This window comes from Bombina bombina, chromosome 1, assembly GCF_027579735.1.
Source record: "Bombina bombina isolate aBomBom1 chromosome 1, aBomBom1.pri, whole genome shotgun sequence".
NCBI lineage: Eukaryota > Metazoa > Chordata > Amphibia > Anura > Bombinatoridae > Bombina > Bombina bombina.
In genome coordinates, this window is record NC_069499.1 from 1495169260 (window position 1) to 1495313438 (window position 144179).

Here is a 144179-nt window from a genome sequence, read left to right on the forward strand (position 1 = left end):
TCCGCCTCTAGTTCTTCTTCCAAGGGTATTCTCTAATATTCTAAAGGAATGCTTGTTTGTCCTGCTGGTAGCTCCAGCATGGCCTCACAGGTTTTGGTATGCGGATCTTGTCCGGATGGCCTCTTGCCAGCTGTGGACTCTTCCGTTAAGACCAGTCTTTCTGTCTCAAGGTTCTTTTTTCCATCAGTATCTCAAAACCTTAATTTTAAGGTGTGGAGTTTGAACGCTTGATTCTTGGTCAAAGAGGTTTCTCTGACTCTGTGATTGATACTATGTGACAGGCTCGTAAATCTGTATCTAGAGAGATATATTATAGAGTCTGGAAGACTTATATTTCTTCAGGATGGTTTAGATAAAGGTTTGTCCGCAAGTTTCTTGAAAGACGAATCTCTGCTCTTTCTGTTCTTTTTCACAGAAGGATTGCTAATCTTCCTGATATTCATTGTTTTGTACAAGCTTTGGTTCGTATAAAACCTGTCATTAAGTCAATTTCTCCTCCTTGGAGTTTGAATTTGGTTCTGGGGGCTCTTCAAGCTTCTTTCTCCTTTTGAACCCATGCATTCTTTGGTCGTTATATTACTTTCTTGGAAAGTTTTGTTTCTTTTGGCCATCTCTTCTGCCAGAAGAGTCTCTGAATTATCTACTCTTTTTTGTGAGTCTCCTTTTCTGATTTTGCATCAGGATAAGGCGGTGCTGCGAACTTCTTTTGAATTTTTTACCTAAGGTTGTGAATTCTAACAACATTAGTAGAGAAATTGTGGTTCCTTCATTATGTCCTAATCCTATGAATTCTAAGGAGAAATCATTGCATTCTTTGGATGCTGTTAGAGCTTTGTAATATTATGTTGAAGCTATTAAGTCTTTCCAAAAGACTTCTAGTCTATTTGTCATCTTTTCCGGTTCTAGAAAGGACCAGAAAGCTTCTGCCATTTCTTTGGCATCTTGGTTGAAATCTTTATTTCATCATGTCTATGTTGAGTCGGGTAACACTCCGCCTCAAAGGATTACAGCTCATTCTACTAGGTTAGTTTCTACTTCCTGGGCGTTTAAGAATGAAGCTTCGGTTGATCAGATTTGCAAAACAGCAACTTGGTCCTCTTTGCATACTTTTACTAAATTCTACCATTTTGATGTATTTTCTTCTTCTGAAGCAGTTTTTGGTAGAAACGTACTTCAGGCAGTAGTTTCAGTTTGAATCTTCTGCTTATGTTTTTTCATTAAAATTTTATTCTGGGTGTGGATTATTTTCAGCAGGAATTGGCTGTCTTTATTTTATCCCTCCCTCTCTAGTGACTCTTGTGTGGAAAGATCCACATCTTGGGTAATCATTATCCCATACATCACTAGCTCATGGACTCTTGCTAATTACATGAAAGAAAACATAATTTATGTAAGAACTTACCTGATAAATTAATTTCTTTCATATTAGCAAGAGTCCATGAGGCCCGCCCTTTTTTGTGGTGGTTTTGATTTTTTTGTATAAAGCACAATTATTCCAATTCCTTATTTTATATGCTTTCGCACTTTTTTCTTATCACCCCACTTCTTGGCTATTCGTTAAACTGAATTGTGGGTGTGGTGAGGGGTGTATTTATAGGCATTTTAAGGTTTGGGAAACTTTGCCCCTCCTGGTAGGAATGTATATCCCATACGTCACTAGCTCATGGACTCTTGCTAATATGAAAGAAATGAATTTATCAGGTAAGTTCTTACATAAATTATGTTTTTCACTATATTCATTATGTAAATGTGGGAACAACCAGGCGACTCCTGATCAGAATAACCTAAAATTTTTGCGATATCTTAAGGCTGTACTATAACTATCTTATCAGCTATTTTATACTTCCCTTTTAAACCGTTATGTTCACAAGATATATTTTGTTTAGGTTATCTAACGGTTTATATTGCCTGACCCTTACCGCAGTTAGTTTGCGGTTAAATTATTGTTTATTACTTATGGCATGGTTTTGCTTACATTTACGGGCAGTGATCGACATAAGAAGTTTTTATCTTAAGGTTGGTAATACATTGTATGTCAGCATATATATTATGGAGCCATAGATCCTTTGCTCGGTTATAAAGTTGTTGTGAGCCTGTATTTTATCTCATTGGCCATTAGCGAGGGTACGTCCAGCCGAGCCTTTCTCATTGACCAATTGGAATCATGCCGGTTTTTCTGAGGTTCTGATTGGTTTGTCGCTTTCTGGGTTGTTCACACATGCGCTCTGTGTCAAGCTAAACGCTGACTTGGGATTTATAAGCTGTGATATTGTAATGTTGAATTTACACCTGATGAAACAGTCATAGATACCGGGAAACGCGTTGTGGTTAAATTGTTTTTAATAAATTATATACTTTGTAGTATCACGGCTTATATTATATTTTATCATTAGACTTAAGTTTTATGAGATACTAGTTATCGCTGTATTACATGGGACTGCACACGGAGTGTGACTGAATACCTATCACTCGATTCATGAGTCATCCACGGTGACAGTTGGGATTTGCCATAGTACTCAGTGTGCTGGACAGCTGAAAATTGTCCAGAAGGCGTTTGTGGCAAGTGCCTGATATATTGTGAGTATATTTCTTTCATGTAATTGGCAAGAGTCCATGAGCTAGTTACGTATGGGATATACATTCCTACCAGGAGGGGCAAAGTTTCCCAAACCTCAAAATGCCTATAAATACACCCCTCACCACACCCACAATTCAGTTTTACAAACCTTGCCTCCCATGGAGGTGGTGAAGTAAGTTTGTGCTAGATTTCTACGTTGATATGCGCTTCGCAGCAGACTGAAGCCCGGTTTTCCTCTCAGAGTGCAGTCAATGTTAGAGGGATATGAAGAGAGTATTGCCTATTTGAATACCATGGTCATCCTCTAGGGGATCTATTTCATAGGTTCTCTGTTATCGGTCATAGAGATTTCTTCTCCTACCTCCCTTTTCAGATCGACGATATACTCTTATATACCATTACCTCTACTGATTCTCGTTTCAGTACTGGTTTGGCTATCTACTATATGTAGATGAGTGTCTTAGGGTAAGCAAGTCTTATTTTATTCATGACACTCTAAGCTATGGTTGGGCACTTTATATATAAAGTTCTAAATATATGTTTTCAACTTATATTTGCCATGATTCAGGATAATTAGTATTCCTTTTTTTCAGACTGTCACTTTCATTTTTTGGGAAAATGCATATGAATGAATATTTTTCTTACCTTAAACATTTTCAATTGACTCTCTTTCTAAATTGTGGGCTGTTAGGCTCGCGGGTGCAGAAAATGCTACAATTTATTGCGTCATTTTTTGCGCAAGACTTTTTTGGCGCAAAAATGTCGTCATTTCCGGTGTCTTAGTTGATGCCGGAAGTTTTCACGTGGTTGCATCATTTTTTGATGCATGTGTGTTGCAGACGTTTTTGGCGCCAAAAAATGTGGGTGTCGTTCTTGGCGCCAGTTTTTTCACATTATTTCAGTCTCACTTTTTTGTTGCTTCTGGTTGCTAGAGGCTTGTTTGGTTTTGCATTTTTTCCCATTCCTGAAATTGTCATTTAAGGAATTTGATAATTTTGCTTTATATGTTTTTTCTATTACATATTGCAAGATGTCACTTCCTGACCCTGGATCAGAATCAACTTCTGGAAAGACGCTGCCTGATGTCGGTTCTACCAAAGCTAAGTGCATTTGTTGTAAACTTTTGGTAACTTTTCCTCCGGCTGTAGTTTGTGTTAGTTGTCATGATAAACTTTCTAACGCAGATAATATTTCCATTAGTAATAATCCATTACCTGTTGTTGTTCCTTCAACATCTAGTGTTCAGGATGTTCCTGTTAATGTAAAAGAATTTGTTTCTAATTCTATTCGGAAGGCTCTGTCTGTTATTCCTCCTCCTAGTAAATGTAAAAGGTCTTTTAAAACTTCTCATATTTCAGATTAATTTTTAAATGACCACCATCATTCTGACTTATCTATTTCTGATGAGGATCTATCTGGTTCAGAAGATTCTGCCTCAGATATTGACACTGATAAATCTTCATATTTGTTTAAGATGGAATTTATTCGTTCTTTACTTAAAGAAGTGTTGATTGCATTACATATGGAGGAGTCTAGTCCTCTTGATATTAAAACTAATAAGCGTTTAAATTCAGTTTTTAAACCTCATGTATTTATTCCAGAAGTTTTTCCAGTTCCTGATGCTATTTCAGAAGTAATTTCTAGGGAATGGAATAGTCTGGGTACTTCATTTACTCCTTCACCAAGGTTTAAGAAATTGTACCCTTAGCCCCAAAGTTGATGGGACTATCTCTACTCTTGCTAAACGTACTACTATTCCTACGGCAGATAGTACTTCTTTTAAGGATCCTTTAGATAGAAAGCTTGAATCCTTTCTAAGGAAGGCTTAATTATGTTCAGGTAATCTTCTTAGACCTGCTATATCTTTGGCTGATGTTGCTGTAGCTTCCACTTTCTGATTGGAGGCTTTAGGGCAACAAGTGTCAGACCATAATGCTTATAGCATTGTTAAACTTCAACATGCTAATAATTTTGTTTGTGATGCCATTTTTTATATCATTAGGATTGATGTCAGGTATATGTCTTTAGCTATTTTAGCTAGAAGAGCTTTATGGCTTAAGTCTTGGAATGCAGATATGACTTCTAAGTCAACGTTGCTTTCTCTTTCTTTCCAAGGTAATAAACTATTTGGTTCTCAGTTGGATTCAATAATTTCAACTGTTATTGTGGGGAATGGAGCCTTTTTGCCTCAGGACAACATCCCAGGTATAGACAATTGGGAAGCGGATTATCTCAGTCGCCAGACGTTACATCCGGGCGAATGGTCTCTTCACCCAGAGGTATTTCTTCAGATTGTTCAAATCTGGGGACTTCCAGAAATAGATCTGATGGCTTCTCATCTAAACAAGAAACTTCCCAGGTATCTGTCCAGATCCAGGGATCCTCAGGCGGAAGCAGTGGACGCGTTGTCACTTCCTTGGAATTATCAACCTGCTTATATCTTTCCGCCTCTAGTTCTTCTTCCAAGAGTGATTTCCAAAATCCTAATGAAGCGTTCATTTGTACTGCTGGTGGCTCCAGCATGGCTACACAGGTTTTGGTATGCGGATCTCGTTCGTATTGGCCAGTTGCCAACCTTGGACACTTCCGTTAAGGCCAGACCTATCTCAAGGCCCATTTTTCCATCAGGATCTCAAATCATTAAATTTGAAGGTATGGAGATTGAACGCTTGATACTTAGTCATGGAGGTTTCTCTGACTCGGTGATTAATACTATGTTACAGGCTCGTAAATCTGTGTCTAGAAAGATTTATTACCGAGTCTGGAAGACTTACATTTCTTGGTGTTCTTCTCATAAATTCTGTTGGCATTCTTTTAGAATTCCTAGAATTTTACAGTTTCTTCAGGATGGTTTGGATAAGGGTTTGTCTGCAAGTTCCTTGAAAGGACAAATCTCTGCTCTTTCTGTTCTTTTTCACAGAAAGATTGCTAATCATCCTGATATTCATTGTTTTGTACAGGCTTTGGTTCGTATCAAGCCTGTCATTAAGTCAAACTCTCCTCCTTGGAGTCTTAATTTAGTTCTGAGGGCTTTACATGCTCCTCCATTTGAACCTATGCATTCTCTGGATATTAAATTACTTTCTTGGAAAGTTTTTGTTCCTTTTGGCCATCTCTTCTGCTAGAAGAGTTTGAGTTATCTAGTCTATTTGTTATCTTTTCTGGTTCCAGGAAAGGTCAGAAGGCTTCTGCCATTTCTTTGGCGTCTTGGTTAAAGTCTTTGATTCATCATGCTTATGTGGAGTCGGGTAAAACCCCGCCTCAAAGCATTCTACTAGGTCAGCTCATTCTACTAGGTCAGTTTCTACTTCCTGGGCTTTTAGGAATGAAGCTTCTGTTGATCAGATTTGCAAAGCAGCAACTTGGTCTTCTTTGCATACTTTTACTAAATTCTACCATTTTGATGTTTTTTTTTCTTCTGAAGCAGTTTTTGGTAGAAAAGTACTTTAGGCAGCTGTTTCAGTTTGATTCTTCTGCTTACAATTTAAATTTTTTGATTTGGGTTGTGGATTATTTTTTCAGCGGAATTGGCTGTCTTTATTTTATCCCTCCCTCTCTAGTGACTCTTGCGTGGAAGTTCCACATCTTGGGTACCTGCTATCCCATACGTCACTAGCTCATTGACTCTTGCCAATTACATGAAAGAATACATAATTTATATAAGAACTTACCTGATAAATTCATTTCTTTCATATTGGCAAGAGTCCATGAGGCCCACCCTTTTTGTGGTGGTTATGATTTTTTTTGTATAAAGCACAATTATTCCAATTCCTTGTTTGATGCTTTCGCTCCTTTCTTTTTTTTTTTTATTATTATTTATTTATAATTCAACAGTATAACAAAATTATCAAGACAATTGCAACACTAAATATCAATGTACAAAATAAAATATAATAGATTCAGATTTTTCTGCTCCATTAACAAAATTGAATTGCTCGTAGAAATAATACATTGATTCATTCTCTTAACAATATTTCAAGAACTAATCTAAGTCCAAGCAGACTCTTCTTGTTGTATTCTTATACCGTTGACTGTTTTATTAAATTTTATAACACCGAACAAAGACACATACAATAGGAAAGGAAAGGAAAGAAAGAGAAAGGAGAAGAAAAAAAAAGGAATATATATATTGATATATATAAATAAAGTAAAGTATAGTACCCCCTCCCTCCTCAATCTCTAATCTTATTACCAATTTATCTGGAAATTTCATTATTTATAATTGCTTTTTCTAGAAAAGTGGTCCCCCTGAATGGTGCATTCAGCTGTCTCTGACTTTCTTCTGGAAGGTCTAAAATTATATTTTTCCATTTTTTAAACAACCTATTTATAAGAGCTTCAGAGCTAAACGAAATATCCATCTGTTCCAGAATAATTTGATTATATAATTTTTGTTTAAGTTCTCTTAAACTAGGAGCTTTATTAGACTTCCAATATTTTAATATCAGTAATCTGCTTGTTATAATTATACTATTTAACTGACGTACATTCTCAAAAGGGTATCAAGCAAAGAAGAAAATAATTTCTTCTGATATCTGTATATTAGTCAAATTAATTCGATTAAACCAGGCATTAACCTTAAGCAAGAATCTTTTGATCTTGGTACAGTCCCAAAAATAATGATGTAAGTTTACTCTTAGCCTCTTACATTTAGGGCAGAATATTCATATTACTGACCCTCTGGCCTTAACATCCGGGGTAATGTATGCTTTGTTAATCAATTTTGTATGAGTTTCTCTCCATGAGGTGGATATTGTTGCTAGATCTAATGCCTTAAAGCTTTCCTTAATTCTTTCCGGATAAATTTGCCAGTTATTTGCTAAGAAGTGTAAATTTCTTGTACCCAATGAAGATATAACTGACTTGTAAAATAAGGAGATTGCGTATTTCCTGCAATTAAATAATTTTAGCATCGGCTCTAGGATATCCAATGTTCCTTCTCTCAGGTTATTAGATCTTAATTGTTGCTTGTAATGGCGCACTTGCAAATAGGCAAAGAATTCATTGTTTATTAATCCAAATTCCTGTTTTAATGTTTCAAAACTTTTACAATTTCTTGTAGTTTGGTCCAACAACTGATGTACATTTTTAAGCCCTTTCAATGACCACTCATTAAAAATGTTAGAATTTAATTCTGGTATAAAATAGGGGTTACCAACCAAGGGTAGATAAATTGAATATGAAAAATCAGTATCCAAGAGTTTAATTAATTTATTCCAAGCTACTATTACATTATGTATTATTTCTAATTGTTTTATTTTTGCAGGAGATTTATCAGCATGACAATGTAGTAAGGCTATAGGGGAGTAAGGACAGCATAGTGTTTCCTCTATTTCTATTGAGGAGTAATAATTTGCTCTTTTTATCCAGTCTAGTGCTATTTTACCAATACAAATTAGGTTATATATCTCAATATCTGGCATTGCAAGTCCTCCATTCATTCTGTCAAAGCATAATTTTTTAAAAGAGAGAGCTCTTCTTTTCCCTCCCCATAAAAATTTGGTTACCATTTGATTATATGCCTTTAAATATTTTCTCTTGACAAAAATAGGGAGGTTTTGCATGAGATATAAGAGTTTCGGAAATAATAAAATTTTTATTAAATTAATTTTACCCGTAAGGGATAGTTTAAATTTTGCCAATTTTTCTAAGTCATGCTTTATTTTTAAGAAAACGGGGGGATAGTTCAAATCATACCACTCTTCCCAGTTTGTTGAAAATTTAATTCCAAGATAGGTAAATTAATCTTTAGCCTCCTTAAATGGGATAGACTTTAAAGAATCTTTACTTTTATTTAGCCAAAAGATTTCGGTTTTCTGCGTATTTGTCTTATAGCCCGTAAAACTACCAAAATCCTGTAAAATCTGTGATAATAGAGGAATATTTCTCCTGTTAAGTGTGGTCAGTCCACGGGTCATCATTACTTCTGGGATATTATCTCCTCCCCTACAGGAAGTGCAAGAGGATTCACCCAGCAGAGCTGCTACATAGCTCCTCCCCTCTACGTCACCCCCAGTCATTCTCTTGCACCCAACGAATAGATAGGATGTGTGAGAGGACTGTGGTGATTTTAATTAGTTTATTACCTTCAATCAAAAGTTTGTTATTTTATAATAGCACCGGAGTGTGTTATTCATTCTCTGGTAGAATTTGAAGAAGAATCTACCTGAGTTTTTTCTATGATTTTAGCCGGAGTAGTTAAGATCATATTGCTGTTTCTCGGCCATCTGAGGAGAGGTAAACTTCAGATCAGGGGACAGCGGGCAGATTAATCTGCAAAGAGGTATGTAGCAATTTATTATTTTCTGACATGGAATTGATGAGAAAATCCTGCCATACCGTTATAATGTAAACTCAGCCTTAAATACAGTAGATGTATCTGGTATCAGGCTGTCATGTATGTATATTTTACACTTCAGTATTCTGGGGAATGGTACTTCACTGGATTTATACTGTATGCATAGACTTAACCTAATTTGCAGGGACTTGCAATAGGTTTTTAAATAACAATTAATTTATTGAGGTTAAACGTTTTTTTTGCTGGCATGTAAAATCGTTTATTTCTCTGAGGTACTGGGTGAAAAAATGTTTTGGGCACTGTTTTTTCCACTTGGCAATAGTTTTGTTTAAATTTAAACAGTTTACTGATCTCTCTCACTGTTATGTGTGAGGGGGAGGGGCCATTTTTGGCGCTTTTACTACGCATCAAAAAACTCAGTCAGAGGTTCATTTTCTTCCTGCATGATCCGGTTCATCTCTACAGAACTCAGGGATCTTCAAAGTTTGTTTTGAGGGAGGTAATCATTCACAGCAGAGCTGTGAAGATTGTAGTTGACTGTGATAAAAAACGTTTATTTGTGTATTTTTTCTGCTGTCAGGGTTAGTTATCCTTTGCTAATGGGAACAATCCTTTGCTAAAATTGTATATTTCTTACAAAGATTTGATGCTATAATTTATTTATTTCAACTGTCATAATTTTTTCTGTGCTTCTTATAGGCACAGTTCGTTTTCATATTATTGTAAATTACTTGAAAAGCATTTCCAAGTTGCTAGTTAATTGCTAGTGTGTTAAACATGTCTGATTCAGAGGAAGATACATGTGCTATATGTGCTAATGCCAAAGTGGAGCCCAATAGAAATTTATGTACTAACTGTATTGATGCTACTTTAAATAAAAGTCAATCTGTACAAATTGAACATATTTCACCAAACAACGAGGGGAGAGTTAGGCCGACTAACTCGTCTCACGTGTCAGTACCTGCATCTCCCGCTCGGGAGGTGCGTGATATTGTAGCGCCGAGTACATCTGGGCGGCCATTACAAATCACATTACAGGATATGGCTACTGTTATGACTGAAGTTTTGGCTAAATTACCAGAACTGAGAGGTAAGCGTGATCACTCTGGGGTGAGAACAGAGTGCGCTGATAATATTAGGGCCATGTCAGACACTGCGTCACAGGTGGCAGAACATGAGGACGGAGAACTTCATTCTGTGGGTGACGGTTCTGAGCCAAACAGACTGGATTCAGATATTTCAAATTTTAAATTTAAGCTGGAAAACCTCCGTGTATTACTAGGGGAGGTATTAGCAGCTCTGAATGATTGTAACACAGTTGCAATACCAGAGAAAATGTGTAGGTTGGATAGATATTTTGCGGTACCGGCAAGTACTGATGTTTTTCCTATACCTAAGAGACTTACTGAAATTGTTACTAAGGAGTGGGATAGACCCGGTGTGCCGTTCTCACCCCCTCCGATATTTAGAAAAATGTTTCCAATAGACGCCACCACACGGGACTTATGGCAAACGGTCCCTAAGGTGGAGGGAGCAGTTTCTACTTTAGCTAAGCGTACCACTATCCCGGTGGAGGATAGCTGTGCTTTTTCAGATCCAATGGATAAAAAATTAGAGGGTTACCTTAAGAAAATGTTTGTTCAACAAGGTTTTATATTGCAACCTCTTGCATGTATTGCGCCTGTCACGGCTGCAGCAGCATTTTGGTTTGAGTCTCTGGAAGAGACACTTGAATCATCTACACTAGATGAGATTACACACAAACTTAAAGCCCTTAAGTTAGCTAACTCATTTATTTCAGATGCCGTAGTACATTTAACTAAACTTACGGCTAAGACTTCCGGATTCGCCATTCAGGCACGCAGAGCACTGTGGCTAAAATCCTGGTCAGCTGATGTTACTTCTAAATCTAAATTGCTTAATATACCTTTCAAAGGGCAGACCTTATTCGGGCCCGGGTTGAAAGAGATTATCGCTGACATTACAGGAGGTAAAGGCCATGCCCTGCCTCAGGACAAAGCCAAAGCTAAGGCTAGACAGTCTAATTTTCGTTCCTTTCGTAATTTCAAAGCAGGAACAGCATCAACTTCCTCTGCACCAAAACAGGAAGGAGCTGTTGCTCGCTACAGACAAGGCTGGAAACCTAACAAGTCCTGGAACAAGGGCAAGCAGACCAGGAAACCTGCTGCTGCCCCTAAGACAGCATGAATCGAGGGCCCCCGATCCGGGACCGGATCTAGTGGGGGGCAGACTTTCTCTCTTCGCCCAGGCTTGGGCAAGAGATGTTCAGGATCCCTGGGCGTTAGAGATCATATCTCAGGGATACCTTCTGGACTTCAAATCCTCTCCCCCAAGAGGGAGATTTCATCTGTCAAGGTTGTCAACAAACCAAACAAAGAAGGAAGCGTTTCTACGCTGCGTACAAGATCTTTTATTAATGGGAGTGATCCATCCAGTTCCGCGGTCGGAACAAGGACAAGGGTTTTACTCAAATCTGTTTGTAGTTCCCAAGAAAGAGGGAACTTTCAGGCCAATCTTGGATTTAAAGATCCTAAACAAATTCCTAAGAGTTCCATCGTTCAAGATGGAAACTATTCGAACAATTTTGCCCATGATCCAGGAGGGTCAGTACATGACCACAGTGGATTTAAAGGATGCTTACCTTCACATACCGATTCACAGAAATCATTACCGGTATCTAAGGTTTGCCTTTCTAGACAGGCATTACCAGTTTGTAGCTCTTCCATTCGGATTGGCTACGGCTCCAAAAATCTTCACAAAGGTTCTGGGTACTCTTCTGGCGGTACTAAGACCGCGAGGAATTTCGGTAGCTCCGTACCTAGACGACATTCTGATACAAGCTTCAAGCTTTCAAACTGCCAAGTCTCATACAGAGTTAGTACTGGCATTTCTAAGGTCGCATGGATGGAAGGTGAACGAAAAGAAGAGTTCTCTCTTTCCACTCACAAGAGTTCCCTTCTTGGGGACTCTGATAGATTCTGTAGAAATGAAGATTTACCTGACAGAAGACAGGTTAACAAAGCTTCAAAATGCATGCCGTGTCCTTCATTCCATTCAACACCCGTCAGTAGCTCAATGCATGGAGGTGATCGGATTAATGGTAGCGGCAATGGACATAGTCCCCTTTGCACGCCTACATCTCAGACCGCTGCAATTGTGCATGCTAAGTCAGTGGAATGGGGATTACTCAGATTTGTCCCCCACTCTGAATCTGAATCAAGAGACCAGAAATTCTCTTCTATGGTGGCTTTATCGGCCACATCTGTCCAGGGGGATGCCATTCAGCAGGCCAGACTGGACAATTGTAACAACAGACGCCAGCCTACTAGGTTGGGGCGCTGTCTGGAATTCTCTGAAGGCTCAGGGACTATGGAATCAGGAGGAGAGTCTCCTTCCAATAAACATTCTGGAATTGAGAGCAGTTCTCAATGCCCTTCTGGCTTGGCCCCAGTTAACAACTCGGGGGTTCATCAGGTTTCAGTTGGACAACATCACGACTGTAGCTTACATCAACCATCAGGGAGGGACAAGAAGCTCCCTAGCAATGATGGAAGTATCAAAGATAATTCGCTGGGCAGAGTCTCACTCTTGCCACCTGTCTGCAATCCACATCCCGGGAGTGGAGAACTGGGAGGCGGATTTCTTAATTCGTCAGACTTTTCATCCGGGGGAGTGGGAACTTCATCCGGAGGTCTTTGCCCAAATACTTCGACGTTGGGGCAAACCAGAGATAGATCTCATGGCGTCTCGTCAGAACGCCAAGCTTCCTCGCTACGGGTCCAGATCCAGGGATCCGGGAGCGGTTCTGATAGATGCTCTGACAGCACCTTGGACCTTCAAGATGGCTTATGTGTTTCCACCCTTCCCGATGCTTCCTCGATTGATTGCCAGAATCAAACAGGAGAGAGCATCAGTGATTCTAATAGCACCTGCATGGCCACGCAGGACTTGGTATGCAGATCTAGTGGACATGTCATCCTGTCCGCCTTGGTCTCTACCTCTGAAACAGGACCTTCTGATCCAGGGTCCATTCAAACATCAAAATCTAACTTCTCTGAAGCTGACTGCTTGGAAATTGAACGCTTGATTTTATCAAAACGTGGGTTTTCTGAGCCAGTTATTGATACCTTAATACAGGCTAGGAAGCCTGTTACCAGAAGGATTTACCATAAAATATGGCGTAAATACTTATATTGGTGCGAATCCAAGAGTTACTCATGGAGTAAGGTTAGGATTCCAAGGATATTGTCTTTTCTACAAGAAGGTTTGGAAAAGGGTTTATCCGCTAGTTCCTTAAAGGGACAGATTTCAGCTCTGTCCATTCTTTTACACAAACGTCTGTCAGAAGTTCCGGACGTTCAAGCTTTTTGTCAGGCTTTAGCTAGGATCAAGCCTGTGTTTAAAACTGTTGCTCCGCCATGGAGTTTGAACTTAGTTCTTAATGTTTTACAGGGTGTTCCGTTTGAACCCCTTCATTCCATTGATATCAAGTTGTTATCTTGGAAAGTTCTGTTTTTAATGGCTATTTCCTCGGCTCGAAGAGTCTCTGAGTTATCTGCCTTACATTGTGATTCTCCTTATCTGATTTTTCATTCAGACAAGGTAGTTCTGCGTACTAAACCTGGGTTCCTACCTAAGGTGGTCACTAACAGGAATATCAATCAAGAGATTGTTGTTCCATCTTTGTGTCCTAATCCTTCCTCGAAGAAGGAACGTCTGCTACACAATCTAGATGTAGTCCGTGCCTTGAAATTTTATCTACAGGCAACTAAGGATTTTCGTCAAACGTCTTCCCTGTTTGTCGTTTATTCTGGCCAGAGGAGAGGTCAAAAAGCTTTGGCTACCTCTCTCTCTTTTTGGCTTCGTAGCATAATACGATTAGCCTATGAGACTGCTGGACAGCAGCCTCCTGAAAGAATTACAGCTCATTCTACTAGAGCTGTGGCTTCCACTTGGGCCTTTAAGAATGAGGCTTCTGTTGAACAGATTTGCAAGGCTGCAACTTGGTCTTCTCTTCATACTTTTTCCAAATTTTACAAATTTGACACTTTTGCTTCTTCGGAGGCTGTTTTTGGGAGAAAGGTTCTTCAGGCAGTGGTTCCCTCCGTATGAAGAGCCTGCCTGTCCCTCCCGTCATCCGTGTACTTTTGCTTTGGTATTGGTATCCCAGAAGTAATGATGACCCGTGGACTGACCACACTTAACAGGAGAAAACAAAATTTATGCTTACCTGATAAATTCATTTCTCCTGTAGTGTGGTCAGTCCACGGCCCGCCCTGTTTTTTTATGGCAGGCTAAAAAATTTTTGGATTATACTCCAGTCACCACTACACCCTTGGGCTTCTCCTTTCTCGTTGGTCCTTTGGTCGAATGACTGGAGGTGACGTAGAGGGGAGGAGCTATGTAGCAGCTCTGCTGGGTGAATCCTCTTGCACTTCCTGTAGGGGAGGAGATAATATCCCAGAAGTAATGATGACCCGTGGACTGACCACACTACAGGAGAAATGAATTTATCAGGTAAGCATAAATTTTGTTTTTTCTTGGTATCCGAAAATAAAACTAATAAGTCATCCGCGTAAAGAAATGTAATTATTTTTTTCTTGCCTAATTTGATCCCGTCTAGTTCTTTTCTAAGCAAAATCGCCAGAGGTTCAAGTGATAAATTAAAAAGGTAAGGGGAAAGTGTGGCACCCTTGTCTAGAGTCCCTTTGAAGGGGAAAAGATTCTGAGGGGATATCATTTATAATGACAGAGGCAGTAGAATTCTTATATATTTGACGAATTGAATGCAAGAAAGGTCCTTCAATTCCAAACTTAGTGTCGTAAACAGATGATCCCAAGTTATGGAATCGAAGGCCTTTTGTGCATCTATAGAGATAATAGCTGAATCAGCATAGGTTCTATTTTTAAGCTTTCTAGTGCAGCGTTGAATATGCGTATTATTAAGAATTAATTGTAGTCTATGTAAATTGTAGGTGGGGTTTCTATCTGGCATGAATCCTACTTGATCTTTATGTATAAGTGGGTTCATAAGTGATTTTAACCTTGTAGCAACAATATGCAGGGGCGTATTATGGCCTAGGCCAACAAGGCCGGTGCCTAGGGCAGCAGATTTGGGAGGGGCAGCACATCTGCCCTATCCTCTCTCTAAAAGCCAGCACACAGTACAGTGAGCGATAAAGTGTAGGCTTTTACAGAGAAGACAAGGCACGTGCGCTTAAAGGGACACTGAACTCACATATTTTATTTTGTGATTCAGATAGAGCATGCAATTTTAAGCAACTTTCTAATTTACTCATATGATCCATTTTTCTTTGTTCTCTTGCTATCTTTATTTGAAAAAGAAGGCATCTAAATGTTTTTGGGCAGCAGAATTTTGAGTGCCTAGGGCAGCACAAAACCTAAATACGCCACTGACAATATGCATTAATAGTTTATAATCACTATTTAATAGTGAGATTGGCCTGTATGAGGAAATATCTTCTGGGTTTTTATTCTTTTTTAAGATTAAAGTTATTGATGATGCTGTGAGAAATATTGAGAGCAAGGTACCTTATTTAAGAAATATTGGTTAAACAAATCTACTAAAGTGTCAGAAATATTATCTATTAGAATTTTATAAAGTTCAATAGGGATCTGATCAGGACCGGCTGCTTTGTTCATAGGAGCTTTTCTAATGGCATTTTCCACCTCACTTTTGGATATTGGCGAATTCAAATTGTCAAGTTTATCTTTATCTAATATGGGGACCCGTATCCTTTCCCAGAATTTTTTTTTAATCTCCAGATTTATTTCTGTTTCTGTATATAACTCTGAAAGATATAATCAATTTTATTTCTAAATATTTTAATTACTAGTAAGCCTACCTGACAGTGTTCTTAATGCTCCAATCATATTTTTTTTATTTTTAGATTTTGTCAGATGGGCTAAATGTTTTCCGGCTTTGCCACTATGGTGAAAGGAAAAAGATCTGGATTTAAGATCATCTTTTGCCACTTTTTGGCTCAAGAAGATTGCTCTTGATTTTTTAGCTTCCTGGTATGCTTCCCAAAGTCTTTTTGAGGAGTCACTTATATAAGAGTTATACGCATTACGGAGATGGTTAGCTACTTCAATATCTCTATTAATATGTTTACGTTTTTGCCATACTAGATAAGATTTAATTTTCCCCCTTATAACTGCTTTAAAACTTTCCCATATTATTTCTGTGCTGATCCCAGGTGTCAAATTAGTGCACAGAAATTCTGACCATTTTCTTTTGAGCCAGGTCTTAAATTGTACATTTTTCACCAAATATCTTGGAAAAAAGAATCTATTAAAATTCCTTTCTTGTGGCGTCTTTAGTTGTAAATTTAGAGTAATAATAGCATGGTCTGAAACAATAATCTCTTGGATATCAGCATGCATATCATTAATTTTTCATCAGTTAAAAAGAAATCGATACGTGACATAGTTTGATGTGCGTGAGATACACAGGAAAATTTGATTAAATCAGGATTTTGTATCCGTCAAATGTCTTTTAAGTGTAATAAGTTTTTAAAATTTTTAAGGAGTTTCGTCTGTAGCTTATTATCTTTATTCAAAGATGGTTTAAGTCTATCAAGAGTATGGAAATCTGTAAGGTTAAAATCACCTACAACAATTAAATTGCGGTTAAGAAAGGGTAGCAGTTTAGCTTGCAAAGTTTCTCAAAACTTCTTATCTTTTTTATTAGGACCATATAGATTGCATAATATTAAAGGAGTACCTGCTAATGTAAGTTGAATAATTAAATACCGTGCTTCCTTATCAGATTCAACATAATTAATTACATATGGGAGATTTTTGCGAAACAGTAAGGCCACTCCCTTTTTCCTGTCTATACAGGGGGTACCTATCACTTCGCCAACCCAGCCAGATTTAAGCTTAGACAGTTCTACTGCATTTAAGTGAGTCTCCTGTAAACAAGCAATATCAGTTTTATGTTTTTGTAATTGTACAAGAATTTTTTTCCTTTTCTGTGGGAACGTGATACCCCCTACATTCCAGGAGGCCAGGTTAATCATCTCTTATAATTATATTTGAATTTAACATTTTTTTATTTTTTTCTTCTTTTCCGGAAGGGGAGGAGGCACGGAGGCAGCGTGCTCAAGCTCAGAAGGGAAAGAGCTTAACCACCCTACAGTACCACTCTGCAAGCATTTGCCTAGGGGCCTTTGCTATTTAGGGGCTGCCGGATTACAGCATTGATAGTGCAGCTTGCCGCTACCCCAGACACTGCTGGGACATAGATACATCAACCGGCTTACTTTTCACGTTGTTGGAGAGGCCTATAAGCACCCGGGCCTATCTAGGTACTCTTTATGCAAACTTTAAGCAAATTGATGTCTAGCATAATGCTATAATGCCATAAAACTTGACTGCCATGTACGGAGCTTTATAGTAAAAACGCAACTTTTACCGTCTGTATGCCGATAGTCTTCACAGCCCCCTATAGGGTTTAGCGGGCTCTGAAATAACTACATACCCTACTATTGTTCTAAATAGAACTGAAAATCATGTCTTGAGAGATGCCTGCTTGACTGCTACAGTAACCGCAGAAGCCGTAGAAGCCATAAAATCAGCGATTACCTGTGTGCGGATCTCTTCCTGACAAGAGTTTGTTTGGCACGCCTGCGATGGTAACTCCAGAGGCCAGTGTCTGTCTGCCGTGATCGACCTCTCCCTGGTGAGAGCTGGCTGGATCTTTAACAGCGGCACTGGTGAACGCCGAGCTGTTTGTCTATCCGCCGTGACGGGTCTCTCCCTGGTTGAGAGCTGGATGGAAAACATACACGCTGTAGTGTATGGGGAAAACTTTCAGCTGGCCTGAAACGGAGTCTGACAGCTGCTCCAACAACGAGCGAAGGAAGACCGGAGTATGCAGCTGATGCTACAGGTGCCTTGATTTCCTGTATCTGCCGGAGTACCTAAGTGGTAAACAGTTCATCAAACAACACCCGGTATCCAGTCTAGCATCCTAGCTATACCTGTGCTTATCAACGGCCGGCTGCAACCCTTTTCATAGTTAACGCCTCGGAGGCCTATAATACAGGGAGCTTGCCTGGGAGAATAGTGGCACCCTACACCTTTAAAAATAAAAGAAGATCTGAGGATCACTTTCTGCTGTATGGTTTTCTCTTTTCTTTTCATGCAGGCAGCACGCTGGTAAGACTGTTCCTGTTTTCTTTTTTGCTCCTCCAGAATGAGACTCTGTCCCCTATCAAATATTACTGCTTAGATATAAGCTGTATAACAACTTAATACCAGCTTAATAAGAAGAAGCTATTATAAGCTACTATAAGCAAAATGGGCTGTGAACTTTGTAGGATTATATCAAAAGTATAGGAACCTGGCAAACTTACTCACATCTTCTGCCTTTTTATGCCCTCTGCAGTTAAAAAGGGCTCTGAAGTTTTATGACTGTGTTAAAAAAATCTTTTGCTGATAATTATTTAATAATAACTTGGCAAATCTGTTTAAACCTACTTGTAAGGGCTGATAATTTGTGTTAGAAGGCTTACTTGGTATATGAAAAGAACAGCGCTAAATATTGTTTCCAGGCTCACTGTGTAACTGGCTTGATTACCAAGTGCTATATCTTATTTGCTGATAATTATTTAATGATATCTTGGCAAATCTGTCTAAACCTACTTTTAAGGGCTGATAATTTGTTGTGTTAGGTTTACCTGGTATATGAAAAGAACAGCTATAAATATTGTTTCCAGGCTCATTGTGTAACTGGCTTAATTACCAAGTGCTATATCTTATTTGTGAATATTTTTGAATATCCTCCCTGTTGTGTCTAAAGGGCCTCATATAATAGGAAAAGAGCTTTAAAAGGAGTTAATATATAAAGGTTATATCTTGATTACTAACCTAGAGCTAATTTAATTGTTGAATGGTGAATGATTGAATTGCATGAATGAAATTTTGAATGGTGTATGGTGCTCGAAATAAGATTTGAGCTGGTTTATAAATATTTTGCATAGGCCAGTCTTTAAGGGTAATAGCTGCACACTGATTGCATATAAGAAAACAGCATTCCTCTAGCTGATGTTTGACCTTTTTTTGTGGGCCTATATTGTAACAAATATGCAACTTAGGTAAAAGTAACCAAAGGGATCTAAACTTGTAACTTTGTCTTTGTTTTAGTTTTCTGACCCATATAGTAACAAAATTTAGCAAATTTTACTTCTCGTAGCTTGCTATCTAATAGTGACATGTTACTGGATTTCCTTCTATTTTTTTTTTTTCTCGCATCTATTGTCGTTATATAGGAAACATTGTACTTAGAAGTGGACATATTAAGTTCATATATCACTATATTTTTATTAACAACACTGTATATCTGATACCTATCTTACTGTAATTGTATATATTTGCTTCTTTTTTTGAGAAGGTATTATAAGATTATAATTTTGTCACTTTGCAAAATACTTAGTGACAAGTATTTCACTATATTCACCCTTTTATAAATCATATATTCTGCACTCTTCCCATCTTTTTCCCTTGCACGTTTATCCTATGGATAAATTTATTTCTAGCCACAAACTAATTTCAGTCGAGATGCCACCCAAAACTAGAGAAAGGAAGACCAGGACTAGCACTGATAACTTAGTTAATATAACTCCGATAAGTAATATACCAGAGTTTCAGGGGAAGGAAACCCAGGATATTGTAAAACAAATCTCAGATCTTATGATCCCCCAATTTGAATACCTTAAAGTAGAAATAGTAAATCTCACGGCTGTGGTCAAACAGTTTACGCATAGATTGAACGAGGCAGAGCAACGTATATCGGATTTAGAGGATAGTAATGAACAACAGGCAGCGATTATAAGGGAGTAGTCAACTCAGATTACAAATATTCAGTCTAAATTGAACGAACCTGAGGATCGAAATAGGTGCAATAATATAAGAGTAATTGGCATACCTGAAACTTCAACCTACCATGACCTGATTGACTTTATGTCTAAGACCTTACCTCAGGCTCTAGGTATGGATCCCAATTTGCTTCCTCTGTCAGTAGAGAGGGCGCACCGTATAGGCCCCTTAAAACTTCTTCCTGACGGCTCTAGTAAGAGCAGGCCGGTAATTGCAAGGTTCCTGAATTTTCAGGACAAACTTAAAATTATGATTTTTCATCAGAAACCTCTCTACAACGTAAAGAAATATCACCTCTCTGTTCTAAATTTATTGCTAATGGCTACAAGGCCACGGTGATATACCCTGCTAAATTTAAACTAATTACTGATTCCGAGACACTGATTATGAATAATCCTGAGGAAGTAAGAGATTTTGCAAAAAAAAATGGCATTACGCTATAAAAATGGTAATGAATATAAAATACCTCAGACTCTTATTTTTAAATATGAAAATACTGGAATTCTTTATGGTATGACCATGGTTTCAATTTTATGGTCAGGTAAAAATGTTGATAAGCATAGGCCTAGATGCATTTTCCCTTTTTTTGTTTTTTTTGTTTTTTCTTTCTTCTCTTCTCTTTTTCCACTGTTCCTTCCCTTACCCCCTCCCTCCCCTCTTTCTTGGAAATAAAGAGTTAAAAAAAAAAAAAAAAAAAAAAAAAAAGCTTTTGCTCCTTTCTTATCACCCCACTTCTTGGCTATTCGTTAAACTGAATTGTGGGTGTGGTGAGGGGGTGTATTTATAGGCATTTTGAGGTTGGGGAAACTTTGCCCCTCCTGGTAGGAATGTATATCCCATACGTCACAAGCTCATGGACTCTTGCCAATATGAAAGAAATTCATTTATCAGGTAAGTTCTTACATAAATTATATTTTCCTTGTCGTTTGTGCAGCTTCCAGACTCACTGATATACACTATTGTGGTGCCCTTGTCTTTTATCTCTCACCTACACAGCTCCAATCCGGAGGGACAAACTGCCTGGATCAGCTTACTGGACAGCTGCTAATTGTTCAGAAGGCATTTGTGGCACTTATCAAGTGCTCAGTATCCTGTAAGTAGAAGCTGTATATTGGGGTGTGCTGCCTTTTACCCGTATGATACACACTATTTGGCGTCTCTTCTCTTATTTTTTTATCTGCAGATCGTGTGTTTGGCCAATCAAACATTTGGAAGGAGTTTTGCTGCCTGGGGACCTCTTCACATCCTTATACTAGTGTGGACTTTATGATTATGACTGATTTTGCATTGATGGTTTGCAATTGTCAGCTATAGCACTGTGGTTATTGTTTTATCTTATAATAATGTTTTATTTTATAATTTTGTATTTCATTCCACCAATTTATTTTATCACTTCACATCAACACTTTTATTCATCACTTTATAATTTAGGATTTTGTTATATATGGGGGATTTGTTATATACACTATACACTATACACCTTATTTTAGGCGCATCTGACGTTATTTTACTATATTAAATAAGGAGTTACCTGTTTATGCATGTGAAGCAAAGAAAACAATGGCCTAGATTACGAGTTGTGCGTTAGCCTTAAAAAGCAGCGTTGGCCGGTCCTAACGCTGCTTTTTAACGCCCGCTGTTATTATGAGTCTTGCAGGTACAGGTGTACCGCTCACTTTTTTGGCCAGACTCGGAAATACTGCAAATCCACTTACGTCAATTGCGTATCCTATATTTTCAATGGGACTTGCATAGCACCGGTATTACGAGTCTGACCAAAAGTGAGCAGTAAACCCTCCCCTCTTCAAGATTGGTACCGCATTTAAAAGTCAGTAGTTAAGAGTTTTACACTACAACGCCGTAGCGCAAAACTCTTAACTAAAGTGCTAAAAATTACACTAACACCCATAAACTACCTATTAACCCCTAAACCGAGGCCCCCCCCACATTACAAACACTAAAATAAATATTTTAACCCCTAATCTGCTGAACCAGACATCGCCACCACTATAATAAATGTTAACCCCTAAACCGACGCACTCCCGCATCGCAAACACTATTTAAATATTATTAACCCCAATCTGCTGGCCCTAACATTGCCGCCACCTACCTACATTTATTAACCACTAATCTGCCGCCCCCAACGTCGCCGCCACTACTATAATAAAGTTATTAACCCCTAAACCTAAGTCTAACCCTAACACCCCCTAACTTAAATATAATTTAAATAAATCTAAATAGAATTACTACAATTAACTAAATTATTCCTATTTAAAACTAAATACTTACCTATAAAATAAACCCTAAGATAGCTACAATATAACTAATAGGGGTTAATAAATGTAGGTAGGTTGCGGCGACATTGGGGGCGGCAGATTAGGGGTTAATAAGTGTAAGAATAAGGGTGTTTAGACTCGGGGTTCATGTTAGGGTGTTAGGTGTTAACATAAATGTATTTTCCCGATAAGAATCAATGGGGCTGCGTTAGGAGCTTTACGCTGCTTTTTTTGCAGGTGTTAGGGTTTTTTTCAGCCGGCTCTCCCCCATTGATTCCTATGGGGAAATCGTGCACGAGCACGTTTAGCCAGCTCACCGCTAACGTAAGCAGCGCTGGTTTTGAAATGAGATGTGGAGCAAAATTTTGCTCTACGCTCACTTTTTTGTGGCTAACGCCGGGTTTGTAAAAACCCGTAATACCAGCGCTGTCTGTAAGTGAGCGGTGAGCATAAACTGCTCATTAGCACCTCACAGCCTCTAACGCAAAACTCATAATCTAGGTGAATGAATGCAATAAAACATAACAATAAACAACAATATATATATATATATATATATATATATATATAAATAAAACAATTGAACATTTCAGAACCAGGCAAATGTAGCCTGTAGTGACTCCACGTGTGGACACAGCCATAAAAGGCCACTACCACCCGCATTGAAACTATTCTGAGGATAATGAGGGAATGCTTGAAAGCTGCTTATGTAATCTTAGTGAAATGTTATTAGGAACCTGTTTTTTTTGTTTTAAACTTATTCTAAACCAACTGCTATGGGTGGAGAGTTACCTTTCTATTCAGTATGATCTAGGCGATGAACTAGATTGGCATTCAACTTTAGTTAACTTGAAACAAACATTTCAACTAAACAACAAAACCAAGTATGTGACCATAGTCCCAAGAAGAAGAAGTCAATGTTTAAGGTCATCGGTCTATAGCTTTAAGTAGTGAGTTTTCCTACCCAAAGTTAGAAAGTGGTAGCACATTATACTCACAATCTCCTCATAGACATCTGATGACACATTATGCTGCTGAAAAATTTGCAGGAGACTGGGTAGACTTTCAAGAGTTATTGTCCACTTTTTGAGTGCAGTGATCTAGGTTGTGTTGTCCTTTGAGCTTTGGATTCTTGTGCCTGTTGTGGAGAGAAGGTTCTCTTCTGTTGGCTGCTCACTGTTGCCCATTTGTGAGGAGCATTTGAGGGTTCTTGGTCTTGAGTGTTCCTTGTGCCTGCTTCTTGTTGGGATAGTTGAGGTGCCTCTATATTTAAGGCTCTACAAAAGGCTCTGATCTCCTAAACGTCTCTGCAAATTTGTCTTTTATCTTCGTGGATTACAAGAAGCTGTGTTGGGAAGCCACAACAATAGGGGATCCTTTTGAAGCGAAGAAGTTGAGTTAAAGGGGCAAATTCCCTTCTTTGCTGGAGGGTCCTCTGTGAGAGGTCTGCATAGAACTGCAGGACTGTGCCTCTAAACCTAAATTGGTTGGTTCTTTTGGGATAGGCCCAGTATCTCATCTTTGTCTCAGAAGTTTTTAAATTTAATGATGATGTCCCTTGGGGGAGCTGGGTCTGGTGGCTTTGGGCGTAACACCATGTGGGCCCTATCCCAAGGAATGGTTTCGGAAGAGTTGGCCCCCTTTAGGTGGGTGAATAGGGCTGGTAGGTATGTAGGGAGGTCTTTAGGCAGAACCAATTCTGGAACCTGGCAGATGTGGAGATTTCTTTCATGTAATTAGCAAGAGTCCATGAGCTAGTGACGTATGGGATATACGTTCCTACCAGGAGGGGCAAAGTTTCCCAAACCTCAAAATGCCTACAAATACACCCCTCACCACACCCACAAATCAGTTTTACAAACTTTGCCTCCTATGGAGGTGGTGAAGTAAGTTTGTGCTAGATTCTACGTTGATATGCGCTCCGCAGCAGGTTGGAGCCCGGTTTTCCTCTCAGCGTGCAGTGAATATCAGAGGGATGTGAGGAGAGTATTGCCTATTTGAATTCAATGATCTCCTTCTACGGGGTCTATTTCATAGGTTCTCTGTTATCGGTCGTAGAGATGCATCTCTTACCTCCCTTTTCAGATCGACGATATACTCTTATATATATATATACTATTACCTCTGCTGATTTTCGTTTCAGTACTGGTTTGGCTTTCTACAACATGTAGATGAGTGTCCTGGGGTAAGTAAGTCTTATTTTCTGTGACACTCTAAGCTATGGTTGGGCACTTTTTTATAAAGTTCTAAATATATGTATTCAAACATTTATTTGCCTTGACTCAGGATGTTCAACATTCCTTATTTTCAGACAGTCAGTTTCATATTTGGGATAATGCATTTGAGTGAAACAATTTTTTTCTTACCTTAAAATTTGACTTTTCCCTGTGGGTTGTTAGGCTCGCAGGGGCTGAAAATGCTTCATTTTATTGCGTCATTCTTGGCGCGGACTTTTTTGGCACACATTTTTTTTTTCTTTCTATTTCCGGCGTCATACGTGTCGCCGGAAGTTGCGCCATTTTTGACGTTCTTTTGCGCCAAAAATGTCGGCGTTCCGGATGTGGCGTCATTTTTGGCGCCAAAAGCATTTAGGCGCCAAATAATGTGGGCGTCTTATTTGGCGCTAAAAAAATATGGGCGTCACTTTTGTCTCCACATTATTTGTCTCATTTTTTATTGCTTCTGGTTGCTAGAAGCTTGTTCATTGGCATTTTTTCCCATTCCTGAAACTGTCATTTAAGGAATTTGATCAATTTTGCTTTATATGTTGTTTTTTCTATTACATATTGCAAGATGTCCCATGTTGAAGCGGATTCAGAAGATACTTCTGGAAAATCGCTGCCTGGTGCTGGAGCTACCAAAGCTAAGTGTATCTGCTGTAAACTTTTGGTAGCTGTTCCTCCAGCTGTTGTTTGTATTGAATGTCATGACAAACTTGTTAATGCAGATAATATTTCCTTTAGTAAAGGTACTTTACCTGTTGCTGTTCCGTCAACATCTAATAATCAGAGTGTTCCTGATAACATAAGAGATTTTGTTTCTAAATCCATTAAGAAGGCTATGTCTGTTATTCCTCCTTCTAGTAAACGTAAAAAGTCTTTTAAAACTTCTCATTTTTCAGATGAATTTTTAAATGAACATCATCATTCTGATTCTGATAATGGTTCTTCTGGTTCAGAGGATTCTGTCTCAGAGGTTGATGCTGATAAATCTTCATATTTATTTAAAATGGAATTTATTCGTTCTTTACTTAAAGAAGTCCTAATTGCATTAGAAATAGAGGATTCTGGTCCTCTTGATACTAAATCTAAACGTTTAGATAAGGTTTTTAAATCTCCTGTAGTTATTCCATAAGTTTTTCCTGTTCCTGGTGCTATTTCTGAAGTAATTTCCAGGGAATGGAATAATTTGGGTAATTCATTTACTCCTTCTAAACGTTTTAAGCAATTATATCCTGTGCCATCTGACAGATTAGAATTTTGGGACAAAATCCCTAAGGTTGATGGGGCTGTCTCTACTCTTGCTAAGCGTACTACCATTCCTACGGCAGATGGTACTTCCTTTAAGGATCCTTTAGATAGGAAAATTGAATCCTTTCTAAGAAAAGCTTACTTGTGTTCAGGTAATCTTCTTAGACCTGCTATATCTTTGGCGGATGTTGCTGCAGCTTCAACTTTTTGGTTGGAAGCTTTAGCGCAACAAGTAACAGATCCTAATTCTCATAGCATTATTATTCTTCTTCAACATGCTAATCATTTTATTTGTGATGCCATCTTTGATATCAGAGTTGATGTCAGGTATATGTCTCTAGCTATTTTAGCTAGAAGAGCTTTATGGCTTAAAACTTGGAATGCTGATATGTCTTCTAAATCGACTCTACTTTCCCTTTCTTTCCAGGGTAATAAATTATTTGGTTCTCAGTTGGATTCTATTATCTCAACTGTTACTGGAGGGAAAGGAACTTTTTTACCACAGGATAAAAAAATCTAAAGGTAAATTTAGGTCTAATAATCGTTTTCGTTCCTTTCGTCACAACAAGGAACAAAAGCCTGATCCTTCATCCTCAGGAGCGGTATCAGTTTGGAAACCATCTCCAGTCTGGAATAAATCCAAGCCTTTTAGAAAATCAAAGCCAGCTCCTAAGTCCACATGAAGGTGCGGCCCTCATTCCAGCTCAGCTGGTAGGGGGCAGATTACGTTTTTTCAAAGAAATTTGGATCAATTCCGTTCACAATCTTTGGATTCAGAATATTGTTTCAGAAGGGTACAGAATTGGCTTCAAGATAAGGCCTCCTGCAAAGAGATTTTTTCTTTCCCGTGTCCCAGTAAATCTAGCAAAGGCTCAAGCATTTCTGAAATGTGTTTCAGATCTAGAGTTGGCTGGAGTAATTATGCCAGTTCCAGTTCTGGAACAGGGGCTGGGGTTTTATTCAAATCTCTTCATTGTACCAAAGAAGGAGAATTCCTTCAGACCAGTTCTGGATCTAAAAATATTGAATCGTTATGTAAGGATACCAACATTCAAAATGGTAACTGTAAGGACTATCCTGCCTTTTGTTCAGCAAGGGCATTATATGTCTACAATAGATTTACAGGATGCATATCTGCATATTCCGATTCATCCAGATCACTATCAGTTTCTGAGATTCTCGTTCCTAGACAAGCATTACCAGTTTGTGGCTCTGCCGTTTGGCCTAGCAACAGCTCCAAGAATTTTTACAAAGGTTGTCGGTGCCCTTCAGTCTGTAATCAGAGAACAGGGTATTGTGGTATTTCCTTATTTGGACGATATCTTGGTACTTGCTCAGTCTTCACATTTAGCAGAATCTCATACGAATCGACTTGTGTTGTTTCTTCAAGATCATGGTTGGAGGATCAATTTACTAAAAAAGTTAATTGATTCCTCAGACAAGGGTAACCTTTTTGGGTTTCCAGATAGATTCAGTGTCCATGACTCTATCTTTGACAGACAAGAGACGTCTAAAATTGATATCAGCTTGTCGAAACCTTCAGTCACAATCATTCCCTTCGGTAGCCTTATGCATGGAAATTCTAGGTCTTATGACTGCTGCATCGGACGCGATCCCCTTTGCTCGTTTTCACATGCGACCTCTTCAGCTCTGTATGCTGAACCAATGGTGCAGGGATTACACAAAGATATCTCAATTAATATCTTTGAAACCGATTGTACGACACACTCTGACGTGGTGGACAGATCACCATCGTTTAGTTCAGGGGGCTTCTTTTGTTCTCCCGACCTGGACTGTAATCTCAACAGATGCAAGTCATACAGGTTGGGGAGCTGTGTGGGGGTCTCTGACGGCACAAGGGGTTTGGGAATCTCAGGAGGTGAGATTACCGATCAATATTTTGGAACTCCGTGCAATTTTCAGAGCTCTTCAGTCTTGGCCTCTTCTAAAGAGAGAGTCGTTCATTTGTTTTCAGACAGACAATGTCACAACTGTGGCATACATCAATCATCAAGGAGGGACTCACAGCCCTCTGGCTATGAAAGAAGTATCTCGAATTCTGGTTTGGGCGGAATCCAGCTCCTGTCTAGTTTCTGCGGTTCATATCCCAGGTATAGACAATTGGGAAGCGGATTATCTCAGTCGCCAAACGTTGCATCCGGGCGAATGGTCTCTTCACCCAGATGTATTTCTTCAGATTGTCCAAATGTGGGGACTTCCAGAAATAGATCTGATGGCCTCTCATCTAAAGAAACTTCCCAGGTATCTGTCCAGATCCAGGGATCCTCAAGCGGAAGCAGTGGATGCATTGTCACTTCCTTGGAAGTATCATCCTGCTTATATCTTTCCGCATCTAGTTCTTCTTCCAAGAGTGATCTCCAAGATTCTGAAGGAATGCTCGTTTGTTCTGCTGGTAGCTCCAGCATGGCCTCACAGGTTTTGGTATGCGGATCTTGTCCGGATGGCCTCTTGCCAACCGTGGACTCTTCCGTTAAGACCAGACCTTCTGTCGCAAGGTCCTTTTTTCCATCAGGATCTCAAATCCTTAAATTTAAAGGTATGGAGATTGAACGCTTGATTCTTAGTCAAAGAGGTTTCTCTGACTCTGTGATTAATACTATGTTACAGGCTTGTAAATCTGTATCTAGGGAGATATATTATAGAGTCTGGAAGACTTATATTTCTTGGTGTCTTTCTCATCATTTTTCCTGGCATTCTTTTAGAATTCCGAGAATTTTACAATTTCTTCAGCATGGTTTGGAGAAAGGTTTGTCTACAAGTTCCTTGAAAGGACAAATCTCTGCTCTTTCTGTTCTTTTTCACAGAAAGATTGCTAATCTTCCTGATATTCATTGTTTTGTACAAGCTTTGGTTCATATAAAACCTGTCATTAAGTCAATTTCTCCTCCTTGGAGTTTGAATTTGGTTCTGGGGGCTCTTCAAGCTCCTCCGTTTGAACCTATGCATTCGTTGGACATTAAATTACTTTCTTGGAAAGTTTTGTTCCTTTTAGCCATCTCTTCTGCCAGAAGAGTTTCTGAATTATCTGCTCTTTCTTGTGAGTCTCCTTTTCTGATTTTTCATCAGGATAAGGCGGTGTTGCGAACTTCTTTTGAATTTTTACCTAAGGTTGTGAATTCCAACAACATTAGTAGAGAAATTGTGGTTCCTTCATTATGTCCTAATCCTAAGAATTCTAAGGAGAAATCATTGCATTCTTTGGATGTAGTTAGAGCTTTGAAATATTATGTTGAAGCTACTAAGAATTTCCGAAAGACTTCTAGTCTATTTGTTTTCTTTTCCGGTTCTAGGAAAGGTCAGAAGGCCTCTGCCATTTCTTTGGCATCTTGGTTGAAATCTTTAATTCATCATGCTTATGTCGAGTCGGGTAAAACTCCGCCTCAAAGGACTACAGCTCATTCTACTAGGTCAGTTTCTACTTCCTGGGCATTTAGGAATGAAGCTTCGGTTGATCAGATTTGCAAAGCAGCAACTTGGTCTTCTTTGCATACTTTTAGTAGATTCTACCATTTTGATGTGTTTTCTTCTTCTGAAGCTGTTTTTGGTAGAAAAGTACTTCAGGCAGCTGTTTCAGTTTGAATCTTCTGCTTATATTTTCAGTTTTTTTCATTATAAAATGTAAACTTTATTTTGGGGGTGGATTATTTTTCAGCGGAATTGGCTGTCTTTATTTTATCCCTCCCTCTCTAGTGACTCTTGCGTGGAAAGATCCACATCTTGGGTAGTCATTATCCCATACGTCACTAGCTCATGGACTCTTGCTAATTACATGAAAGAAAACATAATGTATGTAAGAACTTACCTGATAAATTCATTTCTTTCATATTAGCAAGAGTCAATGAGGCCCACCCTTTTTGTGGTGGTTATGATTTTTTTGTATAAAGCACAATTATTCCAATTCCTTATTTTTTATGCTTTCGCACTTTTTTCTTATCACCCCACTTCTTGGCTATTCGTTAAACTGATTTGTGGGTGTGGTGAGGGGTGTATTTGTAGGCATTTTGAGGTTTGGGAAACTTTGCCCCTCCTGGTAGGAATGCATATCCCATACGTCACTAGCTCATGGACTCTTGCTAATATGAAAGAAATGAATTTATCAGGTAAGTTCTTACATAAATTATGTTTTTTCCTGCGGCTGGATTTTCCAGGTCATCTACCTTATCATATAAAATTTCCAGTGAATGTTGCTGATTATCGTAGCATAGTTGCAGTTGATTAAATTCTTCTCTCATGGAGTCATTGCCATTGTCAACGCTTCTACTCGAAAGCCCAGTGCATGGACGTCTTGTTTTAGATCCACCAGTTCCTCTCTCACACTTGCACGAACAATATCAGCAATATCTTGCTTCGATGGGAGAGAAAAAAGTATCCCTGCCGGTATTTGTATTAACTCTTGCGTTGTGTGATCCATATTCAAAGATGCATTGGTTCGAGTGGTAATAACCACTGGTGTTGCACTGCTACTGGGTGATGATTGCTCCGTTGTATTGAAGTAAGATGTGACTGAGTGGCTCTTGCTTGATTGAGATCTATTTGGTTTATCTTGTTTAGGTTTTTGCTTCAACGACATTGTGAGTAAGGGAGATGTGACTTGACACAAAGTCAGGGATATTGCACAGGGGCTGTGTATATTTTATATAGGTCCCCTTGTTAGGCAATTTTCAGTGGTCTCACAGGAGTGGGAGAGCTGAAGCAGTGCTCACTGAATGTGCTGTGTACATTATACTATAAGGTCCAGATCAAGTGCAATTAGCACAGGTCTATATGTTATCCCACTTTTAAACAAGTTGAGCAAGTTGGGCTGTATTAAAGTTTCTCAGCGTAGACCTGATGTTATTAGTAACTGGTGCGCTGGCTTTAAATTAATATCAGCCCCTTAGAAAAAGAAAAAAAAGAAAGAATATGTATCTCATAAGCCTGTTGGTACAGAGCGGTGTTTTCTCTAATGCTCCTGTACTCCCTTTTCCCTCGTAAATATATGATGAAGTTGCTGGTGATAGAGCCGTTCCTCTCTATGACTTATAATTATTTGAGGTGATAGCTTCTAGGCCGCAATCCGACCGGGTAATCTATTATGTTGTAGCCTTCAGGGAGAGGGATTTAGTAGCTCCTACTACGCCACTCACTAGTAGTATTGTGGAGCCTTGCGATCCTGTAAGTGTTTGCACACAAGCAGCGCTTTAGGTGCTGGGTGTTTGTACTTTGAATGGTCACTCAGCAGGCTTTGTGTTCCACTAGACCCCAGGAGTTTGTTGGGGCGATTGCTGCTCCGAACGGCTCCAATTTTAGTCGCAGATCTCCAATGCGGTAGTGGGTATCATAGCCTATTAATCTGCCGTTACCAGCATTGGTTATTTTTGTTAAGTCACTTTTATTTTTTTATTTAGTGCAGTGCCATCGACGGAGTTCAGAATTATGCTGCCATCTTGGTTGCCCCGGCTCAGCCCCCCCTATAGTTATCACTTCAGTTGAAGTCGGGGTTTATTTAAAAGTTAAATAAACATGATCATGATATGGTCTTATACCCAGCTCTCTGTGCCTGTGTGTTTATTCTAAAGTTAAGATTATATAAGTTATGTTATGTAGGTTAAGGGGGTGTAACTACCAAGTAGGGCATCAGTCCTTATGGTAGTGTAAGGTAGCAAGGTCACCTGAAACGTAATTAAGGGCCTGTGCAATCTATAGGTAGTGAAAATTTCCTGGTTATGGGTGTGTTGGCAACATTGTTGCAAAATGAGGGTAGGGCTATGACTTACATAAGGTTAGTGTCAGCCGTTTAGGAATCAGTCCGGGGTGCAACCCAACTGCTAGCGTGAAAAGTAAAACACACATGAGAAATAACCAGGACGTGACCCACTCAGGAAACAAATAAGACAGGTTACAAAATAATAATTGTTCTTATACGCTGGAAAGCCACAAAAGTGAAAACGTCCCTTTAAGCAGGTTTGTAACATATAAAGATAATGTTCTTTTTTGCAGCTTGTAAAAGTAAATGTCCCTTTAAGCAGGCTTGTAACAAACAAAAAGACAAAGTTCTCTTTTGCAGTTTGTGAAAGTAAATGTCCCTTTAAGCAGGCTTGTAACAAACAAAAAGACAAAGTTCTCTTTTGCAGCTTGTAAAAGTAAATGTCCCTTTAAGCAGGCTTGTAAAAAAGACAAAGTTCTCTTTTGCAGCTTGTAAAAGTAAATGTCCCTTTAAGCAGGCTTGTAAAAAAGACAAAGTTCTCCTTTGCAGCTTGTAAAAGAAAATGTCCCTTTAAGCAGGCTAGTAATAGTAAATGTCCCTTTAAGCAGGCTTGTAACAAACAAAAAGACAAAGTTCTCTTTTGCAGTTTGTGAAAGTAAATGTCCTTTGATCAGGTAGCAAAAAACAAAATAAAAGCTTACATTAGACAAGGCAGTAACAGTGCATTAGACTGAAGATGATTCAGACAGGCAAAGGAAATTATATCCAAGAGTTAGATTGAGGGATAAGGCATAAGCTAGGTCAGGCAGGCAGTAGTCGGTATCCAGACATCAGTAGCAGGGATAAGGCATAAGCTAGGTCAGGCAGGCAAAAGTCGGTACACAAGTATAGAAACAGATTCAGGTAAAGTACTCACAAACGCCAGAGTAATCAAACAAACGGGCCCCGAGTAAGATCTCCCGCCGTGGTTTAAAGGCAGGAGCGGCAACGTCATCAGACGGGTGTGTCAGAGGACGCGTCACGTTGCTAAGCAACGTGACGTCATTCACACTGAGAAGATCCGGGAGCCGCAGTGACATGGCGATGAACAGAAAAATCATGACAGCACCCCCCTCCTCAAGGACCCCTCCGAGGGACAGGACCAGGCCTAGCAGGATGAGACTTGTGGAAGGCCTTTTTTAAAGTAGGAGCATTTACTTGATGAGCCGGCTCCCAGGATCGTTCCGTGACTGGATAACCTTTCCAATGAATGAGATAATACAATTTCTTGCCACGGAGTTTGGAACCCATAATATGGCTGATCTCAAACTCAGGGTGTCCATGGACAAAAAGAGGTGGAGGCTTGGAAAGAGGTTTAGAATACCTGTTAGACAGCATAGGTTTTAGAAGAGAAACGTGGAATACCGGATGGACTTTGAGAGTCTTGGGTAAAGCCACCCGGTGAGCAGTGGAACACACTTGACCCAGTATTCGGAAAGGACCCACGTATCGTGGGCCCAGTTTGGTAGAAGGTTGTTTCAGGCGAAGAAAACGAGAAGAAATCCAAACTTTATCACCAGGACGATACTTGGGAGCCTTCTTCCGTCGAAGATCTGAAAAGAACTTGTAACGTTTAGAAGCTACAGAAAGGATACGATGTATTCTCTGCCAATGTCGAGTTAATCTTTGGGCAGCAAGATCAGAAGCAGGATTTTCTGTGGAAGAAGTATGCAAAGGAAATGTTCTGGGCTGATATCCGTAGGCCGCATGAAAAGGAGAGGTCTGAAGGGAGGAATTATACTGGGCGTTATGAGCCAATTCAGCTAATGGAAGGTAAGAAGTCCAGTTAGAGTGAAAATGATCCACATAATGTCTAAGATATGTTTCAAGACACTGGTTTACCCTTTCAGTCTGGCCGTTAGACTGTGGATGATGTGAAGTAGACAGAGATATTGTAGTTCCAAAGTGTTTACAAAGTGATCTCCAAAATCGGGAAACAAACTGTACAACTCTATCTGAAACAATATCCAGAGGAAATCCATGGATTCTTACAATATGCAAAATAAAAAGTTCAGAAAGTCTTTTGGCAGATGGTAATCCTGGTAAGGGAACAAAATGAGCAGTCTTAGTGAACCTGTCGACCACCACCCAAATAGTGTTGTTTCCAGCTGACAAAGGAAGGTCGGTAATTAAGTCCATGGATACATGAGTCCAAGGCTGATGAGGTATGGGCAACGGTTGAAGCAACCCTGAAGGAAGTTGACGAGGAGTCTTGTTTATGGCACATTGTGTGCATACTGAGACGTAATCTTTAACATCTTGAGAGAGAGTGGGCCACCAGACATGTTGTTTGAGATTTCGAGCGGTGTTACTGATGCCAGGATGTCCAGAAAGGGGACTATCATGAGCCCAAAATAGAATCTTGGAACGGAGGCGTTCAGGAACAAAGAGTAAACCATCCGGAGGTTTACAGGACAAAGGAAGATTCCTTTGAGCAGACTGTAAATCTTGTAACCAGGAAGTTGTTAGCTGGGCTATGACTTCATGAGGTTGGAGAATGGTACCAGACTCAGGAATTGGGGTATCTTGAAATTGTCTGGAAAGGGCGTCTGCTTTAATATTTTTTGAACCAGGTATATAAAACAAATTATAGTGAAACCGGGAGAAGAATAAAGACCAGCGTGCTTGCCTGGAATTCAATCATTTGGCCGTTTGGAGATAAAGAAGGTTTTTATGATCAGTGAGTATGGTAAACGGCAAAGAAGTACCCTCCAGCCAATGCCTCCATTTGTCCAAGGCCATTTTAATGGCAAGCAACTCTTTATTGCCTTCGTCATAGTTAAATTCAGAAGGAGTGAATTTTTTAGAGAAGAATCCAACAGGATGAATCTTTCCAGTATCCGGTATTCGTTGAGAAAGAACAGCTCCAGCAGCAACAGAGGAAGCATCAACTTCCAGGAAGAACTGAAAATCTGGATTTGGGTGACGGAGAATAGGTGCAGAAGAAAAAGCTTCTTTGAGAGACTCAAAAGCCTCAATAGCCTCAGGAGGCCATTTTTTACAATTTTGCCCCTTTCTAGTGAGAGAAGGGGAGAAGTAATAGTAGCAAAAATCCTTGATGAACCTCCTGTAATAGTTGGCGAAGCCCAGAAAACGTTGCAAAGCCTTCAGAGAATCAGGTCTAGGCCAATCCAAAATGGCTGAAAGTTTAGTAGGATCCATTTCAAATCCAGATGCCGATATTACATAACCCAGAAAGGGTATGGATTTTTGATGGAAAGAACATTTCTCCAGCTTAGCAAACAGATGGTAATCTCTTAAACGTTGAAGTACTTTCCTGACGTGGTGCACATGATCTTGGTGGTTTTGAGAAAAAATCAAGATATCGTCAAGGTATATGATGACAAAGATATTCAAAAAATCACGAAAAATCTCGTTTACAAAATGTTGAAAAACCGCCGGAGCATTGCATAGCCCAAAAGGCATGACCAGATATTCGTAATGCCCAAATCGAGTGTTAAAAGCAGTCTTCCATTCATCTCCTTTGCGTATACGGATAAGATTGTATGCACCACGTAGATCTAGTTTAGTAAATATGGTGGCTCCCTGAAGATAAGTAAAAATTTCAGGAATAAGGGGTAGAGGATAACTGTTCTTGATGGTAATCTGATTTAGTCCTCTGTAATCAATACAGGGTCGTAATCTGCCATCCTTCTTTCCTACAAAAAAGAAACCAGCCCCTACAGGGGAAGAGGAGGGTCGGATAAATCCTCTAGCCAGATTGTCTTTAATATATTCTTCCAAAGCCACGTTTTCAGGTTTAGAAAGTGGATATGTCTTGCCTCGAGGATAGGTAGCCCCAGGAAGGAGATCAATGGGGCAATCGAAAGGACAGTGAGGAGGAAGACGTTCAGCTTCCTTTTTTGGAGAAAACATCCACAAAGTCATGATAAGGCATAGGTAGAGAGTCCGGAGTTTCGATTGTGAGAGCAATAGTGAGTGGTAACTTAGTGATCTTTTGAAGACATTTAGTCTGGCATGTAGATCCCCAGGAGGTGAGTTCGCCAAAAGTCCAAGAAAAAGTAGGATTATGTACTTGGAGCCAGGGAAGTCCCAAGATAATGGGAAATTGAGGAGTAGGAATGACATCAAAACAAATTGTCTCGGAATGAAGTATTCCAACAGTGAGAAGTAAAGGTTTAGTAGCAAACTGAATGTATCCGGAACCCAAAGGATCTCCACTAACCGTAGAGACAGAAATTGAATACTCTTTCTTTATTAAGGGTATAGAGTGAGTAGAGACGAATGTGGAGTCAATGAACACTCCTCCAGCACCAGAGTCGATAAGAGCTTGGGTATGAATCTTACTATGTCCAATTTGAAGGGTTACTGGAACAAATAGATTCTTGTATAGGGAATGACTACTTTTTTGGCTTAACTCAGTTCCCTGGACTAGAGTTAAGCCCTGGCTTTTACTTGCCTGGTAGGACAATCCCTTAATAAATGTCCTTTAAGGCCACAGTACAAACACAAGCCAAGAGAACGTCTTCTCAAGCTTCAGCAGCGGATGACCTTCCAGGTTTATCAAATACATTTGAAAACACAAAGAGAAATATATCTACATCTAAAAGTATAGGGTCATTCTTTTCTAGCAAAGGTGATACCCAAGCCAAAGCTTTTCCTTTCATTAAGGAAATAAGGAATGTGATTCTAGAAGAGGGAGTAGCAAAAAGAGTAGGGCTATTTCGGAAATGGAGACGGCACTGATTCAGAAAACCCCTACAATCTTCAGGATTCCCATCATACTTATCCGGAAGAGGTATCCTGGGACTCAGTTGTACTTGAGACTGGTTGTTTGGAATCAAAGGAGGTAATGCCTCATTAGGATTAGGATTGGGAGGTGTAGGAGCAACCAAATTTTGTAATAAAGCAGTTATTTGATCAAGTTTAGTGTCCAGGGATTGCAAGTGGGTGGCATGAGATCCCAGTAGCTGTCCCTGGTGAGCCACGGCCATGGATAATTCAGTGGGGTCCATTTATGGCCCGTTTGTAATGTCAGCCGTTTAGGAATCAGTCCGGGGTGCAACCCAACTGCTAGCGTGAAAAGTAAAACACACGCTAGCACACTGAGAAATAACCAGGACGTGACCCACTCAGGAAACAAATAAGACAGGTTACAAAATAATAATTGTTCTTATACGCTGGAAAGCCACAAAAGTGAAAACATCCCTTTAAGCAGGTTTGTAACATATAAAGATAATGTTCTTTTTTGCAGCTTGTAAAAGTAAATGTCCCTTTAAGCAGACTTGTAAAAAAGACAGTTCTCCTTTGCAGCTTGTAAAAGAAAATGTCCCTTTAAGCAGGCTAGTAATAGTAAATGTCCCTTTAAGCAGGCTTGTAACAAACAAAAAGACAAAGTTCTCTTTTGCAGTTTGTGAAAGTAAATGTCCTTTGATCAGGTAGCAAAAAACAAAATATAAGCTTACATTAGACAAGGCAGTAACAGTGCATTAGACTGAAGATGATTCAGACAGGCAAAGGAAATTATATCCAAGAGTTAGATTGAGGGATAAGGCATAAGCTAGGTCAGGCAGGCAGTAGTCGGTATCCAGACATCAGTAGCAGGGATAAGGCATAAGCTAGGTCAGGCAGGCAAAAGTCGGTACACAAGTATAGAAACAGATTCAGGTAAAGTACTCACAAACGCCAGAGTAATCAAACAAACGGGCCCCGAGTAAGATCTCCCGCCGTGGTTTAAAGGCAGGAGCGGCGACGTCATCAGAGGGGTGTGTCAGAGGACGCGTCACGTTGCTAAGCAACGTGACGTCATTCACACTGAGAAGATCCGGGAGCCGCGGTGACACGGCGATTAACGGAAAAATCATGACAGCTAGGTCTAGAAGGATCCGGCCTCTTCTTCCTGGGATTTTTAGCAAAGAAAGTTTTCCCCTCCCTCCCCATGGAAAATGTTTGTTTTCAAAGTTAGTGGCGTCATTCAGGCAGATGGCTTCCCTAGAGGTTGCTGGTCCCTTAGGCTAAAGGCAGGTGTAGGGTTAGCGGGCCTAATCTTTGTAAGAAAATTGCTGCAGGGCTTTTTCTTTCCAGTGCCTTATAGATCGAAGCAGATATAATTATATATCTACTAAAGGTGGGGGATTATGGCCATAAATATCTGAGGGCAGAGTCTGTCGGGGTGACAGTCAGACTAATGGGCGGGGGGACGTCCCCAGGTCGTGACTTGGGAGTACCCCACCCTGCGGGACTGCTGGCTGAAGATCCTTTAGGACATTTGCGCCTCCTAGACAGAATGGGATGGAGCCTCGTTTTTGGGGCTCCCTCTTCAATCTTTTAATTCCAATAACAGCTGGCCTCGACCTCTAGTCATATGGAGCCATTATTTTGTTAGGCCTCGAAATGCCGCCACCAGTTAATGTTTATAGTTTTGACTTCAGTTGATGTCAGGTTTATTTAAAAGTTAAATAAACATGACCATGATATGGTCTTATACCCAGCTCTCTGTGCCTGTGTCTTTATTCTAAAGTTAAGATTATATAAGTTATGTTATGTAGGTTAAGGGGGTGTAACTACCAAGTAGGGCATCAGTCCTTATGGTAATGTAAGGTAGCAAGGTAGCAATTAATAACCAATACTATTTACAAATTAAAGGAACGGCGATGGGCACCAAGTTCGCCCCCAGTTACGCAAATTTATTCATGGGCTACATTGAAAAGAAAATGATCCATGGATCTAACTGGGAGGCGAACCTGGTGCTCTATCGTTGTTTCATAGATGATATTATAATCATTTGGAAAGGGGACGAAGAACTTTTAGACATTTTTATAGAGGATTTTAAAAATAATAAGTTTGGTATAGATTTAACCTATGAAAAAAGTAAAACAAAAATAAATTTTCTAGATATAGATATAGTTATCTCTAATGATCAAATTACTACTAAAACACACTTTAAAGAAGTTGATTCAAATAATTTCATCCACAATAATAGCTGCCACTATAAAAATTGGCTTGAAAATATACCCAAGAACCAATTCCTTAGAATTAGAAAAAATTGTAGTGAACAGGAAGATTTTACTCAACAATCTATGATCTTAGAAGAAAAATTCAAAAAGAGAGGTTACAATCCAAATTTGATAAAAGCTGCTAAAACGCAAATTGAGCTTCTAAGAGGTAAACAATTTAAAGAACCCATTGAGGGTCTATTGGACATACCATTTATAACCGATTTTAATATTGATCATAATAAATTAAGAGGTGTTCTTAACAAACATTGGCATTTATTGCAAAGAGACCCATTTTTAGGTGAGTCCCTTACGGATAGACCAAGAGTTATCTTTAAAAAGGCTAAAAATCTAAAATCTATTCTAGCACCCAGCACTTTCAATCCAAGAAAAACAAAAAATATAGATATAGACCTAAAAGGCAATAAACTAGAAGGCTACTATCCTTGTATATATCATGTAAAGCCTGCAAATTCAGCTGTAAAAAGACTAGCGTAAAATCAACAGTGACACAGAAGGACTATAAAATTAAGGACCTAATTAGGTGCTTTGACAAGAATGTAGTCTATTTAATTGAATGTCCGTGTAAAATGCAATATTTAGGTGAGACCTCATGCATGTTGAGGGACAGAATTAGGGAGCATCTTCTTAATATTGAAAATGGAGTGGAAGGCCACCTACTGTCCAAACACTTTAAAGAAGTCCATAATGAAAACCCTAAAGGACTAAAATATTGGGGTCTGAGAAAAATCACAAAAGATTGGAGAGGTGGGGATTTAAATAAAAAACTTTTAAAAACTGAAGCCGAACTAATCTTTAAATTTAAAACTTTAACACCTCTAGGGTTAAATGCAGAATTGGATCTTAACCCTTTTATTTAATATATATTTAATGGATTATTAATTTGTTAACTTCGGAAAAATTTTAAACAATTTTAAACTACATTCATAATTTATTATCAACTTATTATGTATTTAGAATCTATTTCTTTCATGTAATTAGCAAGAGTCCATGAGCTAGTGACGTATGGGATATACATTCCTACCAGGAGGGGCAAAGTTTCCCAAACCTCAAAATGCCTATAAATACACCCCTCACCACACCCACAAATCAGTTTTACAAACTTTGCCTCCTATGGAGGTGGTGAAGTAAGTTTGTGCTAGATTCTATGTTGATATGCGCTCCGCAGCAGGTTGGAGCCCGGTTTTCCTCTCAGCGTGCAGTGAATGTCAGAGGGATGTGAGGAGAGTATTGCCTGTTTGAATTCAATGATCTCCTTCTACGGGGTCTATTTCATGGGTTCTCTGTTATCGGTCGTAGAGATTCATCTCTTACCTCCCTTTTCAGATCGACGATATACTCTTATATTTATACCATTACCTCTGCTGATTTTCGTTTCAGTACTGGTTTGGCTTTCTACAACATGTAGATGAGTGTCCTGGGGTAAGTCTTATTTTCTGTGACACTCTAAAGCTATGGTTGGGCACTTTTTTATAAAGTTCTAAATATATGTATTCAAACATTTATTTGCCTTGACTCAGGATGTTCAACATTTCCTTATTTCAGACATTCAGTTTCATATTTGGGATAATGCATTTGAATATATCATTTTTATCTTACCTTAAAATTTGACTTTTTCCCTGTGGGCTGTTAGGCTCGCGGGGGCTGAAAATGCTTCATTTTATTGCGTCATTCTTGGCGCGGACTTTCTTGGCGCGAAAATTTTTTTCTATTTCCGGCGTCATACGTGTCGCCGGAAGTTGCATCATTTTTGACGTTTTTCGCGCCAAAAATGTCTGCGTTCCGGATGTGGCGTCTTTTTTGGCGCTAATAGCATTTAGGCGCCAAATAATGTGGGCGTCAATTTTGTCTCCACTTTATTTAAGTCTCATCATTTGTTGCTTCTGGTTGCTAGAAGCTTGTTCACTGGCATTTTTTCCCATTCCTGAAACTGTCATTTAAGGAATTTGATCAATTTTACTTTATATGTTGTTTTTTCTATTACATATTGCAAGATATCCCACGTTGCAACTGAGTCAGAAGATACTACTGGAAAATCGCTGCCTGGTGCTGGAACTACCAAAGCTAAGTGTATCTGCTGTAAACTTTTGGTAGTTGTTCCTCCAGCTGTTGTTTGTATTAAATGTCATGACAAACTTGTTAATGCAGAAAATATTTCCTTTAGTAAAGTACCATTACCTGTTGCAGTTCCATCAACATCTAATGTTCAGAGTGTTCCTGATAACATAAGAGATTTTGTTTCTGAATCCATTAAGAAGGCTATGTCTGTTATTCCTCCTTCTGGTAAACATAAAAAGTCTTTTAAAACTTCTCTTTATACAGATGAATTTTTAAATGAACATCATCATTCTGATTCTAATGATTCTTCTGATACAGAGGATTCTGTCTCAGAGGTTGATGCTGATAAATCGTCATATTTATTTAAAATGGAATTTATCCGTTCTTTACTTAAAGAAGTCCTAATTGCATTAGAAATTGAGGATTCTGGTCCTCTTGATACTAAATCTAAACGTTTAGACAAGGTCTTTAGATCTCCTGTGGTTATTCCAGAAGTTTTTCCTGTTCCTGGTGCTATTTCTGAAGTAATTTCCAGAGAATGGAATAATTTGGGTAAATCAGCAATTATATCCTGTACCGTCCGACAGATTAGAGTTTTGGGACAAAATCCCTAAAGTTGATGGAGCTATTTCTACCCTTGCTAAACGTACTACTATTCCTACGGCAGATGGTACTTCGTTTAAGGATCCTTTAGATAGGAAAATTGAATCCTTTCTAAGAAAAGCTTATCTGTGTTCAGGTAATCTTCTTAGACCTGCTATATCATTGGCTGATGTTGCTGCAGCTTCAACTTTTTGGTTGGAAACTTTAGCGCAACAAGTAACAGATCATGATTCTCATAATATTATTATTCTTCTTCTGCTTATGTTTTCATTAAACTTTATTTTGGGTGTGGATTATTTTCAGCAGGAATTGGCTGTCTTTATTTTATCCCTCCCTCTCTAGTGACTCTTGCGTGGAAAGATCCACATCTTGGGTAGTCATTATCCCATACGTCACTAGCTCATGGACTCTTGCTAATTACATGAAAGAAAACATAATTTATGTAAGAACTTACCTGATAAATTAATTTCTTTCATATTAGCAAGAGTCCATGAGGCCCACCCTTTTTGGTGGTTATGATTTTTTTGTATAAAGCACAACTATTCCAATTCCTTATTTTATATGCTTTCGCACTTTTTTTATCACCCCACTTCTTGGCTATTCGTTAAACTGATTTGTGGGTGTGGTGAGGGGTGTATTTATAGGCATTTTGAGGTTTGGGAAACTTTGCCCCTCCTGGTAGGAATGTATATCCCATACATCACTAGCTCATGGACTCTTGCTAATATGAAAGAAATGAATTTATCAGGTAAGTTCTTACATAAATTATGTTTTTTTAACTAGTTGTATATTTTTGTGTGTTTTTATTGGAAATGTATTTTTTATATATAAAATCTTTTTATATCCACTAGGAATGATACTATAAATGATTTTTAGATTTGTGTAAATGAATATGAAAATCCTCTAGTTCTTATCTAATCCTAATCCAATATCATGTAAATTACATTATTCTATATGGTTTAATTATTTATGTTGAAAATGGAGAATGTTACAATTGGTTTTTTAATATAATGAGTATTCAGACTACACAGAGAATACTTTGCTTATTAGGAGGTATAAGCGTGTCAAAATTCCAAACATCCAATAAACAACTTGCAACTTGAATGAGACAGGTATAAAGGCATGCTGGGAAATCCACAGGTTCATCTGAAACGCGTAGATGACTCAGACCGATGAAAGCTGGCCAGCTTAATGTGGATATTTCCTAAAGAAGCACTTGATTGTATCTATAAAAGGAGCAACACTGACAGCACGTAAAGTCTTGTTTCTGGATATCATTTGAACTTTTGGCAAAACTCCTAAGTGTAAAGGGGTGCAAAAGGGACCTACATCTAGTGAGATTATTGCCCTTGGAACATTCACAGATTGATCTCCACATACGGAACATATTGCCGTTTTCAAAAAACTACTCACCGGTAATCTGACCTAGTGATTGGTGGATGAGCATAGCACGTGTTTGAGACACGTCAGAATCCAACCTAACGGCTGACAAGACGCCGAACACTCTACACTAAAGTGGCAAATACAGATATAGGAACCGGGTCAGAGAAAGACTTCTGAAACTTTCGGATTCTGGTGAGTTATTCATCTGTATGGGCAATATTGATCCTCAAAGTAAAAAGCACATAAGAGACATTTAAAAATATAAAATTTTCCGGAACCCAAAAATATCGTGCTTAACTCAGCATCTAACTTACACCTTTGTATGTTACAGTATTTCAGAGCTGCCAAAAACTATTAATGTTGCAAAGTTTGGATACAAAATAAGTGACAGAAAATAAGCAACACGCGGAAATATACCTCATACACTATAATCTTGCCGTTTACCTAACAAAGTTTAATTACATTGTATTTATTGTGTAGCAGATATAAGGTGCACCTTAATTTATCTTATATATGTATATGATTTATTGTTTATAAAGTTTTTAATATAATACTTATTTAAATAAAATTCTATTTACTATTGGATAGTTTGGACTCCTTTCCAAAAAAATTTTTTTACATTATATTACTCAATTGTCGATAGAATTAGTATTGTGGTAGAGCTCGTTTTGAGCGCACTCTTAACCCTTCTACAATTTTAATTATAGTGTGATTTTTGGGAATTATCGCACTTAAAGAGCTGCTGTATCTACCTACTGGGTACCCCTTTTGTTTTATATTTTTTATTTTTTACCAGTTATCAGGCTAGGTCTAGAAGGATCCGGCCTTTTCTTCCTGGGATTTTTAGCCAAGAAAGTTTCCCCATCCCTCCCTCCCCATGGAAAATGTTTGTTTTCAAAGTCAGTGGCATCATTTAGGCAGGTGGCTTCCCTAGAGGTTGCTGGTCCCTTATGCTAAAGACAGGGATAGGGTTAGTGGGCTTAATCGTTGTAAGACCTTAGCGCAAAATTGTGATGCTTCCTGGAAAAAATTGCTGCAGGGCTTTTTCTTTCCAGTGCCTTATAGGTCGAAGCAGATATAATTATATATCTCCTAAAGGCGGGAGGTTGTGGCCATAAATATCTTAGGGGAGAGTCTGAAGGGGTGACAGTCAGGCTAATGGGTGGGGGGATGTCCCCAGGTCGTGACCTGGAGGTACCCCGCCCACGGGATTGCTGGCTGAAGATCCTTTAGGACATTTGCGCCTCCTAGACGGAATGGGGCGGAGCCTCGTTTTTGGGGCTCCCTCTTCAACCTTTTAATTCCAATAGCAAATGGGCTCGACCTCTAGTCATATGGAGCCATTATTTTGCTAGGCCTCGAATGCCGCCACCAGTTAATGTCTATAGTTATGACTTCAGATGAAGTCAGGTTTATTTAAAAGTTAAATAAATGTGACCATGATATGGTCTTATACCCAGCTCTCTGTGCTTGTATCTTTAGTCTAAAGTTAAGATTATATAAGTTATGTTATTTAGGTTAAGGGGGTGTAACTACCAAGTAGGGCATCAGTCCTTATGGTAGGGTAAGGTAGCAAGGTCTCCTGAAACGTAATTAAGGGCCTGTGCAGTCTAAAGGTAGTGAAAATCCCTGGTTATGTGTGTGTTGGCGACATTGTTGCAAAATGAGGGGAGGGCTCTGACTTAACAGTTATAAGGCTAGGTCTAGAAGGATCCGGCCTCTTCTTCCTGGGATTTTTAGCAAAGAAAGTTTTCCCATCCCTCCCTCCCGCCACCAGTTAATGTTTATAGTTATGACTTCAGTTGAAGTCGGGTTTATTTAAAAGTTAAATAAACGTGACCATGATATAGTCTTATATCAAGCTCTCTGTGTCTGTGTCTTATATAAGTTGTTATTTAGGTTAAGGGGGTGTAACTACCAAGTGGGGCATCAGTCCTTATGTACACAAGAATACAAGTTAATACAGTTTATTAATAAGTTAAGCAATAATAAACATCAGTGTATAAAGTAGCAATATATAAACAATGATCTATGATTAACATAATATATTCACAAAGAATGCAGTGAGAAACAATGTGGAGAATCAACATGTGATTACACTAATTATATCCCATTAATTAAATAATAAGATTGAATACAATTAGCAACTTTGATTATGCAATGCAAAAGAAATCATTAGAAATTAAAAAGAAAAACAGAACACAATATTCAAGAAAACAATTAGATAGATATTTAACTTTGGTTAATAAATCAAAGGTATGGGGAGTTGTGGTGGTTATAACCACACTGGGGGAGCACCATAACGCTACCCAAGTGCTGAACCAAAAATTGGGCGGCTCCTAATCTTACATTCCTGCTTTTTCAAATAAAGACACCAAGAGAACGAAGACTAATTGATAGAAGTTAATTTGTAAAGTTGCTTAAAATTGCATGCTCTATCTGAATCATAAAATAAAAAATGTGGGTTTCATATCCCTTTAAGAGGAACCCTCTAAACATCTCTCCCATAAGCCCTGAAGACACTAAAAAGCATGTGGAATCCTCAGACCTAAGGTCACATTCTTTAACATCTGGAGAGAATTGTGCAGGACACTAACAACCCTTGGTCTGAGGCATGAAAATTGCTTAAAGGGATATTATACATTCATTGTTAGTGAAGCTAGCAATATATATGCTTTCCAATAACTACTATTGTTGTAGCTAACCCCTAATGGGTTATCATGAGGTTTTCAAATTGATTGGAATGGGTTCAAATTTATAAAACCCCTGGTTTCTGCTTTTCTCCCAATGGTAGCACAATATTAATAGTAATAAATCATCTACTGTTTCATGGGCTGTAAATAAAATAGATAATAAGTGTAAATTTAGCAGAGTTTGGATTAAAGGGATATGAAACAGCTTTCTAATTTACGTCTATTGTCAATTTTTCTTTGTTTTCTTGGTATTTTTTGTTGAAAAGCAGGGATGCAAGCTCCGGAGCTTGCACATGTCTGGAGCACTATATGGTAGCTATCTTGTTTCCTGCCATGTAGTGCTCCAGTCCAGATACCTACCTAGGTATCTCTTCAACAAAGACTGCCATCGAGATGAAGCAAATTTGATAATAGCAGTAAAGTGGAAACTTTGTTTCAAATTGAATGCTCTGTCTGAATTACAAAAGAAAATGTTGCGGTTGCATATCCCTTTAATTGTTAAAGGGACATGCTGGTAAAAATTAAACTTTGACGATTACGAGATTTTTCCATTGATTCCTATTATCAAATTGACTTTGTTCTTTTGGTATCCTTTGAAGAAAAACATGCCTAGGTAGACCCAGGCGTAGCAATGCAGTACTGGGATATAGCTGGTGATTGGTGACTGCAAATATTCATTTTGTCATTGGCCCATCATTGCCTTTAACTATATGGTTTACAACATATTTACAGGGGTTAAACACAGAGTATATTATCATTGCACCATGGCTTGAATAAAACATATTATAGAATTATCTATTTCACACTTTTATGCCTGTTGAAATCCACTTGCATGGCCAGCCAATTTATTTTACTTGGATGTTGTAGGCAATAATACCTTTAAAAGCAAACCCCAAGTAAAATGAAACTGTATGATTTCCACGGGGTAATAAAGAAGAATTTGTTGGTAAAATTTCAATAATTTTTTCTTTACAGTGCCCTGTTATATACATCTTTCCATTTTCTGTCCAGCCAGAAACTTTTTTTAACATTTTGTTTTCACTGTTCGCTTTATACATTTCTTCATTGTACTGTTTCAAATTGCGTTCATTCAAGGGACCTTGAATGACTTTTTCAATGTTACTTTTGTGCACAAACTTTTGAAGTAAATCACCCTGTCCCAGTAAGAAATGAACATTTGTACGCTTTTTCTTTTCTTGGACATTCTTAATTCGTTTTTCATACAGTCGTTTTGCAGCTTGAAGTGCAGTAGTCAAAATAATATCTTTATTTGGATCTGGTTCCTGGTCTACACTTTCATCGGGCCAAAAAAGCATAACCAACAAGAGATATGCCCCTGGTGTATATGCCGTCTTTGGTTTAATCAATTTTTTGCTAAGCTTGCGAAGTTTTTTAAGGGCCATAAGTTTTGAAGAATCAGGAAATGCACATCCTAATGCAATATGAGTCATTAGAAAGTTAATGAGATCCACATCCTCTATTTCTCCTTCCAAAACATTTCTTGGATAAAGATCAATTATTTCTTCTAGTTTCATGATGGAAGTTCCATCATTGGAATCTGTCAAAATAGAAAGTATTGCCGTTGTACTCCCACCTCCAATTCTGTAAATATTCATCCTCCTAACTACTTGGTTTATCTTATTCTGCCAAGAAGATGTTAAATTATCCCACTGAGATGATGTCTGCAAACTGAAAAATGTTGCAAATTTCTCGGTTTTCCTGAGTAGCCATTTTCTGGATCCATATTGCTCTCTCATACATATGTGCTCTTTGTTGCTGTCATTTTCAAAGTAGCCTGCATCATCAGAAACCCACTCCATAGCATTGTATATGTTTTCATATAATGCTTTTAATTGGTCATGAAGATGAATCCAAGGTTTTTTTACACCTGTAGGGTAATGATCAGTCAGAAGGTACGGTAAAAGCTCTGAATTTTTATAAAACACTTTCAGCTTTGAAAGCCGCTCTATTAAGTGGCATCCAACGTCAATTTCCCCTAAGAAACCAGACGTATTCATAGTGCCAGTTTCTAACCGTGCAGCTTTTTGTGCCACTCTAAAGCATTCCATGGATTTAAGACCAGTTTCGATCAGTTTAACCGCATCTTCAGTAGAGAAGTTATTTCTCTGAGCGTCCACTGTTGCATTAAACTTTTTTTTGTGCATCTGTCCTAAGGTATCTAGAATAAATGAATCATGTGGGAAGTGTAATGCAGCAGTCTCCGCCCATGCAATTGCTTCATCAAACATTTCAAATTCTCCATATAATCGTGCAATATGTTGTGCGAAAAAAGGATCTTTGTCAAAGCTTTCATAGGCACATTTTAAAAGCTCTACAGCTTTCATATGTAATTTTTCTTCTTTCCAAACATGTTCTATAAGTGGTGAAAATAAAGTGTCTCTGCTGTCACCCTTGCTTTTTTTATGACGTTGTAAAAATAACTTCTTAACTAACTTTAAAAATGCTTCTTTTCCAAATCTGTGCTGAAAAAGATTATTTTCTTTAATTAGATCAAGTGCAATTTGACTATGAGGGTAATCATTAGATTGCAAATTCAAAATTTGATCTGCAATTAAAGAATGGGAGATACAAATTCCAGTGATCCACATTTCATTGTCTGTTATGACAACAAATATATCCAGAGATTGGTCTGTTAAATAATTTTTTAACTCGAAATGAGCTGGCTCTTCTAGGGATGCCTGAATGTAAATCCCAAAGCCCATAAAGGCCTCACAGTGTGAAATTGGAATGTATGAATTTGGAACATAATGATTTAATAGTGAAGTGTATCTGATCAGTTTTGCTATACTAGAAGAAGAGTCAATAAACTGTATTGCATGAGACACAAAGTCATGAATGTTTTGTGTTGGAAATCCTTGCCTCATCAAATCAAAAATCATAAAACGTTCTGAAGGAAATCTTACAGAAAATTCTTTAGATTTTTCTTCAAACAGCTTTCTTTCTTTGTCACTTAATGTGTGAGTGATTGCAACTGTGTTATTTGGAGAAGCTGCACAAAGCTTCTGTGGATCATTTGACCGTCTGCAGGTCAAAATGATAAAACATGGTCTAAACATTTTCTTGCAAGACATAGCGTTGGTTAAACACTGCATCAGTTCTGTTACATATTCTTCATCAGAGTCTTCAATAAGGAGCAAAACTGGTTTGCCATTTATGTCTTTTTGATCATAATCCCGGAACATCAAAGCGTGCTCATAAACTGTTGTAACTGGGCATGAAGAATCCACTACAGCACACCGTAAATGATCTTTATATTTCCAAAGTATCTGTCTTGCAACAGTGCTACCGCCACTTCCTGGCTTGTGAACAATTTTTATTCTGGCAACTAGAACTGATTCCCTATGTAATTTACTATGTAGAATACGTTCAACCTCTATGCAAGCATCTCTTTCAATAATTTCCCCATATTGTTTCTGGTCTGAAAGCCAAAGGTGCTTCCAACTGATTTTGCCGCCTCTGTAAAAGATACTTTCAATTTCTTTTAGTTCTTGTTTGGTCATATGATGTAGCTTTATGTGGTTGCACTCATTTATGCACAATATATTAAGTGAATACATTCTTTCTGCTTCAGGAAGTGTAAGAATATACACTCTGTTTTTAGAATTTGGTATACTTTTAAGGTAATCTGTTGTAGGAAGCATTTTTTGTACTGTGGCATCAATAATGCTTAGTTGTGTACCAACTATACTTCTCTGTTCAATTTCATCGCTGCTACAAGACTCTTCTACCAAGCCAACCCATTTTCTATAATTCTCTTCATGTTCTGCAATAAACGTGATATATTCCACGCTTTTCATGTCCTGGTAAAAAGTATGGAAAGCATCTACCATTGGTTTCTCCACTGGCGATAACAACAGAAAGAGAACCGTGAAACGTCCCATTTTAATAATTTCACGGTATATGAAAGAGACTGCATTTTTAAAGGATTTCCTCTTTGTTGTGAACCACGTATATTCATCACATGGTTCGTCATCTTCAAGGTTATTATTCCATCCATTACAAAATATCCAGCTTGTTTGCTTAAATAAGCCCAGGTCAACTGCCTTTTGTTTAGAGTTTACACTTTCAGAAAAGTGGCTGATTAGAGAATACATATTTGTTGCATGGTGCTGTTTATATTTTGCACAAAGGCCTGAGCTGTCAGAATCTGCATCAAAGTCGAAAACGCATAATATATTTAATTGCATTAAAAAATTTAGGTGTTTCAAATGATTGTTTCCACATTTATTTATAACCAATACATACCACTGGGAGTTATCAATACAGTGTGAGCCATTGGCAAAAAGTACAGATACCTTATGGTCTAGAGCTTCAGGTATTTCTATGGACTCGGAATCCGCTTGTTTCCGTTTGGTGTCATCTGTCTGTAGTTTCTGTTTAAGTGTGCTATAGTCGGATTTTTCTTCTGCTACAGACTGTGTTCCAATTCTTCTATAAATTGTTTTCTCTTCATAGCAAACAGTTTTGCTTGTTTCATTGAAGATAGGAAGACAAACTTGAAACAGTTTTCCTGCCACAGAACTTGATAATGACTCAATGTCTACTTCAACAGCAAATAGTTGGGCTTCTGAGTCTTCCTGAACAACTGCTATGAACTTAGGTGGACGAATGCAACACAGAGCTGCATATTCTGTAGGGCTAAAGCATTCTTTTATAAAGTCCAAAGCATCACTATACCAACTCTTATCACTTACTGGAATGCCAACTATCTGCCCAGGAAGCAAGTTTTTATCCTCCGTTTTACCCATTACTCCAAAGTGTATGGTACCATTTGTTCTAACGTTCATGCAGGCAGCAGCAAATCGGAAAACCTCATAAGCAAATTTTGATTGAAGTTTTTTTTTCCCCAAAGTTGCTTCCATAGCAAACAATATATATTCGTGGCAAGGGGTAACTAGATCTGTTACCCCAATTTCAGATGGAAGGATCTGATTTCTCACATATTTGAATTCAATATCATCATTATCAAACGGTCTAAAATGACTCTGAAGTATTGGTTCTAGCCTCGAGTCTAGTAAATGTTCTGTATTTTTACCAGTGTTTGCCAAGTTTGAGCTATTATTTGGTTGTTCTGTGCCATTCTTCTGACTATTTGGGGAACCTTCCTGTGCTTTTATAGGTTTTAATTTGTTAAGAAGTACATTGTGTTCTTCAACTGTGGGATTAGAATTATCTAGAGTATCTACTGTTATAGCAATATGTGAACTTCTTTCCTTTAATAACTCATTCCTCTTTTTGATGAGAAGTGATATTTGACCTTCTTTCATGCAAACGGTTTCTCTAAAAAAGGTTTCAGAAAGTTCTATGAGCACAATTCCAGTTACTTCTTCATTAAATAGCTTGTCAATGTACTTTTTCTTTAGTTTAATAGAACTCAACCAGTTGCTAACATGGCTCTCTTGCCACTCATCCACTGGGATAGTGCTGTAATCTGAAAAACATAAACAACTTTAGTTTATATTTTAATTCAAAAGAATCAATGATTTAAAGGAACAGGAAATCCCAAAAAATGATTTTGTGATTTGGATAGAACATACAATTTTAAACAACTTTCCAATTTACTTCTATTCTCAAATTTGCTTCATTATCTTGTTATCCTTTGCTGAAGGAACAACATTGCACTACTGGCAGCTAGCTGAACACATCTAGTTAGCCAATCACAAGAGACAAATGTGTGCAGGCACCAATCAGCAGCTAGCTCCCACTAGTGTAGGATATGTGCATATTCATTTTCAACAAGGGATACCAAGAGAGCAAAGCATATTTGAAAATAGAAGTGATATTAAAAGTGTCTTAAAATTAGATGTGCTACCAGAATCATGCACATTTAATTTTGACTTTCCTATCCCTTAAGGCAAGATTATTTAGCCACTTACCCATTATATATATATATATGTTTTTTTCTTCTTTAAAGTAACGTAGAGTCTGTAGGCAAAAAAATAAAATATATTTATATAAAAGCCAATTTTTATTTCTTTAATGACACTAAATGCTAGATGTTTGGTATTGTTCACAGCAAACTGAAAAGAGTCCAGAAGGTAAACAAAGGTCCTTGATAAAACTTGTTACTGTTTGCTGTTCTGGATCCTTGTTCAGATTTCCACAAACAATAAAGACAAACAGAAAGAAGACCAAAAAAAAAAATGTTTATAAAAATTAAACAGTCTCAAAGATCTCCTTGCTATTACACTACAACCTAGTACATGAAGATGAAACCACTCACAGATATGATAAGGTTTGGTTTGTGGACAACGCAAAAGTTAGAATTTTGTAAAAGGGTACAAAGGAGTCGATTTATCAAAGTCTTTGCACGCCTTTTTTTTTTTTTTTATTGAGGTTTTAAAATGAAACAAACAAATTATTACACAGAATGTCACGCCAAAAACAAAATTGACAGTTACATAGTCACCAAAAAAAAAAGCACCATCCATTAATTCATATGCAACTTGAAAGTATTAACAAATATTAAGCATTGAACCTCAGTTTTCTAATAGGAAGTGTCCTCTTGAAGAATGATAATATACAAAAATAAATTAAATTAGTTCCTCCAGAGAACTAAAGAGGCCTCTCTTGGACCTCCTGAACTGCAATATAAACATAATGAGGGACTTTAAAGAGGATATAAAATAACAAAATAGGCCACTCTTGGACCTAAGGGTTGAAATGATAGAATATGATATTTTGTCAAATTAATATGTAATACTATATGTTTCCTGAATTCCAATTACGACTATATAATATACATCAATAAAGGTTATGTAACACCATGGCTACTTACAACTTGTGTAAATTGGGATAAAAGCAGTTTGCCTTAAAAATAACTGAGTCACATCTATTACCACAATGAAGATGTAACTTAACCTAGAAGATAAGTAGCATTAGGTCAGGTTACAGATCTTAGCTGCAGGCAAGATGGTTATATTAGAGGCAGTTTTAAACAGAGGGAGTTATATATCTAAATAAGCATATGAATGGGTATTAATGCTAAATACCATACAGCACCTAACTCTCAACTGAAGCCAGGGTCTCACATGCTTAGTTGCATAACAGTATGGCTATCTACCACTTATGTAAACTGGGTTAATAACAGTTTGTCAGGATAGGAAATGTTCTTATATCCCCAGTAAAGCTTACTCCAAGCAGACTAAAATATAGGAAAACATAATATCCCTTTTTGTACAGAATACACTATAGGCAATTATACATACATTTAAATTATGACCTGTGCCATCTATATGAACAAGCTTTTAGATATTAATTGTTATGCTTCAAATACAAAACCCATATGTACAAATAGGGCGGTGCATAAGTTATCTGAGTATAGGGTTGGTAGGCATAAGATGAGACTGCATAATATCCAGCGGCAATATAATACCAATAGCATTTTCCCCCTATGTATTAGGCATCGTAATGGAACTATCGGTTGTTGTCTTGCCAACCAGACTCAGAGGTCGTCATCTGAGTGGCCAAAGTTAACAATAGACAACCTGGTAGGGAGCATTTTGTAGGGCTAAAAATTAACCTTATGTTATAAATAGGTTGTATGATATGCTTCAACAATAGAACAACAACCTGATAACCATTGCTGCCACTATAAAATTAAAATACTAGCAGTGAATATAATAGTGTAAAATATGAACATTCAAATTAGTGAGATTACATCAAAGACATGCATTTTATTTGCAAAAACTAATATCTGCCAGGGAAAGAAAGTATTTCAAGCTAGTGGCACTGCGCATAATACACCAAATGAGGTAGCTTATAATGCTCCGCTACAGAACTAGACCAATATTCTACAGTAATAGAAAGTTAAACTGACATGCAACACAGCAATAGAGCTAAACAGGTGAATATGAAACAGTCAAGGCCAGTAAGTGAGGAAATGACAAGCGCAGAGGCACTATGAAAATACAGACCTAACTCACCCTATTCTAATCACCAACTGAGCGTAATTCCCACAAATGACAAGTTGCGGTAGTTCTTTTTAATGGAGAAGACTTAAGGAGTTCAAATCAACTGAGTAGTGTTCTCCCATGTCGAAAAATATGAAGGTTATAGGAGATACCTTGTTGGGGAGTCGCAAACCTATAATAAGTACCTTTATTATAGCCCAAGTCTTAGCATAGGCATGCTAGTAAAGATGGCCGCTGCAGAGGAACAAGTCACAACAGTTAGGAGCCAGGTTAATGTTCTGTATGAAAGCATCCCTGTTGGTTACATTTATATCCTCTACTGTGGTGTCAGACCATCCAAAGTTCTAAGAGGTCAGACTCCACAAGGAAAAACGTTTGTGAAGGCATAGGTGTCCCTTGTCACCTCCGTTCCACCTAGCTCCTTAGATAGAGTTTGCTGGCAATCCGGTCATCCACACATATCTGGGAAGCAAACAGTCTCTCACCAGTCTAACCCCTCTGTTCAGCCGATGTGGGTAATGTTTTCTGTGATCAGCCGACTCCAACTTTGATAGCTCTTGTCCCACAGTAAGGTATACATACATTGATAGGGAAAAGGCCGCTTTGCATATCAGGGGCAGGAAGTAGGCTACCACATTGGGTCCCCAAGTATCTTGGATTCTGCCACCCTGGCGCAAGAAATCTCACTTCTTTTTGAGTACTATGCGGCAACAGTATATTGAGCTGCGGATTCTGAGAAATTTCTATGACCTCAAAGTTAGGTAGGGGGACCGCTGCCTGTTTCGCCAGATCCCCGTAGGTCACTGCACCAACCTTAACAGGGTCCCTGGAACCAAATCTGTCACCTTCGATCAGTGTTAATTTTGACGGCAAATTTCAATTTAGTCTTAGTTTTAGTCTTTTGACTAAAATGCCATTTTAGTTTTAGTCGTATTTTAGTCATCTGAATTGTTTTAGTTTTAGTCTAGTTTTAGTCGACTGAATTTTCAGTAGATTTTAGTCGACTAAATCCCAGTAGATTTTAGTCAACTAAAATCTAAGGGGTTTAGTTAAAGTGTAATGCGTTATTTAAGCATTTCTCTATCATTTGCAAACTGATTACATACTCCAGGTGTAAACATAATACCTGTTAATATTTATGGTATTAAGGTTTAAACATGCAATACAGACACAGATTTAACCGTTTTGATATGTAACATCTTTATTAAACTTACAATTAAATAAAACCAAGTTTCATAAAAAAACAGAAGTGCAACTTTAAAATATATATAAAAAAAAACTGTAAACTGTATTGGCTAAATTGAACATATTACCCAATATAAAACCTTTAACAGTTTCCTGTTAATAATTAAAACAAGTATCAAGTAACTCAACACAAAACAAAAAAGTTTCTGCAGATAGCACAGGCACAGAATAACTTAAACCCATACTAGTGGGCTATGCTTATTTCTATAGGAAGAATCAATTGATTGTTCACAGATTCGAAAAAGTTTCGGCAATGATATTAGCACTGCTCTAGAACTTCCAAACTCATTATATACTCCTGGAGTAAAGGTTTATTAACCTGTTTTTATTTATGGTATTAAGGTTTGAACATGCAATACAAATTTAACAGATTTAACTGTTGTGGTATATAACATGTCTTTATTTATCTTAAAATTTAATAAAATTAAGTTTCGTAAATTTTACAAAAGAGCAGTAATTGAATATGGATTGATTATAACAACTTGCATAAAATGTTTTTGTCTGCAAATTTTGATTTAGTTTTAGTCATAGTCTTTTGACTAAAATGTCATTTTGATTTAGTTTTAGTCATAGTCTTTTGACTAAAATGTCATTTTAGTTTTAGTCGTATTTTAGTCATTAGAATTTCTTTAGTTTTATAGTCATTTTAGTCTAGTTTTAGTCGACGAAATTAACACTGCCTTCGATCGTGGACTGCACGGAGCCCCTTATGCATGTCTCAGATACTGTGTGTACGTTTAAACTTATGAACCCTCCATGGCGTCTGTGCGGTAGCGGTGTGGTAAGTTGGTGAACCTGAGTTATCAGCATTCTCGCAGTACTGATCAGGGTGCTATCTGTTTTTCCTGGGCAAAACCCGTAGAGCCTGTCACCCGCGTTGAGCGGATCTCTAGGTTTGGCTCCGGCATCCTCCACTGTTGGAAGTATATCCCCGCTCGCATCTGTGTCATGCTGCAAGCGTGGCTTTTCACTCTGGCTGTTTAAGTGCCTTTTAGGAGACATGTCTTTGAACGCTGCTATCAGCAGTTGTTTCATTCTTTGGAAGTGGTCATCTAGAAGATTGCGGATTTCCTCTTCTCTTAAAGGAAGCGCCATCTTAGTGTCCCTTCTATAGAGTGTTTGAACTTGCGAAAGGAAATTGCAGTTGTTTTTTGTAGAATTGAATTATGCAAGGTAGTAGCAGCAATAATCATCTGAGTCCAAGAGTAGATATTGCAGCCAAATAGTGGCTGCCTAACCCGTGTTTACGGGGGGGGGGGTGTTGAACTCTTCGTGGTAGGCCGCCGCCTGAAGTTACAACGGTCCAGATCTGGGCTGGAGGGACACAAGCACAGTGATCCTAGGATCGATATATTCAGTGGGGTATAAGCGTACTTCATACATAAGTTTGTTGCGGGTATGCAGTAAATTCCCCTAATTAATCGGCGGATTAATAAGATCTCCTCAGCAGCCTCAAATATTGCGACCGAAGATGGCCGCTGCCCGGAAACGCCCCCCCCTTCGCAAGCCTTTTTGATCCCTACGACTGCAGGTTCTCACAAGAGAACCTGCAGTTTGTATTTAACAAGCAGCGGTCATCAGACCGCTGCTTTATTAACCTTTCGCCACCTCTAAGGCGGCGAATTTCAATCTCCCCGGTCTTGTCTGACTGGGAAGATTGACAGCTCCTGCCTGCGCGTGATTGGCTTTGCGTGGGCGGGATTGCACACGAGGGCAAAATAGCGCTCGTATGCAATGCTGAATTCTGCCAGGGGAATTCAGCCCGCCAGAGGTGAGCTGCGGCAGACTGGGGCGCGTATATGTGCCCCTGTCCACTGCAGCTTGATAAATCAACCCCTTTGGGTATGTGTAATGGGGAATCAGAAGAGAATAATTAAAGGACCAATAGTTACTGACTTTTACTTAGAGCAACTACATAAGCTCTCATGTACCATAATTCATATACACCAGTCTTGCCGTTATATACAGAAAACCTGATCCCTATCAAATCTTTATAGAATAAAACTCTTTAAGTGTGTGTAATGTTTGTAAAGGAAGTGAGTATCTCCCCCAAACCCCCCCCCCTCCCCACCATGACGCTGAATGTTTTTTCAAAAACGGAGAACTTGATATATGGAGATCTGTGGTTTCATTCCAGTTGGGAATTACTACCATGGTTAACTGACCTGACCACCTGATAGAAACGAAAGCCTCATACTGCCCAAAATTTGTTGAAGAGAGATTGACTTGTTATATTTTATAGCTACTCACTAAAAGTTATACAAATGTTTAAAAAAAAAACCAAAAAAAAACTCACCCATGGAAAAGATTTAATCTTGCAAAACTAAGTATTTCTTCCAAGTCTGGAACATGATAAAAGTGTCCATCTATATTAAAAATAATAAAAATGTTTGAGTTTAAAACTAGAATCTGTTGAATTAATGATCTCTAAACCTGTGAGAGATTAAATAACCTGAAATATAAAAAGAAAAAGATAGTGTAAAAAACAGCAAATACCTTTTTGTTGTTGTTGTGAAATTAGCACTAAAAAATTCTCAGCGTAGCTCCTGCCCCCAGTGTTTTAAAGGACCAGTCAATACAGTAGTTTGCATAATCAACAAATGCAAAAGAAGACAATATAATAGCACTTAGTCTGAACTTCAAATGAGTAGCAGATTTTTGTTAAATAAATTGCAGTTATGTCTATACTACTCCCCCTGTATCATGTGACAGCCATCAGCCAATCACAAATGCATATACGTATATGCAGTGAATTCTTGCACATGTTAATTGAAGTAAATTGGAAAGTTGTTTAAAATTGCATGCTGTATCTGAATCTTGAAGTTTAATTTTGACTTGAGTGTCCCTTTAAGAACAGAGAATTTTAAAAACTTAAATTTTCATTCTGTCAGTTCTGGGCATGGGCCTTTTATCTAGTCTATTCACTAGCCTAGAAGTTTTATGACATCAGGCTAAGATAAAACTTCCTGCAACGGCCTCCATGTAGGGCTGTGACAGGAAGAACACATGTAGTGTAAAAAGATAAAAGGTAAAATTGATTTAAATAGATTAATAATACATATTGCAATGATTTCTATTAAATATAAGCAACTGCTTAGTGATTTTTATTTAAAAAAAGGAAGGACACAAGTGGCATGCTTACTTCACGGACAGTAAAAAAATATCAATATGGTAAAAGGTGGGATTCCTTACTGATGGTCGTGGGAGGGGAGGAAGTGAAAAATAAATAAATAGGGGTTTTATAGGTACTGGGTGCCAGCTGCCAATACCTAAGATGGCGGGCTCTAGTTAGAGGGGGGAGTGTTAGAGAGCTGTTTGGGAGGGATCAGGGAGGTTGGAGGGTAAGGGGGGATCCTACACTCAGAAAACAGGGGGATATATATATATATATATATATAGTTTAAAAAAAAATCATATTGGGAGATTGTCTGCCAGTGGGAGGGAGGGAGGGAGGGAAGAGCGCTGTTTGGGAGGGATCAAGTAGGGATCAGGGGGTCAGAAGTGTCAGGTGGGAGGGTAATCTCTATACTAAAGCTAAAATTAACCTTACAAGCTACCTGATTAAAGCATTAGCAAAGCGATGTATGTCTGCTATTTCTGAACAAAGGGGATCCCAGAAAAGCTTTTACAATAATTTGTGGCATGATTGCACAAGCAGTATGTAATTTCAGTGAGAAACACAAAGTTTGTTAAAACGTTAACAATTTTTTTTAATTTGATCGCATTTTGCGGTGAAATGGTGGCATCAAATATACCAAAATGGGCCTAGATCAATACCTTGGGTTAACTACTTAAAAAGAAATATATATATACATATACACAGTTTTGACAAGTAAAAAAAAACAAAAAAACAAGGCTCTATTTCTATTTAAATAGAGTGATAGCAAAAATGCTAAAAATTCCCCGGTATTTTGGTCAAGTTTTTCCTAGGATGTTATCCATTTGCAAGAGCACTAGATGGCAGCACTATTTCCTGCAATATTGTGCTCCTGACACATACCTTCAACAAAGAAAACTTTAAACCTTATAAACTTTTTTTTAAAAAATTGTATGCCTCTGTATAAATCACAAAATACATTTTTTGGGGTTTTATATCCCTTTAACTTACACCAGAAAGCCTACAAAACATTTCACTAAGGTGCACACCTAAAAAAATAAATGTAAAAATAAATGTATGGTGTTTACTTTTGGTTTTCTTTCTTTAATATCAACATTCTTTTCTCTTTTCTCAGCTGGGTGTGTTGACATAGTAAAAAAATGCCAACATCAGTAATGAAAATAGTGTTTGTTTTACTATTATGGTTCACTTACATAATGCTACTTAAATATTTATCCTGGTACTTTGTGTGTGATGCCTAAACATTCAAGTATTGAAATGGTTATTGACTGATTTCAGTTATTCTTTTTATTACGGAAAGCGTATCTGCCACAAATCAAAATTCCAATAGCTCACAGTAATATATTAACACATCACTTGATATCGTCATCTTAACAGTTAAAGGGACAGTGTACTGAAATTATTTCTCCCTTTTAAAGGGACAGTAACTACCTTGTAATTACAAGACATTTCCGTTGGGCTGCTATAGAATAATGTATCAGCCAAGACTTAAAGGGCCATAATACCCAAATGTTTAAACACTTGAAAGTGATGCAGCATAGCTGTAAAAAACTGACAGGAAAATATCTCCTGAACATCTTTATGTAAAAAACAAAGATATTTTACCTCAAAAGTTCCTCAGTAGCCACCTCCCATTGTAAAGGATTTCTAAGCAGCATTTTAGTGTGTCTGTCCTGGGACAGCTGAAAGGATGAGCCTCGTGAACTCTCATATTATTTCACCAATCAGGTAAAGGAAGCTTACTATGAAATCTCATGAGAGTTAAGTGAAATCTCATGAGATCACAGTAAAAAAGAGTTCATGACCTCAGCACTGCTGATGCTGATTGGCTGCTGTTCATTTCTTCATTTTTTTTTTTTTTTTACCTGCAGCTGGGAGCAGCTGAGTATAACTTTTTACACAGAACTTACTCTGCTGAGCTGAGGAGATTGTGAGGTAAAATATCTTCCTTTCTCTTGTAAGGTGTATCCAGTCCACGGATCATCCATTACTTGTGGGATATTCTCCTTCCCAACAGGAAGTTGCAAGAGGATCACCCACAGCAGAGCTGCTATATAGCTCCTCCCCTAACTGCCGTACCCAGTCATTCTCTTGCAACTCTCAACAAGCATGGAGGTAGTAAGAGGAAAGTGATTCTCCTTATCTGATCTTTCATGCAGATAAGGTAGTTCTGCGTGCCAAACCTGGGTTTTTACCTAAGGTGGTATCTAATAAGAATATCAATCAGGAGATTGTTTGTTGTCTACTCTGAACAGAGGAGAGGCCAAAAGGCTTCGGCAACTTCTCTTTCTTTTTTGCTAAGGAGTATAATACGCTCAGCTTATGAGACTGCTGGCCAGCAGCCTCCTGAAAGGTTTACAGCTCATTCTACTAGAGCTGTGGCTTCCACATGGGCCTTTAAAAATGAGGCTTCTGTTGAACAGATTTGCAAGGCGGCAACTTGGTCTTCGCTTCATACCTTTTCAAAATTCTATAAATTTGATACTTTTTCTTCTTCGGAGGCTATTTTTGGGAGAAAGGTTTTTCTGGATACATGCTTACCTGATAAATTTATTTATCTTGTGGTGTATCCAGTCCATGGCCCGCCCTGTCATTTTAAGGCAGGTATTTTTTAATTTTAAACTACAGTCACCACTGCACCCTATGGTTTATCCTTTCTCTGCTTGTCTTCGGTCGAATGACTGGATATGGCAGTTAGGCGAGGAGCTATATAGCAGCTCTGCTGTGGGTGATCCTCTTGCAACTTCCTGTTGGGAAGGAGAATATCCCACAAGTAATGGATGATCCGTGGACTGGATACACCACAAGAGAAATACATTTATCAGGTAAGCATAAATTATGTTTTTTTACATAGAGATGTTCAAGTGATATTTTCCTGTCAGCTTTTTACATCTATACTGCATCAGTTTCAAGTGATTTAGCATATGAGTATTATGTCCCTTTAATGTTTTTAAAACAAATTAACATCCTTTTCCTACAATTATTTTTCAATAGCCAAACTCCACCTACCATTTGCCTTATTTGGAGGAGCCAATCTGGGCTTTAGTCTGTAGACAACAAGGCTAACCACTGTTGTAAATTTAGTATTTTCAGCTGTTATCAGATAAAGCTAATTGGGGTAGACATGTAACAGAGCTAGCCTTAAAAAGTCAGCAGGGTTAATTTCAAGGTCTGAGAGTTAGACATTTTTCTATTTTTAGAGCTAAATTACATGAAAAGGGAGCAAAATAAATAATGAAAAATATTGCAACGTTGTTTCATTATTTATAACTAAACATTTTATATACAAATATCAAGGGGTCGATCCGATAAAAATCGTCGCCCGCAAAAGCCGGCGACGCCAATATTTGCACGGGTTTGGTATCCTATATATGGCGTAACCTAGAAGTTACGCGCGTATATTTCTGCCGTCGCCCGTAGTTTTTTGGGCTATAGGCAGGTATACCAAACCCGCGCAGTTTGGTATCCAATATGCAGCGTAAGGACTTACGTGGCGAAAATGGAGAAAACTTACTCCATTTTCACCTCACCACAAAAAGCAGCCGTAAGAAGCCTTACGCTGACTATTGGAGCCCCGTAACTCCCTAAACTGGCAGCTAAAATAAACCTAACACCTAACGCATGCGCAATGTCTATCTCCCTGTCAACCGCGATCTTCTAAAATAAACCTAACACCTAACGCATGCGCAATGTCTATCTACCTGTCAACCGCGATCCCCCCCCCCCGAAATCCCTAATAAAGTTATTAACCCCTAAACCGCCGCTCCCGGACCCCGCCGCCATCTACATAAACTAACCCCCTACTGTGAGCCCCTAAAACCGCCGCCATCTACCTTATCTATCCCCTAATTAGAACCCCTTACACCGCTGTCATCTACCTTATCTATCCCCTAATCTGACCCCTTACACCGCCGCCACCTATATAAAAATTATTAACCCCTAATCTAATCCCCCTATACCGCCGCCAGCTATATTAATATTATTAACCCCTAATGTAAGCCCCTTACACCGCCGCCATCTCTATTAAAATGATTAACCCCTTATTTAATCTACCTACCCCGCCGCCAGCTATATTATCTATATTAACCCTAAGTATATTATAGTTAATATAGGTATTACATTATATATATTAACTATATTAACCCTAATTATATTAGGGTTAATATAGTTACTATAGTATTTATATTAACTATATTAACTCTATCTAACCCTAACACCCCTAACTAAATTTATATTAAATTAATCTAATTCATTTATAAACTAAAATATTCCTATTTAAATCTAAATACTTACCTATAAAATAAACACTAAGATAGCTACAATCAGATTGAGCTCGCATTCTATTGGCTGATCGGAACAGCCAATAGAATGCGAGCTCAATCTGATTGGCTGATTGGATCAGCCAATCGGATTGAACTTGAATCTGATTGGCTGATTCAATCAGCCAATCAGATTTTTTTAACTTAATTCCGATTGGCTGATAGAATCCTATCAGCCAATCGGAATTCGGCGGACGCCATCTTGGATGACGTCATTTAAAGGTACCTCATTCCAAGTTCAGTAGTCGGCCGGGATGGATGCTCCGCGGCGGCGGAGCGAAGAAAGAAGATTGAAGATGCCGCCGGAAGAATGAAGACTTTGCTGCCGCTTGGAGGAAGACGTCGCCGGAGGAAGAATTCTTCTTTGCCGCTTGGAGGAAGACATCGCCGGAGGAAGAATTCTTCTTTGCCGCTTGGAGGAAGACATCGCCCGGATCGGATCAGGAGTTCGGCCCGGTGTGGTGAAGACAAGGTAGGGAGATCTTCAGGGGGGTAGTGTTAGGCTTTTTTAAGGGGGGTTTGGGTGGTTTTAGAATAGGGGTATGTGGGTGGTGGGTTGTAATGGGGGGGGGGTATTGTATTTGTATGCAAAAGAGCTGAATTCTTTGGGGCATGCCCCACAAAAGGCCCTTTTAAGGGCTGGTAAGGTAAAGAGCTTTGAAATTTGTTTAATTTAGAATAGGGCAGGGAATTTTTTTTATTTTGGGGGTTTATTATTTTATTAGGGGGCTTAGAATAGGTGTAATTAGCTTAAAAATCTTGTAATCTTTTTTTATTTTTTGTAATTTAGTGTTTGTTTTTTTTTGTAATTTAGTTTAGTTAATTTAATTGTATTTTTAGATAGATGTTTGTAGTTTATTTAATTTATTGATAGTGTAGGTGTATTTGTAACTTAGGTTAGGATTTATTTTACAGGTAATTGGGTAATTATTTTAACTAGGTAGATATTAAATAGTTAATAACTATTTAATAGCTATTATACCTAGTTAAAATAATTAACAATTTACCTGTAAAATAAATATTAACCCTAACATAGCTACAATGTAATTATTAATTATATTGTAGCTATCTTAGTGTTTATTTTATAGGTAAGTATTTAGATTTAAATAGGAATATTTTAGTTTATAAATGAATTAGATTAATTTAATATAAATTTAGTTAGGGGTGTTAGGGTTAGATAGAGTTAATATAGTTAATATAAATACTATAGTAACTATATTAACTATATTAACCCTAATATAATTAGGGTTAATATAGTTAATATATATAATGTAATACCTATATTAACTATAATATACTTAGGGTTAACATAGATAATATAGCTGGCGGCGGGGTAGGTAGATTAAATTATTAATCATTTTAATAGAGATGGCGGCGGTGTAAGGGGCTTACATTGGGGGTTAATAATTTTAATATAGATGGCGGCGGTGTTAGGGGCTCACTTTAGGGGGTTATAGATATAATATAGCTGGCGGCGGGGTACGGGAGCGGCGGTTTAGGGGTTAATAACTTTATTAGGTTGCGGCGGGGTACGGGAGCGGCGGTTTAGGGGTTAATAGCTTTTTTATTGTTAGGATAGTGAGGGGGGATAGCGGATAGAGGGTTAGACAGTGCGGGCTATGTTAGGGAGGCGTGTTAGACTTGTCGGGCTATGTTAGGGAGGCGTGTTAGACAGTGCGGGTGTTTTAGACTTTAGTCAGGTTTTATAGGCGCCGGCAGTTTCTAACGTGCCGCAAGTCACTGGCGACGCCAGAAATGTGTACTTACGCAGATTTCTGGACATCGCTGGTTTGTCAGACTTACGGCACGTTAGCATCTGACGGCGACTTATATGGGATAGCTCGAGTTGCGAGCTGAAACTGCGGGCGACGCCGGTTCCCTCGCTTGCGCCGCAAACTGCGATCTATATCGGATCGCGCCCCAAGGTGTTTACAGCCCTTTTTATGGGTTCTCAATGACCCATTTTACCTACTGGATTGTATTGAAATGTGTACAAATAGCTTCTTTACCTTGAAATATCTGATTTTGCCTGTTGTAACCTCACCTATACTGCATATTTCAGTACTTTAGTACTGATTCTAGAAAAAATATGTAAACCAGAAGGTTAGTATGAAATCATGCTCCCAGTGGGGTGTGTGACAGAGGGGTACTAAAATGTAAATTTTTCATTGTTCTTTCTAAGTATTGATTGAGTAAACATTGAGAAAAAAGATGAAAACTTGTTTTTGTAAATAATTAGGAAGAACTCATACATTTTAATCTCTGCAGCTGATATCACTGAAAACACATTAAGGGGAAAGCAATTTGACAGTACACTGTCACGTGTACATCCATAAGTGATGCATTTTAGCCCTGAGGCCGTAGTCTATGACAATGGTCACAGGGCTGAAACACCTCAGAGTTGTGCTTGTGTATTTTAACTGCTTTTTAATAAAATGAAATAAAGTGATGGTTTAATGATATGTTCCTGTGTGCTGTTTGATTTTTGTTGATTGAAGTCTGTGCTATACCAGCCTTTCAATACCCAAAGTTATCTCATAAGCCCTGATATTCAAAACCTCTCTGCTCAGGTGAGATATTCTAAAATGATCCTCCAGCACTGTGAGACCCTAGGAAATTTTTCAAAAGGCAGATTTTGCTTTACTTCTCCAAGGGGCGTTCCCTGCATTTCTGTATGTGAAGGAGAGACAAACCCAGTACAATATAGCACTGCATGACATGACAGTTCTGCTGCATTTACATTTTGTGCTTTATATTTTATATCACTTTACACTTCTGATTAAATGTTATTACATTTAAATTTTGCACTTTCTATTTTGTATTTTATCTTGTGTACAGCAGTGTATTTAGGATTGTGACTTTACAAATTCTGATTATAGAGCAGACTTACCAGAGGCAGAACTGAATTTTCTAAGAAAAGGGGAGGAACCTGGAAATCCAAGAGAGATGAGAGATGCCTTCCATATAAACTATTGCAGCTCTCAGGGATACAACATTTCACATGGGAGAGAGAAGGTAACTGGAGAACCCTTTGGCTGATATAAAAGCTCAGTTTACATCAATTACAAATTAAACAAATGTTTTCACTACAATTTAATTTGCTCTTGTCTATATTTTAGTATATATCACTATTGTGAAATTTGAGCAAACATCACCTGCACACAGTTGGCGAGAGAAATAAGTGAGACCAACTTCAAACATTCACTGGGAACTCCCCTGTTCAGCCCAGGGGACTGCCCTCTTCCTCCCACTTTCAGAAAGTGTCAATTTTAGTTTGCAATGCAGCAAATTCACAGTGAAATGTCATTTGTATATATAAACAGAAATATACAAAGTATGATCCTAATTTGTTAAAGTAACACAGAAGTGCAACCAAAACTCTCCTATCACGCAGTGCTGTATTGCACTTGGCTTGTCTCTCCTTCATATGTAGAAATGAGAAATCTCGCAGTGCTGGAGAGTTCCGCCCTTTTTCTATTGAATATTCAGTGAGCTCAGCCCCTGTGAAGTCTGAGCTCACTTTTGCGCCAAAGATGTCGGTGTTCCGGATGTGGCGTCATTTTTGGCGCCAAAAGCATTTAGGCGCCAAATAATGTGGGCGTCTTATTTGGCGCTAAAAAAATATGGGCGTCACTTTTGTCTCCACATTATTTAAGTCTCATTTTTTATTGCTTCTGGTTGCTAGAAGCTTGTTCTTTGGCATTTTTTCCCATTCCTGAAACTGTCATTTAAGGAATTTGATCAATTTTGCTTTATATGTTGTTTTTTCTCTTACATATTGCAAGATGTCTCACGTTGCATCTGAGTCAGAAGATACTTCAGGAAAATCGCTGTCTGGTGCTGGATCTACCAAAGCTAAGTGTATCTGCTGTAAACTTTTGGTAGCTGTTCCTCCAGCTGTTGTTTGTATTAATTGTCATGACAAACTTGTTAATGCAGATAATATTTCCTTTAGTAAAGTACCATTACCTGTTGCAGTTCCATCAACATCTAATGTTCAGAGTGTTCCTGATAACATAAGAGATTTTGTTTCTGAATCCATCAAGAAGGCTGTCTGTTATTCCTCCTTCTAGTAAACATAAAAAATCTTTTAAAACTTCTCTTTATACAGATGAATTTTTAAATGAACATCATCATTCTGATTCTTATGATTCTTCTGGTTCAGAGGATTCTGTCTCAGAGGTTGATGCTGATAAATCTTCATATTTATTTAAAATGGAATTTATTCGTTCTTTACTTAAAGAAGTACTAATTGCATTAGAAATTGAGGATTCTGGTCCTCTTGATACTAAATCTAAACGTTTAGATAAGGTCTTTAAATCTCCTGTGGTTATTTCAGAAGTTTTTCCTGTTCCTGGTGCTATTTCTGAAGTAATTTCCAGAGAATGGAATAATTTGGGTAATTCATTTACTCCTTCTAAACGTTTTAAGCAATTATATCCTGTGCCATCCGACAGATTAGAATTTTGGGACAAAATCCCTAAAGTTGATGGGGCTATTTCTACCCTTGCTAAACGTACTACTATTCCTACGGCAGATGGTACTTCGTTTAAGGATCCTTTAGATAGGAAAATTGAATCCTTTCTAAGAAAAGCTTATCTGTGTTCAGGTAATCTTCTTAGACCTGCTATATCATTGGCTGATGTTGCTGCAGCTTCAACTTTTTGGTTGGAAACTTTAGCGCAACAAGTAACAGATCATGATTCTCATAATATTATTATTCTTCTTCAACATACTAATAATTTTATCTGTGATGCCATTTTTGATATTATCAGAGTTGATGTCAGGTTTATGTCTCTAGCTATTTTAGCTAGAAGAGCTTTATGGCTTAAAACTTGGAATGCTGATATGTCTTCTAAATCGACTCTACTTTCCCTTTCTTTCCAGGGTAATAAATTATTTGGTTCTCAGTTGGATTCTATTATCTCAACTGTTACTGGTGGGAAAGGAACTTTTTTACCACAGGATAAAAAATCTAAGGGTAAAAACAGGGCTAATAATCGTTTTCGTTCCTTTCGTTTCAACAAAGAGCAAAAGCCTGATCCTTCATCCTCAGGAGCAGTTTCAGTTTGGAAACCATCTCCAGTCTGGAATAAATCCAAGCCTTCTAGAAAAGCAAAGCCAGCTTCTAAGTCCACATGAAGGTGCGGCCCTCATTCCAGCTCAGCTGGTAGGGGGCAGATTACGTTTTTTCAAAGAAATTTGGATCAATTCTGTTCACAATCTTTGGATTCAGAACATTGTTTCAGAAGGGTACAGAATTGGTTTCAAGATAAGACCTCCTGCAAAGAGATTTTTTCTTTCCCGTGTCCCAGTAAACCCAGTGAAAGCTCAAGCATTTCTGAAATGTGTTTCAGATCTAGAGTCGGCTGGAGTAATTATGCCAGTTCCAGTTCTGGAACAGGGGCTGGGGTTTTATTCGAATCTCTTCATTTTACCAAAGAAGGAGAATTCCTTCAGACCAGTTCTGGATCTAAAAATATTGAATCATTATGTAAGGATACCAACATTCAAAATGGTAACTGTAAGGACTATCTTGCCTTTTGTTCAGCAAGGGCATTATATGTCTACAATAGATTTACAGGATGCATATCTGCATATTCCGATTCATCCAGCTCATTATCAGTTCCTGAGATTCTCTTTCCTTGACAAGCATTACCAGTTTGTGGCTCTGCCGTTTGGCCTAGCTACAGCTCCAAGAATTTTTACAAAGGTTCTCGGTGCCCTTCTGTCTGTAATCAGAGAACAGGGTATTGTGGTATTTCCTTATTTGGACGATATCTTGGTACTTGCTCAGTCTTTACATTTAGCAGAATCTCATACGAATCGACTTGTGTTGTTTCTTCAAGATCATGGTTGGAGGATCAATTCACTTAAAAGTTCATTGATTCCTCAGACAAGGGTAACCTTTTTGGGTTTCCAGATAGATTCAGTGTCCATGACTCTGTCTTTGACAGACAAGAGACGTCTATAATTGATTTCAGCTTGTCGAAACCTTCAGTCACAATCATTCCCTTCGGTAGCCTTATGCATGGAAATTCTAGGTCTTATGACTACTGCATCGGACGCGATCCCCTTTGCTCGTTTTCACATGCGACCTCTTCAGCTCTGTATGCTGAATCAATGGTGCAGGGATTACACAAAGATATCTCAATTAATATCTTTAAAACCGATTGTACGACACTCTCTGACGTGGTGGACAGATCACCATCGTTTAATTCAGGGGGCTTCTTTTGTTCTTCCGACCTGGACTGTAATTTCAACAGATGCAAGTCTTACAGGTTGGGGAGCTGTGTGGGGATCTCTGACAGCACAAGGGGTTTGGGAATCTCAGGAGGTGAGATTACCGATCAATATTTTGGAACTCCGTGCAATTTTCAGAGCTCTTCAGTCTTGGCCTCTTCTGAAGAGAGAATCGTTCATTTGTTTTCGGACAGACAAAGTCACAACTGTGGCATACATCAATCATCAAGGAGGGACTCACAGTCCTCTGGCTATGAAAGAAGTATCTCGAATTCTGGTTTGGGCGGAATCCAGCTCCTGTCTAATCTCTGCGGTTCATATCCCAGGTATAGACAATTGGGAAGCGGATTATCTCAGTCGCCAAACGTTGCATCCGGGCGAATGGTCTCTTCACCCAGAGGTATTTCTTCAGATTGTTCAAATGTGGGAACTTCCAGAAATAGATCTGATGGCTTCTCATCTAAACAAGAAACTTCCCAGGTATCTGTCCAGATCCCGGGATCCTCAGGCGGAGGCAGTGGATGCATTATCATCACTTCCTTGGAAGTATCATCCTGCCTATATCTTTCCACCTCTAGTTCTTCTTCCAAGAGTAATCTCCAAGATTCTGAAGGAATGCTTGTTTGTTCTGCTGGTAGCTCCGGCATGGCCTCACAGGTTTTGGTATGCGGATCTTGTCCGGATGGCCTCTTGCCAACCGTGGACTCTTCTGTTAAGACCATACCTTCTGTCGCAAGGTCCTTTTTTCCATCAGGATCTCAAATCCTTAAATTTAAAGGTATGGAGATTGAACGCTTGATTCTTGGTCAAAGAGGTTTCTCTGACTCTGTGATTAATACTATGTTACAGGCTCGTAAATCTGTATCTAGAGAGATATATTATAGAGTCTGGAAGACTTATATTTCTTGGTGTCTTTCTCATCATTTTTCTTGGCATTCTTTTAGAATTCCGAGAATTTTAAAGTTTCTTCAGGATGGTTTAGATAAAGGTTTGTCCGCAAGTTCCTTGAAAGGTCAAATCTCTGCTCTTTCTGTTCTTTTTCACAGAAAGATTGCTAATCTTCCTGATATTCATTGTTTTGTACAAGCTTTGGTTCGTATAAAACCTGTCATTAAGTCAATTTCTCCTCCTTGAAGTTTGAATTTGGTTCTGGTGGCTCTTCAAGCTCCTCCTTTTGAACCTATGCATTCATTGGACATTAAATTACTTTCTTGGAAAGTTTTGTTCCTTTTGGCCATTTCTTCTGCCAGAAGAGTCTCGGAATTATCTGCTCTTTCTTGTGAGTCTCCTTTTCTGATTTTTCATCAGGATAAGGCGGTGTTGCGAACTTCTTTTGTATTTTTACCTAAGGTTGTGAATTCCAACAACATTAGTAGAGAAATTGTGGTTCCTTCATTTTGTCCTAATCCTAAGAATTCTAAGGAGAGATCGTTGCATTCTTTGGATGTTGTTAGAGCTTTGAAATATTATGTTGAAGCTACTAAGTCTTTCCGAAAGACTTCTAGTCTATTTGTCATCTTTTCCGGTTCTAGAAAAGGCCAGAAGGCTTCTGCCATTTCTTTGGCATCCTGGTTGAAATCTTTAATTCATCATGCCTATATTGAGTCGGGTAAAACTCCGCCTCAAAGGATTACAGCTCATTCTACTAGGTCAGTTTCTACTTCCTGGGCGTTTAGGAATGAAGCTTCAGTTGATCAGATTTGCAAAGCAGCAACTTGGTCCTCTTTGCATACTTTTACTAAATTCTACCATTTTGATGTGTTTTCTTCTTCTGAAGCAGTTTTTGGTAGAAAAGTACTTCAGGCAGCGGTTTCAGTTTGAATCTTCTGCTTATGTTTTCATTAAACTTTATTCTGGGTGTGGATTTTTTTCAGCAGGAATTGGCTGTCTTTATTTTATCCCTCCCTCTCTAGTGACTCTTGCGTGGAAAGATCCACATCTTGGGTAGTCATTATCCCATACGTCACTAGCTCATGGACTCTTGCTAATTACATGAAAGAAAACATAATTTATGTAAGAACTTACCTGATAAATTCATTTCTTTCATATTAGCAAGAGTCCATGAGGCCCACCCTTTTTGTGGTGGTTATGATTTTTTTGTATAAAGCACAATTATTCTAATTCCTTATTTTTTATGCTTTCGCACTTTTTTCTTATCACCCCACTTCTTGGCTATGCATTAAACTGATTTGCGGGTGTGGTGAGGGGTGTATTTATAGGCATTTTGAGGTTTGGGAAACTTTGCCCCTCCTGGTAGGAATGTATATCCCATACGTCACTAGCTCATGGACTCTTGCTAATATGAAAAGAAATGAATTTATCAGGTAAGTTCTTACATAAATTATGTTGTCTGGCACAAACCCAACACATCAAATCACCCAAAGAACACCATTTTTCAGCAGCCGGGACTGGGAAACTGGTCAGAGCTGAGGGAAAGATGGAAGGTGCTAAATACAGGGATACTCTTAAGCAAAACCTGTACCACTCTGTGCGTGATTTGAAGCTAGGACGGAGGTTCACCTTCTAGCAGGACAATGACCCCAAACACACTGCTAAAGCAACACTTGAGTGGTTTAAGGGGAAACATGTAAATGTGTTGGAATGGCCTAGTCAAAACCCAGGTCTCAATCCAATAGGAAACCTGTGGTCAGACTTAAAGATTGCTGTTCACAAGCGCAAACCATCCAACTTGAAGGAGCTGGAGCAGTTTTGCAAGGAGGAATAGGCAAAAATCCCAGTGGTACATAGAGACTTGGTGTGATTGCCGCAAAAGGTGGCTCTACCAAGTATTGACTTTAGGGGGGTGAATAGTTATGCACATTGACTTTTTCTGTTATTTTGTCCTATTTGTTGTTTGCTTCACAATAATAATAAAAAAAAAACATCTTCAAAGTTGTGGGCATGTTCTGTAAATTAAATGATGCAAATCCTCAAACAATCCATGTTAATTCCAGGTTGTGAGGCAACAAAACACGAAAAATGCCAAGGGGGGTGAATACTTTTGCAAGGCATTGTGTATATATATATATATATATATATATATATATATATAAAAAATTAAAATTTATATTAATATCAACAACAAGTTTTTTCAAGGGTTAAAAGGGATATGGTATATGGCAAAGGTTTTGACTGAGAAGGGCTGTGTATATATATGTATGTGCACACATACATACGTACATACATATATACACATATAAACACATATATTCACATATACATATATATAGACTTTAAGCCCTTCTCAGTCACATACATGTAATCTCCTTATTAATTTTAATGTTTTTATTTTTTTATAACTTTATTCAATGAGAAAGAAGCTCTCATGAGCATACAGCAATGAGAAATATGTCACATATGTAGGAAAATTTATACTTATGGGCCTATTTAATATGGTGCGAGCGGACATGATCGATATTGCGGATCATGTCCGCTGTACATCGATAAATGCCGACAGCATACGCATATTGTATTCGTATTCGATCTGGTTGATTTCTTTCCGCCGCCTCAGAGCAGGCAGACAGGTTATGGAGCAGCGGTCTTTAGACCGCTGCTTCATAACTTCTGCTTCCGGCGAGCCATACGGAGCTTGATAAATATGCCCCATAGTATTAAATACAAGACATTGATAAGGTGTTATTCCATCTTAAGTCCAGTGAATGGTTTGTTACAGTTCTGTAATTATTTGGAAAAGAAGCCATAGCTCAAGGCCCTTCCTCTCGCTTTTTCCTTTTTAAAAAAAAATAAAAAAATAATAATAACATAAATAAACAAAGTAGTGCACACCAAGAGAGCTTGGGATAATCAGTACTTACCAAGAGCGCCCCCAGACCACCAACCACAGATTTATCGCATGGGACAGTGTAATTTGAGGTATGGTTAATCCTGATATTGAAGTAGTTTGTTGTATGTGAGAAACACCATTTTCCTTTAGGATTTTCGTTTAGGATGAATACATTGTTTTTAAATGTGTGTAAGACTCTTTCTCTAACATTTTCTGGCAAATATATTAGGTAAGTTTCCCATTTTTTAATGAATCTAGATATTCTCTTTTGAATGTTTCCTTTTACATCTGTTTGTTCTATAAGCTTATGAGTATGTATTTTTGTGAGCAATTGTTGGAATGGTGGAGTTTTCCTATCTGTCCAGTTCTGTAGTATCAGTTGCTTTGCGATTAAAATAGTTATGTTGACTAAATTATCGTGATTTTGTTTGTTGTTCTCTGGGAGTAAAAACAGGATTAGTTGTGCTGAAAGGGATATTTGTTCTTTAGTTGTTTTTGTCAACCAATACATTATTTTTCTCCATAACCACTTTCATTTGGGACAATCCCAAAACAAATGGATCCAGTCAGGATTTGCTTGGCTACATTTAACAAAGATGTACTTTGCCTCAGGTACCCATTTGGACCTAAAGGCTGGAGTAATGTATGCTTGATGAAGAATTTTGGTGTGTGTTTCTCGCAGATTTCGGGATAGTGTTAGGTTCCTAACTTTTTCGAAGCTGTCAGCAAGCCATTCTTGATCAACCTCAATGGTTCTGTAATTGAGCCATTTCATTAATGAAGTGATAAAAGTGTCATGATGCTTGAGAATGAGTTCATATACATTTGCTAATTTGTATGAGCCCTGTTAGGCCAACGCGCATAATGTGTTAATATTGTTGGTTTCCGTGTTGAGAAGACCATCTGTTTTTAGTTTTGTGATATAGTGTTTGCACTGGAAATATGCAAACCTGTGTGTGTTCGGTAGTTAATATGTGGTTTGTAATTCAAGGGTTAATGGATTAAAGAGCTGACCAATTTTAGTCAGATGTTTTGTCTGTCAATTTTTAAACACTTCTGTGGTGTAACCTGACAAAAAGTGTAAATTACCTTGAATAGGAAGAAATTTGCTGGTAGTGAATTGAATCTCTCACAGTTAACATACTTTGGCCCAGGCTCTTAAAGGATCTCTATATAGCACATGTGATTGAATTTCTAAAGGCAAAGTGTTTAGTTTTGCATGGGGTAAGAAGGCTAGGTGTATTGGGGGAAGAAGACTTGCCTCTATGGTAGGTACTGTAAAACGTTCAGTCCCAACCAGCCTTTAGTGAATGGCATGACCAAACTAGACCTGCCTATCCTTCGTTTTTTTGCCTTTCCAGACAAATTGACCTAGAGCACATTGTATTGTCTTAACGTCTCGCTGTGTCAAAAGTAGGGGGAGCACCTGTAAAGGGTAAAGTATCTTGGGTAAGGCTACCATTTTAAAAAGGTGAATTTGGGGGCGTGTCTCTGGGCAGCACCTTAAATGGTCGCAATATTGGTAGCTCTGCGTAAACCAAAGATAATCTGCCTGTTATCAATGGACTTTATGATCATCTAATAACATTACCTGGATATTTAGTGACTATAGCTCAAGCTGATCAGAAGGATATATTTTTTACTAGAAATTTCACCCCTGCAAGCCAATTCGGAGCGTTGAGGCCTAAGGCAGGCTCCTTACTGAGAGGTTCTGAACACCCCCCCCCCCCCCCCGGTAAATATACAGGCCGGGTATTCAGTGTTACCATTAGAAGTATGGGAGCTCGAGATTATTAATTTTATAAAACAATGTCTCAGAGACTTTGAGCAAAACTTGCATGAAGCCTCCAAGACAACAACTGGGGTCATGACTCCTCAATCACAAACTGACCCATTTCAAGGAGACCTTCTTTCTTGCTGCAGCAGGTTGAACACTCATACCTCTGAATTGAATAACACCTACACTGAGGGTCATACTAAGACACCAAAAAGCATAACGACAGTGTCCGCAATTCCACCAGAGGTTGTGGGTAATCCGTCACCTATTCTAAAAGGAGGCATCTAAGCCGTCAGAAGCATTTGGTTCTCAGACTGGATTTTGCCAGAGATGTCCAGCGGCCCTTCAACACCCACATAGATGAACCAGGGAGGCGAGTACTCTCCAGAAAAACTACCTCTATTACCTGCTCAGTGGAGGCCTCACAGCCTGGGAAATAAGATAGACCTAACCCGCTCCACACAGTCACGCGCAAAGATATCACCGGACTCTGATACGGCGCTCCCTGCCATGCTTTCTCACCATCTTCTCACTTTCCAGGGAGCAGAGCGCAAACATGGAGCAGTAACCCTTGCCCTATTGCCTGCCGAGTCTCACAGAAAGAAAGTAGAAGCCTATGATGAGGCGGGACACTCATCAAAGTTGAAGACTGCACTAGAAGTCCTGAGTGTGGGTTTACATTCACATTCTTACTCACCTCAGCTGGAAATCTGTAGCGGAGAACAGCAATCTCTCCAGATAGCCTTATGGAACTAACCTGCAGATTTGACTTACCAGGCAATCCTGTTTTTCAATGGGACTTTAAAATATGAACATAATCAAAGGGAAATCTCTGAATTGCAGAGGTCCGGAGTGGGGTAAAGTACGGGCTGTATAAGGTTTGTTGAACTGGTAACAATATGTGCTTTAACGGGACTTCTGTTTTGGGACTTTTAGCCAAACCTCTGAAGTTCTATTATAGAAGACCTTTTGTGCCGGTTATGTTTCAATCGCTCATTTCCCTTGTTGCATTCTGTTCCTTTGCATTACTCTTCCTTTTTGATTCCTATTCCATGTTAACCACCCCACGAGCAGTAGGCAGTCTGGGTGATGTTTTCATACTGGGATATACTTGTATTTTAGTGGCTTCTAGTTCACTCCCGATAATTTTAATATGCCTGCTATTTTAAACAAATGTCAAGTGTATATGTATATAATAGTTGTTAACTGTGTTTGACTAATTTGTCATATCATTATATATAAGGTCATTGTTAAGCCTCTAATATGGCTTTTATCCTTAGCTGCTACAATACAGTTACAATTTTAACCCTGATCTTTATATACACTTTAATATTAAGATAAGGTTTGCAGGCCCCTACAGTCTAAGGACACAAATACTGGTACAAGCAGCTTCACTTAGCTCCTAGCTATTTATAGCTTCAGATACTCCCTAATTATATTTACATACTACCAATTATCAGTTTGACGTTTGTTATATTTGCAGTTGATATGTTCTATGGCCTTAAAGTGGCCTGATAATCCTATAGTCCTCCTTCCATATTTCCAGTTAACTATATTGGCGGTCCAAGAGCGGCCTCATTTTGCTTTAAGGAGGTAGAAAAATTAGGGTTTTAATATGTTTTATGCTAGTTTATTATTGTAATCTATGGATGATGTTATTGTACTTCATAGTATTCTGCATTACTAATATGTGTATCATTATTCTGTCATGAAGAGTGCTGATTGTACGACTTTGCATTCACTCAAAGTAACTATTTGTGTATGCATTTCTTTTTATTTACCCTCAATAAAAAATATATTTAAAAAAAAAAAATGTTCATCTAAAAAGGCCATGGACATTTTGATAATAAAAGTAAATTGGAAAGTGTTTTTAAAAATTGCATTCTCTAGCTAAATCATGAACGTTTAATTTTGACTTTAGTGTCCCATTAATGTCAACCATGCTGGGATAGGAAACGGCCAACTGCAGACTTCAGAGACAGACTGGATGATGAGGTAGAAATTACAGAATGCCGGAAAAGTAACAGAATCAGAAAGGACATATGTGAATTAAGAGTGCAGTTAGCATACGTATTGGCAGTATATTTTCATGACAAATACTTATAATTATCTAAAAAGATTTCTTGGGTATTGTGAAATTTGGTTTATGGACATAACATTTTCTTTCTCATATTTCCCTGAAACAACAAGATCTAAGGAAAGCTACTCTGAAATACATCCATAAAGAATTAAATACTGTAAAAAATATTACATAATATGAAAAAAGTTTTTGTACAGTGTATGCAAATGTATATTTGTCTGCCTATCTATATATTCACATATATGCATGTAGGAGCTGAATGAGAAAGGTGTCAAACAGAGGAGGCAAACAGAGAAAGAAAGGAAAAGGGAAAAAGGTACAAGACAGAGATAGACAAAACAAACAAAAAGTTAAGAAAGGTAATAAAGAGAAAAGACATCTAAAAAGTGAACAGTGCAGTGTTTGAAAGTATTTCTTCACTTGTTATTTTAATGTATGTATATCTACTAGCACAGATGATATAAAGAATTTCATACATTGAAACAGCAGCAGCAGGTATTTTTGCTCTTATGTGGACCAGCAAATGTATAAAACACTATATCCCTGCACTTCCCTAGGAAATTATAGGAGTTTTAATTTATTCAGTGTAAGCACCAGCATTACTTTTTGTTATTATATAATTGAGACACTGTATTGGCAGTGACACCGTCAAAATGGTATTTCATATTCAACATCTGATTATATTTGATACTCTGTGTATATTTTTTACCTCTTTTCTTCATGTAGGTTTATTACATGTTTAAAACCGACATAATTTACCTATGTCTTTGTATGGGTTTTATATTTGCTGTAGTATTTTATATTTATACATCAAATAGTAATGTTCAGCTCCCTTTTTCACTAAAACTGCAATGGTCTTCCAGAAAAAAAAAAAGATGAATTCTACCAGTTAGTGATAGGGGAAGTGTATCCCATCCTTGCAGCAAATTTGTTTTACCTATGTTTAATGAATATATTTTGTTTGGATCTATGTGCATTTGTACACCAAGGTACTTGAATGAACCTTCTGTTATTTGAAGGCCAGTGTTTTTGAGTGTATTATGTTTTGAGTTTTTCAGCCAGGTGACCTCTGATTTATCTTTGTTAACTTTGTATCCCAAGAAGGTACCAAATTTGTCAATGATATTGAGGAGTTTGGGTACGTTGGCCTCTGGATTTCTTATAAATAAGAGGACATCTGCATACAATGATAAATGTTGTATATGACCCTTTATGTCTATCCTTTCACTATGTTGTCTAATGTAGCAGGCAAGTGGCTCCATAACCAAGTCAAAGAGTAGAGGGGAAAGTGGGCATCCCTGTCGAGTCCCTCTTTGTAATCCAAAAGGGGAGGACAGTCCCCCATTTATTATTATCGAAGCTTTAGGGGCAGTGTATAGTTTTTGTATGAGATTGAAAAATGTGCCAGTTATGCTGAAGTGTTCCATGGTTGTGTATAGGTGGTCTCATTCAATCCTGTCGAAAGCTTTTTCGGCGTCTAGCACCAACAAGCATTCATTCTGAAGATTTGACTGTTTGAACGGGAATCATACCAATAATGGGAAGTTTTTGCTAAGGTTTACCTTATGTTACCTACAGAAGAGCAGCATGTGACAAATCCTGGGGTGGTCGGGGTGAACCAACATAGGGAGAAGCAATGTTAATCTTTCTGCAAGTATCTTATAGTCACTGTTGAGCAGTGAGATTGGCATTTAAGAAGAGGTGAGAGTAGAGTTTCTGTTAGGTTTGAGCAAGATGCAGATATTAGCTTCTGTGAAGCGATCATTGAGCTGGGTATTATCTGTCAGGTACTCTGAGTATAAAGATGCTAGAATGGGACTGATGTCTTCTCTCAGAAGTTTATACTATTCAGCAGGTAGCCCGTCAGGGGCCGCTGCCTTTCCTAATTTAAGATATTTAATTGCTTTGGATATTTCCTGAATATGTATCTGGGCATTTAAGTTTTCCCTTTGGTCATCTGTCAGATGGGGACTTTAATTTCTTCCCAAAATTGTGTTTTCTTTTCTATGTCTGTGGTTTGTTGGGAGTATAGGGATTGTTAATATTTGACAAACTCTGCCATGATTTCTCTTGTGTGTGATGTAGTACTTTACTGCATTTTAAGAGAAATTGCATAAGATCTAGGATTGTGTATTTTGACTAGGATGGCCAATAGCTTGCCTGCTTTGTTGCCATGTCTATAAAAATGACCTTGTCTATGGATATTGTATTTGTTTTCTTGTTGGGTTAAAAAGGTATCTCTAGTTTGTCTTGTTGCGTGGGAGGGGTTGGAAAGATAGTTAATATATGCTTCCGTAAGTTGTGACAGAAATGTATCTATTTTTTTGGATAGTAATGTGCAGTGAAGGATGTTATGTGTCCCCCTCATGACTGCTTTGGAGGCATGCCAGAATAAATCCAGGTCCTCTGTGTGTTGGTCGTTATCTGATGTGTATTGTGCCCAGAACGCTTTAAGATGTTGCCAAAATTCTACATTATTATATATGTATTATATATATTATATATGTAAGAGGGGAACCATTACATTTTATTTGAGAGTTTCTGCGTTAGTGGTTGAAGTATCATATGGATCGGGGCATGATCTGAAATTGTTGTTTGTCCTATTGTGGGTGAGATTTCAAAGTGGAAGAGGTTATAAAGAAATCAATCCGTGAGAGTGTATTTTGTGATTTAGAGACGCAAGTGTAATCCCTTTCCTCTGGGTTCTGCTCCCTCCAGACAGCCGCCAGACCCAAGGTTTCTTTGAACGTGTTCATTAACTGTACTTCTCTCTTATATCTTGAAACATCTTTTTTGGTTGTGGTAACTATCATAGGATTTTTAAATCTATCTAATGGTAAGGTGTGTGCTAGATTAAACTCTCCTCCAACAATTATTGGTATGTTGTCATATGTAGCCAGCTTGGCTTGCAGTGTTGACCAAAAATTTGGACAATATACATTGGGGCCATAAACATTGCAAACAACATAAGTAAAAGTGTGGATGTGCATTAATGCAATGATGTATCCGCCTTTCTTTCATGTAATTGTCAAGAGTCCATGAGCTAGTGATGTATGGGATATACAATCCTACCAGGAGGGGCAAAGTTTCACAAACCTCAAAATGCCTATAAATACACCCCTCACCACACCCACAATTCAGTTTTACAAACTTTGCCTCCTATGGAGGTGGTGAAGTAAGTTTGTGCTAAGATTTCTACGTTGATATGCGCGTCTCAGCATTTTAAAGCCCGATTCCTCTCAGAGTACAGTGAATGTCAGAGGGATGTGAAGGGAGTATCACCTATTGAATGCAATAGTTTTCCTCACGGGAGATCTAGTTCATAGGTTCTCTGTTATCGGTCGTAGAGATTCATCTCCTACCTCCCTTTTCAGATCGACGATATACTCTCATATTCCATTACCTCTACTGATAACCGTTCCAGTACTGGTTTGGCTATCTGCTATATGTGGATGGGTGTCTCTTGGTAAGTATGTTTTCATTACTTAAGACACTCTCAGCTATGGTTTGGCACTTTATGTATTTATATAAAGTTCTAAATATATGTATTGTACTTCTATTTGCCATGATTCAGGGTTTCAGTATATTTCCTTTTGCAGACTGTCAGTTTCATATCTGGGAAATCCATTTTTTAGGAAAAATGTATTTCTTACCTGGGGTATAGTCTTTTTTCAGTTGACTGCTGTTTTAAATTTGCAGGCAGAATTAGGATCGCGAGGGTGCAAAATGCCAAAGTATATTGCGTCATTTTTGGCGCTAGATTTTTTGGCGCAAAGTTACATTCGATTACGCAAATTCGTTGTCACGAATACCAGGCTGCAAGGGTTAAACCCCTGCCCCCTATAACCTTCCCCCTGTTGCTATCTAGTCTAGGTGTGAAGTGTTTTTCTGTTAATTGTGTGAGTCATCCATTGTCCTTTTGTAAGTCAGGCTGTGATTAGAATCTGTTTAACTAACCATTGTCTGATGTTTGTCTCATTGTATAATATTTGTTCCTATTTGTGTAGTAAATACCCCCATGTGTTGGAAATGTCTAAAGCTGTGTTTTCTGTGCAATAATCCCCTACCCCTATAACCTCACCCATGTTGTTATCTAGTCTAGGGGTAAAGTGTCTTTCTGTTATTGTGTGAGTCATTCATTGTCGATTTTGAAAGTCAGGATGTGATTAGCATCTGCTAAACTAACTATTGTCTGATGTTTGTCTCATTGTATAATATTTGTTTCTATTTGTGTAGTAACTACCCCCATGTGTTGGAATTATATAAAAGCTGTGTTTTCTGTGCAATAAAGCAGTTCTTATTTTCACCTGAATTCTAGTCTGTCTAGTCATTTAGGTGGGCTCCAGCTAGAATCACTTTCCTGGGCTACATAGCAACCTGTTCAAGGCAGAGAAAGTATTCTCAGGCAGAGCTACCTGGGTCTGGGTAGCTTGAGTCTGTCACAGGGTGGGACCCTGGGTACTGATGCTGTTGGGCATCAGGGGTAGCTACAGGCTGTGGTCACTTGCCAGTTACATAGCTGCAGTCGGCAGGGAGGAAGCAGGACCCGTTGGGTGGAGCTACCCAGTCGGGGTAGCCGGGGTATCAGTCACGTTGGCTGGCAGCGGTGGGATCTGCTTCTTCCACAGGGTTCCTGCTGACAGAGGAGAAGTGCCACAGTAACTGGTAACCATGGAGGCCAAGTTCCGATTGAGAATGACAGAAGCGCTGGCCCCACTGTACGGTCCTGGTTCTGCACAGAACGAGAGGGAAGAGAGGAACTTTTTCCATCAGCGACTCTGGTGGAAGGCTGTCCAACAGGAGTGGGACAGTTTTGGAAGGTCCTCCCCACTGATACGGAAAGGTACTGGCTCCAGCTAGATTTACGAATGCCTTTCCTGGGAGAGCAGCCCAGGGAGGAACAGCTGATTGCCTTACATGGACTGGTCCAGACAGAGATGGTGCTGGAGGATGGCTACCGAGCCCTCCAGTGGTATGCTATGTATGTGTGGTCATGGCTGGAGGAGGTCTACCCAACAGAGGGCTTTGGCTTTGGCGCCCCTGGATTACTATTTGAAAAGATGCTAAAGGACCCCGACTTTGGGGATAAGACTGACGAAAGACTGGCTGAAATTCGCGGATACCGAGAGAGACTGTTGGATCTTTCGGGAGTGCCATGGCTTGAAGCTGATCTGAATTTTATGATTGTCCAGGAATGGGAACTGGAAGTGGCATATGCAGAGCTGCTGGATCCTGATCAGCAATCTGGCTCCGAGCTTATGGTCTTGGACCAGGGGGCCACCCTAGCAGAAGCGCTGGCAACCGGGCAGAGAGCCGCCAGCCTCTGTCTAGCACCTGCAACAGCTCCAGGAAACCAGGGAGAGGAGGAAGTCGTCCTCCCTCCCCTTACAGAGAACCCCTTGCAGGGAGAGATGGATGTCAATAACCCTCCCCAGCAGCAGAACCCCTTCCCAGGAGAGGAGACAGTCGGTCTCTCTCCCCAGCAGCAGAGCCAGGAGCTGGGAGAGGAGACAGTCGGTCTCTCTCCCCAGTGGCAGAGCCATCCCCTGGGAGTGGAGGTAGTTGTCCTCCCTCCCTGTAAGCAGAACCCCTTTCTGGGAGAGGAGGCAGTCGGTCTCTCTCCCCAGCATCAGATCCATCCTTCGGGAGTGGAGGTAGTTGTCCTCTCTCCCCTTACAGAGAAGTCCTTGCAGGGAGAGACGGGTATCGATATCTCTCCCCAGCGGCTGAATCCCTTTCTGTGAGAGGAGACAGTTGGTCTCTCTCCCCAGTGGCAGCACAGTTTCCCATGGAGCGGAGGTAGCAGACCTCCCTCCCCAGTGGTAGATCTCCTTCTCGGGAGAAGAGTCAGACGGACTCTCCCCTCAGTAGCTTGGCAGGGTCTCTACCCTTTTCTTCTCCCAGGAGTATTTCTCACAGGGGGCAGACGTTGCTTTGGGCAAGGAGGATAAAAGTGTATACAGTTGGTGCCACATGTTTGGGCACCCGAGCTTTACCTGCCCCACCAAGGAGCAACCTCCCCCTCTGGCCTGGGGTGGGAATACATCTGTGAAACCGGCACTAGCTTTGTTTGTGGGTGGGTCACAGAGTGTCACAGAGAGAGGCAGTGTGGCCATAGAACTTAAGGACACTGGAACTTGTGGAACAGCAATTGTTTTGGAGCCGGCCTTAGAAAACTTGTTCGGGACGTTGCCTTATGTGACTATCCCTGCGCCCAGCGAGCTGCACTTAGTCTTATGGCGCGGTCGGGCCTTGCTGTGACTATACAGCTGGCCCGATGCGCTGAGTAAATATAACAGACCCATTCAGCAGAGAGCAGTTCTGTGAAACAGCGTTTTTTTTTTTTTAAAATTAATAGGGGAAATTATGTTTTATAAATGTTTGGCTAATATAATGTTATATAATTCTGCACTATGTGCAGAATAATATAATGTTATATAATTCTGCACTATGTGCAGAATTATATAACATTATTTTTAAAGTTTACTGACACTTTAAGATTTCAGGAAGACTTCTAGTCTATTTGTTATCTTTTCTGGTTCTAGGAAAGGCCAGAAGACTTCTGCCTTTTCCTTGGCTTCTTGGTTAAAGCTTTTGATTCATCAGGCTTATTTGGAGTCGGGTCAGGCCCCGCCTCAGAGAATTACAGCTCATTCTACTAGATCAGTCTCCACTTCATGGGCTTTTAAGAATGAAGCCTCAGTTGATCAGATTTGCAAAGCAGCAACTTGGTCTTCTTTGCATACATTTACTAAATTCTACCGTTTTGATGTATTTGCTTCTTTGGAAGCAATTTTTGGTAGAAAAGTCCTTCAGGCAGCTGTTTCAGTTTGATTCTTCTGCTTATGATTTAAGTTTTTCTTTTCATTTATGAAAATAAAATTATATTTTGGGTTGTGAATTAATTTTTTTCAGCGAAAAATGGCTGTTTTTTATTTTATCCCTACCTCTCTAGTGACTCTTGCGTGGAGTTCCACATCTTGGGTATTGCTATCCCATACGTCACTAGCTCATGGGCTCTTGCCAATTACATGAAAGAAAATATAATTTATGTAAGAACTTACCTGATAAATTAATTTCTTTAATATTGGCAAGAGTCCATGAGGTCCACCCTTTTTATGGTGGTTATGATTTTTTTGTATAAAGCACAATTATTTCCAAATTCCTTTGTTGATGCTTTTTACTCCTTTCTTTATCACCCCACTACTTGGCTATTCGTTAAACTGAATTGTGGGTGTGGTGAGGGGTGTATTTATAGGCATTTTGAAGGTTTGGGAAACTTTGCCCCTCCTGGTAGGATTGTATATCCCATACATCACTAGCTCATGGACTCTTGCCAATATGAAAGAAATGAATTTATCAGGTAAGTTCTTACATAAATTATGTTTTTTCATCTATTACAGTATGTGTAAAGGAAACTGGAAGTCCCTTTCTAACCAATATCGCCACTCCACGTTTTCTACCCTCGGTTGGTGTGTAGAGAATTTGACCCACCCACCTAGATTTTAGCTTTTCATGTTTTGGGGCTGACAATCTGGTTTCTTGGAGTAGTGCTATGTCTGTCTGTAATGCATTGAGATGTGGTAATATCATACTCCTTTTTGCGGGGGAAGTTATTCCTCCAATGTTCCAAGAGGTTATCTTATACAGGTAGCCCTCAGTTTACGCTGGGGTTAGGTTCCAGAAGGAATGGTTGTAAATCGAAACCGTTGTAAATTGAAACCCAGTTTATAATGTAAGTCAATGGGAAGTGAGGGAGATAGGTTCCAGGCCCCTCTCCAAATTGTCATAATAACACCTAATACATTATTTTTAAAGCTTTGAAATGAAGACTTTAAAAAAATAATCACACAACACAGAATATATAATTTAACTAAGTTAAATGAACAAAAACATTTGCTAAACAGCGTTATAAACCTAATAAAATAATCACACAACACAGACTTCACTTGCATTTTTTCTGCAAACATTTCTTTCTATGCATTCCAATCTGGACTGATTTATAGACAGGAAAATCTTGTTCCTTTGAAATCTGCTCGATAGCTCAGGTCTGGTTTAACTGATTAATTTCAGCTTGCTTGGCTTTGCTGCAACACAAGCGGACAGCTCCACCTACTGGTTATTTTAATAAATGCACTGCTTCTTAATGCTTTTCAATACCAGTCATATGACTGGAAAAAAAGGTTGTTATTCTGAAACGGTGTAAATTGAACCGTTGTAAAACGAGGGCCACCTGTATTTCATAGCCATGTTGGTGTTTTATGCTTAGAAATATGTGTATCGTGGAGGGTTGTTTATGGGGTAGATTTGCTAGATAGGTATGTGTGAGGTAGTTGTGAAGGAAACTTACTGTGTAGACTTGAAATGAGACTGTCCACGATTGGCAGGTCTGCGGGCACCCAGGGCTTGACCTGAGGAAAATGGTTTGATCATTAATACAAAACTTTGACGCCTTAATATCATAAATAATAATACAGAAATTTAAGTTGTTGGTATCCCAAAAGAAAGGTTGTAGTGCTGGACAAGACAAACTGAAGGTTCAGAAAGCTAGCAACCATCCCTTCCCTGTTGTCATGCCATGTATCATTATAAGATTTCAAAATGTTTGAGGCAATATGCGTCGTATGATTATGTGTAAATAAAAGGCCTAATGACATCTGAAACATTGATCTAATAACCTCTGATATTGTGAAGTGTGCAGTAAGCATGGTACAAAAGAGTTGATGGGGGTGGCTAATGTCTGGATCAATGGTACGGTGAACTCTTGTTATTCTAAGAGGTGGAGTGACAAAATATAATGTGATAGGGATCAATTGGCAGTCTATATTAAGACCAGGAACATCCCCAAATAGGCATTTATAGGTATTAAGCTTAGAAATAAGACTTTCTAGTAAAGTTTTTCTCAGTTTTATAACAGGGAGTCTCCCAGGGGCTAGGCTACGGTAAGGAACACATTTTGCAAACAAAACAACACCAAACATTTGCTTGTTAAAGGGACATAATACTCATATGCTAAATCTCTTGCAACTGATGCAGTATAACTGTAAAAAGCTGACAGGAAAATATCACCTGAGCATCTCTATGTAAAAAAAGGAAGATATTTTACCTCACAATTTCCTCAGCTCAGCAGATAAGTTCTGTGTAAATAATTATACTCAGCTACTGCCCAACTGCAGGTAAAAAAAAATAAAAAAAATGAAGAAATGAACAGCAGCCAATCAGCATCAGCAGTGCTGAGGTCATGAACTCTTTTACTGTGATCTCATGAGATTTCATTGTAAATTTCCTTACACTGAATAGGGAAATAAGATGAGAGTGCACAGGGCTCAAGCCTTCAGCTGTCCCTGTACAGAAATACTGATTTGCTGCTTAGAAGTCCTTTACAATGGGACGTGGCTACTGAGAAACTTTTGAGGTAAAATATCTTCCTTTTTTACATAGAGATGCTCAGGTGATATTTTCTAGTCAGCTTTTTACAGCTATACTGCATCACTTTCAAGTGTTTAAACATTTGGGTATTATGGCCCTTTAAGGTTTAGGAGAACATCCAAAAACTTGCATACTTTCAGCAGTCTCATGATAATAAAACACTGAAGGCACAAGCTATGGTACAAACCTATTGTGCAACAAAAAATAATTACAGTGAACATTAGTCTGTGAAGACAAGAAAGGATGTTTGAATACTAAAGGATTAACATCTTTGTCATATCTAAGGTCAGCCATTTTTTGTCTCCTTTTCAGAGGCCAGAAAGACCTGTGCAGCCGCTGGCGAAGTGAAGAATTTTGGTCCAGATGTTGTTTGCAGCCGCAGTTTTGCCGGGTATATAAGGGTTACCTGGCGTCCCTGCTCGTGTAGTCTGGAGCAGAGTGGGGCAAATTATTTTCTTTTCTTTGTTACTTCAGTGTAAAAGTCTTGGAACAATAAAAGGCGATTCAAATTTCACTTCATTCTTTGCTCTGTATGCTCTCATTACAGATCATTTTTCTTGGTAATTGAGACATTTTAGAATGACTTGCAGAGTCTTGCCTTCATGTTATCTAGTTCTCTTTCAGGGCCCAAGCGTTGTGCTCTTTCGATATTCAGTGGCAATCTGTCTGGGGAGATACCCAGCAGCCTTGGAAATGTCAGTGCCGTGAATTCTAGAAGATCTTTATCTTTAATGGATTCCGGTATTCCAACAATGCGCAAGTTGTTTCGGCTGCTGTGGTTCTCTAGGTCTTCTATGCAATCTTGAAGAAATTGATTTTGTGTTAGTAGATATTTCAAGGAGCCTTCTGACTCATGTTGTTTATCTTCTCCTTCAAATATTCTTTGTTCAGCCGATGTAAGTCTGGTAGAAAATTGCCTGACTTCGCTGGTCAGGGTGTCCACTCCAGCTTGTAGGGAGTCCATTTTAGGTAGAAAGAACGCCTAAAATTTTTGTAACAGATTAGTACCTTTTCACTTTGAGGTTGTGCAGTTGACTGGATTTCAGCGACCTGGCGCTGTTTCTTTCAGTGCCTTTGGGCTTATGGCTCATGGTGTCTGTTTTTGGAGAGGATTTGTCTACTTTCATAGAATGTTTGTTCCTTTTTTTCCGTTATAGCAGAAAGTGGTTGCTTATGGAAGTTAGGAAAGTTCCAGCATGTATAGACAGTACTGTGAAATGAGAACCCTAGGCTTGTATTCAGGTCCCACAATGTTTGAGCTGTAGATATGTATGTTGCCTGTCTATGTTTTATGCAGGTATTATACTGATATCTTGAGTAGAGTATTTATTCACTGTTTCCCTGTTGCACAAGTGCAGTTTGTTTTATATGCCACTAGATGGTGATGCAGTCCTCAGAAAGTCAAACAAGTAGCTGTTGGGTACAGAAGTTAGGAAAGTTCTAGTATGAGCAAACAATATTATGCAATAAGAGCCCTGGTATTGTACCTTGTTTAGCTAGCGTGTAACCAGTAAACATGCACTCTTTTTCCCTGTTAGTTGTACAGGTGCTGCAATGGTATTTGCAGCTGTTGTATTTTGCTTGTCCTGTGTCTACAGGCACTATGTTGTTATTATAAACACAAACGCAGAAAAAGAAAAACAGTCCTTTCTCAGTAGTGTAGAGGTCTGTCTTATGAACTGGCTAGAGATGTATGGGTAGATAATCTTTCAAATGACACAATGTTATCCTCAATAAATAAGGGTATAATTCACTGTGATCCAGCTATACTGTGTTGATTTGTTTTCTAGGATGGGCCAGCCAGTAGTGTGGTTAAAGTGTTATTTTTCCTCCTCAAGCCTACACCCACATGTAATTCACTTTTGTTAGCAAGTGTAGCTGTATTTTATACAATTATGCCAGGCAGTCTTACTAACGGTTGGGTGGCGTATGTAGGGCTTGTAGCACATTACCTTCACTCAGATGGCAGTGAAAAAAGGAATCTGTCTGCAGGAAATACCTCCAAGTAGCTGTGTGCGTTATTAGCCACACTGCTCCTGTTCCTTAAGTCTCCCCTGCCTGTAACTGCCCAGGTGGTGGTGTATAATGCCTGTGGCAGATGTATCTCACCATTCAGCCATGTTGTAGTGCAGCATTAGCATCAGCAGAGCTGCCTGCTGTAAGAAAATGCAGTGGAGCCGCGTCTCAATATGGCGCCTGTTCGCGCCTCTTCCTCACTCTTTCCGTGGGCTAGGACCGATGTTGGTGTCCTGCATGTGGGGATTTCGGCCAGATTGTGTCAGCGCTATTGCTGACCGCCTTCCTGGCAAGAAGGATACACAGGGATGACCAGGAAAGCAGATTTTATTGCTTTTGTTAGAAAAAGTTGCGGAGCTCGCCTCTGCTGCTGCTCGCCGGTCATCCTGCCCACCAAAAGTGCCTGTTTTAATGTGTTTTTAATGGAAATACTTTCAATTCCTATGATCTTTACATAGGAAAAAAAATTATTTTATTCTAAAATATATACTTCTCTATCTATCTATAAAATCTCTCTCTCTCTAAAGTATATATATATATATATATATATATATATATATATTCATATATAATGGCAAGAAAAAGTATGTGAACCCTTTGGAATTAGTTTTTCTGCAAGAATTGGTTATAAAATGTAATCTAATCTTCATCAAAATCACAAGTATAGACAAATGCAATGTGCTTAAAGGAACAGTATACACCCATTTTAATTTAACTACATGTAATAGACACTATATATATATATATATATATATATATATATATATATATATATACTATATATGCACTATATACTGATATAAAAATCCAGTATAACACCTTTTAAAAATTTACTTAGAAGCTCCCAATTTAGCACTGTTGATGAGGTTAGGCTGGGACACCCACTGAAAGGGTCTGAGAGCAGACCTTCCCTCCCTCTCCTGCATATGAATAGACCCATTATACAAGCAGCAATACATCTAAAACTTCAGTAAAACACTTGCATTTAATAGCTAGTTGATCCTCCTTTGGCAGCAAAAACCTCAATTAAGCATTTCCAGTAGCTGTGGATTAGACCTGCACAACATTCAGGAGGAATTTTTGACCACTCTTCCTTACAAAACTGCTTACAGCCCACGGCACATCAGTCTTCTACCAATGAGGTGCCGCTTGCACCTCTGAGCCGTGCATGCATACAGAAATCTGTCAGTTGACACACTCGGCTATTGGTTTAGAGGTGCAAGCGTCACCTCATTGAAAGAAACTGATGTGCCGTGGGTGGCCGGAGCTACTGAATTTAGCGCTGTGCAACGGCACAAAAAAGGTGAGTTTAGCACCCTATTTTTTAGATTTCATCACACACATTCCCTTTGATTTTTTGTGATGCTAAATCCTAGTGTTTGTTAAATGCTTGGATTTACCATCACTTCAAGCTCAGCCATATTCTTAGGATGTCTGGTGTGAACAGCTCTCATGAGGTCATTCCACTGCATCTCTATGGGGTTAAGGTCTGGGCCACTCTAAAAGGTTGATTTTCTTTTTTTGAGGTTATTCTGTAGTGGATTTACTTCAATGTTTAGGATTATTGTCCTGCTGCATCACTCAACTTCTACTAAGCTTCAGTTGGCACACAGCCATCCTGATATTATCCTGTAGGATATCTTAAAAGGACAGTTAAGTCAAAATTAAACGTGCATGATTCAAATAGGGCATGGAAGTTTCAACAACTTTCCAATTGACTTTTATCATCAAATTTGCTTTGTTATCTTTGTTGAAAACTAAACCTAGGTAGGCTCATATGCTAATTTTTTAGCCCTTGAAGGTCGCCTATAATCTCAGTGTATTTTGACAGTTTTTCAGAGCTTGACAGTGCTAGTTCATAGATAACATTGTGCTCACCCCGTGGAGTTATTTATGAGTCATCACTGATTGGCTAAAATGCAAGTCTGTCAATAGAACTGAAATAAGGGGCAGTCTGCAGAGGCTTAGATACAAGGTAATCACAGAGGTAAAAAGTATATTAATATAACAGTATTGGTTATGCAAAACTGGGGAATGGATAATAAAGGGATTATCTATCTTTTTAATCAATAAAACATTTGGTATAGACTGTCCCTTTAATAAATTTGGGAATTAATTTTTCCCTTGATGATAAGTAGTCCAGGCCATGAAGCAGCCCCAAATCATAAAGCTCCTTCCACCGTAAATAACCATTGGGATAAGGTTTTCATGTTGGTGCCCTTTTTACGCCATACATAGTGATGCGTGTTCTTTCCAAACAACTCAACATTAGTTTCATCAGTCCACAAAACATTTTCCCACTAGTTTTGTGGAGTGTCAATGTGGTCTTTAGCAAACTTGAGACACGCATCAATGGTTTCTTGGGAAACAGCGGCTTTCTTCGTGGTGTCCTGATGTGATCTTAACCAGTTCCAATTATTTCTTCAAGTTTTTAGCTTTCACTGTGTGCCTTTTAAGTCATCTTGGCTGGACAGTGCTTCTAGGGAGAGCCGCCACAGTACTAAATTGTCTTTTAGCTTTTGTTAAAGTCTTTAGCCTAGGTTTCACGTATTTTCCATTCTATACTTTGGACATTTAAATGATATATTCAATATATAAAAGAACAATACAATATTTTGTGTATTATTAGCTAAAACAGATTGTGTTTGTTAATTACTGTAACTTAGATGAACATTAAACCAAATTTTAATACAAATTTATACATAAATGCAGTCATTTCTGAAGGGTTCACATATTTTTTCTTGTCACTGTAGTTATATAGGTATAGATATATATTTTACAAAAAAAAAATCATATATATATAAATATATATATATATATATATATATATATATATATATATCGAAATTTATATTTTAAAATAAAAAGAAAATTTTCTTCTATGTAAAGAATATAGGAATGTAAAGGATTTCTAATTCACTTCAGGTTTTGCGCAGTTGGTCTAATGCAGTGTCGAGTTAATGTGCAAGCGATAACTGTTATGTTTTTTTTTTTATAGCGTGCTTCATACAAGTCTACAGGGACAAGTTAGAGTGGTGGCGGTATTCGTAGTCCTGAAGTTAGCGTGTCTCTGTCTTCGGCTTGTGCTCTAAATTTGTACTTTCAACTTGTAATACACGCACTAATCCGACCGCAATAAATGTTTACATCGAGAGCAGTTAGCACACTAGCGAAAATGTTATTTCGTGCACCACTTGTAATCTGGTCCTAAGAGGGTTGTTTGTGCTGAAGTATTTTTTGGCTGGGAACTTTCAATTTATTCTGTAGTGAAAGGATATATAGACTGAAGTATTTGACAGATAATACGTACATAGTGCAACAGTCAGTCGGGTTGGAGTTGCTCTGGTATTGCCTGAAGCAGATAAATCTCATTTTTGATTAATCATCCTATACATGATCAGCGACTACGCTGTGAACTGCCAGACAGTAAACATGTACACGTTTTTCTCTAGCCTTGTATTAGCCACACAGATCTGTCCGTTTGCTATTGTTATGGAGTATAAAGATTTACTGTTATAATCATTCCTCTCGATTGCCCACAGGTTGAAAAGCTTTGATTGTATATCTGTCACAAAGGGCATCCTTTGGGCAGAATCTAACTCTACATGTAAAACCCTTGAACTGCAAATCAGAATAATACAGATGGGGACAGTTAAAGTAATGGGGAACACCTGATCTGATAGACAAGAGTCTAGTTTTGCAAGGAAAGAAAATGTGCCTCATCATGTAGTATTCAGGATAATAAAGTATAAAGATAGGAATAAGAACACTCACAAGAAGTAATCATCTGTGAGTTAATGTGCTGTATCTTTTAGTCATCTACCTAACTGCCCGAGGCACTCCACACCTTGTTCATAGTACTCAAGTAGCAGAAGGCAGCGCAAATAAAGGTCATAACATATACATAAAAACTATTTAAAAACACAAATGACGCACTTCACAGATAAATGTTTGACGTTTCCTCAGATTTGTTCTGACCCCTGTTTATTTGGGGAGTGCTGCTTAATGTGCGTATTGGAGTGGAAATTTGTTCTACATTCTAGGAGTTGATAAACTGCATTTGGTTTACATCACTTTGTAGTGGTCCCTTTATAATTCTGTTTTGTATTTGGTTTTGTAAAAAAACAAGGGCGGGTCCTAGACATCTAGAGATGTAGGGGAAGGGCTTTGATTTAAGGGCACAGCTCTTATAGATTGGAACAGTTTACAAAACAAAGAAAAACATGTGACATTTATCAATTTAACCAAATGAAAAATAAATATGAAATAAGAAATATTATTAAACTAAAAATACAAAAAAACAATAAGAATAAATGTGATTATAAGGCAATGCAAAGAATGCACTCCTAATTACAAATCCAGGGGTGTATTCATGTCCAAAAGTCCCAAAATGAAAATGACAGAAATATTTATTTAAACTTAAAATTATTGTGGAAAAATACCATTATAAAAACATTAAAAAGCCAGTTTGTGGGTACATATAGCAGTGGGCAGAATCCTCAGTTAAATTTGCAAAATAAGAAGGTGCTAACTTCTATGGGCAGCAAATCTTAAAAACACAAAGCCTATCTGCTTCACTCTAACCAATTTTGTCATTTGCTGATAAAATCACCAATCACTGAGTATAACATAGCAGGGTCAGATTAACGACCAATTGCCAAGTGTATATGCAAAAAAACATTTCTGTTTTGTGTTTGGAGCTATGGTCCTTCTGATGCACATTTTTTATAGCGCATGATATTTACTTTTAGAGGATTTAAAAAACAAAAATCTTTTGATTTTTTTTCTGCGTTGCCTTGGTAACTTGTTTGTTTAAGATTTGCAGAGGCTCTTAGATTTGTTTGACATCGAGCTGGCATTGGGTGGAGGTGCAGCATATATTTACTACAGCCAGCCAGTCACTGTGCTGTAGAAACACACATAAGGCAAGGGGCAGCAGGCTTATAAAAGGGCTCTGTATACTGGGATCTTTATTCTAATGAAGTCTGCAGAATGAAATTTAAACTCTAGTTGGAGTAATACTGTAATACTGAAATCCAAGACTGTAGCATATCAGTCATCTTTAGTTGGTATACAATGAGTTTGCTCATTCTCGCATATTTTTTTGCAACCATGAGAAATATCTTCCTTCATATCACAGTATACAAATTGAATTGACTTTTCATGTTTCAGATATAATATAATTAATCTCTGAATGTTGTTATGAAAGACAGGCTGAGTAAGGTGTATTATGCCAAATAAAAACTCTAATGCCTTATTGTATAATGATTTATTTATTCAACATTTATCAAGTTATTAAATTGTCATTAAGGCTTTGGAACGAGATGGATTCTTATAAACACTTATATTAACCTGTTATTACGTTTGTTTTTGGAAAACTTATGTATGCATACATCTTTGTCTCTCTTGACAATTTTATTATTTCATTTATGTTTTAATTTTTTATTGAATAAATATATTGTTTTTGATATGTTTTATTTTGTGCACTGTTATCCTTTTCTCTTTTTTTTGGGGTCCCATACTGTTATATTCACTTTTCTGAATACAGCTCATTGACAGACAAATAAAAAAAAGAAAGGAAGGAAGCAATATATCTTTTTATTGTTTTTCTTTTTTTTTTGGGGGGGGGGGGGTTATTTTGAAGAGTCATGGTTAGGGTTAATAGTGGTCCAGATCAGCAGAATTTATGATTGATTGGGGTTTAGGTCCAAGTTTTGATACAGTGATATAGAAAATGAGAGGAGAAGGGCAGAAGGCTAAATAATTTACATTGTGGGTCTGCTCCCCATCCCACCTCCTGTATTAACAGCTATTGTCCAAGAACGAGGTATGTGCTGGTTTATTTAGCAGTTGGAGCACTCTTGGGATTCCAAGGGAATGCTGTGCTTGGTGTTTACCAGAGTAAGGCTTAGAGGTGGAGAAGCACATTTAGGTGTTAGAACTACAAAGCAATGGGAGATGCCTGGGTCTTCGGGGATATGTGGAGTAAGATGTACGAATCATTGCATTTTAAAGACTCACACATACAGGCCCATTTATCAAAGGGCTTGCGGACCTGATCCGACACTGCGGATCAGGTCCGCAAGACCTCGCTAAATGCGGAGAGCAATACCCTCTCCGTATTTAACATTGCACCAGCAGCTCACAAGAGCTGCTGGTGCAACGCCGCCCCCTGCTGACTCGCGGCCAATCGGCCGCCAGCAGGGGGGGTGTCAATCAACCTGCTCAGAGCAGGCGGACAGGGTTATGGAGCAGCGGTCTTTGTGACCGCTGCTTCATAAGTTGTGTTTCTGGCGAGTCTGAAGACTCGCCAGAAACACGGCCCTTCAAGCTCTGTACGGAGCTTGATAAATGGGCCTGATAGAATTATGTTGCAAGTAAGTACAAATAGAGACACTATACAAAAGCTGCCCTTGCTTTTTTATAGGACGGGCTCCCTTTTTTAATAAGATTTAATAAGTATGTCTCCTTTACAATGCATAAACAAAAAGTAAAACATTACATTTCTCATAATATATAAAATCAACACATAAATACATAATACAAAAAAATCAACAGAGGAATGTAAACCTCCAAATTGATTCCTCCATCTAAAAAACTAAAAAAAAAAGACACCACAAAAAAACATTGTAATCATTTATGTTAATCACTTTTCCTGTAATTTATATTGAATATTGTATTTTTCCACTGCCGGCAAAGTAGGCTTAGGATTCTTAAGGCTACAAAATACACAACATTCTACTACACAGTGATTGTTTGATTGGTGTAGTATAACATCTATATTTATCCCTAATTGGCTAGAGCAGAGGGCATATAATATACAGTATATACAGTACTTAGGAGGGCAAGTCCCTGGTCTGCAAAAACAATGCATATTTGGCTAACAATATAATAGTTTTAAATGCTTTTAAACATTTATTTTGTATGGAAATATTCTGCAACACAGTGCTTAATTATTGATATATGATATACTTATATAACAAATGAGTTTTATGTCTATTTAGTTGTTCCCTAGTTACAGAAACATGAAACCCAAAGCTTTTCTGCAATGATTCAGAGAGAGCTTACAAGCTGAACACATTAGGTGAGTCAGTGACAAGAAGCATATATACCTGTATGCAGCCACCAATCAGTAGCTAGCTCCCAATAATGCATTGCTGCTCTTGAGCCTACCTATGTATGCCTTTCAACAAAGGATACCAAGAGTACAAAGCAAATGAGATAACTGAAGAAAAATGGAAAGTTGTTTTATCAAAATTGTATACTCTATTTGAACCATGAAGGTTTAATTTTGAGTTTACTGTGTCTTTAAATATAATTTAAAGTTTTCTGCTACTGCACTAAAAAGTCACATCAAACCTTATTTGGAAATCTATTTCTATTCAGTGTGCTATAAAAGTCAACATTAATGTTAAAAAAAAATAATAAATATATATATATATATACAAAACGATTTCCAGCTCAGCCCTCCAATGATAAAGTGCATATGTAGACAAAAGGATGCCTGTGAGTGCATCCTTTTGTCTACATATATATATATATATATATATATATATATATATATATATATATATATATATATATATATATACACACACAGTGATAATACTACTCAAAATAAATAAAAAATTCCAAAACCCATGCATGTAGCATATTTACAAGTTCATTCAATTAGAGATTCACCTTATTTTATCCAATAAACAGCAGAACATATAACTTTAGCAATTTCTTACCTTAGAATTAAGAAGAAAAGTCCGTAACTCATGAAAAAGGAATGAGTACTCTGCTTTTACTTGGAACAAGTTGTAAAGGTCTTAAAATACATAACCAATTAAATTAGTCTTGAAATGAGTTAATGCATCTCTGCAAATACACTCTTACCAGAGCATGGGGACAATAGTTCTATGTTTTTGTTAGAGCATTAAATAATACAAATGCTAATTAGCATAACCTTTATTTAGCACTAGTTCCACCCCAAAACTTTTTAGTTTCAGTTTGGATCCCTTAAGTCACATAGTTGAGAAAAACAAAGGTGTGGTAGGAAACACATATGAAAACAAATCCACAATACCTTGATAAAAAAAAATTACAGCATATAAAATGAAAATGTGCATAAAAAGTTCCTAACTGAACTATTTCTCCTAAAATATAAATTAAAATAAATAAAAAATAATACAGTAGGTTGTGATAAACTCACAACAAAAAAGGTGTGCTAAGAAAAAACTAACGGCTAGATTTAGAGTTCTGCTGCCAAAGGGGTGCGTTAGCTACGCGTGCTTTTCTTTCATGTAATTAGCAAGAGTCCATGAGCTAGTGACGTATGGGATATACATTCCTACCAGGAGGGGCAAAGTTTCCCAAACCTTAAAATGCCTATAAATACACCCCTCACCACACCCACAATTCAGTTTTACAAACTTTGCCTCCCGTGGAGGTGGTGAAGTAAGTTTGTGCTAGATTCTACGTTGATATGCGCTTCGCAGCAGGCTGGAGCCCGGTTTTCCTCTCAGTGTGCAGTGAATGTCAGAGGGATGTGAAGAGAGTATTGCCTATTGAATGCAGTGATCTCCTTCTATGGGGTCTATTTCATAGGTTCTCTGTTATCGGTCGTAGAGATTCATCTCTTACCTCCCTTTTCAGATCGACGATATACTCTTATATACCATAACCTCTACTGATTCTCGTTTCAGTACTGGTTTGGCTTTCTACTACATGTAGATGAGTGTCCTGGGGTAAGTAAGTCTTATTTTTTGTGACACTCTAAGCTATGGTTGATGTTTTCTCTTCTTTAGAAGCAGTTTTTGGTGGAATTGTACTTCAGGCAGCTGTTTCAGTTTGAATCTTCTGCTTATATTTTCAGTTTTTTCATTATAAAAATTGAAACTTTTTTGATTTGGGTAGTGGATTAATTTTTCAGCGGAATTGGCTGTCTTTATTTTATCCCTCCCTCTCTAGTGACTCTTGCGTGGAAGTTCCACATCTTGGGTAGTCATTATCCCATACGTCACTAGCTCATGGACTCTTGCTAATTACATGAAAGAAAACATAATTTATGTAAGAACTTACCTGATAAATTCTTTTCTTTCATATTAGCAAGAGTCCATGAGGCCCACCCTTTTTTTTGTGGTGGTTATGATTTTTTTTGTATAAAGCACAATTGTTCCAATTCCTTATTTTTGATGCTTTCGCACTTTTTTTCTTATCACCCCACTTCTTGGCTATTCGTTAAACTGAATTGTGGGTGTGGTGAGGGGTGTATTTATAGGCATTTTAAGGTTTGGGAAACTTTGCCCCTCCTGGTAGGAATGTATATCCCATACGTCACTAGCTCATGGACTCTTGCTAATATGAAAGAAATGAATTTATCAGGTAAGTTCTTACATAAATTATGTTTTTTCCCCCCACACCTTTTAAATACCAATGGTATTTAGAGTTCACAGAATGGCTGCGTTAGGCTCCAAAAAAGGGAGCGTAGAGCATATTTACCGCCACTGCAACTCTAAATACCAGCGGTGCTTACGGACGCGGCCAGCTTCAAAAACGTGCTCGTGCACGATTCCCCCATAGAAAACAATGGGGCATTTTGAGCTGCAAAAAAGCAGCGTTAAGCTCCTAACGCAGCCCCATTGTTTTCTATGGGGAAACACTTCCTAAGTCTGTACCTAACACCCTAACATGTACCCCGAGTCTAAACACCCCTAATCTTACACTTATTAACCTCTAATCTGCCGCCCCCGCTATCGCTGACTCCTGCATATTATTATTAACCCCTAATCTGCTGCTCCGTACACCGCCGCAACCTACGTTATCCCTATGTACCCCTAATCTGCTGCCCCCAACACCGCCGACCCCTATATTATATTTATTATCCCCTAATCTGCTGCCCCCGCTATCACTGACCCCTGCATATTATTATTAACCCCTAATCTGCTGCTCCGTACACCGCCGCAACCTACGTTATCCCTATGTACCCCTAATCTGCTGCCCCTAACACCGCCGACCCCTATATTATATTTATTAACCCCTAATCTGCCGCCCCCAACGTCGCCTCGACCTACCCTTATTAACCCCTAATCTGCCGACCGGATCTCGCCGCTACTATAATAAATGTATTAACCCCTAAAGCTAAGTCTAACCCTAACACTAACACCCCCCTAAGTTAAATATAATTTAAATCTAACGAAATAAATTAACTCTTATTAAATAAATTATTCCTATTTAAAGCTAAATACTTACCTGTAAAATAAATCCTAATATAGCTACAAAATAAATTATAGTTATATTGTAGCTATTTTAGGATTAATATTTATTTTACAGGCAACTTTGTATTTATTTTAACCAGGTACAATAGCTATTAAATAGTTAATAACAATTTAATAGTTACCTAGTTAAAATAATTACAATATTACCTGTAAAATATATCCTAACCTAAGTTACAATTAAACCTAACACTACACTATCAATAAATTAATTAAATACAATACCTACAAATAAATACAATGAATTAAACTAACTAAAGTACAAAAAATCGGAACAGCCAATAGAATGCGAGCTCAATCTGAATGGCTGATTGGATCAGCCAATCGGATTGAACTTGAATTCCATCAGCCAATCAGAATTTTCCTACTTTAATTCCGATTGGCTGATAGAATCCTATCAGCCAATCGGAATTCGAGGGACGCCATCTTGGATGACGTCTCTTAAAGGAACCGTCATTCGTCGGGAAGTCGTCGGTTAAGATGGATGTTCTGCGTCGGCGGGATGAACTACATGGATCCGGAAGAAAGAAGATTGAAGATGCCGCTTGATAGAAGATTTCAGTCGAATCATGGACCTCTTTAGCTCCCGCTTGGATGAAGACTTCAGCCGGATCATGGACATCTTCAGCCCCCCGCTTGGGCTTGGCTCAAGACATCGGAGGCTCTTCTGGATCGATCGGTGAACCCGGCGTGGTGAAGACAAGGTAGGGAGATCTTCAGGGGCTTAGTGTTAGGTTTATTTAAGGGGGGTTTGGGTTAGATTAGGGGTATGTGGGTGGTGAGTTGTAATGTTGGGGGGGGGTATTGTATGTTTTTTTTTACAGGCAAAAGAGCTGAATTCTTTGGGGCATGCCCCGCAAAGGGCCCTTTCTTTCATGTAATTAGCAAGAGTCCATGAGCTAGTGACGTATGGGATATACATTCCTACCAGGAGGGGCAAAGTTTCCCAAACCTTAAAATGCCTATAAATACACCCCTCACCACACCCACAATTCAGTTTTACAAACTTTGCCTCCGATGGAGGTGGTGAAGTAAGTTTGTGCTAGATTCTACGTTGATATGTGCTCCGCAGCAAGTTGGAGCCCGGTTTTCCTCTCAGCGTGCAGTGAATGTCAGAGGGATGTGAGGAGAGTATTGCCTATTTGAATGCAGTGATCTCCTTCTACGGGGTCTATTTCATAGGTTCTCTGTTATCGGTCGTAGAGATTCATCTCTTACCTCCCTTTTCAGATCGACGATATACTCTTATATATACCATTACCTCTGCTGATTCTCGTTTCAGTACTGGTTTGGCTTTCTACAAACATGTAGATGAGTGTCCTGGGGTAAGTAAATCTTATTTTCTGTGACACTCTAAGCTATGGTTGGGCACTTTGTTTATAAAGTTCTAAATATATGTATTCAAACATTTATTTGCCTTGACTCAGAATGTTCAACTTTCCTTATTTTTCAGACAATCAGTTTCATATTTGGGATAATGCATTTGAATTAATCATTTTTTCTTACCTTTCAAAAATTTGACTCTTTTTTCCCTGTGGGCTGTTAGGCTCGCGGGGGCTGAAAATGCTTCATTTTATTGCGTCATTCTTGGCGCGGATTTTTTTGGCGCAAAAATTCTTTTCCGTTTCCGGCGTCATACGTGTCGCCGGAAGTTGCGTCATTTTTTTGACGTTATTTTGCGCCAAAAATGTCGGCGTTCCGGATGTGGCGTCATTTTTGGCGCCAAAAGCATTTAGGCGCCAAATAATGTGGGCGTCTTGTTTGGCGCTAAAAAAATATGGGCGTCGCTTTTGTCTCCACATTATTTAAGTCTCATTATTTATTGCTTCTGGTTGCTAGAAGCTTGTTCACTGGCATTTTTTTCCCATTCCTGAAACTGTCATTTAAGGATTTTGTTCAATTTTGCTTTATATGTTGTTTTTTCTATTACATATTGCAAGATGTTCCACGTTGCAACTGAGTCAGAAGATACTTTAGGAAAATCACTGCCGGGGCTGGAGCTACCAAGCTAAGTGTATCTGCTATAAATTTTTGGTATCTGTTTCTCCAGCTGTTGTTTGTATTGCATGTCATGACAAACTTATTAATGCAGATAAAATTTCCTTTAGTACTGTTATATTACCTGTTGCTGTTCCGTCAACATCTAAATTTCAGAGTGTTCCTGATAAACATAAGAGATTTTATTTTTTAAATCCATTTAGAAGGCTATGTCTGTTATTTCTCCTTCTAGTTTACATAAAAGTCCTTTAAAACTTCTCTTTTTTTCAGATGAATTTTTAAATGAACATCATCATTCTGATACTGATAATGGTTCTTCTGGTTCAGAGGTTTCTGTCTCAGAGGTTGATGCTGATAAATCTTTGTATTTGTTCAAGATGGAATTTATTCGTTCTTTATTTTAAAGAAGTATTAATTGCTTTAGATATAGAGGATTCTGGTCCTCTTGATACTGAATCCAAACGTTTAAATAGGGTTTTTAAATCTCCTGTAGTTATTCCAGAAGTGTTTAATCTCCCTGATGTTTTTTCTGAAGTAATTTCCAGGGAATGGAATAATTTGGGTAATTCTTTTACTCCTTCTAAACGTTTAAGCAATTATATCCTGTGCCATCTGACAGATTAGAGTTTTTTGGGACAAAATCCCTAAGGTTTGGGGCTGTCTCTATTCCTGCTAAAATGTACTACTATTTCTACGGCAGATAGTACTAAATTTAAGGATCCTTTAGATAAGAAAATTGAATCCTTTCTAAGAAAAGTTTACTTATGTTCAGGTAATCTTCTTAGACCTGCTATATTTTTACCGGATGTTGCTGCAGCTTCAACTTTTTGGTTAGAAGTTTTAGCACAACAAGTAACAGATCATAATTTTATAGCATTATTATTATTCTATAACATGCTAATAATTTTATTGGTGATACCATCTTTTGATATCATTAGTGTTGATGTCAGGTATATGTCTCTAGCTATTTTAGCTAGAAAAGCTTTATGGATTAAACTTGGAATGCTGATATGTCTTCTAAGTCAACTTTGTTTTCCCTTTCTGTCCAGGGTAATAATCATTTTTTCGTTCTTTTTTTCATAATAAGGAACAAAAGCCTGATCCTTCATCCTCAGGAGCGGTATCAGTTTGGAAACTTTTTCCAGTTTGGAATATATCCAAGCCTTATAGAAACCTATAGTCAGCTCCTAAGTACCCATGAAGGTGCGGCCCTTTTTTCCAGTTCAGCTGGTATGGGGCAGATTACGTTTTCTTCAAAGGAATTTGGATCAATTCCGTTCTCAATCTCTGGTTTCAGAACATTGTTTCAGAAAGGTACAGAATTGGCTTCAAGTTAAGGCCTCCTGCTAAGAGATTTTTTTCTTTCCCGTGTCCCAGTTAACACAGCAAGGCTCAGCATTTCTGAAATGTGTTTCAGATCTAGAGTTGGCTGGAGTAATTATGCCAGTTCCAGTTCTGGAACAGGGACTAGGGTTTTATTTTATCTCTTCATTGTACCAAAGAAGGTCAATTCCTTCAGACCAGTTCCGGATCTATCAATATTGAATCGTTATGTAAGGATACCAACATTCAAGATGGTTACTGTAGGACTATTCTGCCTTTTGTTTAGTAAGGGCATTATATGTCTACAATAGATTTACAGGATGTGTATCTGCATATTCCGATTCATCCAGATCATTTTTAGTGTCTGAGATTCTCTTTTTAGACAAGCATTACCAGTTTTGTGGCTCTACTGTTTGGCCTAGCCTCAGTTCCAAGAATTTTTTTCAAAGATTCTCGGTGCCCTTCTTTCTGTATTCAGAGAACGGGGTTTTGGTATTTCCTTATTTGGACGATTATCTTGGTATTTGCTCAGTCTTCTCATTCGAAGAATCTCATGCGAATCGATTTGTGTTGTTTCTTCAAGATCATGGTTGGAGGATCAATTTACCAAAAAGTTCATTGATTCCTCAGTCAAGGGTAACCTTTCTGGGTTTCCAGATAGATTCAGTGTCCATGACTCTGTCTTTAACAGACAAAAGACGTCTAAAATTGATTTCAGCTTGTCAAAACCTTCAGTCACAATCATTCCCTTCGGTAACCTTATGCATGGAAATTCTAGGTCTTATGACTGCTGCATCGGACGCGATCCCCTTTGCTCGTTTTCACATGCGACCTCTTCAGCTCTGTATGCTGAATCAATGGTGCAAGGATTACACAAAGATATCTCAATTTATATCTTTAAAAACCGATTGTTCGACACTCTCTAACGTGGTGGACAGATCACCATCGTTTAATTTAGGGGGCTTCTTTTTGTGCTTCCGACCTGGACTGTAATTTCAACAAATACAAGTCTCACAGGTTGGGGAGCTGTGTGGGGATCTCTGACGGCACAAGGAGTTTGGGAATCTCAGGAGGTGAGATTACCGATCAATATTTTGGAACTCCGTGCAATTTTCAGAGCTCTTCAGTTTTGGCCTCTTCTGTAGAGAGAATCGTTCATTTGTTTTCAGACAGACAATGTCACAACTGTGGCATACATCAATCATCAAGGAGGGACTCACAGTCCTCTGGCTATGAAAGAAGTATCTCAAATTTTTTTGGTTTGGGCGGAATCCAGCTCCTGTCTAATCTCTGCGGTTTATATCCCAGGTGTAGACAATTGGGAAGCGGATTATCTCAGCCGCCAAATGTTCCATCCGGGCGAATGGTCTCTTCACCCAGAGGTATTTCTTCAGATTGTTCAAATGTGGGAACTTCCAGAAATAGATCTGATGGCGTCTCATCTAAACAAGAAACTTCCCAGATATCTGTCCAGATCCCGGGATCCTCAGGCGGAGGCAGTGGATGCATTTTCACTTCCTTGGAAGTATCATCCTGCCTATATCTTTCCGCCTCTAGTTCTTCTTCCAAGAGTAATCTCCAAGATACTGAAGGAATGCTCGTTTGTTCTGCTGGTAGCTCCGGCATGGCCTCACAGGTTTGGTATGCGGATCTTGTCCGGATGGCCTCTTGCCAACCATGGACTCTTCCCTTAGACCAGACTTTCTGTCGCAAGGTCCTTTTTTCCTTCAGGATCTGAAATCCTTAAATTTATAGGTATGGAGATTGAACGCTTGATTCTTGGTCAAAGAGATTTCTCTGACTCTGTGATTAATACTATGTTACAGGCTCGTAAATCTGTATCTAGAGAGATATATTATAGAGTCTGGAAGACTTATATTTTTTGGTGTCTTTCTCATCATTTTTCTTGGCATTCTTTTAGAATGCCGAGAATTTTTTTCAGTTTCTTCAGGATGGTTTAGATAAGGGTTTGTCTGCAAGTTCCTTGAAAGGACAAATCTCTGTTCTTTCTGTTCTTTTTCACAGAAAGATTGCTATTCTTCCTGATATTCATTGTTTTGTACAAGCTTTGGTTCGTATAAAACCTGTCATTAAGTCAATTTCTCCTCCTTGGAGTTTGATTTTGGTTCTGGGAGCTCTTCAAGCTCCTCCCTTTGAACCTATGCATTCATTGGTCATTAAATTACTTTCTTGGGAAGTTTTGTTCCTTTTGGCCATCTCTTCTGCCAGAAGAGTTTCTGAATTATCTGCTCTTTTCTTGTGAGTCTCCTTTTCTGATTTTTCATCAGGATAAGGCGGTGTTGCGAACTTCTTTAGAATTTTTACCTAAAGTTGTGATTTCCAACAACATTAGTAGAGAAATTGTGGTTCCTTCATTATGTCCTAATCTTAAGAATTCTAAGGAGAAAGCATTGCATTCTTTGCATGTTGTTAGAGCTTTGAAATATTATGTTGAAGCTACTAAGTCTTTCCGAAAGACTTCTAGTCTATTTGTTATCTTTTCCGGTTCTAGAAAAGGCCAGAAAGCTTCTGCCATTTCTTTGGCATCTTGGTTGAAATCTTTAATTCATCTTGCCTATGTTGAGTCGGGTAAAACTCCGCCTCAGAGGATTACAGCTCATTCTACCAGGTCAGTTTCTACTTCCTGGGCGTTTAGGAATGAAGCTTCGGTTGATCAGATTTGCAAAGCAGCAACTTGGTCCTCTTTGCATACTTTTTCAATTCTACCTTTTTGATGTATTTTCTTCTTCTGAAGCAATTTTTGGTAGAAAAGTACTTCAGGCAGCGGTTTCAGTCTGAATCTTCTGCTTATGTTTTTTATTAAACTTTATTTTGGGTGTGGATTATTTTCAGCAGGAATTGGCTGTCTTTATTTTATCCCTCCCTCTCTAGTGACTCTTGTGTGGAAAGATCCACATCTTGGGTAATCATTATCCCATACGTCACTAGCTCATGGACTCTTGCTAATTACATGAAAGAAAACATAATTTATGTAAGAACTTACCTGATAAATTCATTTCTTTCATATTAGCAAGAGTCCATGAGGCCCACCCTTTTTGTGGTGGTTATGATTTTTTTGTATAAAGCACAATTATTCCAATTCCTTATTTTATATGCTTTCGCACTTTTTTATCACCCCACTTCTTGGCTATTCGTTAAACTGAATTGTGGGTGTGGTGAGGGGTGTATTTATAGGCATTTTAAGGTTTGGGAAACTTTGCCCCTCCTGGTAGGAATGTATATCCCATACGTCACTAGCTCATGGACTCTTGCTAATATGAAAGAAATTAATTTATCAGGTAAGTTCTTACATAAATTATGTTTTTCAGGGCTGGTAAGGTAAAAGAGCTTTTCTATTTTAATTTTAGGATAGGGTAGGGCATTTTTTTTATTTTGGGGGTCTTTGTTATTTTATTAGGGGGCTTAGAGTAGGTGTAATTAGTTTAAAATTGTTGTAATAATTTTCTAATGGTTTTTTTTTTTTGTACTTTAGTTTATTTCATTGTATTTGTTTGTAGGTATTGTATTTAATTAATTTATTGATAGTGTAGTGTTAGGTTTAATTGAAACTTAGGTTAGGATTTATTTTACAGGTAATGTTGTAATTATTTTAACTAGGTAGCTATTAAATAGTTATTAACTATTTAATAGCTATTGTACCTGGTTAAAATAATTACAAAGTTGCCTGTAAAATAAATATTAATCCTAAAATAGCTACAATATAATTATAATTTATATTGTAGCTATATTAGGGTTTATTTTACAGGTAAGTATTTAGCTTTAAATAGGAATAATTTATTTAAGAAGAGTTAATTCATTTCGTTAGATTTAAATTATATTTAACTTAGGGGGGTGTTAGTGTTAGGGTTAGACTTAGCTTTAGGGGTTAATACATTTATTAGAGTAGCGGTGAGATCCGGTCGGCAGATTAGGGGTTAATTATTGTAGGTAGGTGGAGGCGACGTTGGGGGCGGCAGATTAGGGGTTAATAAATATAATATAGGGGTCGGCGGTATTAGGGGCAGCAGATTAGGGGTACATAGGGATAACGTAGGTGGCGGCGGTGTGCGATCGGCAGATTAGGGGTTAATAATTGTAGGTAGGTGGCGGCGACGTTGGGGGCAGCAGATTAGGGGTTAATAAATATTATATAGGTGTCGGCTGTATTACGGGCAGCAGATTAGGGGTACATAGGGATAACGTAGGTGGCGGCGGTGTGCGGTCGGCAGATTAGGGGTTAAAAATTTTTAATAGAGTGGGGGCGATGTGGGGGGCCTCAGTTTAGGGGTACAAAGGTAGTTTATGGGTGTTAGTGTACTTTAGAGCACAGTAGTTAAGAGCTTTATAAACCGGTGTTATCCCAGAAAGCTCTTAACTACTGACTTTTTTCTGCGGCTGGAGTTTTGTCATTAGATTTCTAATGCTCACTTCAGTCAAGACTCTAAATACCAGCGTTAGAAAGATCCCATTGAAAAGATAGGATACGCAAATGGCGTAGGGGGATCTGCGGTATGGAAAAGTCGCGGCTGCAAAGTGAGTGTTAGACCCTTGCCTGACTGACTCCAAATACCAGCGGTAGCCCAAAACCAGCGTTAGGAGCCTCTAACGCTGGTTTTGACGGCTACCGCCAAACTCTAAATCTAGCCGTAAATGTTTAGAGGGACAGATCACTACTCTACTGCCTATGAGAGGTCTCAAAGTCCGAGATTTATCTGATGCCTAGAGACTCCTCACTTCACTAACAGAGTTTTACGTTCTTAGAGTCATTGAGTTTACGACTCCTCCAAAGACTGGAATTGGTCTACGTTCCTCATTAACAGAACTCAGAACACTTACATGCCTTAAGTTTATCTATACTATAATTGCGTTTGTAATGTCCGTCGCCGACGGCAGTTGCGCATGCATCCTCAATGGAATGTTGGCAGCGTGAGGACAAAAGAACTCACCTGGATGCAGCGAAGCTGCATCCAGGTGAATTCTGAAAATGGCAGGGTGGTTAAAGAATGCCCATCCCTAATCTAAATAAAACAAAACCCCCCAAATTACCCTTAAAAAATTCTAAGTCTAACCCCCAGGTTGGTACTAGCGGTTCCTGAAGTCCGATGGAGAAGGTCCTGTTCCAGGCGGTGAAGTCTTCTTCCAAGCGCAACCTCTTCTTCTTCATGGAACATCCTGGGCGGAGCGGTACTGAAGACCGCGGAGCTGAAGATCGGCGACCCTGGAACTGAAGACCAGCGACCGCAGAGCCATGGAGCGTGGAGGATCCTCTTCATACGATCTCCGCCGTACACTGAATAGTGAATTCAAGATACGCGATTAAAGATGGTGTCCCTTGAATTCCTATTGGATGATTTGATTCTTCCAATTCAAATCAGCCAATAGGATGAAAGCTACTCAAATCTTATTGGCTGTTTAAATTAGCCAATAGGATGAGAGCAAGTGAAATTATATTGGCTAATTTGAATAGCCAATAAAATTTCACTTGCTTCCATCCTATTGGCTGATTTGAACAGCCAATAGGATTTGAGTAGCTCTCATCCTATTGGATGATTTGATATGGAAGAAATCAGTCAATAGGAATTCAAGGGACTAAACAACTAGAAAAACTAATTGTATAAGGAATACAATAGGATTCACAGCAGAGATTACTACAGATTTAGTATCATATAAACTACAAATAGAGGATTCAGATAAGGATTATATTAAGTATTTAAAATGTTCCATATCATTCATACCTTTATATCTTTATTAATGTACCTAGGAACCAACATTCACACAAAAGTAGCGAAGAAAAAGTTAAAAACACTTAAACCCAGTCTTAAATAATTATTATGCTGAGAGATCATAAGATTTACAGGTGCCTGCTGGCCAATATCTAAAGTAAGCTAAGCCCTTACAATCCGAGGGCTGATTAACTTTTAATCTAAGCAGGCACCAAAAGAGTGATTATTTGGAAACAGTATCCAGTTAGACAAGGGTAAGCAAATTAAAAACGGCAGACAGGAGAGACAGAGCTACTCCTGTTGGACCCCTGACGCGCGTTTCACGGAACGCTTCCTCAGAGGGGGTGCGGGCCGCCGCTACTCGGCGTTACTTAAGATCATATTGAGCCCACCTTCCTAACACAATAGGTTGCCCATTATCAATGCAAGGTATCTGATTTGTTCATAGATCCGTCAGTCAGTGCTGTTAATTCTTACGTGTGTGATCTCATCATGTGACCGGAGGGCGTGACTAGTAAGACGTGTCTTCAGTGACAGTTAACCAATCACAAGTGGTATACAGGGGGCGTGTAAGTACTGCTCAGGGACAATTGGATGATCACAGAGCAGTATAAACAAAGGGCTGAATATCGTATATCTATCTGACTTGTGATGATATCGATGACTTTGTTTAATTTACATACGGATCTAATCGTAAGACCATGTTGTAAATTCAAAAATGAAGATGTCAATGGCTCATAAAAAGTATCAGCAGATCACAGGATGATCGTAGGTTTAGGTTGGAACGGAAAATGCATCTCATAAATATGCCATTTTAGCAATATTGTTGTATTATAATCATAGTAAATTGGTGTATACAAAGTAAATAATATCTGCAAATAAGATGGAGCAATAATGTCTATTCAGAATATACATTTGGGATTATAAAAACAGGGATTCTCAAATACACTAGTCTATTTCTGTATCAATTATTATTATACTAAAAATGATTTATACTTTAAGTTGTAGATAGTGCAGTAATAGCAAGTTCTCGTCTAATAATCTGATTGTTATAGGGATTAAATTATTACAAGCCGAGGAACACATTGAATAAACCAATTTGATATGGTATATTGTGAACATTTAGCTCATTGTTCTGAAACCATTGTTTATAAATTATATATAGTTAAATGACATTAAATGTTAGGAGATTCCTAGTTATATATTCCACTAGAATTTGAAAATAAGCGACATAGTGACAAGTGATAAGAATAATCAAGTGTTAGAATTCAAGTTGTGTGATGTGATGCTTCACAATGAAAAAAGCAAGAAAGTGACAACATTGCTACATAATGCTTGTATATAGATATCATAGTGATATTAAATAACCTGACTTCATGTTCAGTCTGTAACATAAAAGTGAATAATTACAATATATGGTGAGTAAAAGGGATAGACAAGAAAGAGGGAAGGGAGGGTAAAAAGGTGCAAATGGGGGTAAATTAGAAAAACCAATCATGGTGCAAAAGGGGCAACACCTTTCTAAAAATGGTGTTCTAGTGACCCTGAATATTATCAGGATTGTAATAGCAAGCACAGAATCATAGTGTAACGCTATAGTAATGTGTGAAAATACCAGTGAGTGGAATATATTTTTATTCATAAATTTAGCTTAAAGTTCATATTATGTATATATCTTAATGTATATGGTTTTCCTAATATGTTTGATGAAAACACGCAGATTTTACGTGATTTTGAATACAAAAGCCAAATGCATTAGTTATTAGAATATCCAGTCCGGTATTAAATTATAAGTATACAAAATAATTATTAAAGTCATTCATACCAGAAGGTTTAACAGCATTTAGAGAATAGATCAACTTACATTCAAGTTTCAATAAAGATTTTTCAATGTTGCCACCTCTTATACCAAGAGATGCTTTCTGAATTACTGTGTATTTTAGATCTTTCGGTGAGCCATTGTGATGAATCAAAAAATGTTTTGCAACTGAGGTAATTTTTTTACCTTTGTCTCTGTCTCTCTGAGCATATTTAATGTTGTAGACATGTTCTAGGATACGTGTCTTGACCTCCCTTGTGGTCATACCTACATATGCCATCTGGCATGAGCAATAGAGTACATAAACCACTCCTATAGTTCTACATGAGAAACGTGCTTGGAGTTTGTATAATCTTCCAGTTTTGTCAGTTATTGTTTTAGCTTTCAATACATATTTGCAAGCTGGACATGTGCTGCAAGGGTACATGCCTGGGTCAGTATCTTTTTTCTTAGCAGATCTCACAAAATGACTGGAGACCAATTGGTCTCTTAGATTACTGGGTCTCTTGTATCCAATGGATACTCTCTCTCCTATTGCTGACTTGAGGGTATCATCATTTTGCAATATTCCCCAGTGGTCATTGATAATTTTGATAATGTGTGGCATTTGGGGATTATATGTTGTTATCAGTCTAGGACAGGACTCTTGGACAGTTCTCACCTTTGGAGTAAGTAATTCATCTCTGCTCTTTCTTAGTGCCTTATACTTTGCTCTTTTTATGGATTTCTTACTGTATCCACGTGCAGATAGTCTTTGTGTTAAGGCTGTACTTTCTGACATATAGATTTCAGTGCTGGTACAGTTACGGCGAAGTCTCAGAAATTCACCGTAAGGTATCGCTTTTAAAGTACTAGGTGAATGGGCACTAGTATGGTGTAAGAGCGTGTTTGTTGCGGTTTCTTTTCTGTATATTGTGGTATTGATGAATCCTTCATTATTTTTGAATATCTTTAAGTCCAGAAAGCATATTTCCTGCTGATTCACTTCATGGGTTAGTTTTATATTAAGATCGTTCATATTAATTTCTTTCATGAAGGCTTCTAATTTTTCATAAGGCCCCTCCCAAATGAAAAAGACATCATCTATGTATCTTAACCACATGGGTATATGTTCAGTGTATGTATTAAGATGATCTGTAAATACATAAAAAGATTCCCAGTAGCCAAGAAACAAATTTGCGTAAGTTGGCGCACAGGCTGTACCCATGGCGGTACCCTGTGTTTGCAAAAAATATCTATCATTAAAAGTGAAAAAATTATGAGTTAAAACAAACTCCAAAAGTTGTATTATGAACTTATTATGTTTTTCATTGTTATTATTATTAGAAGTCAGAAAATATTTAATGGCTTTAATTCCATCTTCATGTTTGATGTTAGTATAAAGTGACTCCACGTCAGCAGTCACTAGCCACATATCCTGTGACAATTTAATATTTTGCAACATTTGCAATACCTCCATCGTGTCACGTACGTAAGAGGGTAACATTGTGAGATATTCCCTTAATCTGAGATCTACAAATTTGCTTGCATTTTCAGTAAGATTATCGTTACCTGACACGATAGGTCTTCTAGGAGGTATTGATGAATTCTTGTGCACTTTCGGTAGAAAGTATAGGGTAGCAAAGCTCATTTTAAAGTATAAGGCACTAAGAAAGAGCAGAGATGAATTACTTACTCCAAAGGTGAGAACTGTCCAAGAGTCCTGTCCTAGACTGATAACAACATATAATCCCCAAATGCCACACATTATCAAAATTATCAATGACCACTGGGGAATATTGCAAAATGATGATACCCTCAAGTCAGCAATAGGAGAGAGAGTATCCATTGGATACAAGAGACCCAGTAATCTAAGAGACCAATTGGTCTCCAGTCATTTTGTGAGATCTGCTAAGAAAAAAGATACTGACCCAGGCATGTACCCTTGCAGCACATGTCCATCTTGCAAATATGTATTGAAAGCTAAAACAATAACTGACAAAACTGGAAGATTATACAAACTCCAAGCACGTTTCTCATGTAGAACTATAGGAGTGGTTTATGTACTCTATTGCTCATGCCAGATGGCATATATAGGTATGACCACAAGGGAGGTCAAGACACGTATCCTAGAACATGTCTACAACATTAAATATGCTCAGAGAGACAGAGACAAAGATAAAAAAAATTACCTCAGTTGCAAAACATTTTTTGATTCATCACAATGGCTCACCGAAAGATCTAAAATACACAGTAATTCAGAAAGCATCTCTTGGTATAAGAGGTGGCAACATTGAAAAATCTTTATTGAAACTTGAATGTAAGTGGATCTATTCTCTAAATGCTGTTAAACCTTCTGGTATGAATGACTTTAATAATTATTTTGTATACTTATAATTTAATACCGGACTGGATATTCTAATAACTAATGCATTCGGCTTTTGTATTCAAAATCACGTAAAATCTGCGTGTTTTCATCAAACATATTAGGAAAACCATATACATTAAGATATATACATAATATGAACTTTAAGCTAAATTTATGAATAAAAATATATTCCACTCACTGGTATTTTAACACATTACTATAGCGTTACACTATGATTTTGTGCTTGCTATTACAATCCTGATAATATTCAGGGTCACTAGAACACCATTTTTAGAAAGGTGTTGCCCCTTTTGCACCATGATTGGTTTTTCTAATTTACCCCCATTTGCACCTTTTTACCCTCCCTTCCCTCTTTCTTGTCTATCCCTTTTACTCACCATATATTGTAATTATTCACTTTTATGTTACAGACTGAACATGAAGTCAGGTTATTTAATATCACTATGATATCTATATACAAGCATTATGTAGCAATATTGTCACTTTCTTGCTTTTTTCATTGTGAAGCATCACATCACACAACTTGAATTCTAACACTTGATTATTCTAATCACTTGTCACTATGTCGCTTATTTTCAAATTCTAGTGGAATATATAACTAGTAATCTCCTAACATTTAATGTCATTTAACTATATATAATTTATAAACAATGGTTTCAGAACAATGAGCTAAATGTTCACAATATACCATATCAAATTGGTTTATTCAATGTGTTCCTCGGCTTGTAATAATTTAATCCCTATAACAATCAGATTATTAGACGAGAACTTGCTATTACTGCACTATCTACAACTTAAAGTATAAATCATTTTTAGTACTCTGATATATGTATCAATAATTGATACAGAAATAGACTAGTGTATTTGAGAATCCCTGTTTTTATAATCCCAAATGTATATTCTGAATAGACATTATTGCTCCATCTTATTTGCAGATATTATTTACTTTGTATACACCAATTTACTATGATTATAATACAACAATATTGCTAAAATGGCATATTTATGAGATGCATTTTCCGTTCCAACCTAAACCTACGATCATCCTGTGATCTGCTGATACTTTTTATGAGCCATTGACATCTTCATTTTTGAATTTACAACATGGTCTTACGATTAGATCCGTATGTAAATTAAACAAAGTCATCGATATCATCACAAGTCAGATAGATATACGATATTCAGCCCTTTGTTTATACTGCTCTGTGATCATCCAATTGTCCCTGAGCAGTACTTACACGCCCCCTGTATACCACTCGTGATTGGTTAACTGTCACTGAAGACACGTCTTACTAGTCACGCCCTCCGGTCACATGATGAGATCACACACGTCAGAATTAACAGCACTGACTGACGGATCTATGAACAAATCAGATACCTTGCATCGATAATGGGCAACCTATTGTGTTAGGAAGGTGGGCTCAATATGATATTAAGTAACGCCGAGTAGCAGCGGCCCGCACCCCCTCTGGGGAAGCGTTCTGTGAAACGCGCGTCAGGGGTCCAACAGGAGTAGCTCTGTCTCTCCTGTCTGCCGTTTTTAATTTGCTTACCCTTGTCTAACTGGATACTGTTTCCAAATAATCGCTCTTTTGGTGCCTGCTTAGATTAAAAGTTAAAAGTTAATCAGCCCTCGGATTGTAAGGGCTTAGCTTACTTTAGATATTGGCCAGCAGGCACCTGTAAATCTTATGATCTCTCAGCATAATAATTATTTAAGACTGGGTTTAAGTGTTTTTAACTCTTTCTTCGCTACTTTTGTGTGAATGTTGGTTCCTAGGTACATTAATAAAGATATAAAGGTATGAATGATATGGAACATTTTAAATACTTAATATAATCCTTATCTGAATCCTCTATTTGGAGTTTATATGATACTAAATCTGTGGTAATCTCTGCTGTGAATCCTATTGTATTCCTTATACAATTAGTTTTTCTAGTTGTTTAGTTATGCCTCCTGAGATTCCACACCAGATATGGATCCCATTTGGCAATATTTTATATAACATATAGGTACATATATATGTGTTGCAATTCTAATATAAGGGACCATTTCTGTTATTATTTAACTCCAATTATCCCCCCATAATCTCTAATTCTAAAGGAATTCAAGGGACGCCATCTTTAATCGCGTACCTTGAATTCACTATTCAGTGTACGGCGGAGATCGTACAAAGAGGATCCTCCACGCTCCATGGCTCCGAGGTCGGCGGTCTGCAGTTCCAAGGTCGCCAGTCTTCAGCACCGCTCCACGCAGGATGTTCCTGGAAGAAGAAGAGGTTGCGCTTGGAAGAAGACTTCACCGCCTGGAACAGGACCTTCTCGGCCAGACTTCAGGAACCGTGAGTACCAACCTGGGGGTTAAAATTTAGAATTTTTTAAGGTTTTTTTGGGGGGGTTGTTTTATTTAGATTAGGGATAGGCAGTAAAAGAGCTAAATGCCCTTTTAAGGGTAATGCCCAAACAAATGCCCTTTTCAGGGTAGTTTAGGTTTTTTAGTGTTAGGTTATTTTATTTTGGGGGGTGGGGGGGTTTAATGTTAGGTGGGACTTTGTATATTTTTTTTGTATATTTTTTTGTAAAAGAGCTGATTATCTTGGGGCAATGCCCTGCAAAACGCCATTTTAAGGGCTACTGGTAGTTTATTCTTAGAGAAGGGGGTGTTTTTATTTTGGGGTGCTTTTTATTTTCATAGGGATTAGGTTTAATTTTGTTAAATTTCGTAATTTGATTTTTTATTTTCTGTAATGTTAGCCTTTTTTATTTTTTGTAAACTTATTTTTTTTTTATTTTTTGTAACTTTAGAATTTATTAGTTTAGGTCATTTGGGTTAATTTAAGGGGGTGTTAGGTTAGGATACTTAGTTATTTAAATAGTTATTTGCGTTGTGGGAAATATACTTAAATTAGATATAATTTAAAGAGAAGAAATGTTGTATTTATTTAGGACAGTAGGTTGTCCAAATAGAGTGTGGCTATATCTATTATATAGAAAATATTTTGGATTTATTTAAGATAGTAGTCCATTATAATTATAGTATTGCTACACCTGTAGCTTAAATATTTATATAAAAGAAGAGTTACAAAATAGGTTATTTCTACATCTGTCGTTTAAAAAATAATTTGACTGCCCTCTGGGCAGGGTTATAGACTAGTTAACTATAATTGTTTTTGACCATGTGCTGTTTACCGTTTAATTAATTTTAATAAGGAATGTGTATAATTCACTGTTCAATATCTCCATTTGAGACATTTATAACCAACAAGCTCCCTAATGCATCCGATGGGATAGATCCCAGTCTATACAGGCCACTAATTTACTGATATAGTCCAATCGCGCTATTAACCATTGGCTTAATGCTTACAAGTACTATGATACTTACATGTTAGCAGGGTATATTATAAGAGGTATTGTTCCAATAAACTTACACTACAAATGTACGCCATCAATCAAAAAGAAAAGTTTTCGCTTCTTGTTGTTGTGTTGCTATGCAAAATGTTTCCTTATGTACTTCAGTGTTTTTCTTCCTACTGAGATTCCAATAGAGATCAACCACGTTTCATTATATAGGATTTTAGGGTGTCAGTGATAATATAATATGGGTAATATAGTCAGTTTATATATATTAATATAATATGGGTATGACACCTTTACCGATTCTCACCAATTTAAAACATTATGTCTATTCATCCATTTCCCTATAGTTTTTTTTTTTAGTTTTTTTATTGAGAAACCTTGAACAACATACAAAGTCATGCATCAAAGCAAAATACTTAACAATATTGTATCTGAAAATAACATAATGTCTTGTATAACAAAGGTTCTCATTTTTACATTTTACAATACATTTAAGCTGCAAAAATCAATGGTCAACACTAGACAAAAAGCATAGTGGCATAAGTATGTTCCTACAGCGGAAGGTATTGGGTATGCTATAAAAAGGGAAGTAGTAATTAACGCTAGTGTGTGCATGAATAGCTGAATAGCTATGAAAAAAGGGCTTAAGAATGAAAAGCGTCAACCCATCCTGCAGAGCTAAGGAGAAGAGATATGATCAATATTATGTTACACTGCAAGATATACATATGAGAAAAGTAGTTAAGGTGCGGTATAGGCAAGATAAACCGCCAAGTTAACCCTCCTAAATTAGGAGGTATATTATTGTGGAATGGGGGGAGGTGGTAGATTAAATATATTAAACAAGGTATATCAGAGAGTCGTACATTTCTAAAAAGTGCAAAATAAGCTACTGCGTCCTGACTTAAAGTAAATAAGCAACAATCAAACAGTTGTTTAAGCGTGGTATATAGCATATACAAAAAAAAAAAAAAATTGTGCCTCCATATAAAAACAAAGTAAACTGTTGTATCATGACTCAGAATAAGCAAGCTTCAACATTACTAAGAGGCATATCCATATAGAAAGTCTTGCTAACAAATGAGTTACTAGTGGGTGAATAAAAATGAGCTAATTAGATGTTGGGCTGATGTCATATCTGGTATAGCTCACAATTAATCACAGTAGTGCAGGTCCAGCCTGCACTAGAGGCATGTCATATACTTTAAAGTAATGCTATGTGTTACAGTATAGCGATGGCCACAACACTAGTTTGTTCATTTTAAATCTAACATATGTATGCGGCCTGTTCCTTTCCTATACCTCCAAGGCATCTACTATAACCCATCAAACCTTGGTAGTGAACAGTTACCTGGAGCTATTAATAAAGATATAAACCCATATCAAATATTGAATACTAGTATGCTCCAGCTGGCTATGAAGTCCCCAATCCGTAAGTAATCTACAGACTATATCTATAAATAAAAAATTGGAAAGGCTCAGACATCTCGGCCGCAGACATCCAAGCCCCTAGGCTTAATTCAGAGATTAGAACAAAATATGGGTACACAACTGGGGACACCAGGTCAAGCATCACTTTAGTTGTCCGTAGTTATTATCTTATGGAAATAAAGTGAAGAAACAGGTATGTATAACAGACCAGCACATATAAATATTATAAGAGAGCTAGCTAGGACAAGGAAGATATTTCACATCATATTTCATGTCAGGCTGCAGAGATATCCCTTAACCCCTTAATGACCGCAATGTACCCTGTATGTCACTGGTCGTTAAGGGTTTTTTCAGGCCATAATAGCACAAGTCTAGCAAGAACACGCTATTAATGCCCTCCCTCCAGCAGGCTTTGTGGAATAGAGCAGTCTCAACGCTGGTGGCAAGACCATGTTATACAACAATCAAGTCCCAAAAAAAGGCCAGCGACATACAGGGTACGTTGCTGGTCCTTAAGGGGTTAATGGAAGCACTTGTGACCAGTATCTTTTATGGCAGGCCTATACATTGGTAAGCAGGTTCTATTAAATAACATGTCTTTTACTATAAAATACTTATAAACTCAACCAAATATAACAGAGAGAAGTAGATGTACCTGCTTAAGGTTTATGTTACAATCAAAAATGGGGGGTTATATGTGAGCGCCAAGAGGTAATGTAAACACTACCAGGCAATTTGATCTTTAAAACGGCTATTTAAAATTATATTAATAAATCTTTAATTTATTTGTATAATAATTGTGCAAGCTCAGAGCCCAAGGGTGTATTACTATAGGCAAATACAAAGATTATTATCGTAGTGTAACTTTTATTAATTCATCAAAACACAATAAATTTAAGAAACATTACACATATGATATATACTAAAAACTATAATATATCCTAATTGGTACCAATCTAAAAAACTGTCAAGATCTTTAAAATGACATAAAAAACTTTAACAATAACTTCTTTCTATAATAAAAACTCCTGTTTCCATATACAGTGGACCTGTTCAATAGGGAAAATGTATAATTGACTTATCACAATATATTAGTTAAAACCTCTGAAAAAATCCCAGACAGAAAAAGTGTGGCTTTCACAGTCCTTTAAAATGTATTAGTTAGAAAATGCAATATACCACATTCCTTTCCACAGGACCTTTCAAGGCACTAAGGACTATATTATACTCCTTATCTAGAATTTTGAGCAATATAGTCTGATGTTAGACAATTGTCTTTTTGTTATTAAAAACAATCCGCTTTTCAAGTAAAGTTAGTGAAGAGTTAACTTTTTAAACCGGTATTTCTAATATTTGTCTCCCGAGTCTCCCTCTGTTCCGGGATATTCTTTTGCTAAGTGTCGTTCCTTAAAGGTGCTGTTTGGTTTTTGGAGAAATATATTTATAATCGCCAAAGCAGAGGCAAAGTTTACAGCACCGTCCTGTGCTTAGTTGGACGCCGAAAAAACTTCTGTGTCTGTTTCCGTGACACGCCCACGTATGCAGGAGGTGACGTCAGGGGTTGTGCTTCCCGGCCAGTTCAGGCAGAGTATCCAAGTGTCTCTGTGTATTGGCAATGCGTTTCAGCTCTCCAGAGCCTTTGTCAAGCCATACCGGATGCTGCAATTTGGGTCCTTTATATGCTTGAGCATTGTGCATATTTTTGTGGATAAGAGAATTATTTTATGTGCGAACACTAATGCACCTACAAACTTGATATTAGCCTTTCTTATATAGAATTCATTGTGATTACTTGTAATTGTTAAATATGCGAAAAACAAGTTAATGCAGGAGTTAAGAAAATAAAATTACATTTAATGCTAGAGTTAAAAAATAAAGTAAAAGAATTGACAATACTCGTACTAAGAACATAAATGAATTGAATGAGATTTAACAAATATTAGAAATATCGGTTTAAAAAGGTAACTCTTCACTAACTTTACTTGAAAGGCAGATTGTTTTTAATAACAAAAAGACAATTGTCTAACATCAGACTATATTGCTCAAAATTCTAGATAAGGAGTCTAATATAGTCCTTAGTGCCTTGAAAGGTCCTGTGGAAAGGAATGTGGTATATTGCATTTTCTAACTAATACAGTTTAAAGGACTGTGAAAGCCACACTTTTTCTGTCTGGGATTTTTTCATAGAGGTTTTAACTAATATATTGTGATAAGTCAATTATACATTTTCCCTATTGAACAGGTCCACTGTATATGGAAAAAGGAGTTTTTATTATAGAAAGAAGTTATTGTTAAAGTTTTTTATGTCATTTTAAAGATCTTGACAGTTTTTTAGATTGGTAGCAATTAGGATATATTATAGTTTTTAGTATATATCATATGTGTATGTTTCTTAAATGTATTGTGTTTTAATGAATTAATAAAATTTACACTACGATAATAATCTTTGTATTTGCCTATAGTAATACACCCTTGGGCTCTGAGCCTGCACAATTATTATACAAATAAATTAAAGATTCATTAATATAATTTTAAATAGCCGTTTTAAAGATCAAATTGCCTGGTAGTGTTTACATTACCTCTTGGCGCTCACATATAACCCCCCATTTTTGATTGTAATATTTTTACTTACAGGCCTTGGGATTGCCTGTTTTTATGTGTAGCCTTTGATCTAATCCAGCGCTTGGTTTTTCCCTTCTCATACATAAGGTTTATGTTAGCAAGGTGCTTTGTGTAGTAACATACCACTAGGAGGTAAATCTCGTCACACATCACTGGGTTACCGGTACAAAAGCAGTGTAATATTAGGCCCACTATACCTTATAATGATAACAGTAATGCGTGTATTGTAAACAGCAAGTACCATGGTCAGCCGTAACATTTGCACATGGGGTACAAAATTAGTGACTCTCAGTGTGTAGGCTGTTTTAGCATGTTGAAGGCACAACAAAGAAAAATGTAAAGAGTAAGAGGATAAACCATAACAAGTCCACCCGACAACAATATTAACCTTCTGTATCAAAGTAACCATAATTATATCAGTGAGTGTCTTATAAATTATCAGTCAATAGAAGAGAGTCTTAAATATATGGAGAACTGATCTCCCGCTTACTGTAGGAAGCCCTGCTGCTTTAGACAACGCAGACTGCATTAAGGGAACAGTAAACTGAGCACTGGGCACACTGCAAGTGCAGCCATACTCGTACATCCCTTGCGGGAGTCGTGCCAAAATCAATCGCCCCAGTACTTGCACTAGGGTGCAACTCGTCAGGGACTTTCAGGACACCAGAGGACCGCCAAGGATCATCACCAGCACCCAAACTGTCCCCTAGTAGATTCAGAGAAGTTAAGCCCCTCTCTGTTGTGTGTTCCATGGACGTTCTCACATGCGTCTCGTATGAGGGAGGCTTCATAAGATATTGTGTGGTGCTCATACTCCAGACCCTAAAGATATCCATATCTCCCTCAGTTGGGCAGAAAGTTTGCAGGCTGCATATCTTGCACACGTAAGGGACTTGCTTGGAGTGGGCGAGCTCCTGCTCCGGCGTGGAACCGCTCACGTTTAACTGAGAACTCTTGCGGTATGCTATCGGGTCTGTGCCCTCCGCCCTTCCAGAGATTAGATAGACCTCTCTTATAGAATGAACCTTAGTTGTAGGTAGTAATTCGTCTAAACTGTGAAACATCTTCTCCTTGAAGTCGGTAAGTAGAGCTTGTACCTGTGAGTAAAAATGTTCCATGTTTGGCTATATGAAAGAAAGTTCCATTCAGATCAGGCTGTGTCTCTAAGGCCTACAGTCACTGTCACCTTGTGGTCAATCCAATCGATTAAGATCTAGGAAATTGCCGTAGCAGCTATTCAAAGATTTGCCAACTGGGTGTTTAAAGTGGCTGTTTTCCCTATTTGTAAGTGTAGATCAGGAACTTTGCTTGGATCTGGGAAATATAGCCCTAAATCAATTTGTTTATCAGGAGCTCATGAACTGTGCGTCTTGTCTCTTCTGTGGCTGGCTTCGCCCCCCCATTTCCCTATAGTTTAATTTAGATCATCTTCCTATATGTCCCAGCTTACTCCTATATAGGATGTACATTTTCCTAGGAAAACGCAACCCTAGAATCTAAATAATATCATTAGTTCTTGCTAAACAGGCATATTGGTACATACACCATCGTATATAGATATTATGAACTCCTCAAAGGGTTATCTCATGGGTGCCTTTATACAAAGTGTTGGTCTTGCTCTGTCTGCGGCCAGGACAGAGTGATACTATCTTAGCTTTTAGAAACCATTGGAAAGAAGTAACCGAGCATATAGCAATACACTTACACAGAATCTTTCTGTAGTGTACATATGTGGGTAAAAACATATAGTGTCCCCTGTTTAATATATCATTGTGGCCTTGTTTGTGATATGCAACATAATAAGAACATATATTTTTTTCTGTAGAAGCCAGGTATATGAAAAAGCATATTGGTGCACCCCATATCTGTTGCCAAGGTCTCAATTACTTATACTCTTAATGAGAGTCATGATTCCCAGAACTAGTTGGGTGGAGTTTAGTGTTTATTAAGGATATCATACTAAACCAGAAGTTTATTTCACCCATTATTGTGGAAACTTGTTACATAATTTGTTGTTGAGATATATATATATATATATATTAGTTGTTTTATGCTCTACCAAGCCCAAAAGCAGCTCTAGACTCAAATAACTTACCCCCATTGAGTATTGTTATTTTACTATGGTCCAAGAGTGGCCTACTAATTTCAGAGGAGGTTTATATAATTGTAAAAATGAGGTTACAGCTATCTTTGCCTATTTAATTTTGAATTTGTATGTACCTGAGACTGTACACTTTTTTATCATTGTGAACCTTATCCAGGGCCGGATTGGACAGCCGGGATATCGGGAAAAATCCCGGTGGGCCGCCGGCCGGTAGCTCAGCTGGGCTGGGCTCAGCACTCAGCTGTTATGACAGTGACTGATATTTATATTTGTGATTTGCACAGTAACTTGTTAGTTCTTAGCCAGTAAAGTACAGTATTAGTTGTATAATATCCAGAGAGGCACGCTAGTACGCTACTACTGACAGTGACTTTCTTTTCTCAGCTCTGCTTGCTTAACCCCCTCTGGCCGGGTCCGGCCCGCAGCGCAAGCCAATCAGACAGAGTCTGTGTATGACTGTCTTGTCTGTCAATCACACAGCTCAGTCTGTCACTGGATGAGGGCGGCTAGGGAGAAATGCAGAGGTGGGCCGGGCCCTACTGGTTGCCGCTTACATGACGTCACACTCAGTCATCTCACACACCCACGTGACATATAGTGGAGTGGAGGGAGCCTGGGACACTAGCCAGCCTGAGGAGCGTGAGGCCACCCATGTGTAGGGACAGCAGTCAGTCACAGACTCACAGTCTAACTACCAGAGACAACGACGGTCGGTCACAGGACACGCACGCAGAGGCTGCCAGAGAACTTTCAGCAGAGTCAGTAAGTCTCAGTGAAGACTAAGTCTAAGTTCAGTGCTTCATTGTTTGACAGTGCACTCAAGAACAAGTACTACCACCAGCTTGTGCAGCATTATAACATATGTAATGTAATAATTAAAGTTAAATTACCCTGGTTGTTTTAAAAAAAAAAGTTAGTAGTAATAACTGCTCAACTGTAATGTACTTTTGGCATAATTCATATTCTATATACTAATACTACTACAACATAATTTTTTTTAGCCCCCATGATTTCATAAACCCCCCACCACCACCACCACCACTATATATATATATATATATATATAAAGACTAAGTGAATCTAAAGCAAGGAAGGGCAAGAACAGCAGCCTTTTAGAATAAAGTAAGGAGGTTTGTATTGAATGCATTATTTACAGACAGATCAGATCACCGGACAGTCTGGACACTAATAATCCTGAAAGGGATTAAAGATTTTTTTAAAGCATTCTTGCATCATAAAGAACATTCTCACAGTCACAGAATATGAAGTATATATATATATATATATATATATATATATACACTTCATATTCTGTGAGATAATATTCTGATGCAAGAATGCTTTTAACTCAGTGCGAGCAGGCAGTAAAAAAAAATAATCTTAAATCCCTTTCAGGATTAAAGTTAATTTTAGTTAATAACTAATTGTAATAGTGCTATACATTAGGGCTTTACATTGTAATGAGTGCTCCTCAAAGGTAAAATTATTTACCAGAAAATAGTTGGCTGGCTTGGAGGGGGCGTGGCTATGTAGGAGGGGGCGGGCTGGGCCGGTCCATACAAATTTCCTGGGCCAGTCTGATTTCCCAGTCCGGCCCTGACCTTATCTAAACATCTGTACTACTTAAGTTTTGGCAATTTTGCATGTACTGTATATGTTTACAAAAACCTCAATAAAAATATATATAAAAAAAGAAAAAACTAAACGTATGCATTTCTGATAAATTAATTTATTTCATATTAGTGAGAGTTCACAAGTCAGGACAAGTGGGAAGTCTCCTCCTGACCACTAGGAGGCAGCAAAAGACACCACAACACACCAGAGCTTTAAATCCTTCTCACTTCCCCTGACCCTCAGTAATACATATAGCCAAGTAGATGAGAAAAACAGAAAAGCAGGAAAGATAAAGCTGGGCATAGGCTCAAAAGAAGGATTTTTGAAGAACTCCCAAAACCAGATTCAGATTCCAAGGAGGAGAAACTGAACTAAAAACTGTTAAAAGCAAAAAATATGGCATTTTCAGCGTTAAAACAGCAAAGTAGCTATTGCAAGTCTTGTCGGTATAGGTGTGCCACACACCTTTTAGTCTGTACCGCAACGTCAGTACAGCACTCGTAAAAATTTAATTTTTTCATGGGACTCCCATCACGCCGGTATTATGAGTTTTGCGGTGAGGCTAAAAAGCGAGCGTTACGGCCATCTGAAGTCAGTAGTTATGAGTTTTACGCTACAAAGCTGTAACATAAAACTAATAACTAAACTGCTACAAAGTACACTAACACCCATAAACTACCTATTAACCCCTAAACCGAGGCTCTCCCGTATCGCAAACACTATAATAAATTTATCAACCCCTAATCTGCCCCTCCCGACATCTCCGCAACTAAAAAAATTAACCCCATATTTCACCGCTCCCCGACATCTTCACCACTATACTAAAGTTATTAACCCCTAAACTGCTGCCCCCGCATCGCAAACACTATTTAAATATTATTAACCCATAATCTTCCGTCCGCCCACATCGACCCCGCTATACTAAAGTTATTAAGCCCTAAACCGCAAGCCACTATAATAAACCTATTAACCCCTAAACCGAAAGCCCCCCACAACAAAATATACTAAATAAAACTATTAACCCCTAAACTGAAACCCCCCACATCACAATAAACTAATTTAAACTAGAAACCCCTAAACCTAACGCCACCCTAACTTTATATTAAAATTACAATTTCCCTATCTTAAATTAAAACTTACCTTTCAAATTAAAAAAACTAAGTTTAAACTAACAATTAAACTAATATAATTATTAAACTAATATTAAACTAACTACCAATTAAATTAAACTAAACTACACATTAAAAAAAATCCTAACACTATTCTAAAAATTACAAACTATCTAATTACAAAAAAGAAATACTAAGTTATAAAAAATAACAAACCCTAAATTAAAAAAAATTAAAAATTAAATTATCAAAAATGAAAAAGAATTACACCTAATCTAGTAGCCCTATCAAAATAAAAAGAAAACATGCAAAATATAAAAAAAACCTAGCCAACAATAAACTACCAATGGCCCTTAAAAGGACCTTTTGTGGGGCATTGCCCAAAAGATATCAGCTCTTTTACCTGTTAAAAAAACACAAATACCCCCCCCAACAGTAAAACCCACCACCCAACCAACCCCCTCAAAATAAAAAGCCTAATTCTAAAAAAACCTAAGATACTCATTGCCCTGAAAAGGGCATTTGTATGGGCATTGCCCTTAAAAGGGCATTTAGCTCTTTTACTGCCCAGACCCTAAACTAAAAAATAAAACGTTAGGTTTTAGTGTAAGGCAGCTTAGGTTTTATTTCACAGGTAAGTGTGTATTTATTTTAACTAGGTAGTTATTAAAAAGTTAATAACTATTTACTAACTAGTCTACCTAGTTAAAATAAATACAAACTTACATGTGAAACAAAAATAAAACCTAAGCTAGCTACAATATAACTATTAGTTATATTGTAGCAAGCTTTTGTTTTATTTTACAGGTAAGTAAGTATTTAGTTTCAAATAGGAATTATTTAGTTAATAATAGTAACTTTAATATAGATCTAATTTCATTATGTTAATGTTAGGGGGTGTTAGGGTTAGGTTTAGGGGTTAATATAGTTTAATTTAGCTTGTTGCGATGTAGGGGGCTGGCGGTTTAGGGGGTTAATAGGTATTACTTAGTTAATAATTGTAAGTTTAATTTAGATCTATTTCTTTCATGTAATTAACAAGAGTCCATGAGCTAGTGACGTATGGGATATACATTCCTACCAGGAGGGGCAAAGTTTCCCAAACCTTAAAATGCCTATAAATACACCCCTCACCACACCCACAAATCAGTTTTTACAAACTTTGCCTCCAAGGGAGGTGGTGAAGTAAGTTTGTGCTAGATTCTACGTTGATATGCGCTCCGCAGCAAGTTGGAGCCCGGTTTTCCTCTCAGCGTGCAGTGAATGTCAGAGGGATGTGAGGAGAGTATTGCCTATTGAATGCAGTGATCTCCTTCTACGGGGTCTATTTCATAAGGTTCTCTGTTATCGGTCGTAGAGATTCATCTCTTACCTCCCTTTTCAGATCGACGATATACTCTTATATTTACCATTTCCTCTACTGATTCTCGTTTCAGTACTGGTTTGGCTTTCTACAAACATGTAGATGAGTGTCCTGGGGTAAGTAAGTCTTATTTTCTGTGACACTCTAAGCTATGGTTGGGCACTTTATTTATAAGTTCTAAATATATGTATTCAAACATTTATTTGCCTTGACTCAGAATGTTCAACTTTCCTTATTTCCAGACAGTCAGTTTCATATTTGGGATTATGCTTTAAATTATCATATTTTTCTTACCTCAAAAATTTGACTTTTTTCCCTGTGGGCTGTTAGGCTCGCGGGGGCTGAAAATGCTTCATTTTATTGCGTCATTCTTGGCGCGGACTTTTTTGGCGCAAAAATTCTTTTCCGTTTCCGGCGTCATACGTGTCGCCGGAAGTTGCGTCATTTTTTGACGTTATTTTGCGCCAAAAATGTCGGCGTTCCGGATGTGGCGTCATTTTTGGCGCCAAAAGCATTTAGGCGCCAAATAATGTGGGCGTCTTATTTGGCGCCAAAAAATATGGGCGTCGCTTTTGTCTCCACATTATTTCAGTCTCATTTTTCATTTGCTTCTGGTTGCTAGAAGCTTGATGTTTGGCATTTTTTTCCCATTCCTGAAACTGTCTTATAAGGAATTTGATCTATTTTGCTTTATATGTTGTTTTTTCTCTTACATATTGCAAGATGTCTCACGTTGCATCTGAGCCAGAAGATACTACAGGAAAACCACTGCCTGCTGGATCTACCAAAGCTAAGTGTATCTGCTGTAAACTTTTGGTAGCTATTCCTCCAGCTGTTGTTTGTAATAATTGTCATGACAAACTTGTTAAAGCAGATAATATTTCCTTTAGTGATGTACCATTGCCTGTTGCAGTTCCCTCAACATCTAAGGTGCAGAATGTTCCTGATAACATAAGAGATTTTGTTTCTGAATCCATAAAGAAGGCTTTGTCTGTTATTTCTCCTTCTAGTAAACGTAAAAAGTCTTTTAAATCTTCTCTCTCTACAGATGAATTTTTAAATGAACACCATCATTCTGATTCTTTGGACTCTTCTGGTTCAGAGGATTCTATCTCAGAGATTGATGCTGATAAATCTTCATATTTATTTAAGATGGAATTTATTCGCTCTTTACTTAAAGAAGTACTAATTGCTTTAGAAATAGAGGATTCTAGTCCTCTTGATACTAATTCTATACGTTTGGATAAGGTTTTTAAAGCTCCTGCGGTTATTCCAGAAGTCTTTCCTGTTCCTAATGCTATTTCTGCAGTAATTGCTAAGGAATGGGATAAATTGGGTAATTCATTTACTCCTTCTAAACGTTTTAAGCAATTATATCCTGTTCCGTCTGACAGGTTAGAATTTTGGGACAAAATCCCTAAAGTTGATGGGGCTATTTCTACCCTTGCTAAACGTACTACCATTCCTACGTCAGATGGTACCTCGTTTAAGGATCCTTTAGATAGAAAAATTGAATCTTTTCTAAGAAAAGCTTATCTATGTTCAGGTAATCTTCTTAGACCTGCTATATCATTGGCTGATGTTGCTGCAGCTTCAACTTTTTGGTTGGAAACTCTAGCGCAACAAGTAACAAATCGTGATTCTCATGATATTATTATTCTTCTCCAGCATGCTAATAATTTCATCTGTGATGCCATTTTTGATATTATTAGAGTTGATGTTAGATTTATGTCTCTGGCTATCTTAGCCAGAAGAGCTTTATGGCTTAAGACCTGGAATGCTGATATGGCTTCTAAATCAACTCTACTTTCCATTTCTTTCCAGGGAAACAAATTATTTGGTTCTCAGTTGGATTCTATTATTTCAACTGTTACTGGTGGGAAAGGAACTTTTTTACCACAGGATAAAAAGTCTAAAGGTAAAAACAGGGCTAACAATCGTTTTCGTTCCTTTCGTTTCAACAAAGAACAAAAGCCTGATCCTTCGTCCTCAGGAGCAGTTTCAGTTTGGAAACCATCTCCAGTCTGGAATAAATCCAAGCCTGCTAGAAAGGCAAAGCCTGCTTCTAAGTTCACATGAAGGTACGGCCCTCATTCCAGTTCAGCTGGTAGGGGGCAGGTTACGTTTTTTCAAAGAAATTTGGATCAATTCTGTTCACAATCTTTGGATTCAGAACATTGTTTCAGAAGGGTACAGAATTGGTTTCAAGATGAGACCTCCTGCAAAGAGATTTTTTCTTTCCCATGTCCCAGTAAATCCAGTGAAAGCTCAAGCATTTCTGAATTGTGTTTCAGATCTAGAGTTGGCTGGAGTAATTATGCCAGTTCCAGTTCCGGAACAGGGGATGGGGTTTTATTCAAATCTCTTCATTGTACCAAAGAAGGAGAACTCCTTCAGACCAGTTCTGGATCTAAAATTATTGAATCGTTATGTAAGGATACCAACGTTCAAGATGGTAACTGTAAGGACTATATTGCCTTTTGTTCAGCAAGGGAATTATATGTCCACAATAGATTTACAGGATGCATATCTGCATATTCCGATTCATCCAGATCATTATCAGTTCCTGAGATTCTCTTTTCTAGACAAGCATTACCAATTTGTGGCTCTACCGTTTGGCCTTGCTACAGCTCCAAGAATTTTCACAAAGATTCTCGGTGCCCTTCTGTCTGTAATCAGAGAACAGGGTATTGTGGTATTTCCTTATTTGGACGATATCTTGGTACTTGCTCCGTCTTTACATTTAGCAGAGTCTCATACGAATCGACTTGTGTTGTTTCTTCAAGATCATGGTTGGAGGATCAATTTACCAAAAAGTTCTTTGATTCCTCAAACAAGGGTAACCTTTCTGGGTTTCCAGATAGATTCAGTGTCCATGACTTTGTCTTTAACAGACAAGAGACGTCTAAAATTGATTACAGCCTGTCGAAACCTTCAGTCTCAATCATTCCCTTCGGTAGCCTTATGCATGGAAATTCTAGGTCTTATGACTGCTGCATCGGACGCGATCCCCTTTGCTCGTTTTCACATGCGACCTCTTCAGCTCTGTATGCTGAACCAATGGTGCAGGGATTACACGAAGATATATCAATTAATATCTTTAAAACCGATTGTTCGGCACTCTCTAACGTGGTGGACAGATCACCTTCGTTTAATTCAGGGGGCTTCTTTTGTTCTTCCAACCTGGACTGTAATTTCAACAGATGCAAGTCTCACAGGTTGGGGAGCTGTGTGGGGATCTCTGACGGCACAAGGAGTTTGGGAATCTCAGGAGGTGAGATTACCGATCAATATCTTGGAACTCCGTGCAGTTTTCAGAGCTCTTCAGTTTTGGCCTCTTCTGAAGAGAGAATCGTTCATTTGTTTTCAGACAGACAATGTCACAACTGTGGCATACATCAATCATCAAGGAGGGACTCACAGTCCTCTGGCTATGAAAGAAGTATCTCGAATTTTGGTTTGGGCGGAATCCAGCTCCTGTCTAATCTCTGCGGTTCATATCCCAGGTATAGACAATTGGGAAGCGGATTATCTCAGTCGCCAAACGTTGCATCCGGGCGAATGGTCTCTTCACCCAGAGGTATTTCTTCAGATTGTTCAAATGTGGGGGCTCCCAGAGATAGATCTGATGGCCTCTCATCTAAACAAGAAACTTCCCAGGTATCTGTCCAGATCCCGGGATCCTCAGGCGGAGGCAGTGGATGCATTATCACTTCCTTGGAAGTATCATCCTGCCTATATCTTTCCGCCTCTAGTTCTTCTTCCAAGAGTAATCTCCAAGATTCTGAGGGAATGCTCGTTTGTTCTGCTAATAGCTCCAGCATGGCCTCACAGGTTTTGGTATGCGGATCTTGTCCGGATGGCATCTTGCCAACCATGGACTCTTCCGTTAAGACCAGACCTTCTGTTACAAGGTCCTTTTTTCCATCCGGATCTGAAATCCTTAAATTTAAAGGTATGGAGATTGAACGCTTGATTCTTGGTCATAGAGGTTTCTCTGACTCCGTGATTAATACTATGTTACAGGCTCGTAAATCTGTATCTCGAGAGATATATTATAGAGTCTGGAAGACTTATATTTCTTGGTTGAAATCTTTAATTCATCTTGCCTATGTTGAGTCGGGTAAAATTCCGCCTCAGAGAATTACAGCTCATTCTACTAGGTCAGTATCTACTTCCTGGGCGTTTAGGAATGAAGCTTCGGTTGACCAGATCTGCAAAGCAGCAACTTGGTCCTCTTTGCATACTTTTACTAAATTCTACCATTTTGATGTATTTTCTTCTTCTGAAGCAGTTTTTGGTAGAAAAGTTCTTCAGGCAGCGGTTTCAGTTTGAATCTTCTGCTTATGTTTTTTGTTAAACTTTATTTTGGGTGTGGATTATTTTCAGCAGGAATTGGCTGTCTTTATTTTATCCCTCCCTCTCTAGTGACTCTTGTGTGGAAAGATCCACATCTTGGGTAGTCATTATCCCATACGTCACTAGCTCATGGACTCTTGTTAATTACATGAAAGAAAACATAATTTATGTAAGAACTTACCTGATAAATTCATTTCTTTCATATTAACAAGAGTCCATGAGGCCCACCCTTTTTTGTGGTGGTTATGATTTTTTTGTATAAAGCACAATTATTCCAATTCCTTATTTTTTATGCTTCGCACTTTTTTTCTTATCACCCCACTTCTTGGCTATTCGTTAAACTGATTTGTGGGTGTGGTGAGGGGTGTATTTATAGGCATTTTAAGGTTTGGGAAACTTTGCCCCTCCTGGTAGGAATGTATATCCCATACGTCACTAGCTCATGGACTCTTGTTAATATGAAAGAAATGAATTTATCAGGTAAGTTCTTACATAAATTATGTTTTTAATTATGTTAAAGTTAGCGGGTGTTAGGGGTTAATAGTTTCATTTAGTGGTAGTGAGGTTTAGGGGTTAATACCTTTATTTAGGCGGTGGCGATATCGGGAGCAGCAGATTATGGGTTAATAACTGTAGGCAGGTGTCGGCGATGTCAGGGGCAGCAGATTAGGGGTGTTTAGACTCGGGGTTTATGTTAGGGTGGTAGGTTTAAACTGTCTTTTATTTTCCCCATAGACATAAATGGGGCTGCGTTACGGAGCCTTTGTTTCCGCGATCGCAGGTGTTAGACTTTTTTTTTTGACGGCTTTCCCCATTGATGTCTATGGGGAAAGCATGCATGAGCACGCCAAACACAGCACTTGTTTTGGGAGCGGTATGGAGCTTAAAATCTCCATATTGCCTGCACAAGCAGTGTTTTTTTAAACTTGTAATGGCAGCGCTATAGGGAATTAAATAACGCAACTTTTGTGGCGTTCTTTACTTTCCCTATAGTCCTCAAAACTCGTAATCTAGGTGAATGGCACTACTGTGATGGTGATAGGGAATCCAATTTATATTTGTGGTTTAAATCTATGTATAGATTATCTACATATTAGATTAATGTTGAGCTTGGGTGCTATTTACTTGATACAACATTTACAAAAACAGTGCAAGACTGAGGAAAAATATACAACTTTCAGTACTCAAATTCCCTATGGCAAATAGTTGAACATGTGGAGCAAAATACAGCGGAATTGAAAATAGAAAAATTAAAATATAACTTTTATTCAGGCAATTTTAAAATAATGGTAGTTTATTAAAAATACAAGGAAAGAAAACACAAGTTCTGTGTTCAACCATAATCCATGGTCATTTGGCCTTGCTTACTATTATAGAGATGCAAATATATAATCATTACTGGGAGTGTAAAAGGTGTTTAGCAGATGAGAGAAATAACTGCTCAATAGCTGCGATTAATCTAAACACCCGATAACATAAAGTAATCCCAATTTTTAAACTGAATGAATAGATGTTGGCATCAACTGTGCATTAACACTACTGAAGATATATGGACTTCCCCATTAACCTGCCTCTGCTCGTGTAATGCTAGAACCTGCCTCTGCTCGTGTAATTCTAGAACCTGCCTCTGCTCGTGTAATGCTAGAACCTGCCTCTGCCCGTGTAACACATAAAGTAATGTTCTGGCAGTTACAATTATGCCTCCACTAGAACACTCTATTAATCTTTTTTTTTTTTTTTTTTTTTTAAATGTCAACTTTATTATCAAAAAAAAGAAGTACAAAATTGGAAGACGCAGCTTCCCAAAGCAAAAATCGACAAAGTTTTACGAGATAAACTGTAATTAACAATAAAGAGAAATACTAGTATACAAGCGATATTTATGTGACCAAAAATGCAATTACATCATATTTGCTTGTAATGGGTTAAAAGTAAGAGAGAAAAGGAAGGAGTGAAGGAGAGGGAGAGAGATGGGAGGAGAAGGGATGATTACACTGTCTAATAGTGAGGAGAAAAAAAAAATAAAGTGGAAGAGTTGGGATAACCGGAGCCGACAAAATTGTAAGAATTATTGAAAACTTAGTAAACTATGTAGTTGAGCCCAAAGGCTATATCCCACCTGCTATGGTTATAATAAATTAGGGGTCATATCTTCGTATGTTGAGTGATTAAGAAACCAACTATGAATCGTTATTTCTTAAGGTACTGTTCCCACAAGATGGACATTTCTGCATATACTTCCATTTTGAGATTTTTAAGATAATAGAATTCTTCTATATTAAGTAATTCCGTAACTCTGTTTTGCCACATGAGCAAGGTAGGGGCCTCTCTAGACCTCCAATTTCTAGCAAGGAGGTATCTCCCGCTATTGGACATTATGTAGAATAATTTAAGGCAGTGTTTGGTTTTAATTTTCGGGGGTTTGTTCAAGAGCCACACTATAGGGTCCATCGAGAATTGAATCCCAAGTATGGACTCCATTTCTCCAATTATAGATCTCCAAAAATTTTGGATTGAATTGCACCACCACCACATGTGCGCTAGGTTACCAAAGCTATGGCCGCATCTCCAGCAACATTGGGATTTGCTTTTGTATAGGCGGTTTAATTTGACTGGGGAAAGGTACCATCTATGGAGGATTTTTAAGTTTATTTCCTGCATGGAGAGGGAGATCGAGGATTTAATTACATTATGGAATATTATGGTGCTAGTTTGTGGTAGTATTACTCTACCTAGTTCTTCTTCCCATCTTTCAATAAAAGGGGGTAAGTGACCTGGGAGGGTTTGTGTTAGAATTTTGTAAATTGTTGAGAGGGTATGGGTTATTGGTGGGGTACTTACGCATAAAAGTTCAAAATTTGTCAGGGGCCTCACCATGTTCCCGACTTGTTTGTGGTGTGTTATAAAATGATGGGCGCGAGTGTAGAGGAACCAGTTTCGAAAAATGGTGTAACCCTTGTCTATTACCGCGGATTGGGGGAGGATTTTTTCATTTGAGGAGATAAAATGTATAGGAATATCTCTATAGAAGGAGTGTGGGATGGTTTCTAGGCTAAAAGGACCTAGTGTAAATTGGTCGTTATCGATGATAGATGTTAGGGGGGATGGTCTAGAGGAAACGTACGGGTGGGTTGCTAAGGTCAAATTCCAGATTTTGTATGTTTCTGCTATAAGTTGAGATTTGAGTCTAATATTGTGCGTCGGTTGAGACAGGTTCCAACAAAGTCTACCTAGGTGAGGGATACAGGATATAGAGTGTTCTAATTGAACCCATCTTTTATGGTTGAAATGAACACACCAGTCAACCACTCTTTGCAGGAAAATAGCTTGACGATATTTAGTTATGTTGGGGATTCCCAAACCACCTTGTTTTTTGGGGGTCTGCATAAAGTGTTTATTAATCCTGGGAGGGCGTCTGCGCCAGACATAATCGCTGAAAGCTTTTTGGATGGTGGGAATGTAGTTATTAGGTAGTGGGATCGGCAAGGCCTGCATGATATATAGAAGTCTGGGGAAGATATTCATTTTCAGAACATTAATTCTACCGAGCCACAAGATTTTTTTAGAGAGCCAAGAAGATAGGTCTCTTATAATAGTCTTTTGGATGGGAAGATAGTTTAACTTGAAGGTATTTTCTATCGAAGGGTATAGATCTATGCCTAAGTAGTGTAAAGAGTGAGGACACCAGTTGAAAGGGATTAGAGTTTTGGTTCTAGCTAGGGTCTGGGGGTTCAGGTTAATATTTAGAGCTTCCGATTTCGATGTGTTGATGGAGAAGTTTGATAATGTTTGGAATATTTTAAATTCTTGTAGTAAGGCGGGGATAGATGTATCTGGTTTGGTAATAGTAAATAAGATATCATCTGCAAACAGCGAGATGGTGTAAGTATTTGAGCCAATTTGAATACCCTTGATTGAAGGATTTTGTCTAATTTTAGTGGCCAGGGATTCTATGAAGCATGCGAAAAGAAGGGGGGAGAGAGGGCATCCTTGTCGTGTGCCGTTTCGTATGGCAAAAGAGTCTGATAATGTGCCGTTTATCAGTAATTTAGCATTGGGGTGTGTGTATAAGGCGAATATTCTGTTTAGTAATTTAGGGCCGAATCCAAAAGAGAGTAAGGTTGCGTGTAGGAAGTCCCAGCCAACACGGTCAAAGGCCTTTTCAGCATCAATAGATAAAAGTAAACCAGGTATATTTTCATCTTGCATGTATTGAATAAGGTTAAGGGCCCTGACCGTGTTGTCTTTTGCCTCTCGTTTTGGGACAAAACCCACTTGATCTTGGTGAATGATGTCTGGGGGGATGGTGTTTAATCTATTGGCTAGAACTTTCGCGTAAATTTTCAGATCAGTATTTATTAAGGAAATCGGACGGTAGTGAGAGGGGTGATTTAGGGATTTTTTAGGCTTAGGTATAAGGATGATATGGGCTTCTAGGGAGTTAGGAGAGAATTGTTGAACCTCATCTATATGGTTGAAAAACTTAGTGATGTGTGGGAGCAGTTCTTCTTGTAATGACTTAAAGTATTGGTTACTAAAACCATCTGGGCCAGGAGATTTACCTGTGGGTAGGTCCTTGATCACTGATTGTATTTCCGTAACTGATATGGGAACTTCTAGTTGTGTTCTTTGGTCTATTGTTAGAAGCGGCATATTAAGAGATTTTAGGTAGTTATCTATATCTTTCGACCTATCTTCTGAGGAGGGTGGGTCCTTGAGGGGGGCAGACTGTAAGTTGTATAAACTATGGAAGTAATTCAAGAAGGTATTAGAGATGGATTTTGTAGAACGATGTGTTTTATTATGGTTATCAGTGATATTTAGTATAAAAGTTTTGTGCTTCTTGATTCTTAGGTATCTTGCCAAGGATCTCCCGGGTTTGTTTTGACCCTCATAAGTCATTTGTTGAAGTCTAAGTGCTTGTCTTTTATGTTCTTTGTTTAAGTGTGATGCCAGTTTGGCCTTTTCGGATTGAACGTTTCGTAAAAGGTTGTGGTCAGTTGGATTCTGTTTGTGTTGTTTTTCTAGGGAGTCTATAGAAGAAATTAGATCTGTTACAAGTTTGCGTCTCTGTTTGTTAATGGAGGCTTTAAGAGCCATAAGTTCGCCACGCATAACACATTTGTGGGCCTCCCAAACAGATGTGGGAGAAGACCCCTCTGTGCTATTGATGGTAAAAAATTCTGATAGGGATTTGGTTATTTGTAGTAGAATAATGGGGTCTGATAAGAGTTGATCATCCAATTTCCATATGTAGTCGTGTATTGGTTTGGAAGGCCACCGGAAGGAGCCTATGACTGAAGCGTGGTCTGACCATGTTATGGGAGTGATGTATGAGGATGAAAATAGTGAGAGACCTGTAACGTCAGTGAAAATGTAATCGATTCTGGAATATTGTTTGTGTGGGTAGGAGTAAAAGGTATAGTCTTCCTTTGTGGGGTAGAATGTTCTCCATAAATCTACTGCAGTGAGTTTTTTCAGTGAGTTTAATGTTCTAGAAATTTGGGTCTGGGGAACTGAGGATCTGGTGGCGGAGCAGTCTATGGAGGGGTTTAGGGGGATATTTAGATCGCCACACATAATCAATATACCTTTTTTATAATCTAGGATGATGTTTGAAAGTTTTTTAATGAAAACTGATTGCTTAGAATTGGGTGTGTAAAAGGAAACCAGCGTGACTGGTCTGCCATATAGTAAGCCCACTACAATGAGGTATCTGCCTAACTTATCCCGTGTAATATTTATTTCTTGGAAGGGTATGTTTTTCCTGATCAAGATACCTACTCCATTTTTCTTGGAATTTGTATGTGATGCAAAGAAACAATGACCAAATTTAGTATTAAACGTTTTTGGTTCTCTGCCTTTGCGGAAGTGAGACTCTTGGATAAATACGAGATCAGATTTGTGGCCGTTAAAGTCCCTTAATGCTTGAGATCTTTTTGTTGGTATGTTGAGACCCTGAGCATTGATAGATTGAATATTTAGTGAGTTAGAAGGTGTTTTTAGGTGGGGTTTTTCAGGCATTGTAAATAAAGATTACTTATAATAAGGCTTTTATTTTCTATGAAATCGAGGTTATGGGGTAGTAAGTTATTTGTTTTGTCGGTTACCGGAAAAGACAGTGTGAAAGTATGGAAAAGAAGAGGGGAAGAAAAAGTAAGGAAAAGCACAAACAGAGTAAACGTTACCATTTTCATTTTCATTTTTGTGGGATCTTGTCGAAGAGGGAGCGACTCCCCCTCAGCGGCCCAACATTAAAATATTTAACTATGATTATCTAACATTAGTCCTCTAATTAACATTGTGTTTTTAGACACCAAACTGTGTATAAAGCAGTGTTCGTATAGGGATGATATATACTTTGGTTTGAATACAATGAAAGCTATTTATTGCGTTTAAACATTCTGCATTCCTAGCGAGGTGAAGAGTGCGGCAGTAATTATAACAACAATATTCGTCTTACATATACGAGGATAAACATTTTCAACTAAACAATACAAACAAGTAGAACTTTTTTAAATATTTTATAGTCCAGACAATAGTATATATAGGCTTCGACTATAAGCGTTAACTTAGTGAGAGTCTCCCGACTAGATCGGAAGGTCTCAGTAGCCTAATTACTGGGATTATTCAAACAACAGTATAACAATTAAATATTTGAACTGAAATATACGACCTGGGAATGATCTCTGTGATATGATTGAGAATAAACGTCTTCTACGCTCTAGGGCGTCTTCTAGACACTTTGATCCATGACGAGTTTCGCTGTAAGGAAGAATGGGGTTGAGTGTTATCTGTTTCTGTTGGATCTTTAGCTTCTGGGCAGTCGAAAGTGAGGTTAAGACTTTTGGATAAAGTGTCCAGATCATCTAAATCTTTATAGGTGATAATTTTTCCATCTTTATGTACCATTAGGCTGAATGGAAAGCCCCATCGGTATTTGATGTTGTGTTCTTGTAAGGTGGTTGTAATAAAACGAAGGGATCTTCTTTCAATTGTTGCAGGGCATAGGTCCTGGAATATTTGGATATTATGGCCCTGGTGTGTTATTGATCTTTGACTTCTTGCCTGCTTCCAAATGATTTCTTTCTGTTGGTAGCTAACAAATTTCATAATGATGTCTCTAGGTGGATTAGGAGGAGATGTTTTAGGCCTGAGAGCTCGATGGGCTCGTTCAAATGAGGTATCAGATAAGTTTAGAGAAGGTTCCAGTTGTTTAAACAGTTGCAGCAGGTAGTCTGTAAGATTGTCTTGAGTGACTTCTTCTGGAATTCCACGGATCCGTAAATTGCTACGGCGGCCGCGGTTGTCGAGGTCTTCGACTTTTAATTGTAGAGCCTGAATTATGGCGTCTTGGCAATTTAAATATTGCGTGTTTTCGCTTACTACAGATTCTAAGTGTTCCTGGCCTTCTTCAATGTACTCAATTTTAGAGTTCATGTCATTCATGTCTTTCCTTAAAGAGGAAATTTCGTTCTTGATGAAAGATTTCAAGTCAGCTATGTCGCTTTTTGATGGAAGACATGCTATTGTCTGTTGAATCTGTGAGAGTTTGTCGTGCTGAAGCGAAGTAAGATCCTCAGGCTTATTAGGATCCATCTCAGGAATTTGTGCGGGTAGGTCTATTTTGCCAGGAGTGACTCTTGTTCTAGGTTTGAAGAATGAGTTAACCTGTTTCTTGTTGATTTTTGATGAAGCTTTGTTGGATCTAGCAGAGCTCCTTGTTGCCATGTGATGAAATATATAAGAAGCGTAAGACCACAATTGAATAAATTATGGGAGATAGGTTTCCATGAATCCTCTGGTAGTTATCGGGTCTCAAGTTGGATGTGTCTGTTTCTAGAGGAGATCGCAGTAAGCAGCAAACGGATTAATGCTGCGTAGTTAGGGCTTGCGTTGCTGTCAATATGGCGACCTCCGGGCAGTATCTTTGCGGACCAAAGCTGGATAGAAGCTGGTATTCTTTGCGCTCTTTTTTTACATATCTAAGAGCCGAGGGGGTTTAGGAGGACATCCGGAAGGTTTTCATACTTTTTAGGTCGATAATCCTATATTTAGAGAGCCGCTGAGTGGGGAAAGGCTACGGAGCTAAATCACAGTGCGACCATGAGCCTGCACGGTCACGCCCCGCCTCCCACTGTATTAATCTTAGGTTTGCGTGTACTCTGTTGCGATCCGTTGGATTTCCAACAAAACATCCTACTTGCAAACTAAAGTTTTAAGCACTAGTTATCCTTGCAAATTAAAAAAGAAGGTAAGAGCCCATTCCCTCCCCAACCTCCCCTGACATGTTTCCCCAATAACCAGCTTTTTCAAAGGGTACGGCGGCACCGATACGGTGGGTTTTTATTCCGTCCATTCGCCCTTCTTGTTCTAAGATACTGTTATTCCACATATCCTTGTATTATTGTAATTAATATACTAATAATATAGAATTAATTTCTTCATATACTTCTGTTTCGTAGATTATTTTTCTCTAGATTAGTTTGTTGTGATATTTACGTAAGGTTTTGATCTTTAAAACTCTGATGACATAATATCCCAGATCTTTAGTCCAAACTTTTATATTTTTTATAGGTAGGAAAAATAATTATTATGTTCATTTAAAGGACCAGTAAACACAGCAGATTTGCATAATCAACAAATGCAATATAACAAGACAATACAATAGCATTTACTCTGAATTGCAAATGAGTAGTAGATTTTTTTATAAAAATTTTTAAAGTTATGTATATTTCCACTCCCCCTGTACCATGTGATAGCAATCGGCCAATCACAAATGCATATACGTATAGTCTGTGAATTCTTGCACATGCTCAGTAGGAGCTGGTGACTCAAAACGTGTAAATATAAAAGACTGTTCACATTTTTTTTAAATTGCAAAGTTGTTTAAAATTACATGCTGTGGGCTCCATGTACTAAGCCGTCAATTAGTCTGTCATTGTAGACGCGGATAAACTCGCCGTTACTCGCCGCGGGCGAAATGGTGTCCGCTGTCGCTATGAATGAATAATCCCCCAATAAATAGACACGTCTAGCCCGCCGCGAGCAGTGGCGGATTATTGATAAATTTGACGCCTCGCTCGCCGCGACTAAGCTAATGTACTTAACTTTCAGTCGAATTGCCTGGCCAATTATTAACACGTGACATGCAAGGTGTCAGAAACGTCATAGTAGTCGCGGGAAAGGAATTTTGCCCCTATAAAATTTCAACTTTTCTAAACTATTATTGTTCCAAATTTTTTGGAGAGTGATTACAGAGCGTTATTTTTTGTGATCTTTATTTACAAATTGGATCTGATACCACTTCAAAATCCAAGAATCCTCACTTTTCGCATCAGCAAAACGTTGTTTTGATTGACATGATTATTGACTCTTATGATTATTTGTTTGGATGTCATGTCAAACAAACAAATTTTTTGAGAAGGAAGCAGATCTGGCAAAGGATTAGCGATGCTGTTAGTGCCCAGGGTCCGGGAAAAAGGATGTCGATCAGCTGAAGAAGCATTACAACGACATTAAACGTTTCGGCAAAGCTAAATTGGCCAGAGAAAAAAATTCGGCACGTGCTACCGGAGGTTGACCAGCATATGTGGCCGACCTCAATGACTATGAGCAGAAGCTTGTTCAGCGTCTAGGACCAGAGATCATCACTGGCATAACGGATGATTGTGACAGTGATTTAAGAGGTAAATGTACAACATAATTGACGCAAAAATGTTTGTTAAATAATGATAGCTCAGTGTCAATATATATTTATTAAAAATAACATGATCTGACTTCTTATGCTTCCGTATGTGAATCCACAAATAGGCCCCAAATAGTCCTATCATTTATGGCGCACTAAAAATTTAATAATATGTATTATAGAATATATATATATATATATATATATATATATATATATATATATATATATTTATATATATTCCAAAAAAGTATAAATGGGATTGTACAATAATAGGGTTTTTATACTTCTTTTTTTTTTTAAAGCTATAACGGGAATCTACCTTTTTTAAGAGTTGATTATAAATATAGGGGGCAACTATTATTGTGATCCCTAAAGATAACACATATGTGTTCATTTACAAATCAGTATTGCATTGAAACTCCTTCAAGAGATAATGACAATAGAAATAATGCAATTTGAAACTAGTAAAAAAATATTCATGTTGTGTAACATGGTATGTTCGACATTAATCATGAAATATAATTTATTTAAATTCATATCACTTTAACTTTTATCTCTGCATATTCTGACTGGCCCCTGATCACATGCCTTTTTAAATGTATTATCTTTTGACTTCCATGTTGCAGTATTTGAGTATACAATTTTATTTTTAACATCTTTCAAAATTAGTAGATAATATCTAATTGATCTCAGCTTTCTAAAGATATACTTTTTTCAGACATAGATATGCACATAGTTGACGAAGTCACATGACCCATCTATGTGCATTTACTGAGCCTGTATAGATTTACTTTTCATCAAAGTATATCAATGCAATGAAGCCAAAAAGATAATACAATTACATAATTTTTAAAAAGCATGTTTTTATGAGATCATGAAAGGAAAATGAATGATTAATGATTATGCCTTCATTCACTGCTGCGATGATATTATTAATAAAAGTATTAGCTTTCAGTTGAAACATGAAATAAAAATCAAATTAAAAATGTATTAATAAAAGTTTTTTTATTTTTTTATTTATTTTAAAGCAACACCAATAACACAAGCACAGCCTGGGAGGAGTAGCAATGAAGTGCCCACTTGTTCAAGTTCTTCTTCAGCTGTGTACAGACCATCTACCGGTGCAGCTGGTTCCAGACCTTCTACCAGTTTATCTCATGGACAATTTATACGGTCCACATCAACTGTTACACACAGTTCTTCATCTGCGGACACACTCCCTGATGTAAGGACCAGCACTCCAGAAACTGGTGTTGGCAGAGCAACTGGTAAGTAAATTATTAATTAAATTAATAATTAAAATGTTGTGTGTGTTATCTCTTTCATCTCTGAAATCCAAAATATTTTTTTTTTGTACACAAATGTACAATGTCAGTATTGACATAATCTAGTTCGAGATCGTTTACAAATGGAATGGTATTTGAAGGACAAATAGCAATGATCTTAGATTTTCATGAAAGGGACACTGTACAAATTTTTTTAAATGATGATTCAGGTAGAGCATGCAATTGTAATCAACTTTATAATGTACTTACATTTTAACATTATTTTCATTTTCTTTGTATCTTTCTTTTAAATCCAAGAATGTGAGTTTAGATGTCGCCCCATTTGTGGTGAATACACTGTGTTGTTTTTGCAGATTGGTTGTTAAATTCACCTACCAATAAACAAGTGCTTTCCATGGTGCTGAACCAAAAATTAGCTTATATGCCTTATTTTTCAAATAAAGGAAAAAAGAGAATTAAGCAGAATTGATAATAGTATTAAATTATAAAGTTCATTGAAATTGCATCCTATATCTTAATCACAAAAGAATTGTTTTTAATTCAGTGTCCCTTTAATTGCAAACTACATTTTCATTAATAATTTTAATAATAGATTTGTCACTGAATGTAATAGCGTTTGAATATATGGTAGTAAATAACATTTACTCAAAACCTATCTTCTTTTTTTTTTTGTTTATAGGTGATTTGGGACGTCTTTTCCAGAGATTGACTGGACATTCATCTCCATTATTTGATGGTATGTATCACTTATGTATATATTATTATTATTATTATACTTTATTTATTAAGCACCAACATATTTCGCAGCACTGTCCATGGATACAATTCATTTAAATAAAACAATACAAGACTTGTAAGATACAGGACAAAATTTACAAACACATACAGGAGGGATTGAGGGCCCTATTCCCGTGGGAACTTACTATAATTTAAATTTGTGTATGACTGTTGTATCTGCTCTCTCCTTCTATTCCATTTCTGAAACCGTGATTACAAAAATGTATGTTTATTTTCTAACAATGGTTTATGTCTTGATCTAGAAGAAGAAAACTCATCAAGGGAGATCACATCAATCTAATGCCAATAGCGGAAAATCCAATTCCAGATGAAACAACAGGAGGTCATGATGGAAGTGAGACTCCAGATATTCTAGAAGAATTTGGTGATGCACAACCAGATGAAATCCATATACCAGAAAACCTGGAGGAACCAGTTGAAACACAGGCACCACCACTAACACAGGATACAGGTGCTCTAAATATTGAAAATCCACCAGCAGAAGGACTATTGGCCGATGTTGGATTAAGTGAAATGTTGAACCTTGCAAGGCAGTATAGAGAGGACCACAGGGACATGCAGAATATTATTAACACTAATATTGAACACTGGGCAGCTATTTCGGAAAAAAATATTGAAAGAAATGAAATTGAAAGACAGAAATTACATCTGCAAAGAGAAATGTTCCAGTGGCAGAGGCAGATGGATGAGGAAAAAAAAACAGCAAATAAATAGAGCATTATCCATCACTGAAAGGACATTACAATCTCTCTTGTCTATTGTTAGTGAAAGGGAGGGTCCAACAGACCCCAAAAGGCCACGTCTCCAATGAACATTTCATTTCTTATTTATAACAACACAAGTTTTATTTTATATTAATTGTTTGAAGAGATATATTTTTAATTTAATTGTTTTTTGTTGTTTTATTTTAAGTTTAAAATGTTATTGTTTAATAAAGACAATTTTTTTTATGCCCAAAAAATGTTTTATTTACATAAATTCAAAATTAGGATTACTATTGATTCTTCACAAAAACAGTATTTGTCATATTTTCATTGTCATTCTTCTGACAATCATCATGGCAAAAAAAAAAAAAAACTGTATTAAATCAAATAACATATTTTCGGTATAAAAAATCTACTTGCTCCAATAACATTCCCAAAGTTGCCCTAATTTTAGCAATTTTGAGTTTAACATGATCTTCAAGACAACTCTGAGTACTTTTGTCTTCAGTTTCAGTAGTTGATGTTGAAGATACATCTGTAGAATAACAAAAGCAAAAAAAATATTAATTCAACTTACATATACATATGCAATGTATCATATGGTTTATTTATTCACAAATATTACCTCCTGATGTGGTGTTATCGATTTTATCTACTATATTGGCTTCTACACCTATGTCCACTCCTTTAAAGCTTTCATCAGAGCCAACTCCTAGAAAAATGCAATATGTATTAGTTAAAACTTAGATTTTCTTAGATTTAAGATTAATGAGTATGAAACATACCTTTATCAACCATCATTGTTCTTAAAACTTCTATACTTGGTTGACTATCATCTGAACTCAAGGCTTCAAATATTGGCACACTATCAGGATTTTGAAAATCTTCTATTTCATACCTATTATTTATGTCTTCCATGGTAATATCTATGAATGTAATTACAAAGATAAAGATAGAAAACTATTTAAGCCAAAACCTAAAATATATTATTTATAAGTTAAATAACAACTCATTACCTGTCTGTGTGTTTTTATTAAAAACTTGATATGGATTTGGAGATAATTCAATATCCAATAGTGTTAGTGGCATAGGTGGAGATAAAGCTTCACTTCTGGGTGTTTGCACCAACATTGACCGGAGGTAGCGTGGTGGCTGTTCACACTTACTTTTCTTACTTCTCATATCTATAAACATATTAATTAAAAAGATTTGAATCAAACAATTAAATTTTAATTAATTATAATCATTTTTTTCCCAAAAAATAGAAATTATGCTTAATACAACAATTATAATAAGTGGACAATGAACAAAAAAAAATTCTGTTGGGATTCAGATAGTGCATGTCATTTTAAACAAATTTTTAATTTACCCTTATTTTAAAATTTTCTTCATTCTCTTTGTTTCTTTATTTGAAAAAAAAGGCATCTAAGCTATGCTTTGAGTTCAATATAATGTAAAACACTTGTTTATTGGTGGTTGAATTTACCCACCAATCAGCAAGAACAACACAATGTGTTCACAAAAAATGTGCCTGCATCTATACTTAAATTATTGCTTTTCAAATAAAGATACAAAGAGAATGAAAATAATTAGATAATAGGAGTAAATTATAAACTTGCGTACAATGGCATACAATATCAAAATTTGGATAGCAAAAAGTTTGGTTCAGTATCCCTTTCATAATATTTTATTTTCTCAAAAAGGTAATTTTAATTCTACTAACACAGTTATGCATGTTTATTTTTCTTAATCTCAAATTAAAATTCTACTAACATGTTTCATGAAGTTCATTTTTAAAGACAAATTAAAATTATATTTCACTCTACTAACTCAGTTCTGCATGCTTACTTTTCTAACTTGTTTCAATTGTATATACTAATATAGTTTTATTTTACTCTACTAACTCAGTTCTGCATGCTCACTTTTCTAACTTGTTTCAATTGTATATACTAATATAGTTATATTTGACTCTACTAACTCGGTTCTGCATGCTTACTTTTCTAACTTGTTTCAATTGTATATACTAATATAGTTATATTTGACTCTACTAACTCGGTTCTGCATGCTTACTTTTCTAACTTGTTTCAATTGTATATACTAATATAGTTTTATTTTACTCTACTAACTCAGTTCTGCATGCTTACTTTTCTAACTTGTTTCAATTGTATATACTAATATAGTTATATTTGACTCTACTAACTCGGTTCTGCATGCTTACTTTTCTAACTTGTTTAAATTGTATATAGTAATATAGTTAAAGTACGCCTAAAAAATAATAATATTGTCCTTGATTAGTCAATGATGACGCAGTTAAAAAATATCATGATTACTTTCTATTAAATATATCATTTTGGAACTTACATGTCCTTATCAATCTTCAAATAGATTTATAGTACTTCGGTTCTCTTCTCTTCAAGTCACTATATTTTCTAAGACATTGTTGTCTTGTCTTTTAATTTTTGAAATACGATGCATTCTTCTCAGCATCTTGTATATAATTTTGTCTCTGCATTCCTGTCTCACTGCCCACCAATACGTTTTTGGAAATATTTATCCATGGCATAAACTAATATCACTAATTCACCAGCACCAAAAGGTTCAGGACGCGACATGTTTGACGATGACGTCATTAATCGTTATGTCAATCATTAGCGCATTGATCTAGATATGTATCCCAAAAAAATTTAAACAATATAATGTATATGTAGATTAATGATATTAGTATGTTTATAGTTATTATAAATTATATTTTGTTTATAAACATTTTCTTTGTTTCAGATGTGTAGATATTTATTTGAATTTAGTTTGGTTTACAGTATTTAATAGATAATATATAATGTTTCAAGATTGATTGTCAGTTTGTGATAAAAGAATTTAGTTTCCATGATTTGTTGATAATTTTTGGGGGATTGATTTATTTTCAATTGTTATATAAAAAATATACAGTCAATATTTTATTCCTACAAATGTAACATTGTATTAATGTTACATATATTTATATGTACAATAACAATGTTTAATCTATATGAGCCACTATAACTTTAAAAAATCTAGAATGGAAATAGATATTATTAAAGATCAGAAAATAAGTGATAAGAGTAAGCCCTGAAGCTTTCTTTCATTTGAATATGGGCCAACCTAGGAGCTGTTAAAAATTGTGATTAAAATAAAACAAAGCAAATTAGCAACACCTAGATTTAGAGTTCTGCGTTAGCCGTCAAAACCAGCGTTAGGGGGTCCTAACGCTGGCTTTGGCCGCCCGCTGGTATTTAGAGTCAGTCAGGAAAGGGTCTAATGC

At 37.8% G+C, this 144179-nt stretch overlaps 1 protein-coding gene across 3 annotated transcripts; it reads right to left on the reverse strand.

Annotated features, from left to right (window-relative positions):
* Positions 1 to 44266: 44266 nt before the first annotated feature.
* LOC128653995 (sterile alpha motif domain-containing protein 9-like) lies at positions 44267 to 94909 on the reverse strand. Of its 3 annotated transcripts, XM_053707628.1 has the most exons (5): positions 94687 to 94746; positions 83859 to 83919; positions 56484 to 56553; positions 50906 to 50954; positions 44267 to 50460 (listed from the first exon to the last, which is right to left on the reverse strand). In XM_053707628.1, the coding sequence occupies exons 4-5, from the start codon at positions 50907 to 50909 to the stop codon at positions 45854 to 45856; spliced, it is 4611 nt and encodes a 1536-aa protein (XP_053563603.1). In that variant the 5' UTR covers positions 50910 to 50954; positions 56484 to 56553; positions 83859 to 83919; positions 94687 to 94746; the 3' UTR covers positions 44267 to 45853. The 3 variants fall into 3 exon arrangements, with proteins under 3 accessions (XP_053563603.1, XP_053563611.1, XP_053563594.1); XM_053707636.1 differs by lacking the exon at positions 83859 to 83919 and having other exon boundaries at positions 94687 to 94909; XM_053707619.1 differs by lacking the exon at positions 56484 to 56553 and having other exon boundaries at positions 94687 to 94909.
* Positions 94910 to 144179: the final 49270 nt, after the last annotated feature.

Coding starts and splice junctions, on each gene's coding strand:
- LOC128653995 (XM_053707619.1), bottom strand. CDS start 94,718: ATGAGTTACGGACTTTTCTTCTTAATTCTAAG. Junction 50,955..83,858: donor TCTCATTTCAAGTCTACACA/GTAAGTTTCCTT, acceptor TTTTGCCTACAG/ACTCTACGTTACTTTAAAGA. Junction 50,461..50,905: donor CATATATATATATATAATGG/GTAAGTGGCTAA, acceptor TATGTTTTTCAG/ATTACAGCACTATCCCAGTG.